At 30.1% G+C, this 112,863-nt stretch overlaps 1 protein-coding gene, 2 long non-coding RNA genes and 1 pseudogene across 5 annotated transcripts; 3 read left to right on the top strand and 1 right to left on the bottom strand.

Annotated features, from left to right (window-relative positions):
• Window positions 1–9,663: 9,663 nt before the first annotated feature.
• LOC147803222 (uncharacterized) lies at window positions 9,664–14,662 on the bottom strand. 3 transcript variants are annotated; one of them, XR_015428890.1, is made up of 3 exons: window positions 14,477–14,662; window positions 13,535–13,585; window positions 9,664–12,034 (listed from the first exon to the last, which is right to left on the bottom strand). It is a non-coding gene; the product is annotated as an uncharacterized LOC147803222 (long non-coding RNA). The 3 variants fall into 3 exon arrangements; XR_015428891.1 differs by lacking the exon at window positions 13,535–13,585 and having other exon boundaries at window positions 14,167–14,662; XR_015428892.1 differs by lacking the exons at window positions 13,535–13,585; window positions 14,477–14,662 and adding an exon at window positions 13,732–14,158.
• A 17,454-nt stretch (window positions 14,663–32,116) lies between these two features.
• LOC147803221 (uncharacterized) lies at window positions 32,117–55,379 on the top strand. The gene is made up of 6 exons (XM_087150538.1): window positions 32,117–32,219; window positions 48,113–48,263; window positions 50,991–51,021; window positions 52,046–52,949; window positions 54,250–54,469; window positions 54,662–55,379. The coding sequence occupies exons 2-4, from the start codon at window positions 48,121–48,123 to the stop codon at window positions 52,886–52,888; spliced, it is 1,017 nt and encodes a 338-aa protein (XP_087006664.1). The 5' UTR covers window positions 32,117–32,219; window positions 48,113–48,120; the 3' UTR covers window positions 52,889–52,949; window positions 54,250–54,469; window positions 54,662–55,379.
• A 128-nt stretch (window positions 55,380–55,507) lies between these two features.
• On the top strand, window positions 55,508–71,831 carry LOC147803220 (thioredoxin reductase 1, cytoplasmic-like; annotated as a pseudogene).
• Window positions 71,832–88,611: 16,780 nt separating this feature from the next.
• On the top strand, window positions 88,612–92,356 carry LOC147803219 (uncharacterized). The gene is made up of 3 exons (XR_015429478.1): window positions 88,612–88,762; window positions 90,107–90,253; window positions 92,208–92,356. It is a non-coding gene; the product is annotated as an uncharacterized LOC147803219 (long non-coding RNA).
• The last annotated feature ends 20,507 nt before the right edge of the window (window positions 92,357–112,863 follow it).

The following is a 112,863-nucleotide window of genomic DNA, read 5'->3' as shown; positions in this document are numbered from 1 at the left end:
GGGTTCGAGTTTGAAAATTATAGATATTAATGGAAGCTAGGGGGTCTTGAAATTTGAACCTTTCTCGAGCCATTTTATTTTTTTATTCTTTTTTTCTATTATTCCATTACGCTTTCTTTGCTAGACTTCACACACAGAAAGCATCCCATGCATGCTAGAATATCTTAAATGTTACAATAGAAGTCGAAAAAGATAAAAAAAACTGATTTTCCTGGATTTTTCCAGTTTTTTTAATTATCCCAATAAAAAAAAATTTTTCCTTCATGTAGGAAACTCCAGAATATCGAAAAACACTTAAAAAAATTATATAATTAAAAATAAACAAAAAAAAAATTTTTTTTTTGAAAATTTAACCATCTTTGGGATTCGAACCCAGGACCCCTCCATCCTGCAGCGAACTTGCTTGTCTGGTGGCCTACCTTCCAGTCCACGGTGATACGTGAAGCCTACCACAGTTTCGCTTCAAAAGCTCTCTCCTCTCATCTTCGCAATATACCTTTAGGGGCCCACTGCGACCCCCCTAATTGGCCTATAAAAATTATCTTCGGCAGCCTTGTTTGGACCATAGAACCCTAGTTAGGGTTCGAGTTTGAAAATTATACCTTGATATTAAAGGGAGCTAGGGGGTCCTGAAATTTGAACCTTTCTCGACCCATTTTATTTTTTTATTCTTTTTTTTTTATTATTCCATTACGCTTTCTTCGCTGGACTTCACACACAGAAAACACCCCATGCATGCTAGAATATCCAAAATGTTACAATAGAAGTCGAAAAATATCAAATAAACTGATTTTCCTGGATTTTTCCAGTTTTTTTCCATTATCCCAATAAAAAAAATTTTTCCTTTATTCAGGAACCTCCAGAATATCGAAAAACACATAAAAAAATAATATAATTTAAAATAAACAAAAAAAAATTTTTTTTTGAAAATTTGACCGTCCCTGGGATTCGAACCCAGGACTCCTCCATCCTGCAGCGAACTTGCTTGTCTGGTGGCCTACCTTCCAGTCCACGGTGATACGTGAAGCCTACCACAGTTTCGCTTCAAAAGCTCTCTCCTCTCATCTTCGCAATATACCTTTAGGGGCCCACTGCGACCCCCCTAATTGGCCTATAAAAATTATCTTCGGCAGCCTTGTTTGGACCATAGAACCCTAGTTAGGGTTCGAGTTTGAAAATTATACCTTGATATTAAAGGGAGCTAGGGGGTCCTGAAATTTGAACCTTTCTCGACCCATTTTATTTTTTTATTCTTTTTTCTTTATTATTCCATTACGCTTTCTTCGCTGGACTTCACACACAGAAAACACCCCATGCATGCTAGAATATCCAAAATGTTACAATAGAAGTCGAAAAATATCAAATAAACTGATTTTCCTGGATTTTTCCAGTTTTTTTCCATTATCCCAATAAAAAAATTTTTTCCTTTATTCAGGTACCTCCAGAATATCGAAAAACACATAAAAAAATAATATAATTTAAAATAAACAAAAAAAAATTTTTTTTTGAAAATTTTACCGTCCCTGGGATTCGAACCCAGGACTCCTCCATCCTGCAGCGAACTTGCTTGTCTGGTGGCCTACCTTCCAGTCCGCGATGATACGTGAAGTCTACCACAGCTTCGCTTCAAAAGCTCTCTCCTCTCATCTTCGCAATATACCTTTAGGGGCCCACTGTGACCCCCCTAATTGGCCAATAAAAAGTATCTTCAGCAGCCTTGTTTGGACCATAGACCCCTAGTTAGGGTTCGAGTTTGAAAATTATACCTTTGTATTAAAGGGAGCTAGGGGGTCCTGAAATTTGATACTTTCTCGAGCCATTTTATTTTTTTATTCTTTTTTTTATTACTCCATTACGCTTTCTTTGCTGGACTTCACACACAGAAAGCACCCCATGCATGCTAGAATATCCAAAATGTTACAATAGAAGTCGAAAAAGAGCAAATAAACTGACTTTCCTGGATTTTTCTAGTTTTTTCCCTTTTTTCCCATTAAAAAAAATTTTTTCTTCCTGCAGGAACCTCCAGAATATCAAAAAACACATAAAAAAATAATATAATTTAAAATAAACAAAAAAAAATTTTTTTTCGAAAATTTTGCCGTCCCTGGGATTCGAACCCAGCACCCCTCCATACTGCAGCGAACTTGCTTGTCTGGTGGCCTACCTTCCAGTCACGGTGATACGTGAAGCCTACCACAGTTTCGCTTCAAAAGCTCTCTCATCTCATCTTCGCAATATACCTTTAGGGGCCCACTATGACCCCCCTAATTGGCCTATAAAAATTATCTTCGGCAGCCTTGTTTGGACCATAGAACCCTAGTTAGGGTTCGAGTTTGAAAATTATACCTTGATATTAAAGGGAGCTAGGGGGTCCTGAAATTTGAACCTTTCTCGACCCATTTTATTTTTTTATTCTTTTTTTTTATTATTCCATTACGCTTTCTTCGCTGGACTTCACACACAGAAAACACCCCATGCATGCTAGAATATCCAAAATGTTACAATAGAAGTCGAAAAAGAGCAAATAAACTGATTTTCCTGGATTTTTCATATTTTTTCCCTTTTTCCCAAAAAAAAATTTTCCTACATGCAGGTACCTCCAGAATATCGAAAAACACATGAAAAAATAATATAATTTAAAATAAACAAAAAAAAAAGAACATTTTTTCGAAAATTTTACCACCCCTGGGATTCAAACCCAGGACCCAACCATCCTGCAGCGAGCTTGCTTGTCTGGTGGCCTACATTCCAGTCCACGGTGATACGTGAAGCCTGCCACAGTTTCGCTTCAAAAGCTCTCTCCTCTCATCGTCGCAATATACGTTTAGGGGCCCACTGCGACCCCCCTAATTGGCCTATAAAAATTATCTTCGGTAGCCTAGTTTGGACCATAGAACCCTAGTTAGGCTTCGAGTTTGAAAATTATACCTTGATATTAAAGGGAGCTAGGGGGTCCTGAAATTTGAACCTTTCTCGACCCATTTTATTTTTTTATTCTTTTTTTTTATTATTCCATTACGCCTTCTTCGCTGGACTTCACACACGGAAAACACCCCATGCATGCTAGAATATCCAAAATGTTACAATAGAAGTCGAAAAAGAGCAAATTAGCTGATTTTCCAGGATTTTTCCAGTTTTTTCCCATTTTCCCAACAAAAAATTTTTTTTCTCTCATGCAGGATCCTCCAGAATATCGAAAAACACATAAAAAAATAATAGAATTTAAAATAAACAAAAAAAAAGAAATTTTTTTGAAAATTTGACCGTATCTGGGATTCGAACCTAGGACCCCTCCATCCTGCAGCGAACTTGCTTGTCTGGTGGCCTACCTTCCAGTCCACGGTGATTCGTGAAGCCTACCACAGTTTCGCTTCAAAACTCTCTCCTCTCATCTCGCAATTTACCTTTAGGGCCCCACTGTGACCCCCCTAAATAGCCTATAAAAATTTTCTGCAGCAGCCTTGTTTGGACCATAGGCCCCTACTTAGGGTTCGAGTTAGAAAATTATACCTTCATATTAAAGGGAGCTAGGGGGTCCTGAAATTTGAACCTTTCTCGAGCCACATCACACTTCACTCCCCGTAACTCCGTATAATATTAACCTATAAATTTCAAACTCGGCCTGAAATTAGAGGTTAATGTCAAAAACAATTGTACTAAAGGAATTTTTTATAGACTAATTAGGAGCCAACAAAGGGCCAAAATATATTTTGTTGACTAACCGGGCGTAGGTTTCTTAAGCTAAATATTCGCGGAGCTGGCATGTGAAGCGTGGCGCAGTTGGTAGCGCTGTGTGCAAGGCTGATGTGTAGTCCTGGAGTTCCTGGTTCGAAACCCTGTGAGGGTCAATTTTAGATTTTTTTACTTATTTTATATTATATTTTTTAATATACTTTTCGACATTTTAACGAGATTCTAGTATTCTTAAAGAAATAATTCTTTTCCTATTATTTTCCTTTAATTATTAAAAGAAATAATTCTTTTTCCTTTGGGAAATAGCGAATAATAGCTATGAAACGGATACATTTTGGATAATTTTTTATTTATTTATTTTATTTTATGTTATTTTTATAACTCTTTTTTGAATATTTTTAAGTGAATAATGTGTTCTATAGATGAAAAGAATTATTTCTCTTTGTTAAAGAGCGAATAATGCTGAAAAAGTAACAAAAGTAGTATCAGGGGGCACGCACACATCACACCCCTAAGCTCCCTATAATATAACCCTATAAATTTCAAACTCGGCTCGAATTAGAGGTTAATGTAACAAGCAATTGAAAGAACGGAATTTTTTAAAGACCAATTAGTGGGCCCAAAATGGGCCAAAATATGCTTCGTTGACTAAACCGGAGGTGATGTTTTTTAATCCAAAAATTCGCGGGGTTGACATGTGAAGCGTGGCGAAGTTGGTAGCGCTTTGGCAAGTTAGATACGTAGTCCCGGCTACCCTGGGTTCGAAATCCCGTGAGGGTGGACTTTAAATTTTTTTTATATTATGTTTTTTAATATAGTTTTCGACATTTCAACGTGAATCAAGTATTCGGTTTATAGAAATAATTATTTTTCCTTTGGGAAATAGCGAATAATAGCTAATAAACGGATAAATTTCGGACAATTTTTATTTATTTATTTTATTTATTTAATGTATTTTTTTAACTCCTTTTTCAATATTTTTAAGTGAATAAAGTGTTCGACATATGAAAAGAATTATTTTTCTTTGTTAAAGAGCGAATAATTGCTGAAAAAGGAACAAAAGTTGTATCAGGGGGCGCGCATACATCACACCCCGTAACTCTCTATAATATTAACCTATAAATTTCAAACTCGGCCCGAAATTAGAGGTTAATATGACAAACAATCGTCGCAAAGGAATTTTTTAACGACCAATTAGTGGGCCCAAATAAGTTTCGTTGACTAAACCGGATGTGGTATTTTAAATCTAAATATTCGCGGAGTTGGCATGTGAAGCGTGGCGAAGTTGGTAGCGCTTTGGCAAGTTAGGTACGTAGTCCTGGGTTCGAAACCCTGGGAGGGTCGACTTTAATTTTTTTTACTTATTTTATATTATGTTTTTTAATATACTTATTGACATTTTAACGTGAATCAAGTATTCGGTTTATAGAAATAATTATTTTTCCTTTGGGAAATTGCGAATAATAGCTAATAAACGGATAAATTTCGGATAATTTTTATTTAATGTTATTTTTTTAACTCCTTTTTCAATATTTTTAAGTGAATAAAGTGTTCTATATATGAAAAGAATTATTTTTCTTTATTAAAGAGCGAATAATTACTGCAAAAGGAACAAAAGTAGTATCAGTGGGCACGCACACATCACACCCCGTAACTCTCGATAATATTAACCTATTAATTTCAAACTCGGCCCGAAATTAGAGGTTAATGTAACAAACAATTGTAAAGAAGGAATTTTTTATAGACCAATTAGTGGGCCCACAATGGGCCAAAATAAGTTTTGTTGACTAAACCGGACGTGGTGTTTTTAATCTAAATATTCGTGGGGCTAGCATGTGAATTGTGGCGCAGTTGGTAGCGCTTTGGCAAGTTAGGTACGTAGTCCTGGGTTCGAAACCCTGGGAGGGTCGACTTTAATTTTTTTTTACTTATTTTATATTATGTTTTTTAATATACTTATTGACATTTTAACGTGATTCAAGTATTCGGTTTATAGAAATAATTATTTTTCCTTTGGGAAATTGCGAATAATAGCTAATAAACGGATAAATTTCGGATAATTTTTATTTAATGTTATTTTTTTAACTCCTTTTTCAATATTTTTAAGTGAATAAAGTGTTCTATATATGAAAAGAATTATTTTTCTTTATTAAAGAGCGAATAATTACTGCAAAAGGAACAAAAGTAGTATCAGTGGGCACGCACACATCACACCCCGTAACTCTCGATAATATTAACCTATTAATTTCAAACTCGGCCCGAATTAGAGGTTAATGTAACAAACAATTGTAAAGAAGGAATTTTTTATAGACCAATTAGTGGGCCCACAATGGGCCAAAATAAGTTTTGTTGACTAAACGGACGTGGTGTTTTTAATCTAAATATTCGTGGGGCTAGCATGTGAATTGTGGCGCAGTTGGTAGCGCTTTGGCAAGTTAGGTACGTAGTCCTGGGTTCGAAACCCTGGGAGGGTCGACTTTAATTTTTTTTTACTTATTTTATATTATGTTTTTTAATATACTTATTGACATTTTAACGTGATTCAAGTATTCGGTTTATAGAAATAATTATTTTCCTTTGGGAAATGCGAATAATAGCTAATAAACGGATAAATTTCGGATAATTTTTATTTAATGTTATTTTTTTAACTCCTTTTTCAATATTTTTAAGTGAATAAAGTGTTCTATATATGAAAAGAATTATTTTTCTTTATTAAAGAGCGAATAATTACTGCAAAAGGAACAAAAGTAGTATCAGTGGGCACGCACACATCACACCCCGTAACTCTCGATAATATTAACCTATTAATTTCAAACTCGGCCCGAAATTAGAGGTTAATGTAACAAACAATTGTAAAGAAGGAATTTTTATAGACCAATTAGTGGGCCCACAATGGGCCAAAATAAGTTTTGTTGACTAAACCGGACGTGGTGTTTTTAATCTAAATATTCGTGGGGCTAGCATGTGAATTGTGGCGCAGTTGGTTGCGCTGTGGGCAAGTTAGATATGTAGTCCCCGGAGGCTCCGGGTACGAAACCCTGCAAAGGTTGACTTTCAAACTCTTTTATATTATTGAGATCGTAGAATGGACTAGTACTGCACGATAACTACCAGGATACGAACTACGCATACGAGGCTACGGAGGAGCAGAAGCGATATGCCCAGATGAGCTCTGGAATATGCACAAGAAATCCTTGGAAGATCCGGATGCCTTCTGGAGCGAGGCCTCGGAATTTTTATACAGGAAAATTTCGGTTCCGAACCAAAATGTCTGCGGGTCCAATTTCGATGACAATAAGGGAAGGATTTTTGTCGAATGGATGAAGGGAGCGATGACCAATATCTGCTACAATGCACTGCACAGTTGACCAGCATCCAAGGTTTCGTGGCCAAAATTAGTATTTTGAAGAATTTGTTTCAAAATTTGGGGGTTCTTATGTGCAGGTAAATTAAATGCATAGTTAAAATTTTGAAATACACTAAAAATACCCAGGAAAAAAAATGGCGGCTGAAATATGACGAGCAAAATAAAAAAAATAATATAGTACGTTTAAATAATTAAATATAGCAATGAAAATATAATAATTTTCGTAATTTTATATTAAAAATGAAAAGCAAATTATATTTCCGAAGTAATATTACAAAATAACGCGAAAATATAAAAAAAACATAATATTTGTTTTTTGGTATATTTAGTCCACCTTTACAATACGGGCAAAATGGGGTAGGTTTTTTCGAAAAAAGAAACATTAGAGAAGTCAACAACAAAAAGTTGAGCTAATTACCTCGTGGAACTTTTTGGAACTAAGTATCGAAAGTCATTCAAACATTGTAAAATGTCAAATGATAAGATATAAACTATACTAAAGTTTGTCAAGAGTATTAACTAATCCAACAAATTGAAAAATTGTACTATAATTTCAGACTAATTACTCGGATAAAAATGCAACAGTAAGGTGACATTTCTATATATATTTTTGAAATAAAAATGTAAAAGTTACACTTAAAAAGAAATTTTTTTTAACATATTTTTCATTACATTATATTCTTGTTGGTATAAAAAGTAAATTATAGTGTTTGGAATGATTATGAATACTTAATTTGGGCTATATTAAAACTGCTTACACATATTTTAGTGGAAAATTTAATTTTTGACTTTTGGCCAAAGATCATGGTCTTCTGGCCCACAGTGCACTGGACAGAAAAGTTGGGAATGGACATGGGGAACAAATTGCCTATTTCTGGTATTGTAAATTTTTTTTTTCGTACTACTAATTTTTATTATTCTTTTACCGTCGCAACGATCGGAAGAAAGAAAATTTCATTCTGTTTTGGCGATTTGGAAAGACAAGGGATTGTTTAAGTTACTACTGATTATTTTCATCTTATTTATTTTCTTTATTTATTTTTTTTATTTATATTTCTTATTTTTATTTATATTTCTTCTATTTTTTTTATTTATTTTCTTACTGCTACTAACATGATTAAGGCAGTTTTATCTTTCCTATATTACTATAACAAAGGAAATTTTATTCTCTTATTACTACTACTGTAGTAATACAAATTTTATCTTCTTACCTCTACTACTGTAATAAAGGTATTTTATTCTCTTACCCTTATCTAAGATAAAAGCAGTTTTATCTTTCGAATATTACTATATCAAAGGAAAATATATCCGTTTACCGATAATGCTGCAATAAAGGAAATTTATTTTCTTACCACTACTACTGTAATAAGAGAAATTTGTTCTCTTTAAGATTAGAGGAAATTGTATTCCCTTATCACTGATTACTTAATTTTTCCTCTCTTACTACTCTGATAAGAAATTTTATTCTCTTATAATTGATTACCTTTATTATCTAACCGTTATTGCAATGTGGTAGGGCAATTACTTTTATTTTCTTTACTTTCTTTCCTACTATGATATACGATAAGTGAAACTTTATTCTTTTAACTCTACTGCTTGGATAAGGGATATTTTATTCTCTTATTGCGTATAAGTTTTAAAATTGCAAATTATAAAGAACTCAGAAAGAATAAAAGATTATAAAGAGAAATTTAGAATCATTAATATTGGTTAACAACAACACAGTATTTATATTATTCATATTGAGGTCGGAGTCCTTTATCTCTCCCAATTTTTAGATGTTATCACAAAAAAAAATGTTAAAATATTTAAAAGTAATAAAATATTTTAAAAATAGTCTTTAATAGACTACAAGGTTCACTATTATCTTTATTAACTTTAATTATAAAGTTGGGGGTTCTGCTGAAAGAAGGTTAATTATTTAGGGTTCCGTAGTCGAAAAATATTGGGAACTGCTAATCTAAAGCAAACAAAGATACCTTCCAGCTATCAACTTATAAGTTTGCTTTGCACACTTGAAGAGAATAGTCTACAATTAATTAAAGCCTTGTCTTTCATGTTTACCAGACGAACAATGTGGATTAACACCTCAAAAATAACATTTGCAGGGGCTTACACTTAAAATAGACTTCAGCTATGTTAATGCTTGACATCAGTAGAGCGTGTCAAAGAGTTTGGTGCAATGGAATAATTTACAAACTGATTGAGTTAAAATTCCCACCAGGAATAACTAAGTTTATATATTTATTAAATTTTTAAAGAAGAAAAAAAAAGTTTCATTTCTGCTATAGATTTTATTGGTATAGACTAAAAGTTAAACGTTTTGTAACTGTAACAGAAATTGAAAGTTTTTTTAAAAATAAATTTGCAAAACTTGTATTAAAAAAAAGTGAGGTAAAGAAGCGAGCATCAAGATAAAACGATTGGTAATTTATGGAATATATTAACACTTTAAATTCAGTCATTGAATATGAAGCAAAAAAAAAAGCTTTTTTTTTTCAGTAGATGATTCATAAAGAAAAACATTAGTCGTAAAATTACGGAAAAAAAATTAGATTGACATTTCGTCATGTTTGTACATAAAGAAAATAAATGCTTTATACTGTAAGATAAATAATATGTTTTTATTGTAATTCTTCAAAAATTATATTACAAGAAAATTAGACAAAAAGAAGCAAACTAATAAAACACAACTGGTTATTCACAAGAAAAGCAAACATTAGCATTGAAGTACAGATTGGCACTATTTTTTAAACATAACAACAGAAATTTAAAGAACACTGTGGAATGATTTTTTCTTTAAAGAAAATTTGTTTTGTGATAGCGAGAAACAAACATGACTCCCCCCCCCCCCAAAAAAAAATCAAGAGGGTTAGTTAGTAGACAAAGAAAAGGAATGACATCTAAAAGAGAGTCTAAGATATTATTTCTTTATACAGAAAATCTTTAACATTATCATTGAAACGCGAGACTTAGCATCATTCCACATATTTTTAAATCTACCAATTAAACAAGCCAATATTTGTTTAGAGCAAAATAACCTTAAAACGTTTTAAAATAATTTTTAGTAGCAAGCACTTAAAATCCCAAAAATATGTAGTATTTATTATTTGTAGTAAAAAATAAAAATAAAAAAAGAAATTTTATAGAGCATTAGAGCTAATAATAATTTTTTTTTATCAATTTTGGTTTGCTTAGCTTTTGACATTGAAACCTCTCAGAAAAAAAAGAAATAATATAAAAAGTTAATAGTTCTTGCTTTCTCAAAAATTTCTTAGCTGCAGTTTTCATTGTTTACACTCTCAAGTTTAATAAATACCCCTCTGGTATTTTGTTGCTCTGTAATTTAAAAAGTAACTTATTAAAAACGTTGAGTACTTCTGACTTTTCATAATTTGATCCAATTTAAGAGCTCATTTAATCATTCATGAGCTAGCTTAATAGAAATGTATGCATATATAGAACTTTATACCTAAAATGACAGGAGGGGCCACAATGGTCCCTTAGGTATTTTGGTAAGCACCCCATTATCTCAGGAAAGTTTGGGTATAAGGTACTCTATGGAAAGCATAAAGCATCCCAGTTCAATGAAGAAAAAAAATCAAAAGTATTTCAATATATATATAATTATTATTCATAGAGAAAAGGAAACACAGTTGTCTAATAAACTAATATCTATGTATAATTGAAAACTCAGTGTTCCATTTAATCAACCAAATTGAATGAAATACCATAGAATCTTGATGATCAAACTTATGCTCGTTGTTCTATTGATTGTAACATGATTCTTACCTAACAATGATTTAGATTTTCTTAGTTGCCTTTGGCAAAATATTAAAGCTTTGAAGGCATTTTGTACCTGTAAAATATTTCTTCTGTATTTTTATCTAATTGTATTTACAAAATATAACCTTTTAAAGCTATATTTATTTATTATACTTTATTTCTCTTCTCTGCTATTATTACATAGATTTTGATAATTATGCAAAATTAGATGTGTAAAACATTTAATAATAAACATATTTAAAACGTTATGTAACTACGTTTGAAATTATAAAGTAACAAATAAGTTACATTCGCCTTTATAATATGTTTTACATTAAACCATACCAGTCAAAAAATGCAATAAAAATAATTAATACAAAATTGTAAAACATTTAAAATTATATTTTCACATAGTTGTTAAATATTTTGGGTAATACACAGATAATAAAAGTTTTTATAATAACTAATCATGAGACAGGAATTTTTTTTTAAAAAAAAAAGGTTGTCGATGAAGTTTCAACAGTGACCAAACAAAATTATCAGATTTCAATTTCATCCCAACAGTATTAGGAATTATAAAAACAAAGTTGTAAATGAAGTTCCAATGATAACTGAACAAAATGATCAGGTTTAAATTTTGTCCCAACAGAATAGGCAACAAAATCTGTGTCAAATACAATATATTCATATCTTTCAGGATAGTTTTTAATTTGTGATGTAGCAATCTGTTTATCTTTAGGAAGGAAAAAAAATGATCGCATAGCAATCACAGGGAAGTGCAGAGAGCCCATAGTGGAAACATAAAATTTGTAACGGAATAATAAAATCAGCAATAATAAACTTAACATTTAATAATGGCAATTAAATTTAAAAAAATCACACAATAAAAATTCGGATACTTAAATTTTTTACAAGTGTCAAAAAATTGGAATTTGTGATCATTGTGGAAAATCCAATATCCATTGGTATTCTCAGTTCTAACAATAATCTCACAACACATTGAAAACTGTATATAAATATGTATATATATATGTGTTGTTGTGTTTTCTTTTTTTAAAAAAAAGGTTGCAAGCACATTTTTTCTTCAGTTTTTGCAGGCAGAACAAACAAAGGAAGTCGTCTAAACTCAATAATGGTGTAATAAGGTCAATGCTTCAGCCACTCTGATTCTCACATTTGGGGATTGATCTTTCAACAGTACTAGAAGAGCTGAAAATAAACAAAATGTAAATTTAAGGTGGTTGAATCAAGACAGAGACATCGAAAAATGGTTACACTTTCAAATAATTAAGCAGTTTTGAGTTTTTTATAGCAGTTGAGGGGATATATTTATCGATAAAGGAAACCTTCATCTATCAAAAAGGAGCCCCAACAAAGAATCGAGTCTTATATACTAGTGAATTGGAATTGTATTTTTGTAGTGGTAGATACACTACAGTACTCCCCCACCAGAATTATATCTGTGATAGAATTCGATGAACGGATACCCCTAGTTGATTCATCGATATTTCGTGAGAAGCCGGGAGAGCTGTATTAAGATCATCATACTTTTTGAGTGCTGATTGTGAGAGCTGTATCAAGTTCACGGTCGTGGTCCCTTCTGTGTTGCCATTAGCAGTCAGGCCAAAGACGTGTATGATCAAGACTGAGTAGCAACAGTGTGAGGAGGTAGAGAATGTCACAGTCACAAGTAGCAAGTCAACTGTTCAATGTGAATCATCCATCGAAATAGGCATGTTTGTATCGAAGTGGTAGTTTCTCTCAAGGTAGGAGGGTTGACATCACGCCCGGGTCACAAACGTGGGAATAGTAGTTATCGACAATGTAAACCTTCATCTATGCAAAGGTACCCCAACATAGAATCTAGTTAACATGTTTTATATACCAGTGAATTGGAATTGTATTTTTGTAGTGGTAGATACACTACAGCAGTGGTTAAACTGCTCACCATAGCATCCTGTGAGTGTGGCATCCACCATTTCAAATCTAAAATTAATTCTTAACATAACATGCCATTCGCAAGAAACTTTATTTTTACTCTAACACAAATTGGTTAGTAAATTAAAGTATTTGAATCAACACAGAGGCATCAAAAAATGATTACACTTTTAAGTAATTAAGTAGTTTTAAGTAACTTTTTTAAAGTTTTCGTAGCAGTGGTCATCAAACTGTTTGCCTTGGGTATCCTGTGAAAGTGGAGTGGCACACTTTTTGGTATCAAGTCTAAAATTAATTCTTAACAGAATATGCCATTCGCATAAAACTTTATTTGTGCTCTAACACAAACTGGTGAGTTACTTATACGCAATCGGAGATGTACTCTTTTTCTTAGAAGACTTTACATTCAATTCAAACGCTCTCACATACACTGGTTAAATTGTTAAATGCAATCTGAGGCTCACATCTTGTAATCTTTTTATTAATAATCTTGAATGTTGGCACTGACTATTTCATTCAAACTTATTTTTTACTAACGGTTTGTACCAAAATTGAAGAGAAAAAAAATATCTAAAATATACCTTGTGTAAATTACAAAACATAATCATTGATGCCGACTGCTCCACTTTTTGCAAATTAGGCTCAAAGGGATTAAAAATAAAAACCAACACTTAAAGGAATATAATTAATCTTGTTCATCATTAAAAGGTTCATCACAATATAACTTAAAGTGCTTTTCTACTTTGATTTATTATTTAAAAAGTTACTTACTCATTTTGTCTTTTTCTGAATTTGTAAATTAGTTTCATTCTTTGATTAGATCTTTAAATAGTTTTTAGGAATTTAGATAAATCGATAAATAAAACTAAAAACATTGGCAGTTAGCTTCTTCGCAATCATTCTGCGAAGTACAAACTAAATTTCAAATAAACATAGAAATAGACTATTTCGCAGCCACGGAGACTTACGTTCGAACATTAACTTAATTTAGATTTTCAACAACTTCAGGAGCAGACAAATTGTAAAGTCACACAATTTTATGAACTATTCAATCCAGTATCTTAACTTTTGACCTCTTTATCGGTAGAAGTTAATCGGTAGAAGTTAATTGTTTGGCTGAGTAGCTGTAGTTGAATCATCATCATCGAATGTTCCAGGTGGACTAAGACCTTCTGTTGAAGTTTCCTAAAGAAAACCTATTTTTTTACTTGGACTGACAGTCAAATCCAATTCACCTTTAAATCTGAGTCACAGCATCGAGTTATCGCTGTCTTGTTTTGTTTTTTTCGATTAGTGAAGAGTTCCGATATAAAACTTTTTTGATTGATATTAGAAATTTACAATAAACATAAATAAACAAATGTAAAAATATAAAAAATTCCCAATAGCTCAAGATTCAATACCTTAAATGAATACCAGAGATGCCAACTTTCTATCAGAATTAGGATTACTCAGTAAAATATGCATTTATAGAAGAAAATTAGCGCAATTTTAATGCTCGTATATAATAAAATTATACAAAAATTTACTATTAAAAAAGATGTAACATTTAGATAAAAGTGCTAAATTACAAATTATACAAGTCTGAAACTTTATACTTCATTTTTAAATGATACAGTTAAATAGATAACTTGGAATATTCAAAGCTCAGCCCCGTCCCGCCCCCTAGCGGGGGCATCCGGGGTGAAAATTTATTGATCAACAAAAGGATACAAAACAATTTCCAGTTTGAAAACAACTTGAAGATATCAAAGATAACTTGGAATATATAATGTTCTAGTCTTAGTTAAACTTAGAACTAGTCCTTATTGCCTTTATTTTGTTATCCTACATTTCACTTGTTTCGCTTGCAGCATTTCAGATTAGAGTTTACATTCTTTTTCTGTAAGGAAAAAGGACTAAGCTTCGGAATGGCTTGTTTGTAGAAAATTAAGATTTAAAAAAAAAAATAATAATAATAACTTTTCGTTTCCCGCAAGTCCAGGGAAGGACTTGCGGGAAACGAAAGTGACATGGACAAAATAAAAAAAATTATTAAATGTTTTATAGATATGTTATAACATAACTATATGTTTTTAGAAATTTTGACGCTTATCCTTTGACTTGGCATGAATATCAAAGTTCTCACTTGATTAGAAAAATTAAAAAAAATTATTAAAGTGTCCGCTTAATGGCCCACTCAAATGCAGTTATTAATAATAATTACAAAGTAAGCGAGAAAAATGCCTATAATAAGAGTGGACATTAATATACTTTAAATGTGGGTTACAAAGAAACTTTCTAACCCGTCTTTTACAATATTTGCATTATAGCGTAGCGATATCGGCACTAATAATGTAGAGTGATATGGACAAAATAAAAAAAATAATTAAATGTTTTATAGATATTTCTTAGCATAACTATATGTTTTTAGAAATTTTGACACTTATCCTTTGACTTGGCATGAAAATCAAAGTTCTCACTTGATTACAAAAATTAAAAAAAATTATTAAAGTGTCCGCTTAATGACCCACTCAAATGCAGTTATTAATAATAATTACAAAGTAAGCGAGAAAAATGCCTATAATAAGAGTGGACATTAATATACTTTGAATGTAGGTTACAAAGAAACTTTCTAACCCGTCTTTTATAATATTTGCATTATAACGTAGCGATATCGGCACTAATAATGTAGAGTGATATGGACAAAATAAAAAAAATAATTAAATGTTTTATAGATATTTCTTAGCATAACTATATGTTTTTAGAAATTTTGACACTTATCCTTTGACTTGGCATGAATATCAAAGTTCTCACTTGATTGGAAAAATTAAAAAAAATTATTAAAGTGTCCGCTTAATGACCCACTCAAATGCGGTTATTAATAATAATTACAAAGTAAACGAGAGAAATGCCTATAACTAAAGTAAACATTAATATACTTTAAATGTAGGCTACAAAGAATATTTTTAACCCGTCTTTTATAATATTTGCATTATAAAATTAATTTTGAATAATTTTTAAAAATTATTTTATTTTTAGTGTAAAAAAATTAATTAATTATGAAAGCTTATCAAAAATTTAAGGTATCTTTCATCACATCATCAAAAATAATTTCCTGCAAGACATCATATTCAATGCTCATAATTGATAAATGACTCAATCTTTCTTGAGTCATACTATTTTTTAACTCATTTTTTATTAATTTTAGTATGGAGAATGAACGTTCGCTACTGCGATTAGTTATCATGAGTGACAAATGAAATGATATGTCAATGTTTGGAAATTTGTCTTTGTGATTAGTGTTTTTCACTATTTCATACATGCCATTTATGCCTAATTGTCCTAACTTATTCTTCTGAGCCAATTAATACTTGAATTTACAAATTATTTTTTTTATATATAAATTTTGAATATATGTATATGTTATTTGCAATTTTAAAATATTTCGAACTTTTTCTCAATTTTTTTTTTCTGTACGTTACATTTTGCTTTGCTGCTCAAAATCTATAAGACTTAGAAGCATGAAATTATGAAGGTGTGTATAAAATATGCAAGGAGTTATGAAGAATACAAGAAAATGAAATTTGATTAATAGTTTTTTTTATTTTTTATAATCGCCGTTAAAAAACCGACTCAATTTTGAGTTTCCGACTACCAGTGCTTAACTACGCATCCTTGTAATTTTAAAACCAATCCAGAAGACAAGGGAACTCCTGGATCAGTACCCATAGGTATTGAATTGTTATAAAAACTTGGAGGAGTTTGTGACCCCGACAGATTTAACATGCACCAGTCACCCTTTTATACATGGGTATTATTCGGCCGGCTAAATTCGAACTCCAATTCTCACGAACAAGAGTCCATAGCCCTACCAACCAAGCAAACGCGGCCAAATTATTAGTTTATTTAATAACAGTCGCACACGCCTCACCACTGACCCTGCTCCCAGTCCCTGGGGGCAGACAATGAGACCGGAGCTTTTCAGCTACCCGTGCTGGCCATTTATGTTAAATGTAAAAATAAAAAAAATTTTTAAAAAAATACATAAATAAATAAAAAATAAAAATTAAAAAGAAAAAAAAATAAATACCTGTGACGTGACTAGCTATTTTATATTGTACTGTTATTGTCGATGTCCATCCATTGAGTCTGTAATGTAACGCTGATAGTTAATCAATGTAAATTTAAATTGTTGCTGCTAGGCCGGGATAGCCTGGTCAGTGGGGTGCCGGGCTCATGTCCAAGAATACGTGGGTTCGGTCCCCGCCGGTCGAAGACTCCCCGTGTAGTAAATGGTGACTGATGCACATTAAATCTGTCGAGTTTCAAAGTCCTCCATGTTCCCATAACAAATCAATACCTCTGGGGGTACCGATCCAGGAGTTTCCTTGGCTACTGGATTGGTTCAAAATTACAAGGCTACGACGTTGAATATTAGTAGTCGTAAACCCAAAAATTGGGTCGGCTGTTCAACGGCGGTCATAAAATAAAATAAAACAAAAGTCATTGAACAGCCCACCCAATTTCGAGCTTTTGACTACTAATGTTCAACTCCGTATAGCCTTGTAATTTTGATGTTGAGAAATGTTTTCCTTCGTGGAGGACGTTTCGATGGAACTTACCCGCATTTGTGTTACATGAAGAGGAAAACCACGAAAGCCTCCCAAGGTTAGTGTGACAGTAAGGGGACTGGAACCGTCTACCATTGAGAATATTTTACGTCAGCACAGTGGTCGGTGCAAGACGGGTGTGGAATTCATATCGACCAGCCATCACTGGGATACAAACTTGGTATCTCTGCGGGAGGTATCAATTTTCCATTTTCATTTATTAGTACCAATTTTATTGACTTGCCTGAATTTAGTCATCTTCAAAATATAAATGGTAATTCAGTCTTAATTTTTGCAGTAAAAAAAAAGGAAAAATAAACCGTTTTTCCTCTTAATCTGCAGTGATTAATGAGAAGCAGCCACGAGGGTTAGTGAGCAAACTGAACAAGGGGGGAGCTTTCTAGTTTTTTAAATAATTGTTAAATTATTAGTTTTTAACATGCATACTTTAAAAAGAATAATAAAAACATTTTTCAGTATTAAGAAATAATAATTAAAAACTGTCATCAGCTGACAATTTTGTGTCAGATTTCATAATCATCGGCACCAAATATACACTCCTGCCTTGCAGATAATTTTTTTTTTTTTTGTTTTTGCTTTCAAATTTAATAAATTAAGTCATTTGGATACTTGACATTCTTGATTTTGTTGAAAATTTCCAGATAATATAAAAGTTTTAAACACACGTGTTTTTTTCCCTTCAATTTTGTGAGAATTTTTTTTTTTTTAATTTGAAGTGCTAAAATAGAAGGCCCTCTGAAATTTTAAGAAAAACACATCTGTTTGTATGCGGCAATACAGTACCTTTTGTGAACCAGTAAGCTTTCATGAAATGTGGTACTGACCGCACTTTACGGTATTTACGGGAGCACCAAAAAACAGGGTAGTTTTTTTCGGTAGCGATTTGGTTATGACTTCTCACGAAGTTAACATAATAAAAATATAGTTTTTTACCATCCTGTTCGGTAAGCATTTTGGTAATTTTATCATGATACCTTAGAGAAACAGTTCCAAACTGTGTTCTATGGAACTTTGGGATTCCGGGGAGAGTTAAAGGGATTTCGCAAATTAATACTTTTTATAACTGGGGATGAATACTTTTATAACTTCTAGTTAGTACTTTTTATAATCTCTGATTATATTTAGATCCAACCTATAAATCGAATCTTGTATGATCTTTCGGTTTCCTTTATTAACTTATTTGAAGTAAAATACCAATTAAATAGAAATGGCATTTTTTAAATAAAAATATATTTCTAAAAACAATATGTTGAACGAATTAGGAAAAGAAAAAAGCATTTGCAACATATTATATTAGTATTTCATACAGCACTTTTCAAATTAAAATAAATTCTTTTTTAAAGAAAATGCTTTTTAAATTACCATTTTAAACGTTTATAACAGGTATCTTCAGTTCATTTAGAAGTAAACCATAATTCGGTTCATCTTAGCCATATTCCGCTTATGTATATATAGCAAAAATAAATTCAAAACTAGACTAGATATAGCACAAGGACTGCAAATTTAACTGTCTGATATAAAACCTTATTTAAGATTGTTAATGATAAAACGATGAAAAATCTTCATTCCTCTAATTAAATATTTAAAAAATAGTCGGTTTTTTGGGCTATAACGTTCACAATTACCTTAATAAACTTTTATCATAATGTCGGGGTTCCGCCGATAGAGGACTGATTCTTTATGGTTCCGTCGAGGGAAACCTAAATAATAATTGGGAACCACTGTCTTAGAGCATTTATGACCAGAGCATTTATTCCAAGCAATTTATGACCAGAAATCAGACAAAAGGGTGTTTCTGTGGATTTCCTAAGTTAGAAAAAAAGAGCCCAGGGCAATATAAAGAAACTAAAAACATTTTCCCACAGTGTAAGGTGAGAGGGCTATTTGACAATTCTGCGGGTGGTAGCTACGAAAGTAGGGATGCTTTCATCTGTGAAAAGAGCGTTTAATTGCTCTTTCGGTTAGAAAAGAGAAGAGTAACAATTATTTTATGTTTGTAAACACTTCGATTAGAGTTTAGAAAGCGTCGGACAATGTAAAAAAAATAATTAAATATGGCTAATAATATTATGAAAAAATTTATTATGGGCTTCAGAGGGCCCCAGAGCTATGAACAAAACTTTAAAAAAAAGAAGAAAAAAAGTGGTATCTGGGGGCCCTCTTAAGTTATAAACAATAAATGAGTTTGAATATAAATGAGATTTCAGACTTTTCGGGGCCCCATCAGAACTCGGGACCCTGGGCCAGGGCCCATCCTTTAAAACGGCTCTGAAGCAAACTCTCTTTGATAGTGATGAGTCTAATAATATATTGTTACCTAGCATCGCAGGAAAGACAATCAACATATGTAGTTACTTTACAGAATGGCAGATGGCGCTAGTACAATTATTTTACCATTGGTGGGTACCATTTATAGTGCCATCATACTGTTTTAAAAAACGTGAATTGATTAGAAGCTTTTACAATTGTTCTAATATCTATTATTAATCTGACTCGACGAAACATAGCTAATAAACTTTAAGTAATAAAAAAATTTCATGCATCTAACATGTACAAGTCATTTTTGATTTCATCGTATGTTTATATGCAATCGTATGTTTAATAAGATTAACTAATTAGCGAGCGTTTTCCTCCTCTATTATGCAATTATTTGTTACTTCATTTATTTAATGCAAATGCTGATTGAAGTTTGATATATTGAAGTTTTTAGCACCATTACTAATTGCATTTTAATAATTTTAATAATCTATTTTGTTTGTCACTATTAGGTAGGTATTTTATTTATGTCTCAGAGCTGTTCGATTGGTTTTTAGCGATGGTCTGAGAAACATGCTTGCGGATGATTCGAGAACAATTTTGATTCTCTGTAGAGGGTTCTCCTCTGCTTTGGTAGCCTGTGTGGGAAGTCAAGCACTGTAATGTAGAACAGTTTAACGAGGACCGTTCACCCTTGGTCCCTACGCAGGCTGATCAAAGTGGTCACCTGCGAGCTTACTGTCCGTAGCCAGTAATGCTTGACTTCGGTGTTCTACTGAGAACCGTGTTTTTACTATCAGTCCACTGCGGGACTGGTCATTATTAGCAAAAGATAACTTAGAAGTAATGTAGGTGGGTACTTCGATTACGTCGCACTCGAGCTGCACATTCGACTATTGGCGTCTTTCTGGGAAACATCCCTGAGGATGATCCGAAGACATGCCATCACAATGTTGATCCTTTGCAGAGTGGATCTCATTTGTGAGGCCACTTATCCTTGTGAGGCCACTTATCTCAACAAATCCTTGTATCCATGGTACTGCTTAGCCACCGACACCAAGAGTTTCGACTCCATGTATTTTACATTTACTCGGTGGGACATACTGGAGTATAGAATCAAACCTCAGATCCTCTGGAACGGTGTTCGATTCGCTAACCAGAGACCGGAAATAATTTAGAGATTCAGGATTTGAACCCTAGTATAAAAAATTATATAACAAACATTGCTCGAGATTCTCAGCACCTGCATTCAAGTTGCCATAAGAGTATCGTTCTTTCACCAAACATTTTGAAGCCTAAAGGTTCGATACTCTTCTTTTTAATTCTACTTCGTTGAATTGTTTTACCTTACTTCAATTTATAGAAATAGTAGGAGGAGTTAGGCTCGTCATTTTTATCCTATGAGTAAAATTAATTTTATAAGATACAATAAACTACGTAATGAGTACTAATTCCTAATATTTATGTTTTCACATAAAAGGAGCAAATTATATCAATCAGCTTCTACCTACAATAAAGAGAATCCCACATTCGTAATCGAAATTAAGCCATATAACATCAAAGGTTATATATAAATAGTATACTACTGTTTAATTATAGTGAGACATTAAAACGCAGCTGTGTAATCTTTTTTTTACATTTCAAACAAAAACTTTTATGCTTATCACTTACTTAGTTGCATATTTGTCAGCGCTTAAGGCCTAAGGAAACTACGAGGTACAATTCTACGGACTTCCACACCGTGGTGCAGCAGGAACTGAGCCCCTTGTCTACTTGGACAACTGTGTGCTTAGTACAAAAACAGTGCAGTGTACAAATGTGTATGTCTTCCAGCATTGAGCGCCGTGGTAACCCATGGTTACAGAATCGGACTCGTCTCCAGAGGGACAGGGGTTCGATCCTTGACTCCACTAAAATCCACCAAGAACATGCAAAATACTTGCTAGTTAAATCTGTGAAATTGAAAGTCCTCTGGTGGGTCACTGAGCAGTAACATGGATTCGGGGATCTTGAGAAAAGTTCCTTCCTCTTCAGATCTATGTCTAAATTAAGGAAGTGGCCTCATAAAATTGTGGTGTCATGTCTTCTGATTACCCTCAGGAATGTTTTCATGATGGTCTCCAATAGCCCAATATGCAGGCTCTAGTGCGGCAAAAATAAAATACCTACCTACCTTTCAGTGTAGAAAAATACATCGGGAACAATGGTTCATTTGCCTGTCTAGAAAAAAACTCAAATTTTTTCCACTGAAAACAACTCTATTTACCTCAAAAAAGGTTGAAGCATAGGGATAGCCTAACTGGTAGAACATTAGTTCCATGTGCTAGAGGTTGTGAGTTCGATCTCCACCGGTATACATAATGGTGCACGCTAAATCTGTCGAGGTCAAAATTACGATCTGTGGATGAAGGAATTGCGCCCTTCTTGTAAAACAGGATGAGACGTATGTATGTCGTTTCCTGATCATTCTAAGGGATGTTTGCCATACCATCGCTAATAACCAGTTGTACAGATCTAGTACGACGTAAATAAAAGTACTGTTTGTAGCATGAAAGTTTTAGAAAAGTGCTAGTTATATAAAGTGTCACTGATCGGGAGGAAAAGCATTTGATATATTTTATAACTTAAAGTTTTTTTTCTCAAAATGTTTCATTAATAAGGTTAGTAATATTGGTAGGGTAACTTGCTACCGTATATTTGTCAGCTTTTTGACTAAAATTTACTTTAATCAACAAAATTTACTTTGACTAAAGTTTACTTTCACTTTTTTTTTTACTGTCGAAAACCGTCATTAGGATAATGCTGATATCCTTTCTGATCTCAGACGTGGAGCGCAGATACCGGTTTTATGTTGTTTATTTATATTGCAATTTCAAAATCTCATAATCAAATAGTATTTATATATGATCGTTATAGCTAAACAGTTTCATTTGGATTACGAATCTGTGATCCTCTTTATTGCTGTTCATTTACGTCGCACTAGAGCTGCACAATGGGCTATTGGCGACGGTCTGGGAAACATTCCCGAGGATCTCCGAAGACATGCCACCACAATTTTGATCCTCTGCAGAGGGGATGGCACCCCAGCTTCGATAACCCGACGGCCTGCATGCGAAGTCGAGCACTTCACGGTAGAACAGTTTAACGAGGACCCATACCGCACACCCTTGGTCCCTACTTAGACTGATCCAAGTGATAACCTACCCACACGCTGACCGCAGCCAGTGATGCTTGACTTCGGTGATTTGCTGGGAATCGCATCTTAGCGATCAGTCCATTACGAGACTCCTCTTTATTGCAATTCAGAGCTTCTGGACCTTCCCAGAATTTTCTTGCCTTTGTTCAACACTTCGACATTTGGGTGGTTCGACTTATTCAGTTAATACATGAGTTAAAATATCAAGAACCTGTACACATTATGTAGTTCATTGTTTCTTGAGAAATTAGATTTGATCGTAGTGACGAGCGTTGCTGCTACTATAAATTTGTATGTTGGCTGCACAATGTAAAGAAGTAGATCACAAGAAAAAGATGAGAATCGAACCTTCAACCTATATCAACAGAACAATTACTGATAGAACAATACTCTGATGACAGCTTGAATACAAATGTCGAGATTCTCAAGACATATTTATTCTACAATTTTTTATGTTATGGTTCGAATCCTGGTAGGTAGGTACATACTTAAATGACGTCGCACTAGAGTTGCACAATAGGCTATTGGTGACGGTCTGAGAGACATCCGTGAGGATGATTTGAAGATATACCATCACAATTTTGATCCTCTGCAGAGGTGATGCTTACCCCGCTTTAGGTTCGAATCTTGAATTTCTATACTACATCAAAATTATATTTTGTTTATAATAACCAAAAAAGGTAATACAACTGCTACTATAGGATGAAAATCTATATAAGCTGTCTGTGATACCAGAATTTATCATTTTGACTATTATTTGTTTTAATTCAGAGATGGCGCTGCCATCGCATTGCTTTTGGTAGTTTTCTCCTTCCTGAAAGGAGTAATTAATATTCTAACCGGCAACGAGCAAGGTTGTCCGGCTTAAGCTCACTTGTTTATGTTTTGTTTTCCTAATTTTTCGATAAATGTTATTAACTTTAATCTTGGTATTTATTCAATAAGTTCATACTCACGAACCGCTGATACTACACTGTCCTTCCGCCTATTTGAGAGCTACCTAGGCGTCACTCTTACTAGTACTTTAAACTGGAATTCCCATATTGATAATATTCTTAGCAAAGAGCAAGGAGCCTATAGAGCTCCGAAACTGATATTAAACTATAACTCAAAACTTACACTCAAAACAAAACGAACGCTATACCTCCAATGCATTCGAGTACCGCAGTGGACTGATCGTTAACACACGGTTCCCAGCAGATCACCGAAGTCAAGCATCACTGGCTGCGGTCAGTGTGCGGGTGGGTGACCACTTGGATCAGTCTGCGTAGGGACCGAAGGTGTGCGGTATTGGTCCTCGTTAAACTATGCTACCGTAAAGTGCTCGACTTCGCGCGCAGGTCGTCGGGCTACCGAAGCGGGGGTGCCATCCCCTCCGCAGAGGATCAAAATTGTGATGGCATGTCTTCGGATCATCTCCTGGGATGTTTCCCAGACCTTCGCCAATAGCCCATTGTGCAGCTCTAGTGCGACGTAAATTAACAACAACATCCAATGCATTCGACCGATCATCAGCTACGCATGGAGCACAACCACTGCTACTCAAAAGAAGAAACTGAAGAGTACTCAAAATAAATTTCTCAGATACATCACTGGAGCCCCCAGATTCATTAAAATGAAAGATCTAAGAAAAGATTTAGAAATCAACAAAATAGATGAACACATAGCTGAACTATGTCCAAGTTTCTTCAGAGATGCACAGAGGCGTATCTATGGAAAGAAGCGCCTATGGCAAATCTCGCACTTGCGCCCTTCCTAAAATATTTATAATCTCTTAAATAAAAGCATTGTTTGAAGTATTTAAGCCTTTTGGCAATATTGCAAAAAGAGCCGTGGTGGCTCAGGGAATAGAGCATTCGCCTTCCAACGAGGTGAGCCGGGTTCGATTCCCTACGATGATTGCTCGACACGATTTCCGTATCCGGCTTGCACCTACCACAGTACTGAAGTAAAATATCCTCCTTGACGGATCATTGGTTACCCTTACCGTCAGACTAAGCGCGGGAAGCTTTCGTGATCCTCCTCTCCATGTAACGCAAATACGGATTAGTTCAATCAAAAAAATCCTCATCGAAGGCAAATTTCTCCAAAATGCTCGATACAGGAGATCCCTTGTCTTCTGAATTGGGTTCAAAATTACAAGGCTGCGAAGTTGAACATTAGGTGTCGCAAATTCAAACAATTCGATCGGCTGTTCAACAACGGTTATAAAATTTTCCAAAAAGATTGCATTGCATTTTTTTTAATAGATTAATAAATAAATAAAAATTAACTATAACAATAAAATTATCTCTTTTTAATTGTAATGCATTCACGTGTGTTCGAAATTAGCAATAGTTAGGAATAAAAAAAGTCTCCTCTATCATATTTAAAGAAGATTCTCTTGCGTTTCTTCAACTGTCAATAAAAATTCTAACAATTTGTTTAATTAAGCAACAAATATAATTAGGTAACAAAAATACTCACACGCAACAAATGTCTCTTTGTTAAAGAAGAACTGTAACATAACTGGATTATTACCCATTATTTCCAAAATTTAAACTGAATGAAATTGATTGTTTTTAAACATAATCATGCTTTGCTAATAACAAAACAATAAAATCATCGCGATATAATAAATTCATTAAAGATCACAGTGTAAATAATTGCGATTTGTTATGACAATTACAAATAAAATAGCTACAATCAAGTTTTATAATTTGGTTAGTTTTTTATTTACAAAAAACCGATGCTCTTAATATAATTAAGTTGTACAAACATTATATAATAACCGATAATAAGAAAAAATATAAATATAATTAAATACAGAACTCTAGACAAAATAGCGACAATAATACATTCTTTAATGAGAAATAAATTAGAGGAAGTTGTCGTCTTAGTTTAAGAATATCTAGAAATAATTGAAAAAAAAAAAAGGCAAAAAGTTAAGAAATAGACCAAAAAAAATCAAATTATGAAAAATTCTCTTCGCATCAGAATGAAACAAATTAGAGAAAAAGCAGAAAAAAATTAAACAGATTTGAATTATAAGTTTTTAGACGTTCAGTGCGCAAAAAAATAAAATAAATAAACGGACTACCCTGATAACTTTTGTTATAATAATCAGATCTTCACGTTCTTCTCATGTCAATGGTTCAAGGAGGTGACATAAAATATGCTAATTAATAAATGCAGGGACAATATTTCAAGTTACGAAATCAGACACTAAAACGTACTTTTTCTGAATAAACGTGCCATTTTTTCTACTGATTTGGATATCTGTACCCGCAATATGAGAAGTAACTCGAGAGCTTTCCAATAGAATTTAAACAAATTTCCCAGAATTATAAAGGTCGTTTGTTAAAAAATAACTTTTCGTAAATATTTATTATTTTATTTATAATCGTAAAAAAATTAAATTGAAAGGTATACATTTTTTACATCTTTTTAAAAAAAGGTAATTTAACAAGGAAAAATACTATATTGTAGAAAAGGTAATTTTACAAGGAAAAATACTGTATTGTTTTAAAAACAGTATAACAATTTTTTTCAAGTAATATAATATGCAGTGATATAAATGTAATGTAAGTGATATGTATTGTAAAAGACTTATAAAATTTTAAAAAAAGTAATTATTTAATCTCTTTTTTTTTTTTTAAAGGAAGAAAATTATTATCTAAAATAAAATAAAAGATATAGGGGAAAGTATAATGCATTAGCTTAAATATTTAGGAAATGATTACTTACAATCAAAGAAAATCCTTGTACACGTTGTTCACTTAAATCAATGAATCAACTATAAAAGCCCAGAAGCTGCATCAAAATAGATTATAAAAATCTAAAGACTTCAAATATTTGATTTTCTTGTCTTAAATTTTGAAACATTAACTAAAACGAGCAGAATGTTTTGTATGAGCGCCTAACTACTTATAACGCCTGTCCTTTATTTTTCAAAATAGTGGGGTGTATTCAATATTAAATCGATTAATTGGTTTAAATTATTTGTTGAGCGAGGCAGAGGAACCTCCTATTTTCAGTATTTCACACTTTAGTGGAGGTGATTCCCACCATGGGTGGCAAAAATCTCCTGTTGTGGAAGGATTTACGCTAATTTATAGAAAGGGTTCTATTTGAAATCTATTCAGCAGATTCCGAAAACGTTTTTCAAAGAGATTTTAACCCCTGATAAATTTGAAGATTTACAAGCATTTCACTACAGAATAATTAGTCTAAGCTAGACTGAGACATCCCATGGTTTTCACATTTCTCAAGTCATCCCTCTGGTTATCACCATCTGGCCATCTGGTTTTTCTGCCTGAAGGGGTTCTATCCATTTCCTCCCCGGAAAATTGTTCTTTTAACTGGAGGTCTCACTTTCCTTAAGATAAGGGGAGAAAAATTTCTTTACATTTCTCACCAACTTTAGAACTTCCAAAGTTTCTTTCGTTCTCCTTACATTTTTTTAGTCTGTTGTACTACTAATTTTTTTCATATAGATAAATATTTTAAATTTAAAGATTCAGCTTATATTACTATAATTTAATTTTACAGATAGCATTTTCAAATACATAAATAATATCAGATAACCTAAGTAGAAAAGCATTTTTCCAAGTAAATTATTTTAAATTTAAATGAATGTCTAAGTAAACTAGTTTAAATAAACGAAATCAATAAATATTATTTTTAGGATTTGTTTTCTGTTCTTATTATAAAAAAGGACACGATTTTAAATAAATACGTTACGTATTGCCGTGGGAAAAGGTAGTGACTTATATCAATATATTTGCGTCCCGCAGTGGACTGATCGTTAAGACACGGTTCCCAGCAGATCACCGAAGTCAAGCATCACTGGCTACGGTCAGTGTGCGGGTGGGTGACCACTTGGATCAGTCTGCGTAGGGACCGAGGGTGTGCGATATTGGTCCTCGTTAAACTGTGCTACCGTAAAGTGCTCGATTTCGCGCGCAGGTCGTCGGTCTACCGAAGCGGGGGTGCCATCCCCTCCGCAGAGGATCAAAATTGTGATGGCATGTCTTCGGATCATCCACCGGGATGTTTCCCAGACCGTCGCCAATAGCCCATTGTGCAGCTCTAGTGTGACGTAAATTAACAACAACAGCAATATATTTGCTACTCAAGAGCTATAACATCATACATAGTACTACAATACACATTCAACACAATTCTACAATATACATTCTTAATGCTAGTACATAATCTATACTTTTGTAATCTAAATTATGTTATTTAGTTAATTATTTTATTTTTATATATAACAATGATTTTTTGTGGCTATTTTAGTGTTTTTTTTCATTTGTGCAATATTATAGTTTCTCTCTTGAGTTACAGTTTCAATAAAGTCTTATAAATAATGTGTTGTTTGTTTATAAGATTGGGAACTTAAATATTTATAACACGTGAATAACCCTTTTGAATGAACATTATAAAACTGTTTATTTTATCATCGTTTATACATGGAAAAAAATATTTTTCTTTTCGTTTTACTCAATAAATTTTACATTAAGTTTGTGTTTTATTCCTCGTTTTTAGTAGAAAAACTCATAATACGCTAAAAAAAGAAAAAAATTAAATTACCTGTAATTTTACTATAATGAATAATGAGCTTACATTTTGTCTTTTCATTTTACCAGCGATAGCTTAACTTTTTTATAGTACAGCTTTGACATATCGTAAAGCAATGAGAAGCTACATTTCAGATTAAATTCCTTTTAATTTAAATATGGGAGCCACGATGACTCAGGGGATAGAGCATTCGCCTTCCAATGAGGGAAACCGGGTTCGAATCTCAGTTGATACAAATTCCGCATCCGGCTTGAGCCAACCACAGTGCTGATGTGAAATATCATCAATTGTAGACGGATCAAGGGTTAGAGTTCCCTTGCCGTTAGGCTAACCGCGGGAGGTTCTCGTGGTCTTCCTCTCCATGTAACGCAAATGTGCGTTAGCTCAACCAAAAAAGCCCTCCACGAAGGCAAATTTCTCCCATTACTTGATACAGGAGTTCCCTTGTCTTCTGGATTGGGTTCAAAATTACAAGGCTGCGGAATTGGGTCGGTTGTTCAACGACGGTTATAAAATTAACTATGGGGTTACAGGGGTCTGTTTAGAAGAAATTTGGGTCCGTTAACGGACCTTTCACAAAATATTTTTTCATAAAAACGGACCCTTCACAAAATATTTTAACTTAAAAACGGACCCTTCACAAAATGATTTTTCTTTTAATCGGACCCTTCACAAATTTGTTTATCTTCATTATTATTTAATTAATAGAATAAACCCTTTCCAGGGCAGAAAACAAGAAAGATGGATGTAAACGAATTAAGTTTTGTCTTCGGCAGACGATTCTTCCATTATTCGTCCGAAATTAATATTCTGCTTTCAGCAGTATATGCTAAATACCAAATATTTGTATGTTGCATCTCTAATTAAGAAGCAGCAATTGTTGTTTATTTTTTAAAATTTAATTTTTTTAATTATAATTTTACAGTGTTGAGCATAATCTTGTATGTTTTTACAATTTAAAAACTCCTTGAAAAAGTTTTTTTTTGCAATAACGGACTCTATTTGCACAAATTCGTAAAAGTGGATCCTGGTTGAAAGAATGTGAGTAATTTTTTCACAATTTCGCGAAAAACGGATCTTTCACAAAATGTCTGGACAGACCCCTGGGTTAAAAGTCTTTTTGTCAAAGGATTTTGATGGACATTAAATGTTAATTGCTTAGGAAATTCTCTGATATTAAAAATATTTTTATCGGAGTGCATCAAAAAGTTAGTAAAGAGAGTAAGAGTTATAATTATTAAAAACTCTGCATTATTTTTTAAATTACGATATTATAATTAAAATTTGGCTTTTGCCGAAATCGTCGTAAATATAATAGTAGAAAAGAAAAAGCTACTTTTTATTACTGATTTATTTTAGTATTTATCGTGAATGTATTCATGAACATTAAAATTTTTTATTTATTGCGAATCCTCTGTTGCTTAACTTGAAAGTATAATGAAAGAAAAAGTGTCTTGTGAATGAATGCAGAAACGTGTATGAATTGTAATCACACAGACGTCAAGTCATTCAAAAAGAGTTGGTATGTGGAATGTTTTTTTTTCTTATTTCCCCCATTTTTTTTAATAGTGAATATAATATAACAACCAAAGGAGATTTCTCGCGCTTTTCGAGTTATGCAAAAGAGCTCGGAAACCTTGGCCCTCCTATTATCCCTAACTGAGGTGATCTATGAGTTTTCAAACGAAGTTATGAAAAAAATTAAAACAGTGGGAGACTACAATTGTTTAACGCTCGTCACCTACTTTGTTTTTATTATTAGCGGTTCCCTTTCATACTTCTCTCCCCCAGTTACAAAAAAGAGTTCCTCAAAAGACCTCGATGTCTTCTTTTCGAGCCCACGAGGAAAGGTTAAATGTTGTATGCCTTTGTATGAACTTGAAAAAAAAAAAATTCGTGACATTTTTAATAAAAAAATAATCGTCGATGTTGATTGATTTTGCGCCTTTTCGAAATAATGCGCCCATGGCATTCGCCATACTTGCCATACCCTAGATATGCCACTGGAGATGCACCCTCTTGTCATACTTGCAACTACTTTAAAAACTTTGATTTTGTGCCCATCAAAGACAACATAAAATATAGCTCGGCAACCGCCTTTTTCCTATCCGATGGAGTTTTGTCCCGTAAATTTTGTAAATAGTTGTAAATACTTGTATATATTTTTGCGCATTTATTATCATGTATTTTTCCTATTTCTCTGAGGCTATGTGGCTACTGTGCACCTGAGAAGCTCGCATCCGGCTTGCACCGACCACAGTGCTGATGTGAAATATCCTCAGTGGTAGACGGATCATGGGTTTGAGTCTCTTTGCAGTCAGGCTAACAGTGGGAGATTCTCGTGGTCTTCCTCTTCATGTAACGCAAATGCGGGTTAGTTTCATCGAAAAGTCCTCCACGAAGTTAAATTTCGCCCAATACTTGATCCAGGAGTTACCTTGTCTTCTGGATTGGGTTCAAAATTACAAGACTACGGAGTTGAACATTAGTAGTAGTAAACTCAAAAAATTAGGTCGGCTGTTCAACGATGGACATAAAATAAAATGAAATTTGTAATCGGATATAAAACATCCATTAAGGGCAATCATCAGATTCAAAAATAGTTGTAAGAATTGAAGTTTTGACTTTATGTAATTACAAAAAATAAAAAAAAATTTAAAAAAAATCTTTATACATATATGCCAACACAGAAAGAACGAATCCTGATGATATAATTTGAAATGATATAAATTTCATGATAATTGTTGAAAAATATACTAAATATTTTCTAAAATATACGAAAACCAGGAGAATTTTTTTATTAAACCAGTAGACCAGGAGAACTGGCAAAATCCAGAAGATATGTTTAGATTATTTAATTGTATTATTATATTGGTTGGTAGCTATGCTTATATTATTTAAATTTTTAAAGAAATTTTCAGCTGCATTCTAATACATATTCAAAATTTTTAATCTTGCCTCACGTACCGAAATCGAATCGTCAGTCAACTTCCTTAAAACTTTCAAATATGAAATGACTTTTTATATCGTTACATTTTCTTCTTTAGAAATGTAAAATCAAAGTCACATTAGTATAAAACAGAAATACATATTGTGTGTTGCTAGATCTGTGCCCCCCCCCTCATTATTTCAGATCAGTTAAACAGCTAAATTTGCTCAAGTTGAGTTTGTTAATTTTAAAATCAAGTAATTAAACTTAAAAACAAATAAGGTTTTCAAAATTTGGTAAAATATTTAGTTTCTTTCAATCTATACGCTATAATAAAAAATGATTTTTAATCAATACTAATTTAGTTTGTGAGCATTATAAAAAAAAATTTAAAAAATAAGAATTTTTTTGTGCAAAAATTATTTTAAACTTTTTTATTAAATGGCACTTTTCTTTTTATCATAGGCCATGACTGCAACTATTTTTGTAATGTCTGCTTTAAAATCATCGAACTAAACTTTCAATTATTAACTTTGAAAAATAATGATAAACTTTACTTTTAGCTTCTATTTCTTTGTCACGGCAGATGAAACTATACTTTGTGTTTTACTGTTTCAGTAATCAACCAATCAGGTAGCATTAAAGACAGCTGAAACTCCCATTTGTTTAATTTCACGCCTTCAAATCCTTTTACGTTTTGTATGGTTATAAAAAATTAATGAGTAATTGCAATTTTTGTCGCCAAATGGTCGCCAATATTATTTCGATTTGTTTTCATTATTTTAGAAATCAGTTGGATTGTGAGTTATCTTAACGTTTGATCCAAAGGAATAATATTTACTATTTTTGACTTCTCGGAGTTAATTTTGACTAGTTTAAAAAGAAATTTTCTTGATTAAGGTAAGTAAATCACTACAGTTATACTAATTTTAATTTTATTAGGAAATTTTTTAATTTAAGATTTGAGAAAAATGATTTTTTCATTGTCGCGTCGATTGTCGTATTACAAAAAATGTATGATTTTCGCAATTTTCTCTGCAATATTTTTCAGAAACTACTGTATCATAATTATGTAAAGTTTTCGAATTTTATTGATTTTATGTTTATAAATTGAGAACTTTAAGGGATAGAAAAAATAATTTTTATTACTACAAAGATCGTAATTAAGATTTTTTTTCTTTTGGAAAGTGATTAAAAATATTTTTTGAGTGCTTTATATATTTATATATATGTATCTATATCTATAATGTTTGAAACAAAATTCACTTAAAAATTTAGTTATTCAAAAACCTGAATTTTATCATAAGTTACGAATTTTTCAACGCATTTTCTATACAGTCCAATCTCAATTATCGTTTGGAGTTAACTCTTTACTTATTCTAATTCTGAAGCAGCGATATAGTTAATGTTATAGTTAATGTTAAGGTATGTTAAGTGATTACTGTACAGTTAGTAATTATTTTGCTACTCCAAGCAGCAAATCTGTATCATTAAAACTCATAAACCTGTGCTAGATATGGAATCTCCAAATTACTACAAGTAATTTGACTAAATAGCTCATTACTAAAAATCACCATCCTAACATCTTTGCATTTTTACGCGCTATTGGAATTTTAAGTTGTATATAATTGTTTTATACTATTTAGTGTTTTAGTAAATTTACCATGCAGTTTTATTGATTTTAATGTATGTAACTTTACAACATTGTTTTAGAATTTTCACTCTCTTATCTGATTTTATACGTGTGCTTTACTTAACCTTTTAATCTGTTTTTAAAACCGTGTGTTTGGCGCAGTATGTCCTTTTTTGGGCCTTGTGCCACTAAACCCCAAATTCAATTCAATTCAATTCAAATAGCTGATTACCTCCTCGAAAATAGCTACTTGCGAGAATAAAATGTTTATATTAGTTTTAAAATAAGCTGAAAATTCTTGAGACAAGTTCGCATTTCGTTGGCAATTTCTGTTATTAAATTTTACTTTCATCTGCATTTACTATAAAAACAAAATCACATGCAAAAATTGTTTAGAAGTACTTATTTCAGAAACCTTTCTATCAACTCATTTTCAGACTAGTATGTAGAGTAGTTAAAATGTTTCATTTTGTAATTAAGTTTGAAAGCAAAAATTGTGTTTAGAGTTTTACAAAAAAAAAAAAAAGAAGAGAAAAAAAAATTTATTACCAGATTTATTATTTAAAAGATCATTAAAATGTCCATTTCTTTTTCATAACAAAAAAATCAGGTTTAACGTGAAAGTATATGAATTTTATGTTTTATCAGTGCCCTCAAACTGTTTTATAACAAATTCGTTCTGCATTCTCAAGTTTCTGATATTCTCAAAATCTGATACTTATGAATTATTAGGTATAACTTTAACGGTACTTATTATTCATCTGTTTTGTTCATCTATACAGAAATCAATATTTACAATTAAAACAAAAAACTTAGAAATTTGTTTGAACTTAAAATGCAAGATATTCAGATCTGACTTTTCATTTGTTATTAAGATTCTCTACAATATTAAGAAACATCGATTTTCCGCGTAATTTTGTTCAGCAGTGCAAAACTATTTGAAATGCTTGCGCAACTTTTAAATTTTAATACTTTTCAAAAAATTATTAAAAATTGCTCCAAAATTAATTTTTTTATTGAATATTTTATTTCATAACAGTCGTTGAACAGCAGACCCAATTTTGGGTTTACGGCTACTAATGTTAAACTCCGTAGCCTTGTAATTTTGAACTAATCCAGAAAACTCCTAGATTACTACCCCCAGAGGTATGATTTGTTATGGGAACATGGGGGACTTTGTGACTCGACTGATTTAACGTGCATCAGTCCCATTTACTACACGGGGAGTCTTCTTCTTAATATTTTTAAAGTTTTGCAAAAACGTAGGACAAAAATAAGCTTATAAAACTGAAACCAGGCAAAAATTTTGAAATTAGTATTTTCCGAATTACGTCTTTTTTATCTCTAAGTTGAAGCTCGTGAAAAACACGCTAATAAAGAATTACAATAAATGTGTTCAATATAAAAACATTGAATTTCAAAAAATATACTTTTTCACGATAAAAATACTAGTTGATTCTAATTATTGTGTCAACAATCTAAATTTGGATAAGTTTGGCAAAATTAACAGTTAATTCATCAATTCTGAAGACTAAGTGACGTTTTCAATTCTACTAGCCTGAAGGAATTTTTGTTCCATATACGAACTCGTGGGTGCCGGTATACGTTGGTTGTTGATTGAGTCCTCAAGTTTCGTCCTTCAAAAAAAGATCCTTCGTTTCATTGAATTCTATCACACACAAAAGAATAAAATCATCTTAAAAACTTCTTCTTTTTTCATTTTTGAAAGAAAAATAGCATTTTTCTTGATGCAAGTGAAATATTTTAAGATTACACAAAATTTCTTTTATTTAAATTGTACTAATCGCATTCATTTCTAGTAATAAAACATGATTTTATTTTACAAATTTATAGTTACTTTTTTTTAGCAATTCAATTTTACCGGTGTACTTCTTATTTTTATCTGACATAACTTATTAGATGTTTCGTATTCGGAAGTTGAATCAAAAGAATAATTGCAGAAGGAGTAACCCTGTAGATGTTAAGGAAGAAACATAAAACCTTCCCTTTTAATGTAATAAATATCCCCATACGATAATAATTTATTGATATTAAACTCTTAAAAGTTAAACCTTCTATGAGAGAAACTCATTATAATACAATAATTGATACTCAAGGAAGAAATAAAAGGGTATCATTAACTGTAAGTACTCATAATTTAATTCTTTTTTCGTATCATGATAAAAATTTTATTCAAGGAAAGTTAATATTTTGACCTCTTTAGTAAAAATATTAATTAATAATTAAAATAGATTTATGAAAATATCTGAATGGTATATTTATTTCAAATTCGTGACTATTTTTTTTTTAAATCTTTAGTTTTAAATAAATAACGAAACAGTGTAAACCAAAAAACCTTCATTTTTTCTTAAAAAACCAGTTTTTTCTCCAACCTTAGTTTATTGCGTGAATTTTATTTTTGTTTTCCTTAAATTTTGTATTTTTAATATTATGTCGTAAAAGTTTTTGAAGTTAAAATTAATAAAATATAGACGCAAAACACAAATAGTAAAATATAAGCAGTAGTAATTAGAACTAAAAATATTTTTGAATCTATTTTTTAAAAACGTACTGATTTAATGTTTTAAATTTTCTTAATTTTGTTTTGTTGTACAGTTGTTAACATACAAAGAAAATACGCATTAAGCACTCATAAACATTTTTGCAAAAAAAAAAATTACTTTTTTTTTTAAAAAAAAAGTTATAATTTTAAAATTTTGCTGTTAATTTTAAAAAACTGAATTTTTTTGTTTATTATGAAAAGGTCCATTTTAAAAGTTATATTCTACTTTTTAGTTACTACATCTTTTTCAACATATTGAGTATTTCTAAAATTAAATTGCAGATTTTTTTTTTTGTATTTACTTCTTAAAATAATCATTAAACTATATGCAAAGTTGATTTGCAAAATTCTTATAAAAATTTTAAAATAAGAAAACTAATGTACATATCTCAAATTTTATTCATGTTTTCAACTTCTAGCGACGTTAAAACATTCATGTTTTCAATTAGGTTTGGAAATTATTGCTTTGAAATTTAAAAATTATTGAGAAATGATCATCTGGGAAAAGATTTGAAAGTTACAGGATCATTTTTCAAAAGTGAAATAATTAACAATATTTTACGCAAATCATTCAAAAGTTTTATTTCTGGTGTCTCTTTTTTTATTTAAAAGAAATATTTACATTGTTTGTTTACATTTTTTTCTTCCACATTTGAACATTGCGTGATTCTCAAGTTGAAACATATTACCACAAGAAGTTTATATTTGGTAACATAGAAATTTTTTTTGTCTAATGTAATTATAGTTTAAATACATAATAACTACATTGATATTTAGTGATAAAATAAGCAGAATTTTTACCTATTTAATTTTTGAGCATTGAAATAAATAACAAAAAAAAAGAAGAAATTGCCATTTCAAGATACAAACTCGAACATCATTTACTGCTCTGTGGCGGAATTTTTTGGTGTTATCTGTGATAAAACTCTCTAATATCTTTCTGCAAGGTACATTTAATAATAACATGTATGTTACTAATTTAAAATAACAAAAATGCATTTTAATTTTTGCCAATTCATAAAATCATTAGTTTTATTGTGCTGGAATGTTTTCTTTTTTTCAGTGTCAACTTTTAAATGTTAAAGTGCACATTTACGGATACAGAATAGGCAGTTTACTTATTTACATTTTGCAGTATGAATTGATTCTGATTTTTCATAATTTGCCACATTCTTATTTCTTTTTCTATTTCGCTCATTATTATCGATTCAGTATGATCAATACATAGAATCTTGTATATGATTTTTTAATTAAACACTCATACTTAATGTTGTATATTTTTGTAAAAATTTAGATATAAATTTTTTTATAATTCCATAATATAATTATTAATTTAAAAAACAGAATGAGCAACTCTATATAAATCATATTTAAAATTGCACGTAATTTCTTTTTTTTGGGGGGAGGGGGGGAGGGGAGGGGTATATGTTTTTATCATTATTTTAAAGTTTGTAAGTTTTTTCTTACTGTGCATATAATTATGACTTTATTTTTTCATTTTAAATTGCTTAAAAATATTTTTTGCTGGAAAATTTAGCTGCACAGCCTGTCTAATATTGCCTTATTTTCTTAGCTATCCTCCTTTACCCTCCTTCACAGTTACGAAATAATTTTTAATTCATCTTATTTTATTATAAGTTATCACTAAAGATTCATACCTTAACCAGTGCTCCCCTAAGCACTTTAAAAAATCGGCCCACCCTGCTTGCCCATTGACCCCTATAAATGATCCCTCATTGTCCTTTTTGAAAAAAATAGGGTGTTTAAGCGAAATTAATAGTTTGAAGAATAAACACATTAAATAATTACTATTTACATTTATTTAACACATTTACGTTTATTTACATTTAGGTAAAATGCAGCATCAAATATTTAAGAAGCAATTACGCAAAGATAAAATAAAAGAACAACATTATAAGGTAATTCCAAAATGTAAGGTTTAAATTTGAAGTAAAAACAAATTTAGAGTTCATAAATAATAACAAAAATGCAGAATATGATGAGTGACGTCACGTCGCTTCAGTGTCATCCCATAAAAACCCTTTTCTTTTTATTCACATTCCATTTTTAAGAATCCTCCTGTGGCGTAAGAATAAAATAGATAATAAGACCGTAAGAATAAAAATTACACAGAAAAATTATTTGTGTTTAAAGGTTTAATTCTGATTGCTATTACAAATATTTAGAATGTTAGGATTATTCTCAAATTGTTAAATTGTTATAGCATTCTTCTTTTTTCTTATAGCAGTATATTAATAAATTTTTTTAAGTGATTTTAACATTTGTTAAAATAATTACCTGTTTAATTTTTTTTTTTTAAATCACCTTCAAATGTTCATTTTCCAATAATTTTCATAATGAAATGTAGAAAAATTTCTTTTAAGCTATTTATATCCAGGGATGTGATTCTTCCGCAGATTCACGGATTTCCGCTTTTTTTTCCAGATTTTTCCATTTTTCCGCTGAAATTTTTTTTTTTTTGCACAAGTTAAAATATTCAATGAGGAATTAAATTTTCCACGAAGCGAAAGTATTGAAGTCATCATTCCTCCCTCAAACATTGATTTTCGTATTTACCTGATTTAAAAGTTGAACGCTGCGATTCTTAATCAGGCGATTTAAATGTCGTTCATTGCGATTCTTATTTACGAGATTTAAAAATCCAATATCGCGATTTGTAATTACGCGCTTTTAAAACCCTATGTAGCGATTCGTATTCACGCGAGCTTAAAATCCAATTCGTTTTTGCGGTGGTAATATCAAACGTCGATTTTCCTATTTATGCGTGCTTTAAAAACAGACAGTGGGATTCGTATTCGCGCTATTTAAAAATTACGCATCGTGATTCATATTTACGTAATCTAAAAATTACGCATCATGATTTGTATTTTCGCATTTTTTAAATTCCATATAGAGTTTCATATTCACGTGATTTAAAAAGCCTCATTTCAGGATTCATATTCTCTTAATTTAAAATCATGCATGTGATTCATATTTATATATTCATGCAATTTTAAAATTAATCATCGGGATTTATAATCAGATGGTTTACAAGTTTAAAAACTGCACTTTTTTGTCAAATTTTTGTGTGTATATATATATATATATATATATATATATATATATATATATATATATATATATATATATATATATATATATATATATATATATATATATATATATATATATATATATATATATATATATATATATATATATATATATATATATATTCTTAAATTTCCCCCTTTTTACTTTCCAACTACTCTCATCCCTGTTATATCAAAAAATAATTTTTTTAGTAGTTTACTTTCTAAATAAATGTATGTACTGAAATTGTCTCATCATGATTTTAATTAATATTTATGAACAACAAATTTTTCCCTCATTTAGATAAGAGTGAAAATTACTGTTTGAAATATAGACATAAAATAATGACGATAATTTAAAAATTGTTGTTAAAAACCATGCATAGATTTAATTACATATATATTATATAAATTATATCTAATTATATTATTACATACATAATATTTAATATCTATATATAATATTATAATAGATATGATCCATATAATATTATTACATACTTATAATTATCCTCATAATATGAATCCTGACGCAAACCTATATGAGGTATAGTATGATATTTTAAATAAAGTTAAATTAGATTTCTAAAAACTCTTAACTACTACTGAAATCTCATATAACTGTGAAAGTGTTCATTACTATTATGGCTCTACCTCAGTAAAATATCTAGCCACGCCTATGGATATTAGAATTAAAAAATTTTCTACTCTAGCTAGTCAGAAAGCGGAGTTTCGTTTTCGATTTTGTCATCAAAGACTGTAAAATGAGTTATTAAAAATGAACCTAATTTCTTTTTATTTATTATAACGCAAACAGTCACTATATAAAATTTAAAACTGTGAAGCCATTTTTAAAACGAAATAATTTATGAGCTTCCTGATTACTTAAACTGTAAAAAGATGTTATGTGAATAAAATTTAAATTGAATGTTTTTTTCTAACTCATTTTATTCTAAACTACACGTATATTTTCTTGCCATGAAATTGATTAAATTTACGTTTATATAATAAAAATACATATATAGTTTTATCCTTCTAGGAAAGTTGGAGTTATTGGAAATTTTTTAGAGTTTTCATAACCTCTCCTTAAGTTCCAAAGTTTTATACATAAAATCTATAAAAAAAATATTATTAGTTCTAAACTTCACACTTACAGTTGCGCCAGTGCTTATAATACTCATGTATCTGTAAACATGTTTAATATGCAGACAAGAAAGAATATCATTAGAAGTAATTGTAAGATAAGAATGATTCATTTACTATTATTTCAAGTTAGAATTTATAATAGAAGATAGATTTGGGTTTAGTTTCGTTCATTCCTCTCTTAGAGCTATGATTTCTCTTCTCGTGACATCACGCAGGGCCGCCTCGAAAGAAGGAGGAGTTACTATAACTCCTCCTTCTTTTGGGGCTGTCCTGCTTCGTCATTATTTAATAACAATGGATTTTACTCCGCACTCTTTCAGGAGGCTTTCGTGCTCTCATCCAATCGAATCCTCGAATGATTTTTTCACATAACCAATCACACATTGTCTCCTTATAGTCGCTTACAGCAATGTTTATAAACAAATCTTTGCATTGATGCTAATTTTCTCCATTTTATTTCAATCCTTTGAAATTTTTTTTAAAATTAATTTAAGAGCTCTTTCAAAAGCCGACTATATGTTTATAAAATGTTAATTTTACCGCTCTGTTGGTCTGTATTTGATTTTCGTTTCGAAATTCGAATTGTGCAGGCAATCACATTTTTATGCTTCTCTGACTTATCTTAGTCTCCGATTATAAAATACAAAAATATAGAAACTAAGTGAGAATTGTTTGCCCTATTTTATAATATTAGCTGAGATACAACTTTAATGGGAATATATCTGTATACATCACGTTTGTATTTTTTTTTAAAATTTCTGTATTTTTATCTTTTTAAATATTTGTCCTTTTTGCCTTGCCATTGAAAATAAAAATATTTTTGTTTCACTAACAATGATCTAAAAGTAAGTTTTGTTTTTAAAACTGGTCGTTTTAATAGTTTATTTAACTAAAGCCTATGATATTAGATAAAATGAAGCTAAAAGAAAATAACATTAAATAAATATTTAATGCACTTTATCCTTTTGTAAGAAAATTATTTTAAAAGGAATGAAACTTAACAAATCGATAAGCTTTCAACACTCTCAATTTCTTCTAGACAAATATAAAATAAAGTGTACTTACTGAGAATACTTACTGCACATCAACGTAAGTAAAATAAAGCGTTGAACTCAGATCATTTTTGTAGACTACAGTGCACATTTTATATTGTTGGCATTTTAATTTTACAAAACAATTACCTCTTTTGCACGCAATAAACGGTGTATAAATTTAGAAAATAATTTTTTTTTTATTAATATGTGCTTATTCGGAAGAAAGAAAAAAACTCTCTCTCTTGCTTAATAAAAATTTATTCATCTTTTAAATTTTAGGGTTACTCTGTATTTGCCTTTTAATACATTTTATGAAATAACATAACTTTTACAACTTGAAATAACCTATAAAAACATTTTTAATTTTTTCGAAACAAATTCTACAATTTAAGTAAGTTCCAAATCTATCGCAATTTTTTAAAAATAATGTTGTATGAAATCATAAAAAATTTAAATAATAAAATACAATTTTTAAAAATAATTATGTAAAAAAATAGTATATTCAGTGTGTGAAAAATACACTGTTTCATATAATTTTCATATATCTTTATAGTACTTTCTGTTTAGCACTGTTTTATATAGCTTTTTTTTAAAGCTTTAGTAAATGAAGATTTGAGAGAAACTGTACCAAAAAAAAAAATCTTTATTTGAATCTTATACAAATGGAATTTTTCATTTTTCATGTCAAACTTAATTTCGAATTAGTCATTTGCATAAAATGGTTATTTTGCTTACTAAAAAAATAAAAGTGATATCTATAATTAAAAGAAAATATCGTTTTAATTAATAAGGAAGAAATATCTCTATTATTTTTTTTTTTAAGAAAATCAGATTATTTTCTGCAGATTAGCAAACAAATCTTAAAAAGTTTATAAAAATTTATAATTTTTCAGACAGGAGGAAAAATTTTTATTTTCTATAGAATTCAAAGTTTAAGTAGTTTTACAAAAAATGCAAGAAAAAGAATTCAAAAATTATTGTAGAATCATTGTAGAAGTCCTCTCACAATAAAACTATAGTTGTCAGTCTGAGATAGTTCAAGCCTTTAAGGGACCTTTTACCTTTTCATATTGAATTATCAAATTATGTGATATGGTCATCATGATTAAGGGTGAAAAAAAAAAGATTTCGAAATCTTGAAGTAACTATGATTTCAAAAATGTTGAAGTACTTATAATAAAATTGTGAAGCGTTTTATCTCGAAATATCTCAGGAACGGGAACGTTATCGTAATAAGAAGCACACAACTGCTTTTGTTCTGATTGATCTATTCATTTTTAAGTGACGACAAAGTACGCCTCTATTCTGGAGCAAAATTCCAAATTTGTGAAAACAACCTCATTGTTTTCATAACAATGGATAGTCAGATTTTGGAAAATTTTTTAAATTTATGTTTCTCAGTCAAGATTGTAATCTATTTTGGTAAAATAAAATTTCCTTTGTAAAAATAACTTTACTAATAAAATGTATGAATGCTTCAAGTCCTTTACTTTTTCCACAAAATTTCATTTAATATAAAACTGCTGAAGGATCAAGTGTAAATTTTATTTATATACAATATGCATTACGCTTTTAAGTAATTTAGATTCTTAATTACAACAGAAAAGATATCAAATTATTGTATTTTATTCATAATATTCATAGCAGTGCAAACCATGTCTTGAACAAAATTTTCTCATATCAAAGACTTTTTGGAAAAGTAACTTAATACATTATTTTTATCAAAATAATTCTCAAATAATTTTTTTATTTACATTAAAAAAGAAAAAATTTCTACCACAGACATTCAGAAAATGTCATCGACATGGCTTCGGATTTTCATAACTCAAAAACTATTTCATGAACATTAAAAAATTCTGCATGTTTTTACAGTAACGTTTGGAAAACATTCTGATATCAAAATTTGATTGCTGCGGTCATTTTACGTCAAAGATCAGTTCTTTCCGACGTGTAATTCAGATTCGGGAAAACTACTAAAGGGTGCGACTGTTTTTGTTTGCTATCTATGTACAAGAATTTGACGTCACATCCTTGTACAGGGTGGACCCATTCATTCAACCACAGATCGCAATTTTGACATGAACCAGGGAACGATCAGTCTCAGTACCCCCAGAGGTATAATTTTTTATGGGAACATGGAGGACATTCTGACCTAACAGATTTAACGTGCACCAGTCACCATTTACTGTACGGCGAGTGATTGAGAGGCGAACATGAGCCCAGCTACCCGCCAACCAGGCTATCCCGGCCTCAACAGGAGAATTGTGGTTATTATTTTCTTGAGGTCAAGTACTCTTTTGTCTACAAATGTTTCACTTTAAATTTCGAAACACTTTTGGAATAATAAAATAGTTTATATTTACGGTTTCTTAGATTTTTCAATGTAAAATAAAAACTAATCTTTGTAAACTGATAATCTTTTGCTGCCACGTAGTCTGAATATATATATATATATATTTTAATGGCGGGCACTTTGGGGTTGTCCCATTGGATACAGGAATGCCAGAACTGCTACTCTCTTCTCGCTACCCAGTGGGCACCTGTGGCGAAGCCACGGCGGTGGAGCAGCGTCGCCCACGTCCCACAAAACGTTTATAGGGCGGGTCACATTCACAAAATCACGCACAAAGGAGAAAGAACATAGAACACAGAGAGAAAAAAATATCCATGCCCTGAGCAGGATTCGAACCCGCGACCAGCGGCTCCGCAGTCAGGCACGCTAACCACTCGGCCTCCGGTATATATATTTAAAAAAAAGTTTTTTCTCTTTTGATTTTTTGATCTTTCGGGAGGTTACTCAATTGTAAAAAGATTTAAATAAACTCGAAATGTTATAAAGAAAATTCGCAAAAGTTTAATATATTATAACCAAATATTCTCTGCTCATTAAAGAAAAGTATCTTAAATAGTTGTTGGGTGTTAATCTCTACATATAAGAACCAAGAGATTTCTTCATTTTATCCTTTGTCTTCCACTATCGCACATTCTTTTCCTGTCTCGCTCATTTCAAACTATCATTCTCTCTCTTCCGATGTTATTATTTATTTATTAAATGTAGAGATTTAATTTTTAATGTAGAGATCGAATTTGTAAACATACATACGTTACTTAAAATTAAATTTTATTTAAGGTTGAATTCGATAATTTTAACCTTTTCTTACCAGATAAAAGATTAAGAAGAATTTTCGAATTTAGTTTCCATGCTTTCCGATTTTACTTTTCATTCTGAACTTTTAATTTTCTTTTCTTTCACGTAGCTTTTAGAAATTTTCACTTTATTAGTGCCTAAGAGAAAGTAAGAGAGAAAATTAATGAAATAGAAATAATGCTCTTTTTAGGTGAATTTCAATTTTTAGTTTCTTGCATCTAATAATTTTACTTTAAATTACTTCACAGAAATTGCGCAAGCAGTTGATTAGTGACAGAGAGTAAGGAACGTTACATTTATTATACTTTAAACAAGAGAAAATTAGTTTCTGACTTATTTTACGCCATAACTGATTTTTTTAACCAAAATTTTTATTAATATTTTTTTTGTACCGTGTATTTTAATTAGTGAAAACTACAAGAAATTTTTAAAATCAGATGAAGGAGACGATAATTGCGAAAGTTACGCAATTTCACCCTGCAGGATTAATTGCTCGATTGGCTGAAAATAATTAATAAGTAAACAAACCCTGAATTCATCACTATAAAAACTTGATAGTCTATAATTGTCAATGGAGCTAATTGAATTTTTATTATCAATTCAAATAGAAAAATGCTGATTAAAAATCCACATTTTAAAAATCCTTGTTTACTTTTGAAAATAAAGATTGTACTCGTTTTGATTTATTTACTTTTAATTTGATTTATTTTTTCACTTTTAGTTTGATTTATTTTTAAGTCATTGAAGAATGTCGAGTCATTGAAATTTTTTTAATTTTATAATTTTTTTTATTTTCATTTCGTTTATTTATTATTTTTTTTAAACGTCTGGTAGGAGGCCGTAGGAAGTATCTTGGTAATGTTCAGTAACTTCTTGCTCCACAACCGTTTTCTTTATGAATACAAGAGGCTTTCTTGCTTTTTGAGAGCGAAGAATTTACAATGAAATTGGTAGTAAAATAGGCAATATTTTTTTTTTATTACTATCATTGTTCGATTTCATATAGCCATGCAAGTTTGAACCCAACCCAGAAGACAAGGGAGCTCCTTGATCAAACTCAGGGACAATCCAGTCTTCGTAGAGAACTTTTCGATGAAAATAATCCGCATTTGCATAACATGGAGAGGAAAACCATGAAATCCGATTGTAAGGGAATTCTAATCCATGATCCGTCTATCGCTGAGCATATTTTACGTCTACACTGTAGTCGGTGCTTGTTAAGCTATTATTGACGCTAGGTAATTATAACTAATACGTATCAGTTATAACTAATAAGTAAATATTAACTAATTGCGGTAAAAGAGAAATATTACACTTATGTGGGAGTTCTAAAGTAAACAGGTTTTTATTTAAAGCCCACCGAAAATTATATGAATCAAAAGTTTCACAGGATGCTTCATATTTATATTCTACTTATGAAGCATGTTAAGTGATTACTGTACAGTTAGTAATTATTTTGCTAATAAAGCAGCAAATAAGTATGTGCATTAAGACTTATAAACTTGTGCTAGACAAGGAATCTCCAATTTACTTGCGAGAACAACAATGTGTAATTTTGACAAATTTAAAACTATAAATAATGTATTAAAAGGAGCTCTAAATTCATTCATTGTCTTTAACATTTGGAAGATGAAAATCTTTTTTTTAAAATAAATAGACTAAAGAGTAAGGAGTTTGTTTACATAATTTTATTGTTTTTGGTGCCATGTTTCGGTTCTATATTTTTCATAATTCTTCAAGTTTCGCATACAAAATAATAAAAGAAATATTTTCAAATTAATTTCTTCAAAAATAACTGCAGAATCGTTAGTTATACTCTTCAAAGAGAAATCTATTCAATAAATAAAATTTTTGATTTTTTCTTAATTATTGAAATTATTGTATTTAGTGGTTCCATTTATGTTTAATATACGTAATATTTACAGTTTTTCTGACTATGAAAACTTAACGGTTGATGCTTATAAATGTTCAGTGTCAATATTTTAAAACTGTTTGAATTTGGGTTTGAGGTACTGTTGGCATTTGCAATTGATTTATTGAATTGATCAGAAGATTCATAGTCGTTTAAAATATCAGGTAAAGTAGGTGATTTGCTCTGATTACCAATAATACTATTTACAAGATCCCATTTTTGTTTATTTGAATCAGAATTTAAAAATTTGTTTTTATTGTTAATTTGTTGGGAGCACGCTTAGTTTTATACGCCATATCCGTATTACTCCTAAAACCGTATAATGAGTATTTTTTTATGGAACCTACGAGCATTTGTGATACAAGGAGAGGAAAACCATGAAAACCTCCGACGGTTTGCCTGACGGCAAGAGGATTCTAACGCATGATCCCTCTCCCGCTGAGGATATCCTACTTAAGCACTGTGGGCGGTTCAAACCGGCTGTGAAATTCGTATCGACCAGTTATTGCTAGAACGCAAACCCGGTTCCCCGAGATTGGAAGGCGAATGCTCTGTCACGTCATCACGGCTCTCGAGCATATTATGCAATCAATTGAAAAGAAAGATTTTATTTTCCAACAAGATTTAGCTTCATTTAATACATCAAAATTAGCTAACAACTGACAAAGCCAAATTAGAGGCTAACTCATCAGATCTTAAAATTTATGAGGACCTTCTATAAACAAGTTGAAAACATTTTGCAGCATATGGAATCACAGGGAAGTCAGTTCAATTTCGATATTATGAGTGCTACATAAAATTTCGAGTCAATCTTCTTTTCTCTTATTTTACCACGTTTATATCAACTTGCCTTGGTGTATGTCTGTCCGGGTGGAATTTTGTAAACGATTTTAAACTAACTTCCCGACTAGCTACAGACTTCAAATTTGGCACATAGTTCAGAATTTGATGACAATGCATGAAAATAAAGAGAAAAAAGACATACAAAGTAAATTTAAATTAAAGAAAAATTAATATTTTCGCGATTGTTTTTTGTTGTCGATTCGATTATTTCAAATTAGTGTCACATGTTAGTAGAAAAGTTCTGTATACAGTGAGTGAAAAAAATTGAGATTTTGGAAGTGAGTACAAAAAAAAAAATCAAAATAAAAATAATATTTTTAAAAACCACGTTTTTGTAGTGGAAAATAATAATTAAAAAACAAAAATTTGAAAAACGAAAAACTTGGGGAGCATGAAATACATAACAGTACATATACACATGCATATACACATTTTCCTACTCATACACCTGCACAACCACATGCACATCCACATTCAGATACAATTACAGATATACATACACATATTCTCATGAGCGCACATACTGTTACTGTTATGTATTTCATGCTACCTACGTTTTTCGTTTTCCAAATTTTTGTTTTTTAATTATTATTTTCCACTACAAAAGCGTGGTTTTTAAAAATATTATTTTTATTTTTATTTTTTTAATAGTCAAATTCTTTCAGTAAGTGGTATTTTTTTCAAGCGATACAATTTTTCAGAAATGTAAACACCGAAAAAAAAAAAACAATTAAAATTAACAATTAAAATTTCAGCATTGAAAGAAAAATTTTTTTCTTCAATGCCGAAAATTGGATTGAGTATTTGCATGATTTTTAAATTGCACTTCACAATTTATAATCATGCACTTTAAATGCTAAACATCGTGAATCACCTTCACCGAAGTTTGTAAGCCATAAAAAATCATTCGCATTCATGCAATTTTAAAAATCAAACATCGTGTTTCCCGCAATTTAAAAGCTATTTCCGCTATTTATTAATTTTTTTCATCGAAATTCATATTCACACATTTTATTTTCAATACGTATTTATATATGAGTTTGGCAACTCTCATTCACTGGTAAGTTTTGTATTTAGTTTATTTATAATTTAAAACAGTCTTGTATCAATTAGTTTTTCATGGTCACACAAATAATACACAAGATATTTTCAAAAAATGGTAAATTTGTATAATTTTTCTGCAGCTGTCTTCATTTTTTTTCAATTACTCACCGATAGTGATAGTTCAAATCTCAAGAATAGAAATCGGCATTAATAAGAACTTCACTTCAGAATTGTTAATAATAATTGATCAACTGGAAATGTTGACCAGATATTATCTTTATTCATCATTCTATAACGCGAAAAATCTATTTTATTATCTATTAAATGATAAGTTTTTATTACTTTCGTGTATACTAATATTATTTTTGATAATTTTAGAATTGAAAATGAAGCGAGCATCCCCCTCACCTAGTGATGCAACAGGACCGTCCGGTTCTGCAGGAGCTTCTGCGGCCGCAGGAGCTTCTGGATCTGCAGCAGGGAGTGCCGGCCCTTCTGGTTCTTCCCAGGAGGGTCCTCGAAAAAAAATGTAAGTACAGTATAAGCTTTTCATTTTTAATTTAATAACCGTCGTTGAACAGCCGTCCCTTTACTTATTGTTACAAATGCCCCCAAGACGCCATTTCAGCTTCATTTGTTAAAAACAATGCTAGTTAATTAACAAAACTAATTTTTTTTATAGAAATGTTAATTAAAGTGTCCACTTACATATTCGGTTAATAATTTTTATTTGTTTAGACAAAATTACTTTGTTACAATATAATATTCTAATACCAAAAAAAGCACTTACGTAGCGTGAAAATATCTTTTGTGATTGTCACAGTGTTGGGTGACGATTTTTTTAATGCCACTAATTTAATTTAATCTTTCATCACAGATAGTATATTTGTACTTTTCCAATTTTATTCCTCTTTTCAATTTTACCCCGTTTCTCTTCAAAGAATACGGGGTAAAATTGAAAAGAGGAATAAAATTGGAAAAGTACAAATATACTATCTGTGATGAAAGATTAAATTAAATTAGTGACATTAAAATTTTTTTTTACGTACTCACCATCTAATTTCCCCACCAAAGCCTATGTTTTATCGTAGGTACATACCAGTACTAACTATGGTACAGTGATGTAACTCTTTCAAAAGTACATAAAAATGCTTGCCAGCAGGGGTGTACATGTAGATTTATTAAATACACCTTGTGCGCCACCTAGAAACCAAATCTAGAACCCGACACTCGAAATTTTTGCTCTGTTACAATTGACCCCACTCTCCCCTATATATGCTTGGCCAAATATTTTATTGTGAAAAAATTTAATAAAAGTTATCTGATGTTGTGTTTTTTGTTACACATTATTCGAATTAGTCTTTACGCATATTTATTAAACTCTAAAACTTATAAATAAATGCTCTGAAGGACAATGCGAAAATTAAAGAAATAGAAACTGCATTACTTTATACTAAACACCGAGTTTGGTAGTGCTTTTTTTTTCCTTAAAGATTATTTTTAAGCATTCAATGTCAACATCTTTTCAACACTTTTGTTGAATTGAAAATGTTAGCTTCGTTTTTGCTGCTTTTATTGTAGAATAGAATTTTAACTGAGCATTTCTAATAGACTTTATTCCTTTATTATCACTTTTTTTTCTGATCGGTTAGACATATAACGGTAATTTTCAAAATTTAATCTATGTTTTAAGAACTAAGGATAATCATTTTCTGTTTCCCTTTTGTATTTTTTTATTATTTAATTTTCTTCTTATCAGCGTATTTATTATAACGAAATATTTTTTAAAGAGAGTTTCTAATGAACGATATTTGTTTTGAAGTTATACTTCTTATGCGCCTTCCAACAAGGTTGCGTTAAACGTTTAACGCTACATTTTTATTGGCCGGGAAATCACGTGGTAGGATCCAGTTTTCCCTCATTCATTTCCATATTGTTTTGGTTCTCACTAGCATAAAAATAATAAAAGTTATAAAAGTATTGTTCTTCTATAAATATTTTTTTAGTTTGTTTTGATACACATATAATTTAATAGGGTAGTATATTTTATTTTCAAATTTAGTGGATAACAATTGTAAAAAATGAGTGAAAACAATCCCACGGACAATGCGAAGGATTTAAGGTTATAGGTTATGTCAAGGTACGTCTCTTGTGAATATCAATTGATTGTTAGGTTTTCTTTTTTGAAATTACATTATGACGCATTCACATACATTATTAATACAAATACATTTTCCATGGCGAGACGATGAGGCAACCACAAGCACTTCCACTGGTTCAAGAGGTCCACGAGGGAAAAATGCACAATATTACAGTGTTTACAGAGCACGGAAGCGAGCGGAGCAGGAAAAAGAGTCGTTGAATAGAACTAGTGATCCTTCTACGACTGCTGATTCTTCTACAATTAACGTCGCAGGTTGCGAAGTTTAACTTTCTCCGCGCGGGGGGACTCCACGCACTTTTTTTTTTTTTTTATTTAGCATTTTCTTTTAAAAAAAAACTTTTGCTTTTATGGAAGTTTTCATTATGACGGGGTAATAAAGAGTTTCTATCAGACTTTATTCTTTTTTTTCAATTTTTCTTAAAAGAACTACAGTAAGTGGAAAACTGAGATTTCCAGCTTTAAGATTTACTTTCAAAATTAAGATTGATTTTTATTTTTTCTGTTTTGATTTTGTATATAATTTTTTTTCCTTTTCTGTGGAGTTTTTATGATTGCGCGGCATTTTTAAAAAGAATTTCTGATAGACTATGTCACTTTTAACGTTTTATGGATATTTTACAGATTTTCTTCAAGAAATAGCCTTTAGTTCTTTATAAATCTTAAATATTTGTAATAGATACCTACACTTCTTTTTACTTTTACCCCATGCTAATAATATGGAAGTCTTTAAGAATGACTCAACTTTTTCATGTATAAAGAATAATATTTATTAATTTTTTTTTAAAAAATAATGTTGCTATTCACTCACTGAACTTCTTTACTTAAAAGATCAAAAATCTTAAAAAAAAAAAAAAAAAATTGTGCGTGGAGTCCCTCCGCGCGGAAGAAGTTAAACTTCGTAACCTGCGACGTTAATTGTAGAAGAATCAGCAGTCGTAGAAGGATCACTAGTTCTCTTCAACGACTCTTTTTTCTGCTCAATTTTTGTAGTGATAGACACACTGCAATAAAATTATACGAAATCCTTGTTATTAAATATAATATGATAGAAATTATAATGTGCATTGTTTGACTCTAAGAATTTTCTTCTAGGAGGACGCAAGGGGTGGAAACACCAGAGGACGTGAGTATATAATTTTCATTAAACAGTACTTTTAAATAGGTGCACGTTAAATTAAATAAGTAAAAATGAACATCCAGAAATTAATTAAGATGTAAGAAAACTTTTTTAAAATTAAACGAAAAGTCTTTATTTAATTGTTCTATCAAACCTAGGATTTTGTTTAAGCAGAGCTCACAATAACCAAGTATGTTCAACAAATCCGAAAGTAATATTTATCAAAATATTATGAACATACCAGTAAAAAAAATAATAATTAATTTAAAACAAAAATTAAAAGAATCTTATTAAAATTGTACTGCTAAAATAGATGCAGATAGTAATAAAATAAGGTTCAACAGCTCCACAAATAGTATGGTTTACCCTGTGAATGAGCTTATTTATTGCTCTTTTGTAATTTTTTTAAATAGTGCCTACGATTAGCTACATTTTCTGATTCTTCTTTTTTTTTTTCTTATTTTCTTATATTTCATCAGCATATTTAATCCTTTTAAATTTCTTTTGATTTCCAGAATAAAATTAAAACATGTGCCCACGTATTAGAAAAAAATACCTAATAAAGTTTAGTCGCATTCCAAAAATTGTAAATAAAACTTTAAAAAAGAGTGATTAGTGGTATTAAAAAGAAATTTCGAGGGAAAAAATATAATGATAATAAGAGATTCCGCTGAAAGTGAAGAAAATCAGATAAGTTTAATGCTTATTTAGAACAAAAAATTTAAGTTAGCCAATGGCTATCATTTTTTACTTTAAAGCAAAACTCAAAAAATAATAATAATAATAAAAAAAGAAAACTTTAAAGTAGTTTAAAATTAAAACTGTAAATTTGAAAAAAAAAAAGAATCAATTTGTTGTTACCTCGGTAAGTCATTTCACAAATAAAGCTTCAAATTATTTCTTTCCTTTGCTCTAAATCCACTTGGATAATATGACGAAGGGCTTGAATGACTTTGCTTATTTTTGAATGCTGTTGAATCTAAATATGATTGATTTTTATGTGTAATCATAATATTGGAATACATTTTAGGTCCGAAAGCAACGGCAGGAGAAGGAGATAGCTGAAAGGAGAAGGAGGACTACGGTGGAATTTGCAAAAGAGGAAAGAAGGCGTGCCCACCAATTCCAAAAGCAAAAGGAGGAAGAAGACAGGCGAAGGAGAAACGAGCAGAGAAATCGAATGATAGAGGAAGCAAGCTTACTTGCGGCATCCCTGGCCAATGAGACAATGGTGATGCTGGCATCTAGATTCATCGACAGGGTGTCGCAAGGTCTATCATTCGAAGAAGCCCGGAGAGGATTAGATGCAGATATAGAAGAGAGCAGCTCCGGGCTCAGAAGATCCATCCGTGACAGCTTAAATAACACCTTTCCGATTGAAGCTGAGGAAGTAACACCATCTACTTCTGGAACCGTGGATCTAACGCCTGTCAAAATGCCTTCACCACCGACTGTTCTCCAGCCTTCCCCACCCTCACCATCTCCCGTTGGACCCCCAACACATATTTCTCCTCCGTTGGCATCTGTAAGTCCTCCCCCACCCCCACCAGCAGCTACACCCCCACCTGCATCTACACCCCCACCTGCATCTACACCCCCACCTGCATCTACACCTCCACCTGCATCTACACCTCCACCTGCATCTACACCCCGACCAGCATCACCACCAGTGCAAGTTCCTCCAGTGCAAGCTCCCCCAGTGCAAATACCACCTGTTCCTCAGCAGCCTCAAGCTCAGAGGAGAAGAGGAAACCCGGGGAGGCGAAGCACGAGGCTTGCACTCTTGATCGAATCAAGCAAAGCGTTTTTGAAGATTGATCCACCCTTCAGTCTCTCAAAAAGACCGCGGTACGCACAAAAGTACCCTGCTTAAATTTTAAACCTTTTTTCAAGATCCTTCTGCAAACCCAAAGAGACCAAGATTTTCATTATAAGTAAGTTATTATTTTGGAATCTAGAACATTATTCATCCTTAAATGTCAGCGTTCAATTATTTGTCGTTAAAACTTATTACACTTTCCCTTTAACTGGAAATCCAACGAAGTATAGTTACGTAGACTTAAATATTTGAAAAGAACTGAATAAAATATTATGATAATAATATTTATTTTTCTGAATTCTGCAAAACTTATTCGTTCATAGTTTTTTCTTAACATATTAGAATACTTGCATCTATAGGTACATGTTTTCTATTAAATTTATCTGATTGAGACTGATTTATAAAATAAAATTTATTTAGCACATTACTTAAAATTGCGAAGCGTGAAAGGTTATTTCTACTTAGAAGAGAAAACAAAATATTTTTTTTCCAGTCTTATGTTATGTTGTAAGTCAATATTTTTTCCTTATTTTTGGTGCAATAACTCTAATAGTTAATTTTTATATACTTAAATATATAAAATCTTACATAAAATGTAGAAAAAGTTCGAAAAGTTTGAATATTTAAAAAATATTTCTTGCATTTAATATGCTCATGTGAAAATAAAATTGATTTCTCCCCCCCCAAAAAAAAAATAATATTGCCTAATAACTAATATCTATAAAAATAAATAACTTTCAAAAATTGAAAGTTCAAGTCCTATTCGTGAATGAATGCTAAGATAAGCGTCGCAAAAGGAAAAATGCTTAGATATGAGACCAATAAAGTATCAGATTTTTTAAGAGAAATATTTTGTAATTTATTTTTTAGCTTTGCACAGCTTAGAAAATTTGTTTATGAGTTAGAGCAGGAAATCTGTTGACATTCATTTTGTCCAAGAAATAAAACGCTGTTTTACCTGTTTGTATTAACAGAAAGAAAATAAAACTGTTTATTAATTGTTCCAATGAATTTTCTAGGTTCATTTGAATTAACTGATGAAATGAAAAATGCCATGTTTAATTCGCATTGAAAAGTGTTTCAAAATAAATAAAAATAATTTTTCGTCATCAATTTTGATATAATATTAAGTCATAACTAGGGGGCTTAGCTCCCTGTTCGCTGCCGCTCTGCAACTCCGATGATTGCTTTGTAATAATTGTTCCTTTGCAGAAATTTTTTTTCTAAAGTTAAAATTATTCACTTAACATCTTTGTACTAAGGTAAAGATTTGCCTCGACCCGCCCTATTTAAGGGAGGAGTAATATCAACCTATAAAAGGTTATTCGTAGATTAGTTTTTCATTTTTGTTAACTATTATGATTTCAACATACTTTATATGAAATGTTAATTGCTATTATTTTTTTCTTTGTTAGTCATGCTCTCTTCTATTTGGAGAAAAGTCCTGGAAAAACGTTATTCATTGGATCTTCATATGTTGTTTTGGAATGTGCTGAATTTACAGCAGGAATTGGGTTGGATGTCACGGTTCATTCTATCTTGCTTCGAGGTTTCGATCAAGGCATGGCTGAAAGAATTGGCAACTACATGCAGGGGAAAGGCATAAAATTTCTCAGACCTTGTGTTCCTACAAAGGTATCTATACATTTAGATTTTAAAATGGCTTTTAAGCTTCAACTCGCCCTATTAAAGGGAGGAGTAATATCAACCTACAAAAGGTTATTCGTAGATTAGTTTTTCCTTTTTGTTAACTACTAGGGTTGAAAATTGTGATCTCAACATATTTTATATGAAATGTTAATTGCTATTATTTTTTTTCTTTGTTAGTCATGTTCTCTTCTATTTGGAGAAAAGTCCTGGAAAAACGTTATTCATTGGATCTTCATATGTTGTTTTGGAATGTACTGAATTTACAGCAGGAATTGGGTTGGATGTCACTGTTCATTCTATCTTGCTTCGAGGTTTCGATCAAGGCATGGCTGAAAGAATTGGCAACTACATGCAGGGGAAAGGCATAAAATTTCTCAGACCTTGTGTACCTACAAAGGTATCTATACATTTAGATTTTAAAATGGCTTTTAAGCTTCAACTCGCCCTATTAAAGGGAGGAGTAATATCAACCTACAAAAGGTTATTCGTAGATTAGTTTTTCCTTTTTGTTAACTACTAGGGATGAAAATTATGATCTCAACATATTTTATATGAAATGTTAATTGCTATTATTTTTTTTCTTTGTTAGTGTTGTTCTCTTCTCTTTGGAAAAAAGTCCTGGAAAAACGTTATTCATTGGATCTTCATATGTTGTTTTGGAATGTACTGAATTTACAGCAGGAATTGGGTTGGATGTCACGGTTCATTCTATCTTGCTTCGAGGTTTCGATCAAGGCATGGCTGAAAGAATTGGCAACTACATGCAGGGGAAAGGCATAAAATTTCTCAGACCTTGTGTTCCTACAAAGGTATCTATACATTTAGATTTTAAAATGGCTTTTAAGCTTCAACTCGCCCTATTAAAGGGAGGAGTAATATCAACCTACAAAAGGTTATTCGTAGATTAGTTTTTCCTTTTTGTTAACTACTAGGGTTGAAAATTGTGATCTCAACATATTTTATATGAAATGTTAATTGCTATTATTTTTTTTCTTTGTTAGTCATGTTCTCTTCTACTTGGAGAAAAGTCCTGGAAAAACGTTATTCATTGGATCTTCATATGTTGTTTTGGAATGTACTGAATTTACAGCAGGAATTGGGTTGGATGTCACTGTTCATTCTATCTTGCTTCGAGGTTTCGATCAAGGCATGGCTGAAAGAATTGGCAACTACATGCAGGGGAAAGGCATAAAATTTCTCAGACCTTGTGTACCTACAAAGGTATCTATACATTTAGATTTTAAAATGGCTTTTAAGCTTCAACTCGCCCTATTAAAGGGAGGAGTAATATCAACCTACAAAAGGTTATTCGTAGATTAGTTTTTCCTTTTTGTTAACTACTAGGGATGAAAATTATGATCTCAACATATTTTATATGAAATGTTAATTGCTATTATTTTTTTTCTTTGTTAGTGATGTTCTCTTCTCTTTGGAAAAAAGTCCTGGAAAAACGTTATTCATTGGATCTTCATATGTTGTTTTGGAATGTACTGAATTTACAGCAGGAATTGGGTTGGATGTCACGGTTCATTCTATCTTGCTTCGAGGTTTCGATCAAGGCATGGCTGAAAGAATTGGCAACTACATGCAGGGGAAAGGCATAAAATTTCTCAGACCTTGTGTTCCTACAAAGGTATCTATACATTTAGATTTTAAAATGGCTTTTAAGCTTCAACTCGCCCTATTAAAGGGAGGAGTAATATCAACCTACAAAAGGTTATTCGTAGATTAGTTTTTCCTTTTTGTTAACTACTAGGGATGAAAATTATGATCTCAACATATTTTATATGAAATGTTAATTGCTATTATTTTTTTTCTTTGTTAGTGATGTTCTCTTCTCTTTGGAAAAAAGTCCTGGAAAAACGTTATTCATTGGATCTTCATATGTTGTTTTGGAATGTACTGAATTTACAGCAGGAATTGGGTTGGATGTCACGGTTCATTCTATCTTGCTTCGAGGCTTCGATCAAGACATGGCTGAAAGAATTGGCAACTACATGCAGGGGGAAGGCATAAAATTTCTCAGACCTTGTGTTCCTACAAAGGTATCTATACATTTAGATTTTAAAATGGCTTTTAAGCTTCAACTCGCCCTATTAAAGGGAGGAGTAATATCAACCTACAAAAGGTTATTCGTAGATTAGTTTTTCCTTTTTGTTAACTACTAGGGATGAAAATTATGATCTCAACATATTTTATATGAAATGTTAATTGCTATTATTTTTTTTCTTTGTTAGTGATGTTCTCTTCTCTTTGGAAAAAAGTCCTGGAAAAACGTTATTCATTGGATCTTCATATGTTGTTTTGGAATGTACTGAATTTACAGCAGGAATTGGGTTGGATGTCACGGTTCATTCTATCTTGCTTCGAGGCTTCGATCAAGACATGGCTGAAAGAATTGGCAACTACATGCAGGGGGAAGGCATAAAATTTCTCAGACCTTGTGTTCCTACAAAGGTATATATACATTTAGATTTTAAAATGGCTTTTAAGCTGCAACAGTATTTAAAATTATATAAAATTGTTCTGATACATTTACTCTCTTTGTTATTGAAATTATGATTTAAATTATAATTGAAGAATAAAATATTCGAGTTTGAAATAATAATAAAAATTGATCTTTCTTGATATTTTTGCAAACATCATATTAAAATGGTATACAAAGCAACCATTTATTTTATTTAAAATGTTTTTTGAAATATTGTCCTAAATTTGATTGAAGCTGTAATTTTGTTAACTATAAGGATAAGGATCTGTTTCATTATCTGAACAAAATTCCATGTTCAAAGCTAGGTCTGCCAAATTCATAACTTTAGGAAATACTAAGCAAATCAAAATAAAAGCCTGATTTCAATGTTATTGATTAAACAACTAAATCCTAATTTGATTGAGGCTCACCTAGAATTGTCAATGTTTCTCAATCCAATTTTCCAATGTTGCTTAGTAGGTGTACTATGCAACATGAAATAAATATTTTTATTGACAATGTACATACATGGCGAAGTAATATAAGTAATTTTGAATGGTGATCAATAAATGGCACTAAATAGTCCATTCATCTTTAAACAATTATGTGACAACAAAAGGGGCTGAAAAACAACTATTTATAACATGTTAATACAGGGGTCGATTGGTTATGTATCTACCACAAACAATTCACTCATGCATAAGCAGCTATGCTCTCCAGATTTCACTCTATGTAATTTTTTCCTGTGAGGGTTAGTAAAGAATCTCCAAGTAGTTAAATCATAATTGATTTGTAAGCCCGTATCAGCTGCAATTTCCAGCATCGATACAGACGTGGTGCCTAAAGTTTGGTAAGAAGGTCATTTCAGCCTTGATGTATAGTGCATAACAAAATTATTGCGTATTGAACATTTATGAGGAATGAATTCATAACTTGATTATACTTTTGAAATAAATAAATATTTTTTGTACACTTTGTATTGTTTTCCTATGAAATAGTTTTTTTTTAAATTTACTCTACATTATATGGAAATATATTGTTATTCTTATGTTATGTTAAAATATATTGTTATGTATTATAAATTGTTTTTAAATTCTTTTTTTATTAGTTCAATGTACTTGCTCTTAAAAATAAGGACCATTTGTATGTGTACAAAATATGTTGTTTCTTACAATGTTTGTAATTGTTTTATTTTATAGATTGAGAAAAATGAATCTGCTTAACACATGTTTAGAGTAATTGGAATAATGGAATCAGGTGAAGAAATTGCTGATGAATATGATATAGTAAGTAATCGTGTTTGATGTCTTGATACAATTATGCTTTACTTTGTTATGCTATTTTGTAAATTTTTTACCAACAAATTTTTCAGGTATTATTTGCTATTGGTGGTGATTCCTGTACTACTGGCATTGGATTAGAAACTGTTGGTGTAAAAGTTAATCCCAAGTATGTAATTTTTATTTATTTATTTTCTTTTTCAAGACTGCATTTTTTTTTAAGTCATAACATTTTTTTTAAAGTTCTTTCATCATATAAAATAATGCTGTTTATTGAAGACTATACTATTTTCGCAATTGTTTTGCAATCTGAAAAATTTGTAAGCATTATAAAATTTTTAGAATTTAAACTCAAAATTTATGGAGTTCATTAGACTGCCAAATATTAATATGGTTTTTCTAACTGAAGCTTTTTAATAACAAGAAATTTTAAAACTTTGAAAATTTTAAAATTTAAATTGATTAAAATTTAAATCATTTATTTATATCAGTAGGTAGATTTTTCAATTATTTTTTTAAATAAACTGATTTAAATCATGATTTCAATTATGAATTAAATTAGAATGCTACATTAAGCAATGCTTTAAATAAAATACTAAAAATGAATTTTAGTTCTAATGCTGTAAAAATCAATAAAAAATAAAATACTTTTTTCATTTGTTTCAATATAATGGGGCTTAACATTTTACAGTATGCTTATTAACATAATGCTGCATTAACTAAAATAGTGTATAATGAAAATGCCCAAAAGGAGTATAAAGTACTAGTATAAAAGTATTCGGTATAGTACTTCATTCCTATTTATGCTTTTGATTGTGTCAGTCATAATGCATCTTTATCTCGATAAAAAAGTGAAGAAAAAAAACTTCTTTCACTCTTTGTCTTAACCCATTCAATAACTACATTATTTACATTATTTTTTAAAACTATCCGAACATAAGTTTGGTGACACTCTATTTTTTTAAAGAAGTTTTAGACATCTTCTGTTCATACTAAGATTATTTTAATTAAATAAATAATGAAAAATTAAATTTTTGAAAATGTTTTTTAAAAAAATCAAACTTTGTTTCTTAAAAAATTAAAACTTATTTGGTTTAAATCAGCCAACCTTGAAAGATTATAATGATTTGTATGAATTTTTTCAGAAATTGTTTACATTTATAACTTTCTATTTTAGAAATGGTAAAATTCCCGTTGTGAATGAACAAACTAATGTTCCATAGATCTATGCAATTGGGGATATTTTGGTGGGAAAGCTAGAATTGACAGCTGTTGCAATAGAGGCAGGGTTGCTACTTGCTCGTCGATTCTATGGAAATAGTTCTACCCAGGTATATTATTTTTCTCAATTGTCATTATTTTATCAAGAAATTGTGAGGTAATGTCTATGCGATATGTTTAGCTAAACATTATTTTATTAAATTGTGACTATCCAATTTGTATACTTATTCAACAGATTGGTACTGGTAGTAAATAGAGTGCATGTCCTGTATTAAACTGAACAAGTGTCCCCTGCAATTTCCATCAATACCAAATGAGTGCTCCTTTCCCATTACCCTCTCTTATAAGAATATATTTTCTTATCATATGTAGCAAATATGGTCTTTTTTTTTTATTCCCAGTTAGTAATGTACGCAAACCAGGAAGATGATGGGATTAATAAGAGTATAGACATTATTTTTCATAATGATTCTGTTTTTCTTTCCATAATTTAAAGATTGAGAAAATTTTGTATTTTTGCTTGTTTCGTAAGAAAATTTTCTCATTTTTATTCCATTCTTTTTTCATTTTGTTTGTCTACTGTTTATTGATTGCATATGTTGCTATAGTGCTGACATTTTTCATAAAAACAAACATATAACAAATGCAGACATTATAAGTTATCTAATGTATATTTATTTCTTATAAATCAGAAATTTATTTCTTATAATTATATTTCTAAAATCTATTTAATTAAATTATTTGGTTTCATACATTGTTTCTATAAATATGATTATTAATAACTTTAACAAATATCATGGCAAACATGTTGATTTTGTAACTTTACAGATTGTAACCTCTATACTGTTTAACCGCTCCTTACTAAGACGCAAATCTTTCTTTAAAATTTCAGGGGTGCCTTATAAGTATTTTGCAGCATTTGATTTTTGTTGAGAATGATTAAATCCATGATTAAAAAAGTACCAATTAATATAGGAGAAAATGAATATTACAGTAAAATGTTTATTTATAAATAAGTTAATATGCTTCTTATGCTGTCCTTACAACACACTAATTAAATTTTAATTATAAAGAGAAACAATTGCCTGATTTTCAAAAACAAGAAGAAAAAAAATCCCTTATTTGGCAACCTTGATATAGCTTTACTTTTATTTCTGGTCTGTTGTATTATTGTGTACATAGCATAGCTAGTTAATTTTTATTTCTAACATGTTGTTTTAGCAAGCAAATGCTTGCGTGAATAAGCCTTTTGCTGTCTCAAACAATTATTAACAGTCAACAAGAAAATACATGCTAGCCAAATGGCAAGAGAATGAACCAGATACAACAACTCGTAACTTATGCTGATTGAAAGAGTACTCAGTTTCTGCTATAGTAATCGCAATCCATATATGCAAAATTATATTTGATTATTTTTGGACTAGGAACTTAAGATATAAGTTTTATCTATTTATTTTTTGAACAAAAAAGTGTTACGTTTCTAAGTAACAGAGATATAAAAATTTAGTATTTTTCAGACTGTTTAGCATTTTTAAAAGGTGCATAAAGGTGCTTATTTTCGTTTTTAGAAGCCTTAAATGTGCTTTTTTGTTGTTTGTAATGGGTGCTTAATTTTTTCTTTTTAAAATAGGATTATTTCTTGCCCTGTCAATTGTCTATGAATTGTACAAGAACCTTAATTTCTGCAATGTTCTGTTCATAAGTTTTCACATTACGTTTCAATGTAATGTTGCATTTGTCTGTGCCATATGAAAAGCCAATTCTTTTACGTATTAAATGAATTATGAGAGGCTTGAGCAGTGAACAATCACAGAGCTTCACCATCAAAATTTTCATCCTCCTTTTATCAGTTTTGTTTAAAAAAGTGAACTAATTGAGATCTTTTAATTGTGAGAGTTTTTAACATTAGGACCTTCTACCAGACAAAATTCAGGGACCATGCACTAGTTTACATCTGTAAAATGAATTTATTAAAGGTTTTCTCAGTTTGTTTAATTCTGAACGCATCTTTATCAATTCGGTATGATTAATAAAAATAATTAAATATTTTTGTTGAGTATATATATTTTTAAATACCTTTCACTTATTTCATTTATAATGATAATTTTCACAATTTTAAATTAAAATTAATTTTTGCTAAAGTGATTAAAGTAATTATCAATTAAAAATTAGAATTAGCAACACAATATTGAATTCATTTAAAATTGTGCATAAAATGTTTCATGATGGCTAATATAATCAAAAATAGAGTTGTTTGAAACTTTTTGTTATTTATCTCTTATTGTTACGTATATATCATTTTTTATACTTTTTTCAGTACTTAAAAATATTTTTAGTTTTTAAAAGATATTTTTTGATGAAAAAATTGGCCATATACCCTGTTTTAATAATGAAAACGGGATGAACTCAAAACAGTGCACATCCTCCTGCTGGAAAATTATGAAAAGAAAAACGTAAATTTAGGCACGATGTAATATTAAATCAAGAATGGATGAGGGGTCTGTGCTTTTGCTAGTGATAACTTTTGATTCTTACCAAGGCTCTCTCTCAGTTTAAAAATTTTTACTTTAAAGTTTCAGAATACAAGATGTGTAGGTGGTAGTAATTTAATAATAACTATTTTATAAAATAGAGTTGTTTGTACATAGCAGCAAACCTTTTATCCTTAAATTTCAATGTTTAAATTTTTATGTAAATCTATAAAGCAGTTGTAGAAAGATGTAAGAGAATAAATTTACTCTAATATATTTAAACTGAGAAAAATTTCATGGGTTGTATTTGTTGAGAAGATGGTTAAATGTAATATTAATTAAATGTATAATTATAAAAAATACTTTATGATTATTTTTGAATGACAATCGTGCATGACTTATGACTATGTTAAAATATTTTCTTTACAGATGGTTTTTCAATTTATTTTGGTTTCTTGAAATTATATAGAAATAGTTATAGCTGGCCAAATATTACTCAGGCCAATATTGGTAGACTACCAATAGAATGAGAAATTAATCATTATTTACCACACAGTCAAATTATAATGGTTTAAAATAGCAATGATATTCATAATGTTCCCTTCCAAATTTTATTTAATTTATAGTAGTCAACATAGAAGATAGATCTTAACAGCCACGCAAAGAATTTCTTTGTCTGTCTTTTTTTCTACCTAGATAATAAAACTCAATTTAGACAGATGTATGTAATTTTACTACATAAACATAATTTTTTTGTAATTTTTCTTTGAATTTTGATAGATTTTACTTTCAATTCAAAATCAAAGTGTAACAGCCGTGTGTTCATAATGTTTTAAATTTATTAAAGTATGATCTTCTTGTATAAGTATTATTTATTACAAAATTTTTATGATCTGTTCTACATATATTTGATCGGGATCCTATCTAATGTATTATTTGGCAAAAGGTTAAGGTAACATTTAAAAATTTATTATTTTTGTTTAATTTTAATATAAAATTTATTAAAACAGTATTAAAATTAATGTGATCATCTCAATTCAATGATAAAATTTTAACATTATCTCTCAATCTCATCTTTAAAAAAAAAGCATTAATTTTTTTTGTATGGTTTAGATGTTTTTCTTCCTAATTATAGTTTCTTAACTTTTTGCATTTATATTTTAGTGTGATTACAATAATATAGCGACTCCTTTAGAGTGTGGATGTATTGGATTTTCTGAAGAAAAAGCAATAGACACTTATGGAAAAGAAAATATTGAGGTACATGCTTTGCCATTAGCTATTTTTTAAACCAGCATTTGCAGGGATACTTTTTTATTCTATGTTTTATTCTCTGCAACTTTATTTATTTATTATTTATTGGCAGGGTTGCTCCTTTTCTGTCCATAAGATAGAGTTTTCTATTATAGTTCCAACTTCACGATTATCAAATATTTATTTATTTTACACAGGTCTACCATTCTAACCTCTCGAGTGGACTGTAGAGAAGGAAGTGTTTGTTATGCGAAACTAATATGCTTTAAAACTGATAATGTAAGTCTTTATTTATTTTTTTAAAATTTTTATTATTATTAGAGTTGCTAACTCCACTAACATTGCCTTTTTATATCAATTTTCTATAAAAAGTACTCACAGCCTTTATTTTAGATGAAAATTCTTGAAATTTAAAAAGTTTCTAAGAAAATCATTTTAAAAACATGCACTTTTTTTTTACTAGTTTTATTGCTTCTACAGAACTGCCAACTCTCTAGGCTTTTGCAATTTATTTTAATGCAAATTTCTTATAGTGGTAGCTAAGCTTAAGTTCTAATGTATTATTTTTTATTCACTTGAACTTATTTTACACACCACTACTTATAAATAATTTAAAAGTTCATCTGCTATGCCACTTTAATGTTTAAACTTAAAATGTTGGCAAAATTACTAAAAATTCTGAAAGCTTTGGATTTAAATGTCTACTACTACATAAAATAGTTTAAAAATTAAGAATAAGAAAAGTTAAGATAATTTATTCAAGACTATTCCGAAATATACTACACAATGAAAACTTTTAAAGCATACTATACAGCTATTAATTTAAAGTCTCTAGACTGTATCAGATTCAATAGCGTTATACCTCTTTATTTGAAGGCAAATGTAACAGAACAATGTGAAATTTTTTTGACTGGAATAATTCCTTTTAATAATTTTTTAAGTGCTTAATAATATAATAATCGATTATTTATATGCATATTTTTCTTAATTTAAAAATATACATATTTGGTTTATTCAGCTTACCTTAAGCTAATGTACCAGAAATTTTCTATCTCGTAATAAAAAAATAGGATGTTTGCTTATACACCAAACTATCAAGCTCTCACTGGCACAAACATTTTATTTCAAGTTTTTTGTGTGAATGTTCATGTTATTTCGTGAATATTCATTAACTATTATCAATAATGCCAAAATCACAGCAGTTGGCAGTCTTCTTCAATTTATTGTTGCATAAAGATAACTATAATTATCAGTTTTCTTCTTAATTTATTTTGATCTATCTTCACATTGAATTGGATTTACAAGATTCAAAATAGAGTTTACAAGAAAGATCTGAGATTTGTTACCATATGTTAGCATTCGTGATATCGCACCATTTTTTAAAGTCATTTTTGATAAACCTTTTCTTATTTTAATTTTTTATTTGAAGGTGTTGACTGTTATTTCCCCCCTTTTTTTTATGTTGTTGGGAATTAAAGAAATATGCCTCATAAGCAAACTTTCAAATCGGGGGATTACACTACTTTTTTCCGCCCTCCATTTCCCCTTAAAAAAAATTTAGTATGTATTGCATCAGAAACTGTCCTGAGTTTTCTAAAAATGTTGTTTTGACTTTTATTTTGAATCGCGATGAAACCTGAAATCTTCTAGCTTTTTAAATAACAAAAAATTCAGACGGATAGTTAATAAGATACTTTTAAACTTATTATAATTAGTTTGAAACCTTTCTATGATTTTAGACCATTTTTATTTTAAAATTAATTCCAGAATATTTACATCTTGTTCTGTGGGTTTCTAACCTATTTATTATTCAAGAATATGTTTAACAAGTATCAAAATTGAGTTTAATGTATTCTACAACTTGAAATTGTGAATGTAAGAATGCAGTAAACATGGCGTGGAACTTTTACTTACTGGGTACAATGTTGCGTATAAGGTAATAATACTGCGTGTTGTCATATTTACAGTTAAATTTATTTCATTATTATTATAATTATACCAGATGGGAAGTAAACCTGAAGCACTTCCAGACCCTAAAGCATTAAATTTCTAGTAGTTAGTGTAATACAATTTTGTATTTTGTTTTCTCTATTAGTCACTAGAAATTTTTGTTAATGAAATGTTTCATAAATTGTGCATTAATTGTCGTAAAATTTCCATATCATAAAAAGTATTGTCTTTTTTCTTTGTTTATGTTAGCAGCTATGTATATTCTACATTGTTATATATGCAATTGTATTTTTAGGAAAAAGTAATAGGATTTCATTACTTGGGACCAAATGCTGGAGAAGTCACTCAGGGATTTGCGCTAGGCATGAAGTTAGGTGCTACAAAAGCTGACTTTGATGCAACAATAGGAATCCATCCAACATGTGCAGAAGTAAGACTTGATTATTTATTGCTGTGTTCTCTTTGTAAACTTTGTAGAAATGAGTTCAGGTTTTTGTTGCACCGAACCTGAAGATTTGTATTTTGAGCAAACCAGAAAATTTGCCAGTTTTTTAAAAAAATTTAGTTTGATCGAGTGAGAATTTACTTCGTATACTTATTACTTTTGGATTAATTATTTTTTATAGTTTATTAAACTCTATTACAATTTTTGATTATTTTTAAAAATAGGATATCAAAAAATCATTGAACATTTCTGATAGTAGTTTTATCTAAAAATTCATTTTAAAGTGAGTCTGAAGACATCAGAAAATTGCCCTTTGGTAAAAAACAGACAAATAATTTAAAATTTGTCACAAAATATTAATATTTATTTTTAAACTTCAGAATCATATGTTATTTATATGATGTAAGTATATTAGGCTTTTCCCCTGTTAAACATAATTATGCATTTTTCCCTTTTAGTTTCTGTGTTCTTTTCAAAAGTTTTATCTGATATACATATATTTTGACAGTATGCAGAATATTTTGAAACTCACTTTCAAATATTTTAAAGGCAAACTCACTGGCAAATGCGATAGAAAACATCTAAATAAGCATTTTTCACCATCCAATACATTGACAAAAAGCAAGCAGTGGACCACTAGGTTATTGTCACATAAAATGAAGAAACACCAAATAAATAAAAGAGGTTCTAAATTAATTTTCTTGCCAACATTTGTTCAAACATTACAGAAACTGCAGAGTAGTAATTGTTGGTGGTGCACATCATTTAATTTTCGTCCAATTAATTATCTCCTCTATTCATTTGGTTTTTCTGTAACAGTAATGGATACCTCTTAGTGTTTCACTGCTTTCTTTCCATCTATTCATTACATGGTAAAAATTACTTGTTTAGATGTTTTTTATTCCCTAAATTTTTGCCCAGAAGTTGTGAAACACCCTGTATATATTTATATTTGTTCTTACAAATATATATATTGTCAAAAAGTTCAACAGCTAATAGTAACAAGCATGCTATTAGCTGTTCAGTTAATTTCCATCCATCTTTAATCAGCACCTACTGTTAATTAAAATGCTGCAAGATTTCCAAATAAAAAAAAATCTACATATTTTACAAAAGAAAGGCATGTGAAATCTATTATTAACATATGAAAAGTCTCTTCATCACTACTTAATTAAGGCTGATAAAAACGTGTTGAGGATTATTTATTGATGTTATTGATTTTTCTTCCAAGTGATAAAAATCCTGTCATATTGGTAGTTTTTTTTAAATGTTTAAAAATTGTGGGTTCTTTGGAAGAAATATAAAATTAATGATCAGGGTTCCCACGGTCCTTAAAAACTGCTTAACTTTTATTTTGGAAAATAAGGGCCCTTAATAGTACTTAATTTTGGTTGAAGGTTTTTAAAGGTGCTTAATTTTTCAGCATCACTATAGTTGATAAGAACATTTCTTCAGCTCATTGTTTTAAAACAAATAGTCATTCTTTTATCACCTAGAATTAGACCATGCACCGAGAGTAAAGCATTTTAGAGAGACAAGAAGGGATGTGTGTGAGAGGGCTACGGGCAAGGAGAAAAAAGTATGTCCTTTTATTAATGCATTGGTTCTTTCATTAATATATACTGCCTTTTGCCTAGAATGATACTCTATAAGAAGAGTGACATTCTAAAGGAAAAGAATAGAGTGTGGACAAGGGGAATACTGCACATGGAAGAGATAGTGCTTTGGGGGGGGGGAGGAGTTCTAAGGTACTGAAGTGGAAAACTCAAACTGACCTTCAAAATTGACTGAATTCAAAAAATTCAGTTCTACTGGTAATGTTTTTGCTCATAGGAACAAAGTAAAACCCTAAGAATCGAAGTATCAGAAAAAATTTTGAACTAGTATCCATAACGAAAACTATTTCCAAAATTCTTGGAAGAATTAAATAAATTTGCATAATATTTCAATGTGTAATTAGTAACTGTAAATTAATAAGAAGCAGTAAAATTTTTTTAAACTCATGATTGTACTAAAAATTAAACAGATCTGTAATAAACAGGGTTTGAAAAATCCCATCCCATCTAGATTTTACATCAAAAACCTGAGATTTATTGGGGTTTTGGTGAAAACCTCAAGTTTTTTCACAAATATTTTACATTTTTATTCCTGAGTACTAAATAAGAATGCAAGATTTGATCCTAACAAGATACTTAAATATTTGGTAACTATTTATAACTTGTGCTGCAATGTAAATATTTTTTAAAGTTGTAGATAGTTACGTTAATGTTTTTATTTCTTAAGGATAGGCAGATTGTTACATAGAAATTCAAATTTATTCAATTAAAAGATCCCAAACTTTTTGAAATTAATGTCGATTAGAATAAAATTCAAACTTAGATTTTAATAATCATTTCGAATCCGCATGTGGGTTCGGTAAGATTATTGCCTTCTCATCTGCAACTCTACTGCATTTTGCAAGACATTCTCAATTTCAGATTTTCACCCTCCGAACCGAAAAATCTCTTGTCCATGTTATAATGCTAATAATAATCAAGAAAAAGAGTTCTTTGTCAGAAACTAGTTATTTTCTCATAATCATCTAAAGTCTTAAAAAATTATTTTGCATTTTGTTAATGTATATAGTGCTTAAAAATATTTTTTGGGTGCTTAAAAGGTGCTTATTTTTTGTTGAAAGATTTGGCTATGCACTCTGTATAACCGATTGAATATCTATGAATCCTTGTTGGTATTAGAAATTACTTCCATTAGAGAATCAGCATTCATAAATTTCCCATAATTTTTATATTTTGGACTTCCAGACCTGTAAATAATAAATCCTAAATAATCATGTTGTAATTTGTTTACATTTTGATGCTTTGAAATTTTTTTCTCCAGCTTTTGAAATTTCATGCTTTATTCTAAGTTCACATGAACACTATTTTTCTATACAAAATTTTAAATAATTTCAGTAAGTGAAAGAGAGTTACTTATGAAGGATTTCTCCCGAAGTACTATGTTCTATAAAATTTAATTGTATCTGATTGCAAACAGGTAAAACTACTGCTCACTGTACAATAACCAAATGTAAACTTATTATTCCCGTAATTGTAATTTTTCGCTGGAGTTTTAACAACTCCTTTCTTAAAATTTTTTTAGTTAGTAAATATAGCTAATTTCATTTGTATTTTAACAGAAACTGTTTATGATGGATTCAAATGTAATACCTATTACATAAAATTAGCATTAAGTGCTGATGATCAATTGATCAATACTTAGCTTGTGGTTCCAGCAGCAATCAAGCTTATGTTTGGAAAGTAAGTTTTATTTCATTTTAACTTATCTGCCACATTTCTTTAAGTTTAAGCAAAACGTCAAGACAGGTGGAAAAAAATAACTTAGTTCTGGGTGTTCAAAGGGAAAACTTAGAGTTTTCAGGGAAATTCGCAATCAGCTATGAATGTCCATGGAGTTTTTGCAATTAATAATGATCACTCATTTTAAAGCAAATCTTTTTCAATCCATTATATGGCATTACGAAAACTTAATTCATTGATGCGATTATTTTTTTTCCTTATCAGCAATGTAATTATATGAAATAGTTCTTATTAATAAGCATTATTTCCACTTTTTTTTATTCATTTATTTATTTAAATTTAAGATATGTTTCTTAAAACATTAGATTGATAACTACGAACTCTACTGGTTTTTCCGGTTGACTACTGGATTTTGTCAGTTTCTCCTGGTCAACTGGTTTCATAAAAATCCTGATTTTTGTATATTTTAGAAAATTCCCTAAAATTGGGTAAATTTCCTTAAAAAATCTCACCTGAAATAAAAATTTTATGCAGATTATTGCTTGCTTGAATATTTAAATAAGTGTTACTAATACATAATGAAGCGAGCCTCATTTATAAATATTAGTTTAAAATTTTTCCAAAATGTTAAGTTTATTTTCATTCCGAATTTGCTTTTTAAATTAATTAAATAATCTTTTAACTATCTTTGATGAATTAAATGCCTCTTTACTGTTCAAAATTATGAGTTAACATTATACATTTAATTTTAATCATAACTGGAAAATATGGCAGTTTTTCTATTTTGATGACTATAAAATTCCTAAAATTTCCTATGCGTAAAATATTTAGTACACTTTGCGACAATAATCATGAAATTTATATTATTTCGTGAAATCTACTGGAGTTTTTCCTATCCATGTTGGCAGCTATGTAAATTATTTAAATACTTTTTAAAATTAGTTTTTTTTTGACTTAATGATAATGTATTTAATCAACAAAAAATAAAGTCCTTATTTATTTATTTTATTTTTATATAATGAAACTCTTTAGTTACATAATATTGAATAAATTTATGTAGAATATATTAAAATGTTTACTTTTAAAAATATGCTGCATTTATTTTTAATTTTTTATACATTTAAAAGTTAACTCCAATAAAATTAACTCCGCAAAATATATAAACAATAATTTGATAAAATTAATTTTTATTCAAAGACTAAAAATGCTTCGCTTTCAGAGGTGTTAGATTTTACTATTAGAGATAATTTGTTTTTAATACATGCAGTTGGATTTCAATCATGTGCTTGAAAATTGAAATTTCATCTAAACGTTCAGAATGTGATGTTAAGTAATTTGGAAAGTCAAGTTTTCATTTATTTTTATTTCTATTACGTATTACTGATTAGCCGCATTATGTTAGTGTATGTATGTGAATAATATGTTCTTAAATACTTGACGTAAAACATTATTACCCTTATTTTAATGTCTTGAGATGCTTATGTGCAAACATGTGTATACATGACTTAGCTCTTTCTTAATAATTGTTTTGCACTCTATTAACACTTGATATTTGTTTAAATATACTTTAAATGTTATGTTGTAAAATAGAATATGTAATTATTTTAATACTATGGGGAGATTTAACTGGAGTTATAAGTTCAGAAAAGTCAAACTTAGTGCTCGACACAAATCTTATCGGTTGCTTCTTCCAGGACTGTAAGTAACTGGATGAAATGAAAAAAAACTAATAGAATTGTTCTGTAATAAGTATCATAGATATATTTCAATCTTAAAATTAATATTTCAGGAATTAACTGTAGTAGAACAGAATTAATTAAATAGTAATATAATTTATTTAATACAATAGAATTTAAATATAATATAGTATCAAAAAACAAACAATTTTTTCATAAATACTTAAATAAGAAACAATTTATTTATTTCTGTTTTATATAGAGATTTAAAATCAACATATATTAAAGAGTAGTTTTTGAGTATTCATACTTAGTATTTGATTATTAAAAATTAGCGTGTTATTTGTAGTTTTAATTTTTTAAGTAATTGGTTAGGTTTAATTTTAATAAGTTTAATTCAGTTTAAATTTTCACTTATTTTAAAAAAAGATCTATTAAATAGAATGGAAATTACTAGTATTATTTAAGCTAAATTGCAATTAAAAACTGACTAGGAATTTCCTAAAAAAAATTTTTTTTTCTTCCATTTATTCTATTTGAGTTAGAAGATACCTGTTTCTTATGGCGCAGTTTTTTTTCCACTGGAAGAAACTTGTCCCCCCCCCCTGGTTGTAGGCCTAATGTTTGTAACTCTAGTTGAACCAAGGTATTGATTTCAATTTTTCTCTATTTGTGTTTATCAATAGTAGAGCTATAAGTTAAAAATTATTACTGATGTTATTATTAAAATATGCGGTAAACGGAATTGCTTATTGTAAAATTTAAAACAATGATTAACGCTTTACCCATCAGAAATATCCATTTCGTTTTTTGCTCATCCCTATTTAATGAATGAATTAATATTTGAAAAAAAAAAACTGTATTAACATCAACTGTCAAGTTTAAAATTAACGTATTTGAGTGGATAAATAAAATGTATTTTAATTAAAGATTGAAATTTTGAAGAAGATAATAATGAACTAATAAGTAGGAATCGAATAAAATCTTCTCCTAATATAATTGTTTTAAAAAAGGTTATAAAGTAAAAAAAGTTATATTTAAGAAAAATTGCAATTTGTGTTTTCAATTTTAGCAGAATTCTTACTTTTTAATTTATTTTCATATTCATGTATCATTTCCTCTTAATCATATTTTCTTAATCATATTTTCTTAATCATATATGATCAATAATAGAAGTATTTATTGTTATTTAATAGGTTAATCTACCTGTTTATCAAAAATTCGAATTTCCGGGACATTCTTATGAAGTTACTACAGTAGCTTGGGGATCGCATGATGTTACAAAAGTATGTTATTTTCTATGTGTATTAATATATGTCTTTCTTTCTCCAGCAAATTACCTTTCTTTACGTTAAGGATGGTAACTGCTGAGTAAACCAGTATACTTTTTTCCAATTATCATTTTTTAAAGAGATGTAAGCAATGAGCAAATTTTATGTGCTTTACCTTTTCCACCTGATTTTTGCTGCATTGAAATTTAAGTATTAGAATCAGTTTATGTTAATGCTGACATATTAAAATAAGTGTACTGTGAGTCTAAAGTTTTCTCGGAAATCTCCTGCGACAATATATCTCAATTGTCTTGAATATTGTAAAAATACCTATATTGTATGGGAATGAAAAATGAAAATAATATAACTGCATAAAATTATTTATTCTTACCAGAAGTTAGAATAGTCTTACCAGATGTTGTAGAAATGAGAAGTTGCTGTTTTGAAATAATCAAAACAAAACCTAAAATTTTGTCTTATAATGTTTGTATCACTAATGGTATGTATTGTCCCAATGGTAATTACGATTGGCACAATATTTCCCACAAAACAAAATGTGTCAAAGTTTCTCCATCTGATACTAAATAGGTACAATTGTTGCAGTTTGTCTACGATTAGAGCTTCCCCCGCCACAAAGTCTGAGGCTGTCTGCTGCTATGGAAGCAAGAATAGCACATTTCAGGAAGGGTAGCTTCTCTTCACTCAAGGGCTAACACAGTTGACCAAAAAAAAAAAAGATTACCTTTCTCCCCCCCTCCCTCTTTCTATATCCCTTTCAAAATCTTTCCTAAACCAGGGGTCTGTCCAGGCCAAATTTAGTACCCTTTTAGCGGTACCTTCACAAATTCAAGTTTAGGAAAAACGGTAGTTTCACAAAATACTTGTTCTTAAAATTTTATTTTATTATCCCGTAAGAAATGATAAATCCATATTTTTGTTGATTGTTGATTTTTTAATATAATTTTTCATTTTTCACAAATTAAGTCTAAATTTTCACAAAATAGGTACCTCTCAGAAAAACCCAGACAGACCCCTGTAAGCAATGACCCCATACCCCTACATGAAATAGTTATACCTCGTTACCATGGTCACCCCCACGGGTCCAGATGAATTTGCCAGGGGATTTCTTACTTTAGACAAACTATACTTAATACGAGGAAACAATTTTCCCCCCCAAAATATGACAAAAATATAGTTTTATTCAAAATTCAAAAAAGTTGTTACCTCAAAACTCAGAAAATACACATATTAAAGCAAAATTGACTGACATGCTCGCAAACAGAAGTTCGCCATTATGAAAATTAGAGTGTTACCAAATTCCTTTAGTTATATGTTTATTCGCTAATGTCAAAAGAAACCTGAAAACATAAAAACCCATGCAAAATTGGGATCTGTTTATCCATTAGAGAATAAATTTTGATCTTTGAGACATTTATATTCCTTTTGGGTTGAAAAGTTTAAAAACTTGGTTGAAATTTTAGAGGTAAAATATTTCTTAAATATTCAGCATTGCTAATTTACAAGTCTTTACTGTAAACTTAGGTGATGGAGACATTGCAGACATTGACCAACTCAGTATTTGCAAGGACCAGTTTTACATTCTAATTTTTTCCTGTCAAAGAATCAGTTTTTCCCAATCAAAAAATTTTGTTGAGCAAACATTTCTGAACCTCATCATCAATGGCTGGATAGCCCTGGGTTTGCCTTGGCCTTCTCACGAAGTTTTTTGCAGGCTAACCTTTTTCTTGCTAGTGATTTCAAGTTTAAGTTTTTAAGACCAAAGTGTCTTCAAATAATAAAATGGAAAGGCCACTCTATAAGAATGGACGAAGACCGTGTCACAAAAAGAGTTTTCAATGCCAGACCAGTTGGCACACGAAAAAGAGGCAGGCTGAATTTGAGACGGATATATGGTCTTGAAAACTAAAAACTGGAAAACACTAGCAGGAAAAAGGTTAGCCTGGAAAAATACTTCGTGAGGAGACCAAGGCCCACCCTGGGCTGTAGAGCCATTGATGATGACTACCCTATAAAAGCTTTTACAAGTAATAGTAGTTGGTAGTCCTGTATATGTAGGTTCTTAAGAACCGAATTTTTAATTTTACGTTTTATTTTGTGTTTTTGCAAAGTAAAATATAATAAACTAACTAGTGCAATCAAAAGCATTTTTAATTTAAGAGATTGATAATGGAGTATAATTTTCCTTTTAAATAGTTTATGCTTCATAAAATTTTTTATTCCTTTTTATATGAACTTCCATCCTTAAAATTTAATATCATTCCTTAAAATGAGCTCATACAAACCAAATAGTGAATATTAAGTGTGATTTTACTTGTTTTATTTCCCTTTTTTTCAGAAAAATATTTATTTGACTTAAATAGTGCAATCAATATTTCTTGTTGGTACATTACATATCTCTTATTTATGATTTCATGTCAAATCTACTAGTAAAGATTTGCATTTTTGAATATTGATGTTAATCCTACTAATAAAATCAGTTTTGCATTTTTGGATATTGATGTTAGTCCTACTAATAATTCCTACTAATTAACTAGATATTTTAAATTTAAATAGACAAGATTAATAATGCTCTTTCTAAGTATTTTAATTGAATTTATTTCAAAATTTGCCAACACCTTGGGAAACTATGTGTTGATATAGGATCCAAAAGATTTACCAAGAAAAGTCACAAGAACTGCATACTTATGAAATGATTTGCTTTGTCTTTTGTTTATTATTCATTATATATTTACTTTTATTATATATTATTTTTATTATATATTTATTATTTTTTTATTATCAAAAATAAGGTTATTCAATTAGTACTTTATATTTTGTTTATTTCTATGCAAGAATCACTTTAATAAATTCCTGACTGCCTTAAGTTCTTTATCAGGGTTGGCACTCCACATAAAGAATGGGGAACACCTGGAAATTACAGGGAATTAAAAAATTATATTAAATAACGGGGAAAATGCAGGGAACTTTTAATTTTTTCTGGTAAACTGGGAAAATACGGGGAATTTCTTCTTTTACAAAATGTTGACCTCTCAAAGTACAAATTATTGATTATTTAGAGATAATTCAGCTATACTATACTATTTCATTTGCTGTATTATTTTTTTGTGTATGTTGAACTGTTCTGTGTTTCTCTCCAGCAATTAAAACTGGTATTAGTTATCCTAATGTAGCTCACACATTTTATGTTTCCTCTTAATATATTGTTTATACTATAGACAGGGAACCTTTTTTTTCCAGTGGCATCCCTGCTTATGAAATTTCAGGGTGCATAGCATTTTTAAAAAGTTCTTAAAGGTGCTTGTTTTTGATTTGCGTTTTTTAAAATCTCTTAAAGGGGCCTTTCTCTTTATTTGGGATTTGTAAAACGAGCTTAATTTTCTATCCTTTATATCTAAAGCAATTTTTTCTTTTCAGTCTGGATTGTTGTTCCAAATTACAAACAATGCATGATATTCTCAATTTTCTCTGAAATATTTCTTGGAAACTGGTTATTTTTTTATGATTGTTTTTGAAATTCTATTTGAATTTTATTGATTTTATGTTTATAAATTAAGAACTTGAACAAAAACTATTTTTTATTACTGCGCAGATCCTAATTATGATTTTTTTTTTATTGGAAAGTGATTTAAAATATTTTTTGAGTGCTTAAAAAGTACTTAAGGTGCTATTTTTTGTTGGAAAAATCTAGCAACGCACCCTGAATTTGACTATGTGTAATTGTCTTGATAATAACTCGAGTGCTAATTTACTTTTTTGTAATTTGCGTTTGTTTTTGCAGTTTGTCACTTGGGGAGATGACAACAGGGTCCTCATTTGGAGAATAATCAATCATGAAAATATTGAACAGTTAAATAAATCTCTTCTTAAGCATCTAAATACAAATTCGGTAAGTTACAACATGAATTCAATTGTACCTTTATTTCAAATTATGATTGTTACAGTGCCGAGTTATCTACATTACATAGTTAGATTAGATGCACACACGCAAGCCGTATATGTATGTATGTATGTATGTATAGATATACACACACACATATATATATATCAGGGGTCTGTCTAGGTTTTTTTAAGCAGTACCTATTTTGTGAAAATTAAAAATTATGTTAAAAAATCAACACAAAAATATAGTGAAGTGAGAATATATTTTCAAAAATTGTCACTACAAATGAAAATAATTTATAATTGGTAAATTTCTATATATTTGTCCCCATATATTCAAAAACAATTTTGCTATTGTAAAATTTTGAGCTTAAAATTGTATCCAAAATTAAAAATCATTGCCCATAGTGAAATATCAACTCGAATTTAATAAAAACATGCATTTAACACTACTAGCACTGAAAGTTATTTTCATTGTGTGAACATTTTCAACTGGGTGATACAGAAAAAAGTTTCACAGAGAAAAAAATATTTCTTAAAAAAATAAAGGTGGCTGACACTCCTTTTCTCCCATGGTGTTTCGGGATCCCGGCATGCTCTCAGACATGCATGGGGTGGAAAAGTACTCTTCTTATAAACTGGATGGGCAGCGAATTCTTCTATTAAGTCTTAATAATAATCCATGGAAGATGCTAAATGGTAGTTTAGAAGAAATTTAGGTCCGTTAACGGACCCTTCACAAATTTGTTTATCTTCACTATTGTTTTATTAATTGAATAAACCCTTCCGAGGAGCGAAAACAAGAAAATCATGTAAACGAATCAAGTTTTGTCTTCGGCAGATGCTTCTTCCTTTACTCGTCCGAAATGAATATTCTGCGTTCAGCAGTATAAGCTAAATACCAAATATTTGTATGTTGCATCTCTAATTTAGAAGCAGCAATTGCTGTTTATTTTTGAAAATTTAATTTTTTTTATTGTAATTTTACAATGTTGAGCATAGTCTTGTATCTATTTACAATTTGAAAACTCCTTGAAAAAGTTTTTTGCAGTAACCAGTCCTTATTTGCACAAATTCATGACAGCAGGACCCTGGTTGAAAGAATGTGAGTTAACGCTTATTTTATAGTCACAAATTACGAGTAATTTTTTCACAATTTTACAAAAACCGGGGCTTTCACAAAATGTCTGGACAGACCCCTGGTAGTAAATTTGCCCTGGACAGACCTTTGTTTATATATATATATATATATATATATATATATATATATATATATATTTTGTCGAAGATAAATAGAAATATTAAATAGTTAACTGATTTAATAAAATTATTCTATTATCGAAAATATTGAGAACTTGCAGGCACTTTTAGATTGTGTGTGCAGATACTTTGTTTTTATCTTATTATGCTATGTAATATTTAAGGTTCAAAAGAAATTAAATTATATCACTATGAGATATTTTTCCTCCACAATTCAAATAGAAAAGGAAAACGAATAAAAGTTGTTTGTAATCAGCAATTACATGTAATTTCATTACTATTCTATTTATGTTTGATTACTATAATACAATCAATAGCTTTGAACCATTAATTGTGAATGACGTAGGGTAATAGAATAATTCACATTTCATCCATTTTTCTTCCTGCAATAGATTGAGTTAAAAGTTAACCTCCACAGGAAATTTGAATTGGGTCAGAAATTAAACTAATGGCACTTAGGTAAAAATATTAAGAGAATCTGTTGACACAATCAAAATAAATAAAAAAATATTTTGACTATCTGATAACAGTAAAAACTTGTTTTGTTTATAAGAGAAAGAATGTAGTTGCATCTATTGTTTCTTGTATTGCGAAGATTTCCTTCCGTACTTCTGCCAAGATGGCCACAAACTTCTATCCCAATGGTCACAAGCAATAGCACTCTATAAACCATAAAAATATATCAGAAGGGAACAAATTTGAAGGGCACAATCGTAATTTTCCCTGGATGGATGGCTATATATATTTTTCTTTTTTGTATGTACTTAATTTAAATACAATGTAGAGTAGTTATTTAATGTAGAGCTTGTCTTGGCACCTGGATAATTATAGTTGGTATGAATAGGTACTGTTGTGGAACAATGCTCCTTTGTATTTTTTCTTGTATGCAGATGTTTTTTTTTTCTTATGAAAAATTTCAGATGTGACTGTATTCAATCAATCTGTGTCCCTATTAAGGTTTTTATGAATTATTTGCAAACGTACTCTAATTTAGCATCATAGTTGATAGTTTTGTTTCTTGTTTCATTACGTGCAAACGCAATGCATCCATTTCTTATAAATATGGTATTGTTTAATTGGTTGAGTAAATTTAAACCTACTGATTTTTAAAACCTAAAACTACAGATTAGTTTATTAAAAAAAGAAACCTTATTTTTTTCCATTATGTTTAAAACTATATTTTTTTCTTTGCATTTTATTTTTCAACTCCTCAGTGCAGTAGGGTGAGTAAAATTTTAAGGATTAATTCTCTTCGTAAAGAAAAATTCACTTGGCAGGAAGTGAAACTGAACTTATGTAAAAATACTGTAAGAATATTTTGTTTCATTCTCTTTTACTCTTATAATACATAATAGATATAAAATATAATATTTATTCATTTTTAATTTTGACTTCTTGTAATAATAAGAGAGCTGTTATATATTTATGAAAGAAAGAAATTTTTTAAAATTTGTTGCTTGTATTCATATCTTTAGATCAGTTTTCTTTGTGAATATTTTCTAGGTTCAGTTCCACCATGACTATATCAAATCAACTTGTAGTCCCTATTGTATTATGGGGTAATGAGGCCCCAACACACTGTGTATCATTTAACTCATGATCAAAGAACTTTAGTTACTGGCTGTAATGATGGTCGTATTTGTGTTTGGAATGTATCAACATCAGATAAAGGTTTGCAGGTATGTATAATGTTACAATATTTCAGACTACAAGTTTGCATTTAATATTCCATATTTACATAAAAAATAGCATTCAATTTTAGAATTTTAGAATGACTGAGATTCTTAAGTGATTAAGACATCTTTCTAGCTGACAAATAAAACTCTTCTTGGATTTTTTAGAAAAATAGTATGATCCATTTACATGAGGCCATCAACTGTTGTATAAATCATGAAGTCATAGTGATTTAGAAAACTTTTTCAACTTGTCAAATTTTTGTCATTTAAGAAGGTAATGGCCTTTGTGTTTTGGGATGTTAAAGCAATCAAATCTGTCAAATTCATGAAGACAATATAAGATAATTATTACTTTTATAGTTTTCTAGTAGACCAGTTTATACGGAAGGGTTTGTGAAATGTCATGTTGTTTCAAATTGTGATGTTTAGATGATAATATTGTTGAAAATTAGTGATTGATGCATGAATTATATTTACAGTGTAATTAAACTTTTTTTTATATTTATTCGGCGTTAAAATTTTTTGCTTCGTGTTTCAATGCAAAAGTTATTAAAAAAAATTTTTTTAAGCATTTACTGATAAGATTTTAATACAAACTATTGTTACCAAAATGAAATTTTTATTTAGGAAGCTGTATCTTAATTTTAAAGGGATATTTAACAATTTAGCTTGCATGATTAACCCATCTATTTACTATTATTTCCCCCATAGTCAACCTTATATTACCATTGAATTTTAAGAAAATAAACATACTTTCTCTATAGTCTTTTCTCCAAATTATAATTTTTTTTAATACACTAAGAAAAAGTTACAGCTGCTCAGCTGTTCTCACGCTGGCAATGTAATGACGGACTTGAAAGCTGCGACCCACTGTGAGCCAACTACATGAGCCTATGGGTTATTGCTATAAGCTTGCTGTGTTTGCAATCAGGGTAATATAAGAATTGCAAACACATAGCTTTTCTCAACGCAAGAAATGTTAGATGAAGATTAACTATATTAGCAACTGTCACCATATATAGTAGACAGATTTATTACTTGAGGTTTATGTTATTTGAAAAATAGTTGTTGTTAAATATTGTGGACCATTAGTTTTAGGTACATTTAGTTTCTAGTTGTTATTCCTATAAATAGTTTTAAATTGCTAGCGGCTAATAATATGCATTTTTTTCCGACACAGACTGGGCCTTTTGCATCCAAAAGGGTTAAAAAAAATCAATTTCTACACATGTCATATAATTACATATACTACTGTAAAAATTTATATATATTTTGTTAAAATTATTATATTTTGCTCTCGTAAAAATATCCTAAGTGTTTTATTATGGTCATTCATTGTATCGCATAGGAAACAAAATATGATATATTGTTAGTACCATACTAAAAATACGAACCTGTTTATTGCCAAAGTTCCTGGTTTTGGCGTGATGCCGAGGAAGGTTAAAGATTCTTATTGTAACTTTGATAGATATATATTTTTTTGCTCATTCATTGTACTATTGCAAATATTTTTCAAAATATCTTGATATTTTTTAATCAAACACGATTTAAATTGAATTTTTTAGTATTTTTGTTTCGACAATATAAGCTATATATGAATTTTAATTACAAAGTTTATTAGAATTTATCTTCAACTCATGTTTTTAAATTTTAATTCAAGGATGAAAAAAAATTATTTATAATTCCATATATTTGATTTTGTAACATATATTTATACATTTTACTTAATTTAATATCTCTATTCTGACTATTTAGAGAGATGTCTTTATGGGATGTGACTGATGGTCGTTGTCTTGAGAGTTGCAGTATATTCACACAGCCATTCATGTATGAATTATTATTATTTTGAAATTTTTCTCATATTTTAAAATGTATTTTTAGTAAGATATTGTTTTCAAATCATGTCTGATGTTAAATAAAACTAAAAGGTTGGGAAACTCTTCATTGGGAGAATAAGCTAATTTTAAAGGAATTTTTGATTGTGGGTCTATTTAAATTTGATGAATCCACAATATCTAAGTAGTATGCTATTATTAATAGTTTAATTATTTCTTTCTTTAAAGTTTAATCTTTAAGCTAAAGTTAATTTTTTTATGAAGCAGTATCTACAAAGACAATATCAATTTTGAAAAGAGTTTTTTTTCTTTTTTGGTAATCTATTGCTTACTGTCTGATATACATATAGTAAAGCGCATTAGCTTTCCATTTACATTGTTGGCATCAGTTAGGAAAATTAATATAGATCTGATGTTAGTGATAAAGAATGTTTCTAAACTACCTTCTCCCCCCCCCACTGAACAATTTTATGTGGAATTGGAGTTTTGCTCTACTAGGAAAGGTTAACCCCTTCTCTGTCGGCATCGCATGCCTTGCGACAAAGAGAAAATCATATAATTGAATTCTTTGTTACTTATACACCTCTTTAAATCTTGTGATTATTTTTGTATTTCCGAATATTGCTAAGAAATGGTGTCCCACTATGTATGAATACCACTTTTCCCAGAATTTTCTAACTTTAACTAGTGGGACATTTAACTAATTTTTTAAATAAATGAGATAACATTTGATATAGATCTGCAGTTAATAAAAAAAAAAATTTTTGTGTTAAAAAACGGCTGTAATACAAGTGAACTTCAAGTTTAATAAGGCTGCAATATTTGATTAAGATTACTGCATATGATTTAAGCATTCATAAAAAGGCGGCTAAAGTGGTTGACGATAAAAAAAACATTGGGTGCAGATGGGCTACAAATCAGTGATTTTTATAAAAGTTAATTTTATTCGAATTGATTTTAAAGTCCTTTATTATACTATGTTAACTAATTATAATTTTTGTGTTTCAGTCTTATCATGTGTCTAAATCGAATGATGTGCGGCTGTTTTGCAATGGTTATTATGCAGAGATTCTTGTAATGGATATTCTCACGTTAGATATTCTATTCACTTTATCCTCACGTGTTAACCCTGATTGGATGAGTGCAATACGCGTCCTGTGAAAAGTCATGGTAAGTATGCCACTTAAACTTAACAGAGAAGATAAAAGCTTAATTGTTGTCCAGTTTTAAAATTTAATTTCCTTTCCTTATTCTAGATGACATCGTTGTTGGTTTGTCTGCTTCAGGTTATATCAAAGTATGGACAATTGCTGGAAATGAAGCTAAAGTAATTATATCTTTTTTTTCATAAATAAAATAGTTCTCTGTGGCTAATTTATGTGGGTATTTTCTGATTTTAATTGTTTTGTTAAATAATCTTGCACAGTTTGTCAAATATGTTGAAGTATAGAAAAAAATTGCAAAATGCTGGATGCATTAAAAAAGTACTCAAATACTTTTTGTTAGCATGCTGAATAGTAAAGCTTTTTTTGGAAGTTGTGAAACTTTTTTAGCATTATAAATATATCTCTATCCAAAAAAGTCTTTTGAATTTTTTCTATTGCTTTGCAAGGACTATTTCCAAATATCATTTTTAAAATATGTTAATTTTCACTTCAAGACACCCGACTGGGTTTGATACTTTTTTTTGAAATAGTATTAATTAAAATTTTATTTTTATAAACAAGGGTCCTGAAGTTTTAAGTTTAAATTAAACTTTAAAAGTTCATAAAATATTTTCTCAAAATAATTTTCAAATTTAAGCTTAAAAACTACAAATTTTTCATGTCAGACATACAGCTCTAAAACAAATTGCAGTGCATAAATATCAAAATTAATTTTTTTCTCGATGAATAATATTGTTACTCATGTTTTGACTTAAAATTTTTAAAAAATTTCAACTATACAATGAAATGGAACTAAATATATTGTTTGATATTGACTTTCAATAGAAAAGTTCTGAACATTTTTACTTAAAAAATAATAAAAATAGTAAATTCTCACTTAGACCTAGCTTTTAGTTCAAAACATAGTTAACGTTATACACATCTGCATACAAAGTTTCAAAAAATTCTAAAATAAACTTCTTTTGTATTGCATGTTTGTGAATTTAAATTTTCTCAAATGCGACTTTTTTTTCAGAAGATGCATTTAAAATACTAGAAACTTCTGACAAAAAAAAAAAGAAGTAGTTTTTCAAAAATTTATGTCCGAAATTATATTTGCCAGGAGCATATTATTTATTTTAATGAAAATTATTAAAATACTTAAAGCATAACAAACAACATTATAGTTTCACTTTAAGGAGTTTACTTCCTTTTCTGTTTTGTCTCTCGACATATGATAGAATAAATATAGCTTCATTTCTAAAAATCGGAGAAAGAGTTTTATTAAAGAGTTTTGGAAAGCTAATAAACAAAAGTTGAAATATTAATCATAATAAAATTTTTGTCGAAGCAGCTAATTTTTTCCCAGACAGATATCTTAAGTGTTAAAATAATAGTCAAATGTGTTAGTCAAATGTACTGATTTCTTATTTAATAATGTGAAGTAAAGTTTGGTTTAAGTGTGAGAAAACAACATGATGAGACTGAAATTCAGAAAAAGTTAGAATTCTAGCATAAAGAATAATATATCATTCTGGATTTTCTTCATGTGCAGACCAAGAAGAAATATAACATTTGCTTGCCCAATTTTTCGAGTATTTATTATTTTTTTTTGTAATTATATTAACCATACTAGAGTAAGCATACTAGTTTACTAAGTAGTTTACTAAAGTAAAGCTAAATTGTAAATTGTAATTTATGCCCTTATTGATTTAAAATTAACTTTTGTTGTTGCCTGGTATTTCTTTTTCTTTACAACTTATATAATAATATAAATAAATGTTTTATTAGTAATATAAATAAATATTAATATTTTGTTACATGTTTAATTTGCAGACTTTTAATTTAAAGCACTTGTAGTTACTCTAAAAAAATAATTGGAATGAGAAAAATTAAATTTCATGGTTTATTGAACTTAAATTTAGGTAATTATTATTTCATGTAGAAGTCTAAATTTTAAATCAATTAAATAACTTTGAGTAAACAGCATTGTTGAAACATAGTACAATAATATTATAATGTTGCTCATGATTAATTTGTACCTTTGATCAATCTCTTATTGAAAATTGGGGTTGGACTTACAATTGTGACTTACCTTAACTGGCTTGTTGTCAACTATAGATTTTTTGCTGTTATTAATAGATTAGTTGGAGTACATCAAATATAAATTAGGTGAACGTATAAAAATATTTAATTTATTTAATATTTTATTTAATTTATATCTTATTTAATTTATATTTTGTTTAATTTATATTGGGAACTTTATATTGCTACTTATATTTTGTTAATAGCTACTTATATTTTTATTCACCTTTTAGGGCGAGGTTAGCAATAATTTTTTTAACTTATTAATTTTATGTTTAATTTTAATACACAAACAATACTAAATATGTCCAAGTTATAAGGATGAGGTATTATTCGAAATTTAAGAATTATGCTAATTAATAATTTGTAGTGCTTTAATTTATTTTGCAATTTATATAAAATATTGTTTGAATTTTTGTCTAAATTTAAGTGTTTTTTTTAAAAACATATTCTATTTTAATAGAATGAACCTGTTTATGAAGATGAGTCAAAACCAATTCGATGCCTGAATGCCCTGAAATCGACCTGTTGTGCTTTTAATCAAAGGACACTTCTTATTGAGTATAGTAAAGTGCGACGAGCTCACTTCTTATTGTTTGAACCAAATATTGGCAGGTAAATATAACTATAATCAGCTCTGTTGTGTTGTTTCTAATGCCACTTGCTAATCCAGCAAGCCTGCTTATTTGAACCAAGTATATTTAGGGCATATTGTGCATTACTTGTTTTTCAGCTGAGCTATCTGTGGCCAAAAATACGACATCAGTCACTCACACGTCACAACCCAATTATAAATAATCAGCTCTAACACATATAATGTTACTAATTTAAAATTTTTTCATACCTTAAATAATAATTTATTTTGTTGTTGAATGCCATAAAATATTTGCTTCCAGTTCATCAATGTATGTAAAAGAGATGAAGTGAAATTCAAAAGCAATTTGTCAAATGTTTTGTAACAGTGAGAAAAATAATATATGCATACATTACATGTATACATTATATGTATATATCTGCGAATAATGAAATAGTGTGATATGCAAAGTCTTTAAATGATTCTAATAAGATCAGGATACAAAGGTTATCTGGAAATCAAGTCACCCACAGCACATTAAAAGAGACAAATTTTATTACCTGAAAAGATATATTGCAAAATATATACCAATATTTCAGTTACTTCTCAACTTAAATATCACTAGAATTGTAACATTTAATAGGAATGGTAGGTAACTTTTTGTAGTCCAGTGTGATCGAAGTGTGCTAGCTGGAAATGGAGTCAGCGCATGACAGATTTTTTCTGGAATTCATTATATGTGAGTGAGTGATTTCATAGAGCTAGAGCAGGACAATACCAGCAGTAAGCATACCATGCTTCTGATTCTGAATTGGTTCTCATAAGTTTTCAAGGGTTACTCTATAACTTTCAGCATTCACCACAGCACCCTCAACAAGAAGTCAACAAACAGAATGCCTTTCCTGTCCTAGGTGACCTTAATTTTAGTGTGGATACTGTTTACCTGAATTTCATTTGGCATAGAGGTCTTTTATGTTACCAATGCATCAAGTATTTGCTTGATTTCAGGCATGGCACTTCAGTTCTAGTTCCAGACTACAGATTTTCTATGATACTGGAATACAAAAACATATCGTACAGTATGACCAGTGTTCCTTTGTTAGAAGTAGCTCAAATATTGCTGTATAGATCTTTCCAAGTAATTATTATGACCACATATTCTGGTGTGTAAGTCGATCTGTTATTTTTTATTAGGAAATAGCTAATATTTGGTATGCTGGGCGTATAAGTGGACCAGTCAAAAAACCAAAAATAAAAATTTTTAAAATTAAAGAAGGAAAAAACATACAAAACTTAATAAGACTGCAAAATTTTGCAAATTAAAAATATTTCACATTGATGTTTCTGGATATGATACAATTGTCCTCAAATAAATGCTATGAGGCATCATTAACCCCAGATAACTGAACTTAAATCAGTGTTAATCTGTAACCAATCATTCGACTAATAAACTACGAATTAAAAAGGCATACTTTATTTATTTCAAGCTAATTAGCAAAACGTAAGAAAAAGTATTATATTATTTCAATTAAAAATTAAAATATTATTAAAATTATCATTTGTACTCATGGGAAATGTTAAAAGTGTGCTATTCTCTAATAGCCTTCTTTCAGTATTTGCTTACATATTTTGCCATTATGCATTTCTTAGATAGAAAGAAAATTCTGTGTTTGTTTGCAGCACTTTTAGTTGTGTAATCTGTGGGCTTTTCAGTATTCAAAATATCTTTAATGTTGATTTTGATGGACTAAACATTTGACTGTTAGACCATGATTATTGTAAATTTCAAATGTACAGCTCTTTTTATCACTTTTGGCTTACTAATTTTACTAATTATGAAGGTACTGTGAGTAAACTAAGGTAATCACAATATCAACAGGAATTCTCAAAATTGGCATGAGTTGATAGTCTATTAGACAAATGTTTAGTTATATAAGGTTAAGTAAACCTTTCAAGGGTATTATTCGATCAACTTGAAATAAATGATTAATGTAAAGAAAATAAACCCTTTCAGAAACAGGAAATATTCGTACTGTTCCTATAGACATGATGTGTCAAATTTTCTATGTGTTGAGCAAAATGGAAATTCAAATGTTATTGTAAAATTTTTTAAACGGTGCATAAATTCTAATTATTTGGATGGACGTAGCAGATGAAGTAGAATCCATCACTGAGGGAGATCCGTATAATGATACTGTTAACATTACTGAATCCGACTCGTGATGTTCTGAAATATTTAAATTTGTTGCTTTATGATATGTTTTAAGAATTTTCATTGTGTTAAATATTTTGAAATATTTTTTATTAAAATAATCTTTCTTATTCTTAATTTTTTCTGAACGTAATTTAAAGTATTGTTTCTAATAAAACCTTAATATTTTAAGAAAATATCATGAAAAAAAATACAAAACTTATTTATTATAACATATTAATAGTTTTTGAAAGGGTTGAATTGATACAGAGTTATTCATATCCATCTCATTGTTTATAATGATGCATCACTATTTCACGATCAACAAATGTCCAACTTTATTACTGGTGTATTAGTCAACTCCTAGATTTTTGTAAACTTTTTGGGTTTAAATAGCCTGCTTATACACTAGGATATACAGTATTGTTATAATTTTTTATATGCCTTGAGAAATTTACTCTCTGGATGACTATCATACATTTAGGTAGTATTTATTTAAACATTATGTTAGAGAGCAATCATCAGATTTGTTTATTTTCTATTGATGTAATTATTTAAAGCCACTGAATCATATGTCAATTATATTTTTGGCTGTGAATAATTAATGGCAATACATTTTGATAAAATGTAATAGTTATTTATTGCCAAATGTTTTTGTTGTGTAGATTTAAAATATTAAATCACAAATAATATTTGTTTTCCAAGGTTTATGATGCTGGGGATCTTTCGCTGTTGTGCTCTGCAGATAATCCTCGAGATGAACGTTGGATGGGTGGTGATTTCTTAGCTACTGACAGAGTTTTAATTTTTAGTGATGGTGGAAAAGGATATATATATATAGATTACCTTCTAAGTAAATCATTTAATATATTTTTTTAAATTTGCTTTTTGCTTGTTTTATTGTTCTAAACAATATTTATTTATTAGCATGCTGCAAGGAAAGAGTATTAGTGTATTTTTTGTCTCAATTTCAATTTCTCAATTTTGTTCTGCTGTATTTTTTGGTTTCATTAGATAAGTATTTAAAGTAGATGTTTTTCTTACTGTGAGTGTTTGTTCTTTTATATACTCATAATATATAAAATTGTAAAGAAATCGACCATCAGACATGGCTCAAATTTGGTTTGTTTTTTTTTCATTTAAGGCCCAATTAAGCTTAATTTTCACAGTTAACTTTCACAGTTTAATTTCTACATTCTTGTTGCAGAACTATAAAAGTTTTTTTAAAGACTTAACAAATTTAAAATCCTGAGTAGTAATTACATGTTAGTAAGGATGTTATATTTCAGGTTTTTTCAGTAAAATATGCTGAAAAATGTAAAATTTTTAAAACAGAGTTTTAAGTGATGAATCATAATTAAAAAGTGCAGTTAACAAATGTTTGCATCTTCTCAATAAGTTATACTATCGCACAATTACTTTGATGTAACTAAAACTTTTTAAATTGTGCATTTATTTTGAATTAATTTTGCATTAATTTTATTTTGATGACAATAAAAATCCTTAAAATTCCCTATTATGTAAAATATTTAGTATGTCTTAAAACATTTAAAATTTCAATTTTTGAAATAAACTGGATTTTTTCTTTGTCAGTTAATATTTTTATTGCACTATATTTTGATACGTCATAATAATTACAACTTAATATTTTCTCTTTCTCCTTCAACATTTTTAACTTCTCAGGTTTCATTGTTTACTTAATTTAACAAATTTTGTTATTCAAATTTACAAAATACATAATAAAAATATTTATTGTTAGTTCATTAAATATCAAAATGAATTGAATGTTCAATGGATAAGATTAGAATATATTCTTAATAAATGATTAATTCAGCTGCAACATTTATTTATGATGTCTTTTTATGCAATATTTATTTATAAAGTTAAATGTATTGCTATATAATGTCTACATGTGATTAATGTAGTGTAAGTTAAAACAAGTATTTTAAAAATTTAATATTTTTTTCACAATAAACAATAATAAATTGATATAGAAGTTTAATAGACATACATATAAATGCATTGTTCTTATATACCTATACGATTTCAAAAATTTAGAGCAGGTCAAAAGTTTGATAATTAATTTTTAAATAAATATCTCCCTTTGTTTTAGATATAAAGGAACACCTGGGTTTCATGGAAAAGTCTGTAAGCCAAGATTCATTCTTAGAGTTGTAAGAGCTCTTGTGTCTATTAGGAAGCGCTTAACACCAAAGCGTAAAGTAGTTTTTATGCTCATTCTTCTCAACAAAAAGATGTACTGCTTGGTTTCATGAATGAGGTAAGTTTTTAATTTCATTGATACTGAATTTCTTTATGTTTTAAGTTTAGTTTACAATTTTATTAGAAACCAGTTAATATTTTCTTTACTTGGTCGCTTCGTTATTACATTTTTATAAAAACAAAATATTTTAAAAAAGCAAGTATATTTTCTAATATTTTATTATTCTTAGTATCACATTTACTGTATTAAATTTTTCAAATATTTGTGCAATCTTGTTTTTATTATTATTGGAAATACACTTTATTATGGGCAAAAATAAGTTTTGCCATTGTAATAGTACAAAATTAATAATATCGATTTTTATATTTGTGAATTATAATAAAAAAAAAACTGTAAACAACTACATACTAAAATTTGCAAATATCTGACTAATTTTGTTTGCTTTCTGAACTGTGTTGCATAACTTAATTGTAAAAAAATTTTTGGCATCTCTGCATTTATAATTAAATATACTAAAATATACCAAAATAAGATTTAATTCATCTATTTTTTTCTTTGCTAAAGAAAATTTTTTGATATATTATGTTTTAATACTGATAAATTATGTTTTTGCACTGCATTATATAAGGATAAATAATGCAATATTAAAAACAATAATAAACTTTTTTAATAAAGCAAAAACTTGTCCTCCTTTTGCCTGTTCAAAAATTAACCTTTTATTTTCCCCAATATTTTTTTTAAAATTGTGACATAATTTGAATAAAAGGGTTTTGGGCAGTTAAAGACAAACTGGTTTTGGACCTGTTCTGTCCTAAGCCTTCTGTCCTAAGCCTTGCCAACTCTGATGAGTTTATTAAGATTTATTTTTAGTTTACTTAATTTTTTAGAAATATTTTATTCATTCAGTATAATCCATATTAATCTTGTTAGTGTTTTTGTTAATTTACATTTATAAATAGTTTTTATTTAAATATAAAAAATTCCGATAACTTTACTTATCCTCTACAACCAATAAGTTTTACTAATTGTAATTTTGAATCATTCTTTCACATAATTGAATAAAGTAATTGTTTTATAAAGTAGAAGGAACAAGTCAAATGTATTTAAAATTGTGTGTAACATGTTCTTATGGTGACATACATAATTAATTTAGGGGTGACTTATAAAATATAGTTTTTTTTTCTTTCCAAAAACTACTTATTTAGAAAATATTTTTGTTTTTTGTTAATTTTATGTATATGAAGAACTTTCAACAATTGGAAGAAATTTTTTTTAATAGATAATAGCCCTTGACTAAGGGCTATTGTGTTATCAATATAGTTGATGATAATAAATGATATTCATAAATGTTTAATTCCATGTTTTTTTTCTACCTGAATTTAAAGATTTTTTTACTTTTAGCCTATGGATATGGATACAAATGGTAACAAAGCACCAACCAGAATAAAGAATGCTAAATCCAGTCAACAGCCATTATTGCCTGAACAAGATATTTATATACATCTCCTTGTTCTACTTCATTTCATTGATGCAGACCAAATTTAGTCTGTAAGTATAAATAATCTTATTGTTAATTTATTTGTTTATTTTGTTTTTATTATTTCATTTGTTTTGATTTCCTGTTAATTTAACAGGGTGGCCACCCACCTAGAATTATTACTGAATTTTTTATACTTGAAAAAAAACCTGAAAAAAAAATCAAGGAATTTTAAATAAAAGCTGGAATTTTTTTCTATATTTAAATTATTTTACCATCTGTTATATCCACTTTATTTAAACTGAAAGTGATCTTGAAATATCTTCAACTTAGCAATACTTTGCTTGCATTAAATTTTGGTAGTGGTAAGCAACTAAATTTTTATTTTTTGAAATACGATCAGCTTCATTTAGAACAGGGATGGGCAAACTACGCCCCCGCGGACGAACTGTGGCCCTCTAGAAGATTTTATCCGGCCCGCGGATGGAATTTTTATTTGCCGATCAGTGGCAAATATAAACAATATACATCCATTTTCTTGTCGACAATGTTTAAAATTATTTCTGTTTTTCCTTTTTTAACAAAGTACTGATGAAGTTTTTGCTTTCTCTATTTTTGTTCTACAAAACATAAATTGATGGAAGTAGTTAGCTCAGACAGCTTCAATTGGTAAAATATTGAAAGCAGAAGTTCTTTATAGAATAGCCGTAGATTGACTCCAACTAGCGCTTGTCTCTCTCGAGGAGCTGACTTATGGAATCTAATATAGGTAAATTGCACTTCACATTTGGCAGACTGCTCATTTTCCGCTCCAAAGAGCGGACAATCTAACAATCATCTGAAGCAGTCGTTTCTAAATACTATTCCAAAGTTTTACAAATCATTACCAAAAGCTAGTTTCCGAAATTTAATATTTCATGCTCAGAAAATCAGTGCATGTTTGCTTAATCTTATATATGTGAGCAAGAGTTTTCAACTATGAACCTTAGAAAAAATCATTTCAGAAGTAAACTAACAGCAAAGCATTTAGCTTTGTTCCTTAAAATAAGCACATCTCACTTCCAACCTTATTGTAAGGAACTTTTAAAAATGAAATTGCAATTTCCTTCATCTTACTAAATATTTAAATTAAAACTTGCATATCACCCTTTTTTTCTTAAATTTTGAAGTTTTTACTTGGCCCACCAAAAAATTTTTTTCCTTGATTTTTGGCCCCTCGACCAAAAAAGTTTGCCCATCCCTGATTTAGAACATTTTAAAGCAATCATTTTACTTTGAGCTTGAAAAATATATGTATTTAGAAAAAAAATTTTTTTTTTAAAAAATAATAAACCTACTTGCATAGCAAACTACAACAATAACACACATTCAATTATTAGGTAAATGAGATAAAATTTTTAGTAATTATTGGGCCTGTAATTTTCAAATGAAACTGCAGAGGGATTATTAAAAAGAAGTGTATTAAAAAGAGATTAAAAATAGTTCCTGGATGCATATAAAAATTTTTTCATTAATTTAGCACAACCGGGGACATGTGCTCTTTCTTGTTCACTGCTAGCTACGCCGCTAAATACAAGTAAAAGGTATATTAGTTAATATCTTCTACTTTTAAACATCAAATACAATGGATTGTATGGCTCAGGGGGTTCGATGACTGGTCAATACGAATTCCGCATCCGGCTTGAACCGACCACTGTGCTGACGTGAAATATCCTCAGTGGTAGACGGATCATGAGTTAGAGTTCCCTTGCCGTCAGGTTAACCGTGGGAGGTTCTCGTGGTCTTCTTTTCCATGTAGCACAAATACGGGTTAGTTCCACTGGAAATTAGATGATTATTAAAAGCATCTTTAGGGAATAAATGCCTCTGCTCATTTTTTCACTTAGATTAAAACTGGCAATGACAGATTTCTGGTTGTATCTGTATTGTGCTTGTTTTGCTAGAAAGTTTTAAAAATTCTTTATTTCTATCTTTAAGTGTTAAAAAAAGTATATAGGGTTTTAAAACTCGTTTTATCTATTCTAGGCCATCTGCGATGGTGTGATTGAAGCTACCATAAATCATGCCCAAGGATATATGCCATCTAAACAAACTGTGGATGTTTACAGTACTGGTGAACCTTAATCTGCCTTTCATAAAAGGATAAGTTTCAGCCTGGATATTTGCAATAAATCTGTCAAGGTATTCTTATTTTATTTATGATTCTTATTCCCTTAATTGTTTTTTTTTTTCTATAATAAAATGATGCTGTATCAATGTATATAAATCTACTGTAAACAATAACAATTGTAACAATTTTTGTAATTTTTATTCCTTTGTTTTTTCTATAATAAAATAATTGAACCTGGAAAATGTATTTATGTGTAAAAGTGATAATTTTATTTTTCTTGATGAAGTTTGACAAAATTAAAATCAATTTCAAAAGGGCTAGAAAAAAAATATGCAAACTAAACGTTTTTGCAAGTTCCTTATACTAACTGTTTTTTAATTTAAAAAAAACTTTTTAGTTATCTTTTACACAAAGATTTTTAATTTTTGATAAGTCCTTAAAATTTTGGACTTCTTGGATACTCCTTGGATTTCTTCTTCTGATCTCTGCCTGCATACAAAAAATAAATTTTAATTAATATTAATTATTTTATTAACTATTAGTTGAAAAATTTAGAATTATAAGGTATAAAATTTTTTACATCATTTTAAAGTATGTAATTTTGCATCACAAAATACAAAATTGGAGCAAAACCGGTTGAATAGTTTCTGAGAAATCTAATTTTAAAAAACCTGTATATTTAAAATTTGATTTTTCACGAACTATTCACCCAATTTCGCTAAAATATTTTGTATTTTGACATGATGTAAAATACTTTAAAATGATCTAAAAAATTTTATATCTTACAATTCAAAATTTTTTAATTTATTATTTGGTAAAATAATAAATGGATAGTATTTATTTTTTGCAAAAATTATTCAAACAACTAAAAAAGTTTTTGATGTGACGAAGTACGTAAAAAGTAAAATTAACTAAATACCAAAAACTGAAACTAAACTGAATACCGCTCTTCAGCCAAACAATGGGAACCATATTTCCCAGATTGCAGCTACCCCTTATATTTTGGGGGTCAGAAATCTGAATTCATTCTAAAAAAGATATGTTTAATCTGAGAAAGTACGTTTTTGTGTCTGATTTCCTAACTTTAAATATTGTCTGCACTTATTAATTAGCATATTTGAGGTCACCCCCTCCAGCCATTACGATTGAGTCCTAGAATCTGACACACCACAGTAAATGTGTGCGAACTAGTTATATCTTTTAGTTTGTATGGACTGATAGATAAATCTTCTATCTAACCATGCATTGTAGGAAGATAACTTTGAATTGTAGATTTATAATGAAGGAATGTTAAAACATCTCCATGCCAGAATAGTGCTTATCCACAAATGTTGGAATAAACCAATTTGTTCAGAGATGAAGTACGATCTTGCTATAAGTTGAGTTTTATAGTTAAAGGGTTAAAAATTCTGAAAAGAAACCAATCGCTCTTGATGAGTGCTCATGCATGGCTAATATAATCATAACTGCAAACTCTACAAGATTTTCAGTAGACTAGTGGATTTTGGCAGTTTCTCCTGGTCTACTGGTTTAAATAAAATTGTTAAAATCCTGGTTATTGTACATTTTAGAAAATTCCCTAAAATTGAGTAAATTTCCTAAAAAAAAAATCCCTACTGAAATAGAATTTTTGAACTGATTATTGATTGCTTGATTAAATATTTAAATAAGTATTACTAATACATAATGACAAGAATCTCATTTATAAAAAGCAGTTCAAAACTTTTTTTTTTAAAGTTTTCTGTATATTTTTTTTTCAGAATTCTTTTTAAATTAAAAAAAATCTTTTAACTATCTTTTATGCATTAAATGCCTATTAATATTCAAAACTAGGAGTAAACTTAATACATAACATTTCAAGTATGTTTAATCTCAATCATAAGTGGAAAATATTTCAGTTTTTCTATTTTGATGACTATAAAAATCTCTAAAACTCCCTATGTGTATTTAGTTCATTATGCAACAATTATCATGAAATTCATGTTTCGTAAAATCTACCGGAGTTTTTCCTATCCATGATGATTCTCTCATAGATCTCAATATAGCTGACAATATAGCTCAATATAGCTGACTCAAGAGAACAGTAGCTGTTGTGTTTTCTCCTAATATATTGTGTACAATCTGCATAGCAAAAACACAAGGAATTTTTTTCTCCACATTTGAGTAATTTTTTATCATAAAGTATCAAAATTTTATATTATTAGGTATATTTATAATGAACATAAACGTGATAAAATGTTAAATATTTTAACATTATGAAGCTATAACTGCTCCTATTATGAATGTCACATGTCATGCTAAATTTTTATTTCAGCTTTTGATGTTTTACTTTGTGAATTTTTTGTGTTAATAAACAGCCACTCATTTACAAAGTTAATATATGTTCTGTTTTTCCAGAAAAATTTACGGAGAATATCTGGCTGTTATGGATCTTTATTGTGTGAATACAAACTAGGATGTACTACCAACCCTAGTCGGAATCCTCATGCCAATTTCTGGCATCAAGAAAGAACTGCTTGTCCAAATAAAAACATGCCAGGTTTGTATTCTTTATCTTAATATTCTACAAGCTGCATCTCGACATATATTTATGATTAAGCTTTTTTAATAACACATATATTTTAATTATGAAAAACTCCTGTACAAACTAAACCTGAAATGATAAATAAGTTGGCTAAAGCGAGCAATTTCTGAAATTTATCATATTAACTAGTTATTATTAAAAATTCATTATTGATAATTGTTGTCTGTTTATTACCAAAATTCATTCGCAATCATTAATAATGAAAAAAGTTTCTTTGAACTGACAATTTGATTTTAGCATTTATATCTTAATTGTAGAATTTTAAATATTTCATTGTGGAAAACTTACCTACTAAAGAAATTAAAAAAATTAAAAAAAAGAAACATGTGAACAATTTTAAGCACCTATTTTTTAAACCATAATAGGATTATTTCCTTATAAAAATTCATTTTAATGTATTTGCAATAAAATGTAGTTTGGAAGATTGTATTTCAGAGCTAGGAAAAAATAGTATGTGCCTAACTATCAGGTTTATTGAAAAAAATAGTCCATATTAAATAACTATTCTTTACAGACGATGTATATGTAAGAGAGACTACATTAAATTTCCACTTCCTTTATTTGTATTCTAAAAAATCTAAATGAATTATGAGATATTTTAAATGACATTTCAAGACTGTTGCAAGTACCAATGCAAGAATACTAATTGAAATGTATTAACAAAGCAATAAGCTTATAATATATTATATTTAAAAAATAATAATTAATTCAAAAACTTGTAAGGATTGCATGTGTCATTATTTTTGAAAGTGGTATAAGTCTTAAGGTTCTTAAAGGTTAATGTTTGAATGAATTTAAAAATATTGGAAAGATTAATAAACTTGGGTGATTTTTAAACACTATAATTTGATGAAACGTCAGATATACCAAGGATAATCTCAAAAATCTAAAACTACTTTTTAGCTTGAAATAGATTCGAAAATTATGGTTCATATATTAAAATGTATTGTAAATTTTTAAATCTGCGACTTTTCTTTTTAAAAATCATTAAAAAAATATTTGATTACTATTAAGTTTTTTACAACTGATTACTATTAAGAGATTAATATTAGACTTGATGTAATGGAAACCTTGTTATGTAGCACTCTATGACTCGTAATCATGCTTGTAATCATCATGATCGTAATGATCATAAAAACTTACAAAAATGTATTAGTTTTTATGAGGGTTTCCTGTAACCTTTTTTTTTAAAAACTGGAATGGTAGTTTTTAAAAACTAAAAATAGTAATATATAGGTAAATTAAAATAGTAATAAATTTTTATAGTAAAACATTAAAATGCAAATCTATACAAATAATTGAAAAGTTTAAAAGTGGTCACTGCTTGAGAATTGTAAATAAGTGTTCTCTTGTTTCAAATTTTTTTGTTGTCATTTTACGGTCCTGTGGATTTAGTCTAGCTTGAATAATAAACAGTTATGCATTGAGGAAAAAATTGTAGTTTTGATCTCTCGTCTTCTCAAGAAATGTTTAAATAAACATAATGAAAAGTCACGTACTATTATTTGAAAAGATCGTTTATAATCTTTTAATTAGTTTAAAATGTATTTTTCGAACTTTTTTTTATTATAACTAAAAATATTTTTTTCTTTCAGGGTTTTCCATTATTTGGGATGCAGCATGAACAAGTTTGTTACTTTTTGTCCATTTCTTTTGTTATTTGATACCAATTATGTGTTTTTGAATTTTTAAAAAATGAAATTCTAGCAGGTAGTCAATTTAATTATGAAACAATTTTGTTTATGAAAACATCGGGTAGATGTCTAGTCATTAAGATAAATTTAGAACTGGCCGCACGCAACAAAAAGATTTTACATACAAAAGGGAAACCAGTGCCAATGTACACAAACACATTTAATAAGTAAGACACAGATACAAAGAAATATGGACAATGAAATTAACAGACAAAACACTTCACTCTCTAAAACCATCTGCCCGTTCAAGGCTAACGCATAACTCTGAGTGAAAAATAAATCCACTCTCCCCACAAACCCTTTTGAGATGCTGGACAGCAACTCAAAATATTTATCAAGTCTATTTGGCACTTTTATAGATCAGCAAATATCATCAAAATTATTTCATCATCAAAATATAAATATAGATCATCAAAATTATTTCTATCCAATAAAAACAAGTGTTAAGGGGGTCAAGTCCTTCATATCTTCTGATGAATATGTTAGAGGACGTGAATTCACAATTGTCTCTCATTCAAATAAAATTTTTATCAATTCTTCATACATAAGTTTGGCTTTCCCTAGTGTTTTTTTTTAAGAAGATCCTTCACAACTCGAACTAGCTTCTCCCACCAGGCAGCGGTTAGAGGGATGAATTTCCAAGAAATTCTATATCTGTATCCTTAAATACTTTCTTCCAATCAATTTCACTTAACAAATTAAATGCCCCTCTGAAGTTAGTCCCATTATCTGAATTGTGGGTTTTCCCCTCAGTGCTATAAAACGTCTTAAAGATAACAAAAAAAACATTCTGTTGTCAAGGAATTAACCCTCTCAAGATGAATGAGCTCTGAAAAGAGAGCAAGTAAAAAGCACACTATATCAACTCGCTTTATGAGAAGTGGTCCTGCCACATCAATTCCCACAACTTCTAAAATTTCTGAACAACCTATTCTATCGCGAGGTAAGGCTACAGGCTCAGCACTGAATTGTTTAACCTTAAAACGTTAATATTTTTTTCCAATGCCCACCCGTGTTAACATCCATCAATTCAGGTATTTACAGGGCAATTTTATTGGCCTCTCTTTCAGGGGCACCATATTAGGTGGGCCAACATTGCTCCCACAGTGAGGACAGATAGTACAAAGAAGGAAAGAGGATTCATGCCTTGCCCGGAATTCGCACCCAGAACCTTTCTGATGCAAGGACAGTTCCCTGCCCCTTACACAAGCCGGTCGGCTTAAAACGTTAATATTTAGCACAATGGTTTTAAATACTTCTCACTGATTTTCGCCCTCTTTAAATCCAAAACTTTTCTCGAAATATACAGAGCAGTGTTTGGCTTCCTGCGTGATGGTTTTTCCAGTGAAAATGTTCAACGAGTTTTTGAGTAAATATACACTTATCAGGAATAAGAACAGGATATAAGAAAAATGGTTTATCAATTCGTTCTGTGATTCTAGTCCTGACACGAAAAAATAACCTTCCTCATGTTTAAAGGCACATAAACAGGGAATTGATTTAACATCTTCGAAAAATTGGGATTGCACTAATCGAATTAAAAGAACCTCAGCATTCTCTATCTCAGTAATAGACAATTCGTCTGTTTGTCTTTCATTAACCAGTTTTCTGCTTCTGTTAATAAATCTTAGTACCCATGCAGATAATCGGATAATTTTATGAAAATTCGAAAATTTAACAGCGTACCGAGGTATTGCTTGTTCTGACAAAGTTATGGTACATAAAGTAGCCTTTCTTTTCTCATTTTCATCAGAATTTTTATACTATTTTTTAACTCTTCCTAGACCCTAGAATATTCTGAATTTTTTTTCGCGTTCTCAATGGGGTCTAAAATACCAATAGATACCAAAGACCATAAATCACTCATTAACGAGTCTTTCACGTGCAAAGACCATAATCTATAGCACATCTTTCTGAGACGCCCTATAGATAATTCTTTATTTGTCGGCCGTTATTGTTGATTTAAATGGCAAACAGAGTTCGTATCTACCACCTGGAAGAATTTTTATACTATTTTTTAACTCTTCCTAGACCCTAGAATATTCTGAACTTTTTTTGCGTTCTCAATGGGGTCTAAAATACCAATACATACCAAAGACCATAAATCATTCATTGACGAGTCTTTCACGTGCAAAGACCATAGTCTATAGCACATCTTTCTGTGACACCCTATAGATAATTCTTTATTTGTCGGCCGTTATTGTTGATAAAAATGGCAAACAGAGTTCGTATCTACCACCTGGAAGAATTTTTATACTATTTTTTAACTCTTCCTGGACCCTAGAATATTCTGAACTTTTTTTTGCGTTCTCAATGGTGTCTAAAATACCAATGGATACCAAAGACCAAAAATCACTCATTAACGAGTCTTTCACGTGCAAAGACCATTATCTATAGCACATCTTTCGAGACGCCCTATAGATAATTCTTTATTTGTCGGCCGTTATTTTTGATTTAAATGGCAAACAGAGCTCGTAACTACCACCTGGAAGAATTTTTATACTATTTTTTAACTCTTCCTAGACCCTAGAATATTCTGAACTTTTTTTTTGCTTTCTCAATGGGGTCTAAAATACCAATAGATACCTAAGACCATAAATCACTCATTAACGAGTCTTTCACGTGCAAAGACCATAGTCTATAGCACATCTTTCTGTGACACCCTATAGATAATTCTTTATTTGTCGGCCGTTATTGTTGATTTAAATGGCAAACAGAGTTCGTATCTACCACCTGGAAGAATTTTTATACTATTTTTTAACTCTTCCTAGACCCTAGAATATTCTGAACTTTTTTTGCGTTCTCAATGGGGTCTAAAATACCAATACATACCAAAGACCATAAATCATTCATTGACGAGTCTTTCACGTGCAAAGACCATAGTCTATAGCACATCTTTCTGTGACACCCTATAGATAATTCTTTATTTGTCGGCCGTTATTGTTGATAAAAATGGCAAACAGAGTTCGTATCTACCACCTGGAAGAATTTTTATACTATTTTTTAACTCTTCCTGGACCCTAGAATATTCTGAACTTTTTTTTGCGTTCTCAATGGTGTCTAAAATACCAATGGATACCAAAGACCAAAAATCACTCATTAACGAGTCTTTCACGTGCAAAGACCATTATCTATAGCACATCTTTCGAGACGCCCTATAGATAATTCTTTATTTGTCGGCCGTTATTTTTGATTTAAATGGCAAACAGAGCTCGTATCTACCACCTGGAAGAATTTTTATACTATTTTTTAATTCTTCCTAGACCCTAGAATATTCTGAACTTTTTTTTTGCTTTCTCAATGGGGTCTAAAATACCAATAGATACCTAAGACCATAAATCACTCATTAACGAGTCTTTCACGTGCAAAGACCATAGTCTATAGCACATCTTTCTGTGACACCCTATAGATAATTCTTTATTTGTCGGCCGTTATTGTTGATTTAAATGGCAAACAGAGTTCGTATCTACCACCTGGAAGAATTTTTATACTATTTTTTAACTCTTCCTAGACCCTAGAATATTCTGAACTTTTTTTGCGTTCTCAATGGGGTCTAAAATACCAATACATACCAAAGACCATAAATCATTCATTGACGAGTCTTTCACGTGCAAAGACCATAGTCTATAGCACATCTTTCTGTGACACCCTATAGATAATTCTTTATTTGTCGGCCGTTATTGTTGATAAAAATGGCAAACAGAGTTCGTATCTACCACCTGGAAGAATTTTTATACTATTTTTTAACTCTTCCTGGACCCTAGAATATTCTGAACTTTTTTTTGCGTTCTCAATGGTGTCTAAAATACCAATGGATACCAAAGACCAAAAATCACTCATTAACGAGTCTTTCACGTGCAAAGACCATTATCTATAGCACATCTTTCGAGACGCCCTATAGATAATTCTTTATTTGTCGGCCGTTATTTTTGATTTAAATGGCAAACAGAGCTCGTATCTACCACCTGGAAGAATTTTTATACTATTTTTTAATTCTTCCTAGACCCTAGAATATTCTGAACTTTTTTTTTGCTTTCTCAATGGGGTCTAAAATACCAATAGATACCTAAGACCATAAATCACTCATTAACGAGTCTTTCACGTGCAAAGACCATAGTCTATAGCACATCTTTCTGTGACACCCTATAGATAATTCTTTATTTGTCGGCCGTTATTGTTGATTTAAATGGCAAACAGAGTTCGTATCTACCACCTGGAAGAATTTTTATACTATTTTTTAACTCTTCCTAGACCCTAGAATATTCTGAACTTTTTTTGCGTTCTCAATGGGGTCTAAAATACCAATACATACCAAAGACCATAAATCATTCATTGACGAGTCTTTCACGTGCAAAGACCATAGTCTATAGCACATCTTTCTGTGACACCCTATAGATAATTCTTTATTTGTCGGCCGTTATTGTTGATAAAAATGGCAAACAGAGTTCGTATCTACCACCTGGAAGAATTTTTATACTATTTTTTAACTCTTCCTGGACCCTAGAATATTCTGAACTTTTTTTTGCGTTCTCAATGGTGTCTAAAATACCAATGGATACCAAAGACCAAAAATCACTCATTAACGAGTCTTTCACGTGCAAAGACCATTATCTATAGCACATCTTTCGAGACGCCCTATAGATAATTCTTTATTTGTCGGCCGTTATTTTTGATTTAAATGGCAAACAGAGCTCGTATCTACCACCTGGAAGAATTTTTATACTATTTTTTAATTCTTCCTAGACCCTAGAATATTCTGAACTTTTTTTTTGCTTTCTCAATGGGGTCTAAAATACCAATAGATACCTAAGACCATAAATCACTCATTAACGAGTCTTTCACGTGCAAAGACCATAATCTATAGCACATCTTTCTGTGACACCCTATAGATAATTCTTTATTTGTCGGCCGTTATTGTTGATTTAAATGGCAAACAGAGTTCGTATCTACCACCTGGAAGAATTTGTATACTATTTTTTAACTCTTCCTGGACCCTAGAATATTCTGAACTTTTTTTTTTGCTTTCTCAATGGGGTCTAAAATACCAATAGATACCAAAGACCTTAAATCACTCATTGACGAGTCTTTCACGTGCAAAGACCATAATCTATAGCACATCTTTCTGAGACGCCCTATAGATAATTCTTTATTTGTCGGCCGTTATTGTTGATTTAAATGGCAAACAGAGTTCGTATATACCACCTGGAAGAATTTTTATACTATTTTTTAACTCTTCCTAGACCCTAGAATATTCTGAACTTTTTTTTGCGTTCTCAATGGGGTCTAAAATACCTATAGATACCAAAGACCATAAATCACTCATTGACGAGTCTTTCACGTGCAAAGACCATAATCTATAGCACATCTTTCTGAGACGCCCTATAGATAATTCTTTATTTGTCGGCCGTTATTGTTGATTTAAATGGCAAACAGAGTTCGTATCTACCACCTGGAAGAATTTTTATACTATTTTTTAACTCTTCCTAGACCCTAGAATATTCTGAACTTTTTTTGCGTTCTCAATGGGGTCTAAAATACCAATACATACCAAAGACCATAAATCATTCATTGACGAGTCTTTCACGTGCAAAGACCATAGTCTATAGCACATCTTTCTGTGACACCCTATAGATAATTCTTTATTTGTCGGCAGTTATTGTTGATAAAAATGGCAAACAGAGTTCGTATCTACCACCTGGAAGAATTTTTATACTATTTTTTAACTCTTCCTAGGCCCTAGAATATTCTGAACTTTTTTTGCTTTCTCAATGGGGTTTAAAATACCAATAGATACCAAAGACCATAAATCACTCATTAACGAGTCTTTCACGTGCAAAGACCATAATCTATAGCACATCTTTCTGTGACGCCCTATAGATAATTCTTTATTTGTCGGCCGTTATTTTTGATTTAAATGGCAAACAGAGCTCGTATCTCCCACCTGGAAGAATTTTTATACTATTTTTTAACTCTTCCTAGACCCTAGAATATTCTGAACTTTTTTTTGCGTTCTCATTGGGGTCTAAAATACCAATAGATACCAAAGACCATAAATCACTCATTGACGAGTCTTTCACGTGCAAAGACCATAATCTGTAGCACATCTTTCTGAGACGCCCTATAGATAATTCTTTATTTGTCGGCCGTTATTGTTGATTTAAATGGCAAACAGAGTTCGTATCTACCACCTGGAAGAATTTTTATACTATTTTTTAACTCTTCCTAGACCCTAGAATATTCTGAACTTTTTTTGCGTTCTCAATGGGGTCTAAAATACCAATACATACCAAAGACCATAAATCATTCATTGACGAGTCTTTAACGTGCAAAGAACATGGTCTATAGCACATCTTTCTGTGACACCCTATAGATAATTCTTCATTTGTCGGCCGTTATTGTTGATAGAAATGGCAAACAGAGTTCGTATCTACCACCTGGAAGAATTTTTATACTATTTTTTAACTCTTCCTGGACCCTAGAATATTCTGAACTTTTTTTTGCGTTCTCAATGGTGTCTAAAATACCAATACATACCAAAGACCATAAATCATTCATTGACGAGTCTTTCACGTGCAAAGACCATAGTCTATAGCACATCTTTCTGTGACACCCTATAGATAATTCTTTATTTGTCGGCAGTTATTGTTGATAAAAATGGCAAACAGAGTTCGTATCTACCACCTGGAAGAATTTTTATACTATTTTTTAACTCTTCCTGGACCCTAGAATATTCTGAACTTTTTTTTGCCTTCTCAATGGTGTCTAAAATACCAATGGATACCAAAGACCAAAAATCACTCATTAACGAGTCTTTCACGTGCAAAGACCATTATCTATAGCACATCTTTCGAGACGCCCTATAGATAATTCTTGATTTGTCGGCCGTTATTGTTGATTTAAATGGCAAATAGAGCTCGTATCTACCACCTGGAAGAATTTTTATACTATTTTTTAACTCTTCCTAGGCCCTAGAATATTCTGAACTTTTTTTGCTTTCTCAATGGGGTTTAAAATACCAATAGATACCAAAGACCATAAATCACTCATTAACGAGTCTTTCACGTGCAAAGACCATAATCTATAGCACATCTTTCTGTGACGCCCTATAGATAATTCTTTATTTGTCGGCCGTTATTTTTGATTTAAATGGCAAACAGAGCTCGTATCTCCCACCTGGAAGAATTTTTATACTATTTTTTAACTCTTCCTAGACCCTAGAATATTCTGAACTTTTTTTGCGTTCTCAATGGGGTCTAAAATACCAATACATACCAAAGACCATAAATCATTCATTGACGAGTCTTTAACGTGCAAAGAACATGGTCTATAGCACATCTTTCTGTGACACCCTATAGATAATTCTTCATTTGTCGGCCGTTATTGTTGATAGAAATGGCAAACAGAGTTCGTATCTACCACCTGGAAGAATTTTTATACTATTTTTTAACTCTTCCTGGACCCTAGAATATTCTGAACTTTTTTTTGCGTTCTCAATGGTGTCTAAAATACCAATACATACCAAAGACCATAAATCATTCATTGACGAGTCTTTCACGTGCAAAGACCATAGTCTATAGCACATCTTTCTGTGACACCCTATAGATAATTCTTTATTTGTCGGCCGTTATTGTTGATAAAAATGGCAAACAGAGTTCGTATCTACCACCTGGAAGAATTTTTATACTATTTTTTAACTCTTCCTGGACCCTAGAATATTCTGAACTTTTTTTTGCGTTCTCAATGGTGTCTAAAATACCAATGGATACCAAAGACCAAAAATCACTCATTAACGAGTCTTTCACGTGCAAAGACCATTATCTATAGCACATCTTTCGAGACGCCCTATAGATAATTCTTTATTTGTCGGCCGTTATTTTTGATTTAAATGGCAAACAGAGCTCGTATCTACCACCTGGAAGAATTTTTATACTATTTTTTAACTCTTCCTAGGCCCTAGAATATTCTGAACTTTTTTTTGCTTTCTCAATGGGGTCTAAAATACCAATAGATACCAAAGACCATAAATCACTCATTAACGAGTCTGTCACGTGCAAAGACCATAATCTATAGCACATCTTTCTGTGACACCCTATGGATAATTTTTTATTTGTCGGCCGTTATTGTTGATTTAAATGGCAAACAGAGTTCGTATCTACCACCTGGAAGAAATTTTATACTATTTTTTAACTCTTCCTAGACCCTGGAATATTCTGAACTTTTTTTTGCGTTCTCAATGGGGTCTAAAATACCAATAGATACCAAAGACCATAAATCACTCATTAGCGAGTCTTTCACGTACAAAGACCATAATCTGCAGCACATCTTTCTGTGACACCCTATAGATAATTCTTTATTTGTCGGCCGTTATTGCTGATTTAAATGGCAAACAGAGTTCGTATCTACCGCCTGGAAGACTTTTTATATTATTTTTTGACGAAAAAATTTATTATCGGATGAAACTATTCCGCTATTTTTTAATTCCTGAATTAATAAGGTATCATTCATTTTAAGCAAGGGAGGGGATCCATCCAGCGGCTGCGTTTTTCATCACTAGTTACAGTACTGTTCAATTGCTTTCGGATAATTTGCAGCAGTTTCGGGAAATGATTCGATAACTTCAGTAGCTCTTGAATTGGGTAATACAGATTGTATGAGATGGTAAAATTTATCATCGTCGGATAATGTTTCATCTTTGTCATTCAGTCATATATTTTTTCAACCCGATGAACTTTGCTGTTGTCATCTTGAAAATTAGGGGTATAAACGACACACTCTTTATAAAGTTGTTGATTGAAAGGCGACTTCTAATCATCCAGAATGTTCACATAAACATGTTGATTCTTGTTAGTGGCCTTCTCAGTGAGGGGGTCCAATTCATAATAAGAAAAATGTCCCCAAAACATGACAGACCTCCCTTCTGCTTGAACCTGACCTTGCATACAGGCAGGATGAAAGGCTTAATCTGCTCTTCGTAGCACTCGATGACGTGCGTCTTTTAAATAAAGGCGTCAGACAATATAATATTCCGCCAGTCAGCAGCTGTCCGCGTTCGGTGACTTCTAGCCCTTGGAAGTCGCGCAGTTTTATGTGCCAGTTTGAGCAATGGCCTCTTACCAGATGCTCGACTCCAGGAGTCCATTGCATGCAGCTCCCGACGCAATGTTCTCTCACTGACAGGTTGGGATGAACCTTCATTTACTAACTGAACCAATTCCTGTCGGATTTGGAAGCGATTTTGATTGACAAGTCGTGAAACACGTCCCGTCCCATTAATGCAGGACCTTTTTCCGACCACAATTCAGACGTCTTTCGTGACCACGTGCATTACTCCACTGCTTGTAGACACGTTGAACAGTCCGCATCGAAATACCAATTAATCCAGCAACTTCATTCACAGTATGACCATGGGCACGGCCAAACACAATTGGCAGTTTTTTCCACTCTATGACATCCTTAAAATTATCCATATTTACACACAATTTCCTTTTCAAACAAAAATATCACACTGATAGCTACTTGCCTTTGATCACGTTGAAGCAGGGTGCGGGCAGTTGAGCACGTCACTTGACCACTGCGTCACCAAACGAAATTTAACGATTCATCGGTGCTCACGCACTAGGTTGACTAATTTTTTGTCTGGTGAGCTTATGATTGGTGAGCTATCTTGCACATACTTAAATTATCCCCAAGGATTTTGCTATTACCCTCATTCGAAGACTATAAAATTATAGTCAAATTATTCCTTATATATTTAACAAACGTTTTTTTTTCATACCTCATTTGGAATTTGTAAAATGGTTGTTTGTGCTTAATTCTAATAATACGATAAATTATGAGGGTAAAAAATTTTATCAAAAATAAGAGTTTGATTTTCCTAAACTGCCCAAAAAAAAATTTTCGAAATCACTTTTCTCAAAGTTTTTCCGTCACCATTAAGTCAACTTAGCCTTAAACAGTTGGTATCCGAAATGAGCAATATTTTCCGACGAAAAGAAAGTTATAAAGAACTTACAATAGAATTTTTCTATGGAATAGTGTTTGCTAAAATGAATAATAACTTGAGTAAAATACACAATAAATCCAAGTTATAGGCTTGTGCATCGTGAAAAGTAAATTAAAGAATAAGATGAAGATTAGAACTAAATCAATAACTGAAAATGCGCAAATTTGTTAAATTAATTTTATTCTGTAAGAATGAATCCAACATAAAAAATGTAAATATGCAATTATATAGAATTTTAATAATCTTTAATTTCTAACAAACTTTGCAATTTTTTTTCTATTCAAAAAGAACAGTAATTGGTATCAAATAATGCAATTGATTTTGTGACAAATCAACAAATTAAAATTCTACTATGTCAGCTAACTAATCATTTCTTTTTTGAACCAACTGGATGAAGCAATGGAGAAGCTATTACAGGGAAGAAGTAAAGCTAGAGAGAGTCTACTGCTGAGAAACACTAGAAGGATGGGAATTCCTACAAGGTGAAGAAGATGAAAATTAATTCAACTAAACGAAGAGCGTTCTCCATTTCATAAAACCTTTTTTAAAAAAAAGAAACTCTTTTTAGTAAGTTTCACTGACGCAGACAGCATCACTAAAAAAGAGTACAGAAATAGACAAAAAAACAGCAGTATTGCAAGAAGAAAACACGGGATTTGTAAGGCCAAAAAAGAAAACCTTCATATTACTTTAATTAAATAACAATTTTGTCTAGAAATTCAACAAGAAAGTTCTTGTAGAAAAATATGTCGTTAAGACTATTGACTTCAGATCCCAATTATTTAAAATTGTTCACGGTTTCAAATTTATAATCCCCAATTACAAGATAAGGGCTGGTATAATTGGTACAGGTCATATACTTAGTTTTGCCCTGGTTGATTACAAGATGCAGGATGCGGCCTCAAGTGAAATAAAAGCCTCTGTTAGTGCCTCAGGAGTTCGTGCAACAATATCAATGTCGTCAGCGAATGTAAAAATTTTGACAGATTTATTTAAGATTGTTCCGCGGGTATTAATATTCGAGTCTTTCACAATCTTTTGCAAAGCAATATTGAAAAGCAGACAAGCCTCCCTTTGTCAAGTCCATTAGAAACAACAATAAGATCATTCTGAACTCTGAGTTTTGTTTCAGTTAGGGTAATGGCTGTCAGATTGACGAGTTTCTCTGGTATTGCAAACTCTCTCATTGCTTCGATGAGTAGATTTCTGTTAATGGAGTTATAGGCACTCTTGAAGTCAATAAAAAGATGGCGTGTTGCTATGCCAAATTCATTGGTTTTTTTTCTCCAAGATTTGCCTTATGTTGAAGAACTATATAGAAGTCATGGTACGTTAAAAGTCATGGTAAAAATATCTAATTCTGCTTGATTAGCTCTGAAATCTCAAAATCTGCGTTCAAACTCAAAATGGAGTTTTTTAAAGTCATCTTTATAATTCTAAAGCTTAATAATATTACCTAATTTACTGAGGGTATTGAATTTAACTTCGAGCTTCCCAGCTAACAGATTAAGCTTCTGTTTAAAAGCTTTGAGATGTGCCCAGATATCATCCATCAATTGATTTTTTTCTTGCATTTTAATATTCAAGTTGTTCATATCACAAAAATCTACAAAATATGCAAAGTCTGAAAGCCATTCTATATCTTCTAATATTTAGTACTCTGCTGAACACTGTTTCTCATGGAGGAACCACACAATGTCGTCTTTCAGCTGCCAAACTCGCTGAATAGACTGTGTTGCCTGTGAGTAAGCCAACGAGATATAATATTAACAAGCTTTACTACTGCATCAAGCATGGGTTTCATATTCATTTCATAGATTCACTCAGAGTATATTGATGTATAAGACAATATAGAAAAATAACATTCCGTTCTGATTAAAGAGTCCAAAGAATCCAGATTTGTTGCATTTGATGCACCATCAGTGCACCACTTTAATTATACATAAGTAGAACAAATTATACTTTTCGTAGTTTGTTGCTAGCCCTTTTAAAAAGAAAGTCTGGCATGCGTTTACTGTTTCAAAAAATTTCCTGGTTTTTTTCTCAGGAACGACCAGTATTTTAAACGCATTACTTTTCACTTTGTAATTTTTTTAAGCAAATAATTTTGTTGTTTACCGTAATGCATTTAAAATTTTTTTAACTAATTATCAGACAGAACTGGTTAATTATGACCTAAATAATTCCTCAGGGGGTTTACTTGTGAGTAAACACGGGTGTCACAATCCCGAGGTACCCCAGTGATTGTTTTATTTAGATTAAGTTTTGTCTACTATGAATGAAAGAGAGGACACAAATCGATACTAGCCACAACTGTGAAAACGTTCTATACATTGATCTCAAAATATTGAGTTGCTTAGTGCTCAGTAGATAAAATTATAATGGAAACTTACAACCTAGTATTTGCATTCTCAATTTTTTTCTTCTGAAAAGTCAGCTCATTAATTTATATTCTCTTGGTGGGGATGCTTCTCCAGGATCTGTGATTAGTTATAAAGGCTAAAGATTTTTTAAAAAAAGGTTAAACTTTGATTAAAGCTGTTCCGTAAAATTGTATTCAGTTTCACTTACATATAATACTAATAGCTTTAAGAGTTCATTTCATTATGAAATTAACTAATTCAATTCTGATTTCACGAGAATTTTTTTTTCCATGAGATTATTTAGGTTTTGTTTATATGAATTCATATGCGAGTTAAAATTAGAAATGTTTTAAAATTTTGGTGTTATAAAGCTTATTGAAAACTTTTATGCACCTTTAAGTAAAAAGAAAATAATGTTTCAGTAAGCATCATTGCCTTCAGAGAAATTTTATTGATAATATTCTGAAGATTTTAATAGTTACTGCAGTCATACAAAGTTTCGCAACACATTTTCCATTCTGAAAAACGGCTTAGCAATCTTTTTCTTCTTTCCTTTTTTTGTGTGTCATTTTTCTTTAAAAAATCAAATGAAAGCAATGTAAGCATTACTTGGGATTTAAAAATGCTGTTCTTGGAGACATAGAAGTTATTCTGACATTGCTGATTCCCCCCCCCCCAAAAAAAAATATTTTGTCGCTGTTTTTCTTTATTTTCCTTTTTCGTACTGAATCTTGTCTGTCCCATTTTCTGGGGATTAAAATGTTTGATACGGATAAATGAATTATTTATATTTTTAACAATTCGTAATAATATTTTTTATTTCTACTAGTTGTATACTTGGTTCAGGCATATAACCTTACCAACAGGATTCATGGTCTTATACTTGGAAATAGATTATGACCAAAATAATTCCTCAGGGGGTTTACTTTTAAGTAAACACGGGTGTCACAATCCCGAGGTCCCCCAGTGATTGTTTTATTTAGATTAAGTTTAATTTTCTGTGAAGAAGCATGTGCTGTCTCTGGAAAAAAAAATTTGATGATAATGTAAATGAAAAAATTGTTTCAACACGTTTTTATAAATTTCAACATTACTCCTTCAAAGGAAATCTGTACGAAGCATTGGACAATATCTGGAAATTATTACACGTCCTCTGTTGAGAATATAATAACCAATTGCAAGTGTAGAACTGAAAACTAGCTCTGAATTGTCCGTTACAGCCATGTGATTGAATATAAATTATTTTATCAGCCTAACTGAACCAAAAATCACTATTAAGCACTGCAAACTAACATCACCATGTAATACACAGAAATAATATATCCATACACCTTCCAAAGATTCAACTTTTGACAGTTGTTAAATTTACAGAATGAGAGCTGAACGGAACTTTCCTTTCAGTTTACATAGTACTCACGAGTAATAGAGACCAGACTAGCTTATGTACTTAAAAGTGGTCAAGTTTTATCGATTAAAGAGATTTTAAAAAGTTCCATGACACAATAGACAGGATTTTATTTATAGAATCAAATTGGGCCTTTTTTATATTAGCAGTATTGTTGAATTTTGATTAGGAAAACTTTTCTAACCAAAATTGCCGCTCTGTAACTTTAAAAGCCTAATGATGCACAATATCAGAGTTGCTGCATTTGGCCGTGGTTGTAAATGTAGAAAATTTATTCTTGGCTTCTATATAGAAAATATTTTGGGTCGCTTTAATGTTTAGAATTTGTTTCTCCTGTTTCCATTTTTCGCTTTGTCGGGCATTAGCAGAATAATATTCGAGATAATTTGTACATTGTTCTGGTGATGTTCAGGTTTTTAAATTATGCCCAGATTGACAAAATCGATAACAGGTCTCCTTCCCTCGGCAGACCTGCTAACCTTACAAAATAAAAAAAGCAGGAGACTCTTTCTGTATCACGAGATAGCGCAATATTGAAAATTAAACCTGATTCACATTTCTTACAAGAAGTTTATTTCAAAATATATTATTTACATTACATAAAATAGATCACAATAAGATTCTGACACTGACTAATAAAGATATGTGTTCTTACTATAAAATATAAGGTTCTATAGAATTATATTAAAACACATCTTGATTTTTTAAAATTTAGGAAGAGGTTCAAAATTAGCAAAATATGTCAATAATGAATACAATACTTTATAAATGTATTTCTTCTTATTTTTTTTAAACTGCTACTGCTTTAAAACTGCAGATGTTGCTGATGTAGCATTATTTAAAAAACTGCCATCTATAGAAAGTGAAAAAACATTTTGCTTAATGGTATCCAAGATATATTTCCTCTCCAATTTTGCCATTTCATTGGTCATTGCTGTTGTTTTGGTTCGCGCACATCCATAATTTTTAGCGATGTTGCTATAGGGGAACATTAGCATTTTTCTAAATAAATGCCCAGCATGATCTGAAGCACAGTTGGGAGGTTATGCTCTATGATAAAAGCAGTAAAAAATGATTCGGCCCGAATAACAGAAAAATCATCGTTTCTTTTATTTTTCTTGAAAAATTATTTTTCGATTTGCTTTGAGAAATCTAGAAGCAGTTTGATGCTTTTCACGATTGATGTGGGCAACAATATCACTTGCAATAGAAAAATCTGTTTGACACGCATAGCAGAATGCAAACGTATCTCCTTTCCTTGAACTTAGGATACAAGGAAAATCATTAGAATATTTTTTGTTAAAAGCTGTCTGATATATTTTTCTTTATGTTAGTCCGACATTACTGCTTGCAACCCTCCCTCTTCCACTCTACGTCACACGATGCCATGGTATCATGATAATCACGAATCATGATTACATACAACGTGAAGAGGCAAAGGAAAAACGGGGATACAAAAGAATAAAACACATCTTAACACTGTGTTCTAATTTAAAAATTCAGAAACGTCGTTTGTTTAATAATGATTTCTTTTTCCTTATTTTCTTTACTCGGTGCAACTTCGCATCGAAACCTTATTGACATTCTTAAAGATAAAAGATACTTCCCTTTACTTTAAAACATGCTTATATATTGACTAAGTGCTCGGTGCAATGTATCCTGATTTGGCTCTTACGCAAGAAACTAACCATATCCTTGATTATGAATCAGACAATATATTGGACCACCTATAAACAAATCGTACAATTATATAAATAATCGATTTTCATATCATGATGTGTTGATATTCGGGAAAAGTTCGGGCAAAGAATATTATTTTACATATAATTATAATTCAGTTATCACTTCCTTACTACTTAAAAAATACCTTCAGGGAGGGTGAGGTAGAAAACAATGACTATCTAACTTACCACCTCTGCATATAAACAAATATCGCTAATATATAAACGCTTCATTATTATATGAAGATGCATTTAAATTCCGGCAAAATATGAAACGAAAAATATTTCAGCATGCAATAATAATTTGGTTTTCACTTCCATACCACCGTGAAAATTCTTTCTAGGAAACAGTAAAAATGGGCAAATATGATACAGGATTTCTTTTCTCCAACTACCTCAATACTCAAGTACTGATGTATTACTAGTTTTTTCAGTTAATAAATGTTTGGGGATTTGAAACAAATTTTTCTTAAATAGCGAAATAGATGCTATCGTTATAAGATTTTTTTAAATATCGGTTGCAAGTCAAATAACCTATATCTTCCTTCAGTACAAAATTGAATCTCAGCATATCCAGTATCTATTGGTTTTGTAAGTAGGCATTCCTTTTTTCTCTAAAAAAGGAAACATAAATCACAATTTCATAATAGATCCCAGCTGTATTATAAATCCATACTTAACACGTTGACCTCTGTTTTACCAACATTGAAATTACGTCCATTAGAATGGTAGTCAAAAGGCTCATACCATGCTATGTGTTGTACCAGCATAGGAGTGAATATCTTGACATTTGCTACTGCA

Source organism: Parasteatoda tepidariorum, chromosome 9, assembly GCF_982258835.1.
Source record: "Parasteatoda tepidariorum strain Cologne lab strain chromosome 9, Ptep-v5.0, whole genome shotgun sequence".
Taxonomy (NCBI): Eukaryota; Metazoa; Arthropoda; class Arachnida; order Araneae; family Theridiidae; genus Parasteatoda; species Parasteatoda tepidariorum.
The sequence above is the reverse complement of the archived record's forward strand: the minus strand, read 5'-3'. Positions and strand labels throughout refer to the sequence as shown.

Coding starts and splice junctions, on each gene's coding strand:
- LOC147803221 (XM_087150538.1), top strand. CDS start 48,121: ATGAAGCGAGCATCCCCCTCACCTAGTGATGCAACAGGACCGTCCGGT. Junction 48,264..50,990: donor GAGGGTCCTCGAAAAAAAAT/GTAAGTACAGTA, acceptor ATTTTCTTCTAG/GAGGACGCAAGGGGTGGAAA. Junction 51,022..52,045: donor GGGTGGAAACACCAGAGGAC/GTGAGTATATAA, acceptor AATACATTTTAG/GTCCGAAAGCAACGGCAGGA.